At 41.1% G+C, this 137317-nt stretch overlaps 2 protein-coding genes across 14 annotated transcripts; one reads left to right on the top strand and one right to left on the bottom strand.

Moving 5' to 3' along the window:
* Nucleotides 1–11587: 11587 nt before the first annotated feature.
* NMS (neuromedin S) lies at nucleotides 11588–57504 on the bottom strand. Of its 9 annotated transcripts, XM_053890579.1 has the most exons (11): nucleotides 57316–57504; nucleotides 45083–45107; nucleotides 39293–39397; nucleotides 22727–23073; nucleotides 20785–20840; nucleotides 20418–20455; nucleotides 15604–15682; nucleotides 14378–14413; nucleotides 13771–13812; nucleotides 12650–12699; nucleotides 11588–11746 (listed from the first exon to the last, which is right to left on the bottom strand). In XM_053890579.1, exons 4-10 carry the CDS (start codon nucleotides 23058–23060, stop codon nucleotides 12661–12663), a joined length of 624 nt encoding a protein of 207 aa, XP_053746554.1. In that variant the 5' UTR covers nucleotides 23061–23073; nucleotides 39293–39397; nucleotides 45083–45107; nucleotides 57316–57504; the 3' UTR covers nucleotides 11588–11746; nucleotides 12650–12660. The 9 variants fall into 9 exon arrangements, with proteins under 9 accessions (XP_053746554.1, XP_019308979.2, XP_019309232.1 ...); XM_019453434.2 differs by lacking the exon at nucleotides 45083–45107; XM_019453687.2 differs by lacking the exons at nucleotides 15604–15682; nucleotides 45083–45107 and adding an exon at nucleotides 17191–17214 and having other exon boundaries at nucleotides 20417–20455.
* A 240-nt stretch (nucleotides 57505–57744) lies between these two features.
* Nucleotides 57745–87801, top strand: CHST10 (carbohydrate sulfotransferase 10). 5 transcript variants are annotated; one of them, XM_053890576.1, is made up of 10 exons: nucleotides 57762–57853; nucleotides 59097–59118; nucleotides 59801–59864; nucleotides 66058–66127; nucleotides 68354–68467; nucleotides 69020–69147; nucleotides 76197–76288; nucleotides 81733–81967; nucleotides 84115–84220; nucleotides 85939–87801. In XM_053890576.1, the coding sequence occupies exons 5-10, from the start codon at nucleotides 68421–68423 to the stop codon at nucleotides 86474–86476; spliced, it is 1146 nt and encodes a 381-aa protein (XP_053746551.1). In that variant the 5' UTR covers nucleotides 57762–57853; nucleotides 59097–59118; nucleotides 59801–59864; nucleotides 66058–66127; nucleotides 68354–68420; the 3' UTR covers nucleotides 86477–87801. The 5 variants fall into 5 exon arrangements, with proteins under 5 accessions (XP_053746552.1, XP_053746549.1, XP_053746551.1 ...); XM_053890577.1 differs by lacking the exon at nucleotides 59097–59118 and having other exon boundaries at nucleotides 57745–57853; XM_053890575.1 differs by lacking the exon at nucleotides 66058–66127.
* Nucleotides 87802–137317: the final 49516 nt, after the last annotated feature.

Here is a 137317-nt window from a genome sequence, read left to right on the forward strand (position 1 = left end):
TCTTCAGTGGCTTCCTAATGAAGGATCTTCTCTATGTAGTAGAAGTTGTGAGTAAGGAAACGAATGCCACCTAACTGCTCCCACTTACTTGATATAGGTCTTCTACAGCATAGAGATATGGAAAATGGAATCTGCTCATGTTCACTGTCTGACAAAACCAGCAAGAATACCTGTTCCACCCCCAGAGATCTGGGAGAGATGTGAACTGCCACTTGGTTGCCAAGTTCACTGAAACAGTTATTCCAGAAGGCAGAGCTGTGGGAAGATGGCTACAATCCCTGGCTTGAATATCATGGATTTCTACTCTTCTTGCTACGTGTCCACACATTTTGCAGGATTAAGGTTTCTCAATTTGTTGTAAACCCCTCAATCTCCAGAGATTTTGAACAATTGACTTTATTAATTTTGACCAGTTTAATAAGGGTCTTTGTTGGGGAATGGTTGCCCTGAACACCTCAAACAACCATTCTGGGGGTCCTCCCTGGGGTCCTTTGTCATGCAGCAGTAACTAGCTAATACAATGGCCACGAATACCAAATTAATAAAGCCATCATTTAGATGGAGAGCAGGGAAGGCATTTCAAGCAGGAAGAACAGAAAGTGCAAACGTGTAGAAGGTTGCAGTACTAAGAGTTACAGAAGTGGCTCTCAAATGTGGTCCCTGCACCAGCACCATCAGTATCTCCTGGGAACTTGTTAACGATGTGAATTCTTGGAGCCTACTGAAGCAGAATCTCCACAGTCTGGTGTTCAGCAAGACCTACAGGTGTTTCTGCAGCACATTAAAGTCTGAGGACCACTAGAGTATAGGAATTATTTTTCATCAGGCACGATAGCTTGGCTCCTCATGTGTCCAAACTCTTAAGTGGTTTTCCTTTTTTTTCTCTTTTTTTAAGAAGCGAGAGATAAGGAACTAATAAGCACTTTCTCTTAGTGAATGCTTTCGGCCTCATTAGAGATAACGGTTCTCTGACACCAGTCACAAGAAGTTGGTCATGCTACAGCAAACAGAGGCTGGCTCCACTTTTGCCAGGAAGAAGTCACTTCTGAGTTTTATTTGACTCCAATTGTTTTAATGAGGCATCCTGCAGTTGCCCTGCATATGGCCCCATTGAACTTGGCGGGGCCTCTGATCACATGTGTGGTGGGTGGTCATGTCACCATAGCAAAGGAAATGTAGACATATGACATTAGCATGATTTAAAAGAGAGTGTTTAAATGGGCAAAATCCAGTTATTTGAAAGAGTTAAAACTTATCCAGGCCTGAAAGAATGAAAGTAAGCTCAGATTGAAAGGGAGTAAAAGCAGCCCTGCTGTTCCCCGGGCTGGCAGAACAGACCCAGGTAAAGCCAAGAGCAAAGTCACAGAAAATCACATTTCTTCCAAAGTCTGGCTTGTGGTTATAAAATGCCAGAACAACCCCTGCTTTGAATGGCCACTGCTTTCTTACCAGTGATTCCCCTAGATCTGCTTTACTACACCCATCTTTTACTAGGAATATCCACAGGCAGAATCATCCCTGCTCCCAATGGTATGCAACCCGATTCATTGTAGTTTCTCCTCATTCTGCCTCAGAAACTTCAACCAGCCCAGACATGACCTGCACTTCATTTTTTTCCTATTTATTTATTAAATTTTTTTTTAAATATTTATTTTTGAGAGAGACAGAGACAGAATACGAGCAGGGGACGGGCAGAGAGAGAGACACAGAATCTTAAACAGGCTGTGGGCTCTGAGTTGTCAGCACAGAGCCTGATGGGGGCTCGAACTCACAAACCACGAGATCATGCCCTGAGCCAAAGTCAGATGCTCAATGGATTGAGCCACCCAGGTGCCCCTGTTTATTTTTTTCTTTGAAGTTAACTCATTTTCAGAGAGAGGGAGAGAGAAAGAAAGAGAATGGGGGAGGGGCAGACAGAGAGAGATACAAAAAGCAAGCTCCAGGCTCTGAGCTGTCAGCACAGAGCCAGAAGGCGGGCTCAAGCCTGCAAACCGCGGGATCGTGACCTGAGCTGAAGTCAGACGCTTAACCGACTGAGCCACCTAGGTGCTTGGATCCCCACTTCCTTTAGACTCTCCTCAGATCATTCTGCTGGAGCCTTGACTTTACAAACTTCCTCCCTCCTACTGAGCAGCACTTCACAGCTGCTTTGATGTCACTAAGCTCACATCAATAAATCTGATTTTGTTGGACTACAGTCTCGTCCCTGGAGGTCCTTGTCTGATGAAGCTTTAATAGGAGGAAAATGGTCCCTTGGCCCTGTATTTGGGTGAAGGGGTAGTAGTGATTTTTGTTTGTTGTTTGTTTTTATTTGACTTCATTACCAGTTTTACATCCCAGAAAGGAAGCCAGAGGACTGAAATTTTCAATGACTTATCACATTTCAGATCAGACCCTATTTCTGCCTCCCCATATCATTAGGTATTTTCTTATAATAGCCCTACACAAAGATCTGAAATTATCAGTCATGAATCAAGTATGACAATCTTTCATTTAATCAAATCACTAAAGTTATTAATAATAAGAACATTCTCAACCTAAGGAACTTGCACTGATAATTACAACAAACCAAAGCTAAGAGCTTTGTGACTTGATTAATGCAGTGTCTCTGAATTATAAATCTAGTATATTACTTCTGTATCTCAAATATGGGCTAGGCACTTATCTTTGACATGTTCATTCTTCCATTCACGCAAACATTTTTTGAGAACCTTCTGTAAGCTGAATACTGTCCTAGGTCTCAGATCTTAAAAGGAATTAAACACAGCCTCTGCTCTTAGGAAGCTTGCTAAGCTAAGGTTGGGGAGAGAACCAGAGGGCAGCTGAAGTGAAAATATGAAAAGTTCTGTGGATGAGGTCAAGAAATCCAAGTCCTGATGTCCACAGGGGCTGTGAGGCCAATCCAGATGACACAGGACATGAGATACAGATGGAGATCATGAACAAATTACTATATCCCTCAAGGGAAGAGAAAAGTACAGTCAGGATGTCTGTAGATGACAGAACTGAAGCAGGGATAGGATGGCTTAGCTGGAAGAAATGAGCTGCACAGAAGTGCAGAGCTTTAGGGAAGGGTAGAGTACAATTGGTCTGGAATTCTTAAGGTGGTGAGGAGGACCCCTCCCCTGAAGGCATTCTGGAATACCTGGTACTGGACACTGAGCATCTTCTCCCACCCCAGCCCCTTCCCAGAAAGAGAAAGGAAATGGAGGTACAGATTGCAGGAAGAGATTGTGGATAAAGAAGGCTTTTCATGCTGGTGCAAAGGTTCAGAGAGCCCAGATGGAGGAGTGGCCCTGGAGGACAGGGAGGCAATGGGAGGATGGCTGGGAGATAATTCTGGGGCAGAGTGATGCTTATCTCTTCTTTTGTGGGGGCTGTAGCAGCCAGCAGCATATGCTGTGACCATGGGTGTGGGGAGTAAATGGGCCCATTGGGTTGGGCTGCTTTGAGGAATCCTAATGGTTGAGGCACTGGGCTGAGCAGTCATGAGCAGCTATCAGGGACTGGCCTGGGTGGGTGCTCAAGCACCCTAAGGTCCTAAGGTTGATGCAAGCAGATGCCAGAGGTGGCTCTGAATCCCTAGGAGGGATCCCAACTGCATTAGATTGCAGTCCCTCCATTTGCATTGTCACAAGCCTTTCCCGTTTGGCAGCAAGCCATAGGGCCTGGAAGAAATTCAATTCAGGTATTAATTGAGCACCCACTATGTGCTGAGCATGTGTTAGAAACTGTGTGTATAGCATATACCTAGACAGCTGGGGTCCATGCCCTCAGGCCCTCGTGCCCTTTTGGTGTTTTAATATCTGGGCAGGAAGACATATTAAATCAGAAATTATGAGTAAGGATTGGTTCAGGGGTGAAGCACAGCTCCCTAGAGGAGAATGTCAAGGAAAATCTTCCATGTGTGGGCCAACAGAGTCCCTGTGGAGAACCTTCTAAGTTAGACCAGAGAAGCACTATGCTCCTCGCACCCCTGCCACAGTAGAAGAGAGTGGAACAGTCCATTCCTAAAGAAGTCACTCATGATCCAGAAGGATTTCATACAGTGTTTTTACTACAGGTTCCAGTCACGCCTTCTCATCCTTTGAGAGAATATTCACAGGAATGTTCAGGAACAGAGTCTCCTTACTAGTCAATTTACCTTCTCTCATCCAGTAACTCTTCAAAAGACACAGCCTTCACTTCACTTCTGGGGCAGCTCCTCCTAGCCAGCCCTTCTTGTAGCCACTGGGTCACCAACCCCTCCCTCTCTCTTTCCTCTTCTGGGTAGTCTGGTCCACAGAATCCTACCTCCTCTCAGCCTTCAATTTCAGTAGACAGCCATTAAGTTCATCACAGTCCACTCAGATGAGGAGGACAAGGGGGCACATTGGGTCCCACTGGTAGAGCATCTGCTAGCCCCTGACAGGCTCTTGCCCTGTTGATATCCTCTTCCCCCTCACATTTCATAGCATTAGTACTTTGCTAAAAGAATCCCTTCCCTGAAAACTCCCGGACTCATTCTATGAAGCCAGCATTACTTTGATTCCCAAACCCGACAGACACCCCACAAAAAAGGAGAACTACAGGCCAATATCCCTGACGAACATGAATGAAAAAATTCTCAACAAGATACTAGCAAATCGAATTCAACAGCATATAAAAAGAATTATTCACCATGATCAAGTGGGATTCATTCCTGAGCTGCAGGGCTGGTTCAGTATTCGCAAATCAATCAATGTGATACATCAAATTAATAAAAGAAAGGATAAGAACCATACAATCCTGTCAATAGATACAGAAAAAGCATTTGACAAAATACAACATCCTTTCTTAATAAAAACCCTCAAGAAAGTCAGGATAGAAGGAAACATACTTAAACATCATAAAAGCCATATATGAAAAGCCCACAGCTAATATCATCCTCAATGAGGAAAAACTGAGAGATTTCCCCCTGAGATCAGAAACATGACAGGGATGTCCACTCTCACCACTTTTTTTTTTTAATTTTTAATGTTTATTTTTGAGAGAGAGAGAGAGCAGCAGCAGAGCATGAGTGGGGGAGGGGCAGAGAGAGAGAGGGAGACACAGGATCTGAATGAAGCAGGCTCCAGGCTCTGAGCTGTCAGGACACAACCCGATGTAGGGCTCAAACCCACGAACCGTGAGAACACGACCTGAGCCAAAGTCGAATGCTTAACCAACTGAGCCACCTAGGTGCCCCTCACCACTGTGGTTTAACATACTGGAAGTCCTAGCATCAGCAATCAGACAACAAAATGAAATAAAAGGCATCAAAATAGGCAAAGAAGTCAAACTTTAACTTCTCGCAGACGACATGATACTCTACATAGAAAATCCAAGAGATTCCACCAAAAGATTCCTAGAACTGATACATGAATTCAGCAAAGTCACAGGGTACAAAATCAATGTAAAGAAATCAGTTGCATTTTTATACACCAATAATGAAGCAACAGAAAGAGGAATAAAGAAACGGATCCCATTTACAATTACAACGAGAACCATAAAATACCTAGGAATAAACCTAACCAAAGATATAAAAAGATCTGTATGCTGAAAACTATAGAAAGCTTATGAAGGAAATTGAAAAAGACACAAAGAAATGGAAAAACATTCCTTGCTCACGGATTGGAAGAATAAATATTGTTAAAATGTCAATACTACCCAAAGCAATCTACACATTCAATGCAATCCCAATCAAAATTGCACTGGCATTCTTCCTAAGCTAGAACAAACAATCCTAAAATTTTTATGGAACCACAAAAGACCCCGAATAGCCAAAGCAATCTTGGAAAAGAAAACCAAAGTGGGAGGCATCACAATCCCAGACTTTAGCCTCTATTACAAAGCTGTAATCATCAAGATAGTCTGGTATTGGCACAAAAACAGACACATAGACCAATGGAATAGAATAGAGAACCCAGAATTGGACCCACAAATGTAGGGACAACTAATCTTTGACAAAGCAGGAAAGAGTATCCAATGGAAAAAAGACAGTCTCTTTAACAAATGGTGCTGGGAGAACTGGACAGCAACATGCAGAAGAATGAAACTAGATCATTTTCTTACACCATTCACAAAAATAAACTCAAAATGGATGAAAGACCTAAATGTGAGACAGGAAACCATCAAAACCCTAGACGAGAAAGCAGGAAAAAACCTCTCTGACCTCAGCTGCAGCAATTTCTTACTCGACACATCTCCAAAGGCAAGAGAATTAAAAGCCAAAATGAACTATTGGGACCTCATCAAGATAAAAAGCTTCTGCACTGCAAAGGAAACAATCAACAAAACTAAAAGGTAACGGACAGAATGGGAAAAGATATTTGCAAATGACATATTGGATAAAGGGCTAGTATCCAAAATCTATAAAGAATTTTCCAAACCCCACACCCAAAAAACAAATAATTCAGTGACGAAATGGCAGAAGACATGAATAGACACTTTTCCAAAGAAGACATCCAGATGGCCAACAGACACATGAAAAGATGCTCAATGTCACTCATCATCAGGGAAATACAAATCAAAGCCATGCTGAGATACCATCCCACCCTGGTCAGAGTGGCTAAAATGAACAAATCAGGAAACTACACATGATGGCAAGGATGTGGAGAAATGGGAACCCTCTTGCACTGCTGGTAGGAATGCAAACTGGTGCAGTTGCTCTGAAAAACAGTGTGGAGGTTCCTCAAAAAATTAAAAATAGATCTACCCTATGACCCAGCAATAACACTGCTAGGAATTTACCCAAGGGATACAGGAGTGTTGATGCATGGGGGCACTTGTACCCCAATGTTTATAGCAGCACTTTCAACAATAGCCAAATTATGGAAAGAGCCTAAATGTCCATCAACTGATGAATGGATAAAGAAGAGGTGGTTTATATATACAATGGAATACTACTTGGCAGTGGGAAAGAATGAAATATGGCCTTCTGTACCAACACGGATGGAAGTGGAGAGGGTTATGCTAAGTGAAATAAGTCAGTCAGAGGAGGACAGATATCATATGTTTTCACTCATATGTGGATCTTGAGAAACTTAACATAAGCCCATAGGGGAAGGGAAAGGGGGGAAATAGTTACCAACAGAGAGGGAGGGAAGCAAACCACAAGAGACTCTTAAATACAGAGAACAAACTGAGGGTGGATGGGGGGTAAGGGAGAGGGGAAAATGGGTGATGGGCATTGAGGAGGGCAGTCATTGGAATGAGCACTGAGTGTTGTATGTAAGTCAATTTGACAATAAATTATATTAATAATAATAAAAAAAAGAATCCCTTCCCCTTCCTTGACATTGAATCCTGTGTTGCCCACTAGGCACCCTTCTCTTCTTCTAAATCTAAGGCAGCAGGGTTTAGTGGTACATGGCCACCCCAGGTACAGACTACATCCCCTGAGTGTGGCCTTGTTGCTGATTTCTCTCCAAGGGAGGGAAGCAATGCTTGCCATTTCCAGGCCCAGGCCTTAACACACTGTGTGTGCACCTCACCAAGCTGGAGCATAGACTGGTGGAAACTCAGCATTGACAGCGCAGGGTATAGCGGGGCAATGATTTTCAGGGTCCTGTATCTCTGAACGGCTCAAGGAACAGAGCTGCTCCATTGATCTGGGTCATCCACATTGGAACTGTAAGCTAGAGAGAAAAACTTACTTGTTCTTCAAATCACAATATTGTTGGGTCTCTCACTCTAAGTAAAACAAGTCTCATTACCCAGAGGTCTCTTTTGTTTTCTAGTTCAGTGGGAGTAGACCCTATCCCCTGATAAAAAGGTACATTTTACAGTGCTGTCCATCACTCAAGTGCCAATCAAGCATAAAATAACTCTCCCGCAAATGTTCCTCACACTTGTTCCACTGTTTGAGGTCAGGATGAGTTTTCCCTGGGAAATGGTGACAAGTGGTAACTCTTCCCTTGGCCACCTCTCTTTCTGAGTGTGTAGCCACATAGTCTACTGCCCACTTGCCCAGTGCTCCAGTGTCCCTATAGCTGCTATGCGGTGAAAGCCTCTTGTCCTGGGCTCTGCTTTATTACAGCAATTTCCTAAGTTCCATTTCACCAATGTCTGGAAGACAAAGACTGAGAGTATAAATAATGTAAGTCCTATTATCTTCTCCTTCAGGGTTTCTATTGATCGTGACTTAATCTCTTGAGGCAAATTGATGGTTTTAATATTAAACTGAAATGCTAGGAGTCAGCAAAGAGATCAGACAATCGAACAAAAAATAAAATTGTCCAGAGGTGGAACTTTTCCAACCCTCTGAAGGGGTTTGTTTGGGTCAGCCACATCTATTTCTTTCAGAGATTGAGATATATAGGAAAAATATCTTTATAAATACTAAGAAAGCCAAAGTGTCTAAACATGTTGAATTGGAAAAGAATTTGAGAGCCCAAGCAGAGGTGGGGGAGGTCCCTACTCAACCTCCCCCAATTTACCCAGAACCCTCTCTTGACCCCTAAATAAGAAGTGGTCCTGGCATTACTCGGCTGCAGCGAATTCTTGCTTCCCTCTGTTCTTGTACTAGGTACATCATCTCTACCTAGCAAGTCCAGGGCTGAGGTGGCAGGCATTATAGCTTCGTAACTTCCTGTAGAACTCAACCCTCCACCCTCATCCCATCCCACTCCTGCACACAGCCAAGGGCTAATTCTGTGTCCCTGAGAGACAGCTGGCAATGGTGAGTCATGAGCTATAGATATTGGAGCCAGTTACACCTGGGTTTGAATTCTGACTCTGCCATTTACTGAAAGATCTTGGACAAGAATTTAATACGTATGAGTGTCAGTTTTCTCATGGCCTAGAGATAATACTTTTACCACAGTAGAAACTAACCAGCTGTTCACCAAATCTGCCTCTCCTTCTTCTAGGCTCTCACAAATAGTGACAGGCAGAGGTGGAATTTGAACCCCTGGCAGTCTTGCTGCCAAGTCATGCACACTGTCCATATATCTCAACTATGGCTGGTCACAGCACCTCAACATGTGCCATAGCTTCATCTCCAAGTTACTTGAATTTAGCCTCACTCGTTTCAACAAGTGTTATCTAGCCCAGCAGGAAGGTTGTGCATGTGTGTGGGGGCTGGGGTGGAAAAGCAGGAGGAAACCACCCTGCAACACACCCTGCCCTCTGGTCAGACTAGGCTACTTGTAGTCAGTCTTTTGAACATGCCCTGAATCTTCCCACTTTCCCGCCTTTGTTATTCTGTCAGGGATGCTCTTTTCCATTGCCACCTATAGAAATCTTACAGATACTTCAAGAATCAATTCAAGGGGTGCCTGGGTAGTTCAGTCTGTTAAGCGTCTGACTTCAGCTCAGGTCATGATTTCATGGTTCATGGGTTCAAGCTCTGCATCGGGCTCTGTGCCGACAGCTCAGAACCTGGAGCCTGCTTCAGATTCTGTGTCTCCCTCTCTCTCTGCCCCTCCCCTGCTCACATGTTGTCTCTCAAAAATAAATAAACATTAAAAAAAAAAAGAATCAATTCAAGAACCACCTCTCTCTTTGATCTTCCTGGACACAATCTCTGTGCTTCCACATAAATTCATTTGCAAATTATTATTTTTTTACACAATTAACACCCACTGTAAAAATTACCAATATAGTTGAAGCCCTGCTGTGGCTCCCTGGTTTGTGTCAATTTTCCTACCTCAGGAATCACTGCTCTCCTAAATTTGGTATTTGTTCTCACAATAGTATTCAACTTATATCTTTCCATAAAAATCATCTTGCTTGTTTCACTCAACATCATGATTTTAAGACTCTTCTAACATCATGCAAATGTTCATTTATATGAATATTATATTTATTTCTTCTCTTCTCATGGACATCTTGGTTCTTTCCAACTCTTTTGCTCTAAGAAACTATGTGAACACTCTTGTACCTGTGTTCTCATGGATTTGCAAGAATTTCCTCTGGTAAATCGGTATCATGAAGGATAACTTGGCAGTTAAGACTTATAAGGCCATAATATGATTAAGATGTAAACCCAGAAAGGTAAAATAAACCTTTGGGGCTAGTATATTTCTTATAGGAATATCTGAAGGTCTCAGGAAGGCAGCTGTGAGACTGAAAAACTGGGCAGCAATCTTTGTCACCCTCTAGGACCAGGGGGCAAGAACTGGAGTGTAGGGTGTGCAATGGAGGAACCCATGAAAAACTCTCAACTATTTCATTAAGGTCCCCAAAGAACTATACTGTAAGAATAAGGGTAAGTAATAAAAAACCAAGATAAATAGCAATCGTGAAACATACATAAAGGGAAGCTAGATTATTTACTTATCAGAAAGACTCTAAAAATATCTATTCTTAATAGGTTAAAGGAGAAAAATGACAAGATTGAGAATTTCGCCAGAGAGCTAGAAAATATGAAATTAGCAAATAGAAATTCTGGCACTGAAAAATATAATAACCCTAATTAAGAACTCAACAGGTAGCGTTTTAAAAGTTTTTTAAGGTTTTTTTTTTTTTGAGATAGAATGCATGGGAGGGGCGGGGTGGGGAGGGAACCCCAAGCAGCCTCCACACATAGTGCGGAGCCCAATGTGGGGCTCAAACTCACTAACCATGAGATCTTGACCTGAGCTAAAATCAAGAGTCAGAAGCTTAGCTGACTGAGCCATCCTGGCACCCCTCAGCAGGTGGCTTTAATAACATAAGAGACACAGCTGAAAAGAGATTTAGTGAACTGGAAGACAGACTAAAAGATAATATCCATAATGAATATCAGAGAGACAAAACAATATGGGAGATATATAGATTGCAGTGAAAAGAACTAATATGGGGCCCCTGGGTGGCTATCAGTTAAGTATTTGACTCTCGATTTCGGGTCAGGTCATGATCTCATGGTTTGTGAGCTTGAGCCCTGCATTGGGCTCCATGTGCACTCTTTCTCTCTTTCAAAATACATAAACAATTAAAAAAAGAACAAATATAAATGTGATTGGAGAAAAAAGAGTGAGAAAGTATGTGTTACTATTATTTAAAGAGTAAGAGAAGATCTTCTGCGTCATCTACTCCTTCAAATGATCTTGGGAGGCCTGGAAGTCACATCCTGTTTACAGAGGAGGTGCCTAAGAAGGTAAGGGGCCTAAGACTCATGGAATTGTTAGACATTAACTTAGTGCTATAACCTCAAGGCCCTGGTCAGCCATAGAGAAGCAGCTCTCATAAGGGCAAGTTGCTCTGGTACCATTTGTGTCATGAAATCATCTTTGATTTCATCTTTGAAGTGTAATTAGAGCCAATGCTTACTGAGCGCTATGTACCACTATGCTAAGCCCCTTACTAAAACAGGTGGTCTCCCCAGTCATCACAAAAATTATGTGAAGGTACTATCATTACCAACTATACTTTACCATGGAGGAGAATGAGGCATAGAGAAGTGACCAGCCCATAGTCCTCCAGCTAAAAGGGGGAAGGGTCAGAATATGAAGCCAGACAGTCCTCTCAATTCTCAGTAATAACAAGATAGCTGAGGCACGTGAAAACAATACCAAAACCAACACATTTAAAAAATATATATCCTGTTATTTTAAAAATACATCTTATCCCACCCCCAAGACTCCCCAACGAGAAATGAAAATGCTATGCCTATGCTACTTTATTTTTTACACAACTGAATATTCTGGAGAATACAGAGCAAGGGAATTATCTTTAAGTATTGTTCACAGAAAGAAATTTGACATTTGTTCAAAATAATTGCTTGATTTCCTTATCTGATCCAGTTTCTCTTTGCCACTGAATTCTGCAAAAGAAGAGAAAAATGTACCACTTGGAACAAATCATTATCAGAATCAAGACGAGACCGGCGGGTATGTTATTATATAACGTATTTTAAAATTATGCCTCATTGGACAAGTCATAAATGCCCCAAAATGGTACTTATTTATCTTTGCTGTATCTAATTAGGCCATTCGGTCTGTGTGAGTGCTATGGCCTCTGTGAACATCTTCCCCCACCTTCACCTGGAGAGCTCTGTTTCCCAGCATCTGGACAGCTTTCTCAGGCACCTAGGCCTGCCCAGGCTTTAGCTGCTGCCAGCAGGTCAGGATCAGGCTCTAGGAAGGAAACTGTGACACCTCCGAAGGACAGCCACCTGATGCCCCTGGGACCACACAGGGGAGACAGAGACAGAGGAGGCCCAGAGCTGCCCTCGTACATGGACTTCACTTCCACAGGCTTGGAGGCCAACGAATCTCCCCAGATTTAAACTGGGTCTCAGAACACTGCTGAATGGACAGAGTAGCCTTGCCTGGCTGTACTCAGAGACGTGCCCACTATAAGGTACCCCCACCTCCTCTGCCAAGCCTTCCAGGGTGGCTTTTCCCTCATCAGAAGAGTCAGGTGAGAAGTCCTGGGGATCAGCTGGGCCGTGTGGGGTTCTCACTCCCTCACAGCTACTGCTGGAGCCAACACACCTGCAAAGAGCTGGCAGGCAGCAAAGCCTGCATTGTGTGCTTGGGACAGCCTATCAGGCTGCAGTGGAGGTCTCTGCAGTGTGGAGAGCAGGGAAGGGAGGGGGGTGGGGGGCCCTCAGAGCTTCCCTGTGGCCCACCTCTTCTTGAACTACCACCGCTCTGGCTGCCTCTCACTCCCCTTCAGTCAGACACAACACTTGCTAGGAGGAGAAGACTGCAATGGGGCTGACCTTGGACTATCCTACTGGGTGTTGGCTTCAGTGTTTCTTCCATTCCTTGGCTGGAAAAAAAAAAACGGAGCAGCTTACAGATACTGAGACAAAACTGCCTAGAACCTGTTTCTGGGCTTCAGATCCTTCCTCAGCTGGGCCTTATGGCCTTGTTCTCCTAACTGGGATGTCAGCAGCCCTCTTGGGAGTTCACCTGGTAATCCCTAGCCCAGGGCTGGTAGTAGGTCACCTGTGGCAGTGCTCCAGGACCCTTGCTGATCCTACAGCCCACTGTCCCCGCCCCACCATTCCACCACCCCCAGCCTCTATTTATGTGGTGGGATGGTCTTCAAACCATTTATCACAGGACTTCTCACCCTAAAGACATCATAGAGCCCACTGTTTCTCAAAGCACTTTCTGGAGAATAACCACTAATAGGTCATGCAGGCAGCATGGAGGTGGAAGAACTTCCTTGATCAAACAAGTTGGGAACTACAGGTTGTTTCCTGAAGGACACACCTGTGTACACTGTAAACCTCTGAGAGTGTTGGGTGCCGTGTTTTCCAATCTTGTCTGATCTTTGCAGAGTTACCTCTTGGCGAACCTCTTAGTGACCCACAGAAGGCAGTTTGAGGGCCATGGGTCTAGTCTGATTCATAGTCTGATTTTTTGATGCAAACAATTGAGGATCTAAGGGATGAAGCATAGCTAGCCAGTGGAGGATTACAAACACAGTTTCTGACTCTGTGACCTTTGCAAGAGGCTCGGAGATCCCAGGGCAGGAGGAGAGGATGGAGTTTATACTACTTCCAGTGCATTTGGGGGCCACGTATCCTGACCTTCGTGCTCAGGGTCACAGACTCCAATTCCGGTTGGCCCCATGTCTGTCCATCAGCAGTACTCTCGCCTCCCACCCACGGTCCCAGAGCCCTGGTTTCTCAGCCTGGGTCCTTCTGGACTCTTTCCTTTATAAACATCAAGCATCTAGGAGGAGACTTTGAGAGTTACCCCTAAGTAAAGGATGAGATAGTCCCCATAATTATTCACCAGCTTGCTGGGCTATGCTTATTTTGCAGGAACTCATAATTGGGTGACAGGGGGGAACTGGGGTTAAAAACAGAGAAAAAGAAATGTGTTATACCCTGAAAAGGAAAAATGGTCGTCCCAAGGTGGCAGTGTGATCCTGCAACATAAAAACACAAACCATTATGTAACCACTTTGTGCCAAAGGTCTTCTGAAGATGTCTATGACAGCAGTTTTCAAAGTGTGGTCCCCAGACCAGAAGCATCAACAACACCTGAGAATTCTTTAGAAATGGCTATTCTCAGGTCCCTACTGAATTTTAACAAAGTCCCAAGGTATCTACGATTCATGGTCAACCTTGAGAAGCACTGGTTTGTGCCGTCTGCAATACCTCTCCCCCAGTTTATACAACTGGTATTTGAGCCCCTGAGCCACATAAAGCAAATCCTCAGGAACAGATGGCTCTAGGTGACTCATCTGCAAGAATGGAGATGAAATATAAACAGCCAGAAGCATTGCCCCATGATTCCTATCTGCCTCAGGACAAGCTCAGGAAAACCTGAAATTAAATGCTCAGCCTCAGAGATGATTTTCAGGGGCATACTGTGAGGCCAGTTCTTTCAGAAGAGATCTGAAGGGGCTATAAGACTGCCTAGCTCCAAGCACTTCCTGTCCTTCCCTTGTAGGTCTTTGGGAGTTTTGTTCTCCACGGGGGCTTACCTACCTTCTTGGTGAAATCTCCTGCATCAGTCCTCGAATCCTGTGAAGGAGGGAGGCACAGGTTACTTTAACAGGAACCACATCTCCCAGGCTTGCCGTTGTTCTGCTGTGACCCTGCACCTCCCTGGCTCCATCCTCACTCATCTTTAGGTAGCCAGAAATCAGGTGCAAAAAAGCAGTTCAGGGGAAGGGCTAACCATGGGTAGCCAATTGTAACTTCCTGTTCAGGAAGGCAAGCATGTTTTCTTGAGGTAACATTTGTGTCCAGGACACAATGTTAAGTTGGCTTGCTCTTCCCAATAGCCTCAACTTGAAACTGACCCTCGGTTTGGGCAAATTTTCAAGGTTAAGCCATGGCAGCTTCGTCAGCTGTCTCTACTTGTGGGTCTGGCATAACAAGGATCAGGCTCAGTCTGGAAGGTTGCAGTCAGCAGTGGATCAGACGAGACAAACTGTTGCCTGTGCGTAAGATGACCAACCAATTTTCCAGGACCTGAGCAGCTTCCTGGGGATCTTGGGATTTTCAAAACTAATACCAGGAAGGTCCTGGGCAAACTGGGATGAGTTTCAGCATTCAAAAGAAATGTTCTCGGGGAACCTGGCTGGCTCAGTCTGGCCAGTATGCGACCCTTGATGTTGGATCTCTGAGTTTGAGCCCCACCTTGGGGGTAGAGATTGCTTAAAAAAATATATTTTCGAAAAAGAAATTTTCTTTCTTTTCTTTTTTTTGCAGGGGGGGCTACCATGCAACAAAACCTTGATTAGCATTTTGAACAATTATAGCTATTACTGAAACTGGTAATTTCTAAATTATAAAAAACGATTTTTAAAGAAACAAAATTCTGAGATACAGATAAAAGGGCAGGTGGGGGCAACAACGGAAAGCAAGGGGATCACCAAGGCAAACTGTTCCCGTCAAGAGAAGAGGAAAGGTCAGGGAAAGTAAAAACAACATGGAAACTAAAAGGAAACATAGGGATGGAGAGAGCAGAAGAGAACTTTGCACTAGCCCCCCACCGACCCACCCCCGGGGGGCTCTGCAGCCACTGGGTCAGGTTCCAGGGTTGGGGACTGAGGCACAAGGTGGGCCAGCTCTCCTCCCCAAGGTGGAGGCTTAGATTCAAAGACAGCATGCAAGCGCGTGCCTCCCCACCCCCACTCCCCCAGCGACCACATGCATCTGCCATGGTTAAGTGAACTTTGGGTGGCCTAAAAGAGAAAAACACCTACGCGCTGCTGCTGAAACCTTTTCATCCTTCGGTTGGCGAGCTGTGCGGCCAGGCGCATTAATGGGTGCACCGGCGGAAACCGCAACAGAGGGCGCAGGGAGGGTGGGACGCAGCCCTCTCCATTGCCCGCCTTACAGATAGTTTAATTTCCAGAATAAAGTCCATGTCAGAGCCTAAGCTTGAAATTTTATGTTTTCAATAAAGAACTGCTTGCCTTTATAGCAGTCCACAATTCCAACACATCACTTACAAATATTCCCTGAGGGTAAATCAGACTTTTATCTGCCTTAACGCCAAGCGTTCTGCCCTAGTATGGCGTGCAGTGTCCCAAAGAAGCAACCCAGTGCCAATCTCTTTTCGCTCCAGGTGTGCGCTCCTAGTCTACGGAAGGAGGCGGAAGGGCAGCGTCCATAACCCTCTCCCTAATGCCTTTGATTTTCCTGTACTTCTTGTCTATGACCTTCCGGCACACAGACATACATACCCGTGTCTTATATCTAGTTGTTGGGAATCCTCCCTGAACACTTTGGCTCAGAGTCAAGATTCATTTGTCTCACAAGAGTTTTCTTCTTCCAGTGTCCTTTCTCCCTTTGCAGTGCTCATGGCCCTTCCTGAGAATATCCCCATCCTCACCTGATCCTCATTCCTAACCTATACTACAGCTGAGTCTTCGCCTCTTGGGGAAACAACACTTTGCTGTTTTGTTTGTTGTTGTTTTTTAAGGGTGTTCTTGAAGACTTGGAAAGCCTTGACTATATAAATAAGTGACTTTCTAATGGTAGAATTTCAGTTACTATGACAGAGCACCTGAATTAAGAATTTTATTCTATGACCTTCCTAATATTCCTCAAATCATACCCTGCAGAAATTCACTTACACAGCCTGCTTTTCAGGGTAACTCAAGTTTATAATAACAAAGTTAGAGGTAGTGCATGTTATTCCCATAGCACATACACATGGTAATGGTTATAGAAAGTGCAGCTCCATGGATCACTACTGGGGATATGGCACTTTACACTTCTCAAAGCATTTTTTTTAATTAAAACAAATAAGGCAGTATGATAAATGCAAATAGAGGTTAAGTATTTATGGGGCCTTTTAAAAACATTTATTGTAAGTGCATAATAAAAAGTTATTCTTCACTTATTTTTCCTTTTTGGTAATATATTCTCTAACTTTTCTGATGTGTCAGCCTCACATCACTTCCAGCCCAGATAGGGAGAGAGATAATATGCTGGAAGCCCCAGGAAAAACCTCTTTGAGAGCTATTATACAGACAGGGTCTGTAAGCCCCCTGCTTTTCTACTTATCTGCACATATTAGGTAGGGATAAAAGGCAAGCAGAGGAGAGTGACTTTTATAGAAAGAGGAGTATGGTAAAATACTGACCCCACTTTTAACTGGATGTGTTGGCTCCTGAGTTCTGGAGTAGTAAAATAAAAAAAAAATAAAAAAAAAAAACTGAATAAGACAGGTTTTAGTCCTATTTTAGTAAGGTGATTTTAGTACAAGTTGATTTTAGTACAAGTGTCACTTGCTATAAATGTGAAAGTTACATGCCTGTGTTGCCAGGCTGGGCAGTACTCACCCTTTTGTATATGTCTTGATTATCCTAGAAAGAGAATTGTGAGGGTAAGTTCCATGGCATTTTACTGGGGCAGGCAATTGACAAGGTTTTCAGTATAAGTTACACCAGGGACCTTACTGAATTTATCTGAATATTATAAAATAAACTGGGAATCTAAAAGGAAATCAATTAGACAAACTCAATAAGACTAGAGTTGATGCAGGGCCTACAAAAAAGCAAGTTGTCAGCAATACATCATTATTTTAAAACTAAATCTTATTTCACCTTTCTTTGGGAGAAAAACATGGTCTGTAGTACACACAAGCAATCCCCTAATCATGTGCCAGATAACCATCAAAGAGTTGAAATAAAATTAATGATTGCAATTTTTAGTTTGTTGCTGGGTGTACCCTGGAATTCAGCTTTTTTAGGGTTGGTTCAAATCAACCAAATTCTTCCTCACCCCACCTCCCCAAATGCTTTCTACATGAACTTCCAATCTCTCTGCAGAAAGCCCAACTTTTCATTTCTAAGTCCTTGTTAGAGCACCACCTTGCCCTTGTTGGCATGGATGACAGACAGGGATGGTTGCACAGGCAGCACACCCTACTCCAGGATACTGCTGTGAAGAAGACATCTTACAAAACAATAAATCAGGTTTCCATGCCCGCATTTTGTAAAATTGATTGAGGATTACTGTCAATGATATTGCAAATATGCTGATCTGGATAATATTGATCATTCACACCTCAATCACACTGAAATCTTCTTGAATCAACTCAAACTTCAATCCAGACAGAAATGAAAGTTGTTACTAATACTTCTAACTTGTTGCTGTTGATAAAATTACATCTTTCTGCAAACTGTGGAGAGTTTCTACATGGGAAGCAGCTGATACTTATGTATTCTACACACACACACACACACACACACACACACACACCCGTCATGTATGTGTGAGTGTATGTGTGTTTTCTGGACACTTATTGGGCAAACAATCGTTTTTTGTGCCATATTCATCAGCTTTATACTGTTATGTTTCAGGCCAAAAAATAACAAGGAACATGAAGATGCTTTTCCAGGTGCTAGAACTCCATTCTCAACATTTCATATGCACCTTCCTTGCTTTAATTTTGTCTTTTTACATAAAAAAAATTTCAAAATGTACTTACCTATCTAATTTATGATTTTTTTCCTTAACTAGAACTTAAGTTGTTTTTTTTTAACGTTTATTTATTTTTGAGACAGAGAGAGACAGAGCATGAACGGGGGAGGGTCAGAGAGAGGGGGAGACACAGAATCTGAAACAGGCTCCAGGCTCCGAGCCATCAGCCCAGAGCCCGACGCGGGGCTCGAACTCACGGACCGCGAGATCGTGACCTGAGCTGAAGTCGGACGCTTAACCGACTGAGCCACCCAGGCGCCCCTAGAACTTAAGTTTCATGAGAGCAGGTAGTTTTGTTTATTTTGGCCACTACTGCACCTTTAGCACCTAACATATGGCATGCTTCCAATGAATGTATTTTTCTGAATGGATGAATGGTAGAGCTGTGTTCATAAGAATCTATTGCCACCCTCCCATCTAAACTTCTGATCCCACCAGAAACACAAAACAGGAAGACTTTCCACAGGTGTCATTATTTGTAGAACATAACTCTGCTTTCTGAATTGCTTCAAGATAGAAGCCCCTAGAGACACACACCTGGCTTTTTTGGAGAGCAGGACTGGAAGTGGACTTAGAGCCCAGGTAGCTCATCCAGACATGGGATAGTTGAGGGAACCAGAGCCCCAGGAAAGGAAGTGACATGCCACAGGTCATATTTTAATGTAGGAGCAAGACCAGGAAGAGCCACAATCTATCCATAGATTTAAAAATATTGATAGTTCTGTTCACTGAACAAGCCCTTGCTCTTCTACAACTGGTGATGACGAACAGGATCAGCTTTGGAACGATGGAGAAAGTGGAAGGAAATTCATTCCATGTGGCACCTTGCACTTGGGGAAACCTATAACCCGATTTAATACTGTAACTAGCACATGTGACTGCCACACTTCCACTTCTGCTTATGTAGGGGACATCCTTGCAGCCTTCATTTGAGGGGTAGGGAAGCCCATTTGGTGTGAAGTGAACAGGCAGTGGCAAGGAGATAGAAAACTGAGTTTTCACCCTAAATTTTTGCTCTGGATATCAAGGCTATAAGATTAGTTTTGAAGATAAGAGAGAACAGTTGTCTTCAAACATATGCATAAGGATAAACTGAAAATAAGAAGAAATAGGCATGATATACTTATGAAGTATAAGCGAGAAAGTGATGTTTGAATCTTGAAGGATGGCCATTAGTGGCATCAGAGATAATGGTAACAGCTGGCACTTAAGTGCTGTCATTTACTGTGTTACTGTTGTAAACACTTCACAAATATTAAAGCCCTCAATCTTCACAATAACATGAGGCTATTATTCCCATATTACAGATGGGAAAACTGAGACACAGAGAGATTAACAAACTTGCCAAAGTTAAGTAGATCTGGGTGTTAAACCCAGGTACTTTGGTTTTAGAGTCTGAGCTGCGAACACAGCCTGCAAAAGCATTTTGGCTAAGGAAAAGCCTGTGCAAACAAACATATAAAGGCCTGGTGCACTTGGGGAATAGTGAACAGCTCAATGTGGCCAGGATACGGTATGCTGTGGCTTGGGGGAAGTGAGGAAGAAAAGATGTGCCTCAAGGTGAAAATATTCAGTGTATGCTAAGAGTCATGGACTCCACCCTAATACCACCCTCTTGTACTTTCCACTGAATCAAAAGTGGTTCCTTGTGGTTCCTACCGCTGTTAGGTTCTTTACATGAGATCTATTTACTTTGTATCCACTGAAACATTACTGTTGTGGTTCCTATCACTGTTAGGTCATTTACATGAGATGATTGTTTTGAAGAACTATTATATCATAGTATATCAATTTGTAACATATACCATGATATGTCACAATATACATAATATAATTATATATGTATGTATTATTATAATAATTATAAGAATATACATGAACTACCAATATTTTATGGTATTTTATATATGACAGATTCACTTGTTATTTCCTAAAACTACATTCTTACACATGTATTTAGACATACACACAGATTTCTCCTGTAGGTACCAAAAAACTGTGCTTCTTACAGATATCAATTATGATATAAACATGTGAATTGTTATAACTTAAAGAATAATTATATGCATATAACTGTTTTACTTTAGTTTGCCAAGAAAGAGTTGCCCCATATGCCAGCCACTAAAGAAAAATATGAAAAATGAATCAAAGATAAGTCTAAATTCAAATCAAAGATAAGTCTAAATTCCTTAGTCAATAGAAATCTATTACAACACATATAAAACCCTAAAACTGTCCCATTTATGAACCTTGCATTACCTTCTCGCACAGTGGCAGTGAATTTCAACACAACTCTCAGGATGCCTTAAATGAGGCTATGAAAATGGCAATATGAGTTCCTGCTGCAGCCAAGAATCTGATCTTAAAATAGTTTTAAGTGAACATTATCCACATGATATTTTCAAGGCCAAGATGAAATAAAAAGCGCACATTACTGAATAGCAGCGTACCTCAAGCTGCATGATATCCAAGTCATCTGGGGGATCAGCTAGAGGTCGAGGAAATCCTATTATGAGAAATCACAAAAATATTAATTAGAGAAAAAAGTTCATAGCATTAACTTTTAAATCTTTACATTGAAAAACATACAGAGATTCTAGAAATACAATATTTTAAAAAGGATTTACAAAGAAAACACATTTCTACCTACAACAGTAAAAGTGAGATTTGTACTAAAATTAATTAAACACAATTCCTTTTTTAATTTACCAGGAGTTACCAACATAAGAGTTAGTAACTCAAGAGGGAAAAACTTAATTTGTATTTTTATGGAATTTATGGAGACAGCATATTAGGAGATGGTGTCAAGAAAGTGTGTGCATCAGAGTCAGTCTAGGAACTTTTAAGAAGTACAGATACTTGTTCTTCTGCTTCATCAGAAGCAGGGGTAGGTCTGGGCAAGGGTGTTACCAGCACACAGCTGCACCCTATGCCAGTCAGCCTCTACCTGGCCTAAATGAAGTCTCCATCTCGTTTGTACACGATGCAATACTTAGGGGAATAGCTAATACAGAAATTGGAGGAATCTGTTGGAGAGGTGAAATTAATGGGATAAATGTAAAACCCTGAACTTAGATTTTTTTAAATGTGGGACAGGGAATATTTGGCTCAAGAGTATATACATAATAACTCAGGCTAATGGTTACAAGTTACATGTGATCAGATTTCAGTTTAGTGTAAAGAAATTTTTGATGATTGGAGCCATTCAAAAATGCAAAGTAATTTGAACCAATCCTATAAGGATTTATTAACAGGTTCTGTGTTAACAGTACAAATGATAAAGAATATAGGAACCTTATCCTCGGGAAACAAAAAAACTTAAATAGGAAAAAGGGGGAGGTGGATATAAATATATAGATAGATAAATAAAAGGTAGTAACAAATTCCCCAAAGTGTAATATAAACAAGATTCTATTGGACCCAAGAAGAGGCAGTTACTGGCTCTCTTAGGCTGGTAGTGAGTTGGGTGTCACTGAAAGTAATCAAACAGGGAAATCATAGATCCCTGCTTGCCATGAAAGGTTAAATTAGACGACCTCCAAGGTTCCTTGCAATGTCTAGGTTTTGCGATTATACTGTAAGACACAGCAAAACAAAGATACTGCTTGAAATATATTTTCTGTTTGAATATATTTTCAAAACTTTTCTACACCCCTAAATCAAAATTCTAATGGAAAAGTCTGAAATTTTGAAATAGTCCACATTTCCAATTGGAGCTGCCACCACATGCCTCCCTGTATCATTTGGTGAATTACCTTGAAATTGGTAATGCATTCCGACTACTGATCCCATATCCCACCCTTGGTTCCCTGTAAAGGTACTGGTTTCTCAGAAGCTGGTGAAGCAATAGCCTTGTCCAGTCAGATCCTCGGACAGTGCCCAAGCCCACTAAGACTTGGGGCCTCTGCAGCTCTGTCTGGGATCCTGCCTCCAGGGAGCCCACAGAAAGGCCATGAAAATATTCCTTTTTCCTGTTTGCGTTCCTTTCCCGCCCCTCTTCAACTGTCCCTCAATCCCCAGTCCTCATGTCTGTAAACTCAATTTTACTGTATTCTCTCTTCAGAATTCCAGGAACACAGATGGCTAAGACATCGGGGTCTCCAGCTCATATCCCTCACAGTTTTAGCAGCTCGTCTTTGGGACAGCCCTAAGTCAGGAGCTGTTTAACGACAGTTCCACAAGGGAGTCATGTCCTTCGGTAAAAGGCTGCAGCATCTAGTTCTGTCCACCCTCTCTTAAAGGTTAGGGACAAATGGGAAGCCATTTCAAAAGGGTGGAAATGGAGGTAGGTGAGGGGATTATGTTGGATTCCTTCCAGGACCCAGAACCACCCTGAAGGATCAAGGGTTAGAGCTCAGCCCAGCTGGGGGTCTGATGAAGGGATCTCCTTACCTGAGGAGGGAATCTGTAGCATGCAGAAGCAATAGATGGCCAAGATGGAAACGAATTGAGGAGGAAGTTGTTTCATTTTCAAAGCCAGGTTCCTCTTTGCTGGCCACAGATGTGTGCTGCCCAGATAGGAGTTGAGCATTTCCTGAAGTTCCAAAGGCAGAGGCAATACTCTGCCCTGCATCTGATAGGTCCCAGTGGAGAAGGTGCCTTTGTTTGCAACGCCCGGGAGCCCGTTGGCTGAGAACCAATCAATTTTGCACAGGAGGACCCTGGCTTTCTCATAAATGTCACGCTGGGCCCTTATTTGTGGAATAATTCCTCCTGGGGTAGGCATTGTAGAGAATCATCTTTTTCAATCCAGCAATAAAAATAAAAAGTGGAGAGTCATAATTGTTATTCTATAGTGGTTTGAGAAACATTTCTGACTCTAGAAAGGCGTTTTCTCTTTTTTTAATCAAAGAACTGGATATAAATCTATACACTCTTGTGTGACGAAGTCTTATTTCCTAAGAAGCTGTTTATTTTCCACCATTAACAAAGGATGTTTTATAGTCTGTGGTGCAACTGAGAACAAAATTTGGAGTCCTGGATATAATATTACAAGAAACTCAAAAGTTCAAGTAGATATTTTAAAAATCATAGTTAGAAATTAGACTCCTTAAGGTTTGTCCAGACTCCTTTCTATGAATAAGTTAAATATTTCAAATAAAATCAGCATATAAGAAAACATAAGTGTTTAATTACAATAATAATAACAACAATAATAACATGTCATCTACTGAGCCTCTATTTAGGATTTCACTTAGGTTATTGTATGTAGTTCTCACAAAAGATCCGTAAGGAGTATATGATTATCCTAATTTTATGAATGGGAAAATTGAGGCTGAGAGAGAATAAGGAACTTGCCAAGGTTACCAAACCAAATGAATGCAGAGCAGGGATTTGGACTCAAGGATATCTGAATCCAGTCATGTCTGTAAAAGTGTGGGATTTTAGTCAATGTGTTCACTTTTTTCTAAAAAGACCTTCCTTGATAGGGAATATATTCAATCTGTAGATTGCTTTGCGTCGTATGGGCATCTTATAATAGGGTATTATGCTAAGTGATATAAGACAAAGACAAATACCGTATGATTTCACTTACATGTGAAATCTTAAAAAATAAAACAAACAACCACCACAAAACCTAGAAACAGAAAGACTTATAAATACAGAGAACAAACTGGTAGTTGCCAGAAAGGAAGAGGGCAAAAGAGTGGGAGAAATAGGGGAAGGGAATTAAGAGGTACAAACCTCCAGTTACAATATAAATAAGTCATAGGATGAAAAGTATAGCAGAAGGAATATAATGAATAATATTATACTAATGTCATATGGTGACAGATGGTACTGTGGGGAACACTGTGTAAGGTATAGAGTTGCCAAGTCACTGTATTGTACACCTGAAATTAATATAATATTGTGTGTTAACTATATTTCAATAATAAAAAAAATTTAACAGCCTCTTTGAGATTGGATATGGAATAGAAAGGAGAAAGAATGAAGTCTGCAGTCTTGCAAAAAGCACAACCTGTATAAGGCATATATCAAATAAATATCTTTTTTTCATTATGCATATCTTTAATTTTTGCTCTTTTAAGGATTATGAGGCAACTAACAATTGTTGAATGCTTACAATGTATTTAAAACATGTTAATACTTTACCTAAGTCATCTTATATCATTTTTTTCAGTTAATGAAAGTTTTAAGAATAATTTTGTGTGGGAGTCACTCAGAATAAACACATAAACTGTTTAATTATGACTTAAAATGTGGTATTTTGCCAAAAAATTCTAATTCATAAGAGAGTGGGAATTATAAACTACTGTATAGCAATAATATTTTGCCTACTTCCTTAAGCCAGCAAGAAAATAGAGATTTCTATTTATTACAGTATTTACCACTTTAGTTCAAGGAGAATAAACTAAGGTCTTCAAACACCAGGAAGAGATGATATCTTTGTATTGAAATACACCCACTTCCCAACTGCAAGTCTTTACTGAACAAATGGAAAAAAAATGAATGATTGCTTTTTGAACATAAACCACTTATCTATATGATATTAAAACACAATTACTTATGGACATTTTAGACACAACACACACATACTAGCAAAGGTTTGTGGCAGTTCTACTATCAATCAATAAGTATTGTTTAAATATTTGGTCTATCTCTACCATGAACTAAGTGATCTATGCACAAACATACATTTTTCAAATAAACCTATGTGATAACTCTGGTTTATATCAAATTAATTTTATTTTGTACATTTTTCACATTATTTCTCAGATATTTAGAATAAAAAATAAAAATATTTTTTAACTCATTATTTTTAAAAAGATTTTATTTCTAAGTAATCTCTACACCCAACATGGGGCTGGAACTCAAAACCCTGAGATCAAGAGTCACATGCTTCACCAACTGAGCCAGCCAGGTGCCCCTAAAAATATTATTTTTAATGCTAATTCAGAAATTGGATTATGCCGATATCCCAGAAATGGAATATGTTGAAGCCCTGATCCCCAGTGTGGCTATATTTGGAGATCGGGCCTTTAAGGAGATAATTAAGGACAAATGAAGCATAAAGATAGGGCTCTAATCTGATAGGACTGGTATCTTTATTTTTTATTCAAAAAAAAATTTTTTTTTAAATCTTTTATTTTTGAGAGAGAGAGAGATACAGAGTGCGAGTAGGGGAGGGGGAGCCTCCAGGCTCTGAGCTGTCAGCACAGAGCCCAACATGGGGCTCAAAATCATGAACTGCAAGATCATGACCCAAGCCAAAGTCGAATGTTTAACTGACTGAGCCACCCAGGCGCCCCAGGACTGGTGTCTTTATAAGAGGAGGGAGACACCAGAATCCTTTCTCTGAGAGCACACATAGAAAGGGCTAGGAGAAGACACAGTGAGAAGGGACTGTCTGCAACCTGAGGAGTGAGGTCTTATCCGAAACATTTTGCTAGCACTTCATCCTGGACTTCCAGAATCCAAACTGTGAGAAAATAAATTTCTGGTGTTTAAGCTACCCAGACTGTAGTCTTCAGAATGGTAGCCTGAGCAGACTAATACAAACACATGGGGGAGTGGGAGGGTTAGTCAGTTCAGGAGCCCTCCAAAAGTAAAATAATGAAATGAAAAGTGTAATGAAAGTTAGAAACTCTCAGTTTCAAATGATATGATTATCTACCCAGAAAATCCAAAATAATCAACTGGCAAATTAGTAGAATGAATGAGTTTACCAAAATGGCCTAATTAGCAAAACAAAACAAAACAAAACTATTTTCAGGAATAATTTTCTTGAACATAAACAAAAATAAATTTTAAAATGTATTAGGTGGGGCGCCAGAGTGGCTCAGTTGGTTAAGTGTCCAATTCTTGATCTCCACTCAGGTCATGATCTCGTGGTTTGTGAGTTCCAGCTCTGCATTGGCTCCGTACTTACAGTGTGCAGACTGCTTGAGATTCTCCTTCTCTCTCTGCCCTTCCCACATGCACTCACTCACACATGCTCTCCGTCTCTCAAAATAAATAAACTTAAAAAAATAAAAACACATTTAAAAATTTATTAGGAAGTGTAAATAGCCTTAAAAACTATGCAATTCTGAGGACTAAGCCAAAGAATAAGTATGCAATATAATAAAAAAGAAAACTACAAAACTTTACTGAAGGACGTAAGGAAATATGTGAATAAAGAAAAGACATATCATGATCGTTGAGGACAAGAGTCAATGTTGTTAAAAGTTCAACTGATGGCAAATTAATCTATAAAGTTAGTGTAATCCTTATTAAAATTCCAAAATTCCTTTTTCATGGAATTTTAAAACTGACTCTCAAATCATTTCCAGAGAGAAAATATTCAAAGTATACTTTGCCAAAAAGATACTTTGCCAATGTCAAAATGTACTGTAAAGCAGTAGTAATTGTTATATTGTTGTAGTCATTTTGTTATTGATCTGGTAACAGACAATAACAAATAGATAAATGGAATGGAATAGAGTCTTGAAGCAGATCATTTAAATACAGAGTAAAAGTGTTTATTTCAAATCAGTGCAAAATGACAAACTATGCTAAATGGGGTTTAGAACAACTGGCCATCCACGTGGCACCTGGTGGAGCATGTGATTCTTGATCTCAGGGTTGTAAGTTCGGGCTCTACATTGTATGCAGAGATTACTTAAAAATAAAATCTTTAAAAAAAAACAATTAGCAATCTAGTTGGCAAAAAAAAATCCCTATTTCACACTATAAATTTAAATAAATTTCAGAGGATTAATGAATTAAGCCTAATATACCCATAAATACACAGGGGCGCTTATATAAAATTCTGTATTAGAAAGAAATAGAGTATATATTTGATTGGAACACTGTTCTTGAGCAAAATTTAGAATAGAGAAGCCATTAAGGAAAAGCTTGATAAATTTTATTATATTTTAAAAATATCTATATGAAAAAGATAACCAATATTATCAAAAGACAGAGTGGCGTAACTATACAACAACTATACAGATATAATACAGAAAAAGAAAGGGGAGGGAGAGAAGGAAGGAGGCAGGCAGGCACAACTTAAATGTCTAACATAGAGAAAATATTAAACTGTAGAATATCCATAATATGGAAATGTATGCAACTCTTAAAAAGAATAAGATGGATCTATCTGTATTGACAAGTCAAACTCTTTGTAACATAGTGAGTAAAGAAAAACAGTTATAGAACTACAATAGAACTATCTAGTATCAGTTTTCCTCAACCAATAACAGCCCAGTCTCCAAACTTAGTTGTTTAAAGCAATGTATTTAGCTCAAAATTATACAGGTCAGTAATTTGGGCTGCATTCAACTGGGCAATTCTTATGGTTTGGGCTGGGTCAGCTAATCTCAGCTGGGCTCACTCAGAAATTTGCATTCATCTGGTAAGCAGACTGGGTGTCTGGGACCCCTTTCCATGTGGTCTATCTCTAGATGGCTAGCCCAGGTTTTTTTCCCATACTGGTTTCAGAGTTCCAAGGCAGTGAGTGTAGAAGCTACAGTCTTCTAGTTTGGAACTGGCACAACATCACTGGATTCACGGGGTGGGAAAATAAACTCCACTTCTCAATGAAAGGGGCTGAAAAGTATACAGCCAATTTTGTAATCGACTAACCTACACTTACATACAAGTTTTTTCAAAATGGCTCCTGCAGTCCCATGAGTGCATATGTAGGTAACACAAAGAGAAAGGGTAGGATTCCACACAAACACACAAGAGCAGTGATTCTAGACAAATGGGATTATGAGGGAATCATAAAAGCTTTTCCATTATCTGTACTTTTGAATGATCACGTTGGCTATTTATGAATTACTTGTATAACTAAAACTAAATTTTAAAACTTTATTCAACTCCAAACACTATTATGAGTATGTGGGTTCACATTTAAACATCTGAACTTACATACATGAAAACACAGCTTCTTTCTTTATCTGATTGCATTTATTTTTCCGAAGTGTTTCTTTTGTTAGGCATTACTGAAAAGACTGTAACCAGTGGATTTGTCAGTGTCAAGTGAATTTAATGAAATATCATTTTTTTTAAATACATGAACTCACAAGTGGAGCTCCCACACCATTTGAAACAGAAGTGAATGCTGAAAATTACACTAAAAATTCCTCCTCCTTTCCACATTAAATTAGCTCCCACTTTGTAAATGGTTATTATGAAAAAACTCAGCAGGCTTTTAAGGAACTGAACTTTAATCTGTAGGATATAAAAAATGTAATTTCAAAATTGATTATAAGTTTCTGTGTTCAAAGCATAGCTTTCTGAGATCTTCAGTGGCACCTAGTGTCCTTCAAGAACCTCTGAGTCTAAAGCAAATTAACATGCAGGTATGAGAATTAATGTTTGAGGGCTTCTATCTCTCTAGCAGGGTTTCACAGAAAGTAATGACAGGTTTATTTCAGAGGCTGGCTGTTAAAGCCCCCAAAAAGCTGTTGGGTGGTAGAAAAGGCCAGCCTTTCCAATCTGCTAGCACTGTCCCCACTCACCTGAATACACTTTCTTTGCCTCCCACTTTCTATGCCTATATCCTGTGCTTTTCTCGTGGCCTTTACATCTGCTCTTACAGTGGGCTATTTAGTGGAGGCAGGGGATGGGAGAGCCATGTAATCTCAGGAGAACCAGGAAGTGCTAAGAGACAAGATCCACAAAAGTAAGAACCATGGCTTTACTCATTTTATATTTTCCTCTGCCAAGAGTAATATATCAGACAGTTGGGTGAGTTACTTGTCCATTGGCCTTCAGCTCCTTAAGTGCCTTTCCTTATTCCCCTCTGATCAGGGAGAGCTAGAAACCTGCAAAATAAACTTTCTTCCCAGCTAGCTTCCCCTTAGCTTCTATCATTGGTAGAAAAGGATGGGAGGAATTTGAAAGACAGAAGGGAGAGCCATTTTTTTTCTGCTTTAGGTGATGGCTCCTGCAGATGCAACTCTCCTAGACTCCACAAGCACAAGTGCTCCATGAGCACTCCACAAGCAGCAGCATTTATACATGACTTCATACTCCCCAGGTCCTGTGGTGTAATGAGAGTGTGTGCTCCTGGATTCCTGGAGAGAAGTAGAGGTGGTAATTGAAACAGTAGCTCTTGTGGAGACCCCATAGTCTTAGTGGGCAAGGAACACAGGCTCTGTGAACATCATTTTTCCTTATGATTCTCCAACCCTAGGGGTGGATGGGAGCTTTCTTCAGTTGCTAATCTCTGGGTAATGTCACCATTTACCATTTTTCAATTTTTCAATTCCAGACTCCTTTCAACTCCTTTACAGTTTTGTTGAGATATACCACATGTATTTATAATCTGATAAATTTTAACATAAGTACATACTGTGATATCATCATCACAATAAAAATAACAAATGTGATTTCTCATGCTACAAAAGTTTGTCATGCTCTTTTGTAATCTCTCCCTCTTCTTCCCTCACCACAGATCTGCTTCTTGTCATCATAGCTTGCATTTTCTAGAATTTTACATAAATGGAATCATACAATATTTTCTTCTTTAAAATCTGAGTTCTTTCACTCAGCACAATTAAAATGACCTATGTTACATATTTTAATCTTTTATTCCTTTTTTGTTGCTACATAGTATTCTATTGTTTATATGTATCACAGTTTGTTTTTCATTCACCTTTTGGCAGACATTTGTTTCTAGTGTTAAGCTATTACAAATAAAGCTGCTATGATCATTTGTGTACAAGTTTTTGTATGGGTATCTTCTTTCATTTCTCTTGGGTAAATACTTAAGCTTGTAATGACTGGATTGTATGGTAGTTGTATATCTCACTCTTTAAGAAACAGCAAAGTAATTATGCATAGTTGTATTATTTTACATTCCTACCAGCAGTACATGGGAATTCCAGTTGCTCCACATTCTTATCAACACTTGATATGTAATGTCTTTTTAAAAAAATTTTTTTAATATTTATTTTTGACAGAGAGAGACAGAGAGAGAGAGACAGAGCATGAGTGGGGGAGGGACAGAGAGAGAGGGAGACACAGAATCCGAAGCAGGCTCCAGGCTCTGAGCTGTCAGCATGAAGCCTGAAGCGGGGCTGGAACTCACGGACACGAGATCATGACCTGAGCTGAAGTCGGATGCTCAACCAATTGAGTCACCCAGGCGCCCCAATACGTCATGTTTTTAACTTTACCCACTCTACTCCTTCCAACACTTTTGTAACCAATTCCCTAAATTAAATTCCTCTGTTTAAGATACCTAGAGTTATTTCTTTTTCTTTTTTCCTAGTTGTATGCTGAGTCAATATAAAAATTAAGTGACTCAATACTCAATCTGTATTAGGCGAATGAATGAATAATTTATTGAAAGGAAAGCTCTCAGGGCTATGAAAGTATGAAAAATCAAGAATCCTGTCTAGACAGGCAGAGACTATGATGAAATGAGAATATAAAGCCTCTATTGAAGTATAGGCACAGGAGAGAAGCAAGAAAGAATCTCTAGGAAACACATAGGGGAAAGTTCAGAGGTTATTAGATAGGAAACATTTAAAAGAGTAAATTGCTAGTGTTTGGAAATAGAGACTATATAATGGGAGAGTATAGATGAGAATCAGTATCTTTACTAATTACTAAATCAGTAATTTAGTAAATAGGAATGGCAATCAATAGAAAAGATAATGGCTTGCATCCAGTGGATTTCTTTTTTTTTTAATTAAAAAATTTTTCTTTAATGTTTATTTATTTTTGGAGGAGAGAGAGACGGAGCATGAGGGTGGGAAGGGCAGAGAGCAAGAGGGAGACACAGAATCTGAAATGGGCTCCAGGCTCTGAGCTGTCAGCACAGAACCCAATGTGGGACTCTTAACTCATGAGCCATAAGATCATGACCTGAGCCAAAGTCGGATGCATCGACTGAGCCACTCAGGCGCCCCTCAGTGGGTTTCTACATAAGAGTAAATTTGAATAAGAAGGAGGGGTTTCATGAATCCCAATTAGAATAAGAACTTAACTGAGACAAGAAAACATAAAAAAGCAACTCACATGCCCCAGGTCAGCCTGTTTGAGATGAGAACAGCCTATGTCTTCTAGACAGGTTACTGGGGTGTGTGGGTGGGATAAGTCAATTTGCTGTGGAGTCTTTCTAGTCTGATGATTCAGAAGCTAGAGAAGGAGGAAAAGAGGAATGGGGATGACTCTTGCTTGGAACGTGAAGCTGTTACGGAACCAGGCTGGAACACTGGCAGAAAAACCAAGCAGCACTCGGAGATCTTGGTGGATTGGAGATTTATGTAACACCGGCGGGCTCAGAGGAGACTGTTTCTCCAAAGATCTGAGCCCTGAATGTGAGTGGGAAGGGTAATTTATAGTTATCAGCCTCCATATTTGTGTGTGTGGGGGGGGTTCATGCATGCAGCAAACAAAGGAAGAAGAACCCGTAGGAGGGGTCTCTAAGCTAGAGACCAGAGTTTATTTTAGCCCCATTAACCATCTTTGGTGTACTTTATCCACTTCTCCAGCAAAGCAACCTGAAACATTGCCTCCTCCTCTCAACAACACCATTTGCTAGTTGATTCTACTGCCCTGTCTGCCTTAAGGAGTTCCCCACATATTCACTTTGCATCATCTACTATTTTTAACCCTCAGAAGGATGGGGGCTCTGTGTTCCAGTCCTATTGCTCTGCCATGGCACTTGGAACAATGATAGTCTTTCACTCATTCATTCATTTCTTTATACATTTATTGAGCTCCAACTATCTGCCAGGCACCAGGGATAGGAAGATTAATAAGAAATCATCTCTGATCTCAAGGAGGTCATACTGTAGCAGGAAAAGCAAACACATCAGTAATTCCCTATGAGGGCATGAGAGCAGTATGTCCTTTATGGGGAAAGCAGGGAAGATTCTACAGTGGAGGTGGCTTCAACAGGGGGTTTGAAGACCAATTGAATTTGCCCAGCAGAGCAGGCAGAGGAGGGGGAGTAGCCATATGAAAGGTACATAGATGGGAAAACATCAGAGAAAAGTGAAGTTTGGTGCTTCCAGAGGCGGGGGCAGAAGCATGGCTGATAGCTGGAGTAGGAGGAGAGAGAGTTGTGGCATCTTTTGGGAGATTCTTAGGACTATGACAAAGATGTTAAGAGAAACAGAATGAAGGGGTAAAATGGAAGCAGGTTGTCAGGTTGCAGACTTTTAGAGACAGTGGGAAATGAGTGGTATCACTTTTATAAGCTTACTCTTGCCATCTGCAGATGGAGAGCTTGCCACCAGCTGGGTACCTCTGATACTCTGATATTAGAACTTGGCCTTACTTCTGATAGAGAAGGGAAGTGAGAGGGAAAGAATCATAGTGGTTAGAGACATGGAATGCTATCCTAAAGAGCCAATATGCCATTTCAGGAGTAGGATGTATTGTGTATTAGGAAGTCATCAAATGTATTGGGGCCTGCCCACAGCTGTAGCTACAGAGAGCTTATGTGAGAAGTGAGATCTGAAATGGAAATCTATCAGAAAACATCTGCACGTGAAAAACAGTGAGGGCTAGACCCAAGGTAGCGTCAGCAGGAGGGGAAAGTGGGGGTGGACTGAGACATTTTAACCAGAGAATTGGCAAGAACTGGGGATGACTATCTGGAGGCTGAAGGAAAGGAAGGAGCTGGAGAGGCCTCCAAGGAGTCAGGCCTGTGATGCAGAGCAGAGAGTGGCCTTCTTCACAGAGACTGGAAATGGAGAGAAAACAGTGGGTTGATGTGTGGTATAAGCGCCCATGGAGGACGCAAACGGAGGTGTCCAGGATGTAGCTGGAGATGAGTGCCTCATGCTTAAGAAAGAGACTGAAGTCATGTGTGTAGACTTAATCATCAGGAGTATGTGTGCGGCGGCTGAAGTCACTAGAGAAATTGAGAACACTTTGGGAGAATGAAGGGAGTGAAGGAGCATGAGACCCTGGTGAATATCAGTGCTCAAGGGCAGGGGAGGAACAGAAGCCAAGAAGCAATAGTCAGGGAAAATGCCCTGCAGGAGAGGAGTGGATTTCGCAGTTCGGGTCTCACTGGTGAGCAGTATCAGTAGGGTCTGGGGTGAGGGTGTGCAGAAGAGGCAGATACAGCCTTTCAGGAAGGATGGAAGGTGAAGGGCCAGGGAACCAGGGGAGCTTTAAAATAAATGAAGGGTGAGGGAGACGCAAACATGTAGATAGGCAGAAGAGAGGAAATGGGGGAGGCAGAGAAATGAATGGAAATTGAGGAGCCAAAGTCATGGAGTAATTAAAAGGGATATAATCATAAGCCAAGAAGAAGGATAAGTCCTCTATTCCTGAAACAGGAGGGAGGGAGGTAAAGACATACTCAGATCTGGAGGTGGTAGGAAGGAATCTGAGCAAGTCACATGATGGGGAACCTCTACCTTCTATGTAAAGAAGAGGCTGAGTTACCTAGTTGGAGGCTGGTGGGAAGAAGCAGGGAGTTAGAGAGGGCAATCAAGCCACTCCTGACACTCACGCTCCGTACCCAATTTGTTAAATTCTCTTCCTACTTTTTTCCTACTCTAAATTTTAAGATTTTTAAGGATGTTAATACAGAGGTGTGCATTATTTCTCACCGTGCTAAGTCAAGGAAATCAAAATCCTGAAATAACAGACCCTCTACTTAGAGGTGAGAGAAATCTCAGCTAGTTAAGAAGAAAATATATCTTCTTCTAACTGAAACAAAACAAAATGAAAACACGAAGAAATATTCTTCTACATCTTTAACTATGCCTGTCAATGTTATTTCTAACTCAGGAGTAATAAAACATCTGAATTTCAGAGATTGTTGCTATAGCTTGTGGATGTAACTATAACTTCCATGAAGGTGGTAATCCTCATTGGTCTTGTTTTAAAACGTGTTATTCTGGTAATATTCCCTACGAGATTTTTTTTTTCTGAAAAGCATACGTATTGTGAGTCCTCTAAGTCAGAAGAGGGTTATGGACACTTCTCTCATCTCATTTGTGCAAAGGTAATATTAATAATAATAATAAAACTAAATTCTATGACTCTTTTATCTTGCTTAAACAGTTTGAAAAAATAATTCATGGAAATTAACAATTTGAGAAGTTATGTGGTAAATGAAAAAAATGGCTAAGGGCAAAGTTAAGGTTAGCATGCTCAATGGGGATGCCCTTACACTGTAACTCCAGGCTGTTCTTCAGTTTTACACAGCCTGAGGGACAGGAGAGGAAGGTTCTGGAAGCTCAAGGCGCTGTGGGGGCTCTGGAACTGAGCCAGAGGACTAGAAAGACCTCCTTCTAATCAGACGTTTGACTCTGAGGGTCCTTTCCCAGGCACTGACTGAGGAGAAGCAGCTCCTGGGGGAGCTCCATGCCCCTCTGGCTATCTTTGGAAGCCATTAGCAAGGTTTTCTAGTGCACAAAACAGCACTGCTATCTTTGTTTGCAGAGACAAGCTACCTATCCATCTCAGTAGGATGTCCCTTTGGGTTACTTTCCCAATACTGACAACTGAGTCACAGGGACCCAGACATTGTCTCCGACCAGAGCCTTCCTAGGGCCAAGAATGTTCATATTTGTGTGAGATGCTGGATGGATATGGGGCAGTAATCTGGAAGAGAAGTTAAACACCTGTGGCAATAGAGATCCGATCATTCGCTTTGTGGAGATTATATGCTATCATGGTTTGTAACTTCTGAGGGACATGGATCCTTCCAAGTATGTGAGGAAACGTATGGACTTTCTTTCTTTCCTTCTTTTTTGTTAATAAAGTTTGTTTATTTATTTTGATAGAGAGAGAACGCGCGAGCGCGCACACACACATGAGGAGGGGCAGAGAGAGGACAGAGAGAATCCCCAAGCGGGCTCCACACTATCAATACAGAGCTGGACATGTGGATCAATCTCATCACCCTGAAATCATAACCTGAGCCTAAATCAAGAGTTGGCTGCTTAACTGACTGAGCTACCCCGGTGCCCCTAGATTTTTATCTCTGAAAAATGTGATGAGGTTTTTGGGGTGATAGTGGGGTTTGTGGGGCCCAGAGCCAATGGCCAAGAAAGAATTGTTGAAGACGTCTTTGGTGTAAAAAGGTAGATTCTACTGAAGCACGGGGACAAGACCCATGGGCAGGAAGAGCTGCCCTGGAACCATGAGGAGAGACTGGTTTTATACTATGGAGTTGTGGGGAGGTAAAGTCCAGGGGAAATCTTTAGCAAGATTTTCATAAACTAAAGACTCACAGGATACCGGAGGTCTAGCTATTGTCAAGCTAAGTTTGTTTTTCCCTCTAGCAAAGCATTAGCATTAAGACAGTAGGGAGTTCAGGGAGAAAGGTTTCACTCTGTCAGTCTCAAGTATTTGTCAATGGGATGCAGGTGATAAAGAAATTTAATTCTATCTGTCATTTCCTTCTGCCTTTGTTTCCCACAACACTATGGAGGGGTGATGGAGACTTGGGTCCTATAGAACTGTGATCTCTATCAGTTAACCATTTGTTTTCCACTTTCCTTTGTTATTGGGCAGCCAGGAGTGCCTGAGGAGTATCACACATATCCCATCTGGGTGTGGGGGGTATGGAGGGTGTTTGTGGCCTGTCAGCTCGCCTTATGCTCCCTCATCAAATGCACAGGCATGTCTGGATGTGCAATTTGTCATACTATGCTGGGGGTTCAGGTGCATGGTTCCTTTCCATAGTCCTTGTTCATGAACCCCCAACACATACAACTACTCACCAGCAGTAGAGGATTTCCTCTGAATATAATTCCTAGAGCACATACTTCAGAAACACCTCGGATGTGCACATTTGTGGGTCCATTCCAGACTCTGTGAATCTGAATTGGGGGTGAATCTGCATTGTAAACAAACTTCCCAGGGGATTCTGCAGAAATCTAAGTTTGAGAACCCTAAATTCAGATCCTAGGTTGAGAATCTCAGTTCAGCAGAATTAAGCATTTTCTCTTATTTGCTCAACAGCTCACTCTCAGCCCTTTTGGGTTCTTTCTGCCTTCTGTCTCTAGCCAGCATGATCCTGGATTCTCCTCTCTACATCACCTTAGAGATACTCAGGACATGCAAAGGTTATTGGTGTATATTAATTCTGGAAAAACACTCACAAAGATAAATCTTATGCCCCAAATAAATAAATAATAGAGGACTCCCAAGAAGCCACATGGAATGTCTTGGGTGATCCGTGCCACAGTGGGGACCCATCACAGCTGCTGGCGTCTATATGATCCGCGCACAGCCATCTGTAAAAATATCACTTGTATACTAGCCTAAGCAGCCCTGGTGAATGGAAAGTTTTGAGAAGGCTTTGATGATTACAGTTTGTCACTTAGAGAAGCAGTGTGCAAACAACACCCGAGTATTGCTGGCTGCTCTGCTCAATGTGCATCCTGGCCTTTTCATTGACCACTATGAATAATTCTCACTATGCTCCATCTCCCTATTAGTCAGATGTCACAAGCTCATTTTTTCATACCAGAGCCATATTTTAATACCAGGTAGCAATGTTCTTCTTCAGGATTCTGTGTTGTTGTTTTTTTTTTTTAATTTTTTTTATGTTTATTTATTTCTGAGACAGAGAGGGACAGAACATGAGTGGGGGAGGGGCAGAGAGAGAGGGAGACACAGAAGGATTCTGTGTTTTTATTATCCATCATAATACCATAGGAGCATGCTTCCCCAAAGGCACAGAGACACACATATTGACCACTACCAAGGAAGCAATCAGTTCACAGGAAATTAAACTGGACTGTAACCACACATTTATTCCTCCACTTCTCACATTAGTAGTTTCCTTTGGAGAGTTTGCTGACCAATTCACAGACTGACTTAGTTTCCTACTGTGAGAAGGCTACAGAATTATTGCAATTATAATCACCTGCTATGATATCTGACACCACCATATTTATCAGAAGGCACAAATCCAAGTCCTGAGCCCATGTCATACAATTAGGCATCAGTATAAAAAGGCTCTGGATTGTGTTATGAATCTTTAAAAACTAGAATGTGTCATCAAAAGGAAAATAAGGATTTAGTTCTCTTTCACTTCAACTCTGAAGCATTTGAACTTTGGACATTTAGAATCCACAAACCAAAATCAAGATGGCCAACATTTGAAGTTGTCTGTTTTTTTAAAAACTTTTTTTAATGTTTATTTATTTTTGAGAGAGAGACAGAGACAGAGCATGAGAGAGGAAGGGGCAGAGAGAAAGGGAGACACAGAATCCGAAGCAGCCTCCAGGCTCCAAGCTATTAGCACAGAGCCTAATGTAGGACTTGAACCCACAGACCTTGAAATCATGACCTAAGGCAAAGTCATACGCTTAACCAACTGCGCCATGCAGGTGCCCCTGAAATTGTCTGTTTTACATAAATGATTATATTAGCTATTGTATTCATAGAAAGACATTGGTTTTTGCAGGTCTCTGGTGTGGGACATGTTACCAATCATGGGGAGAACTGGTCAATAAATGGAGTTGGGACAACTGTGTCACCTCACATCTCACAGCACGAAAAAATCAAGGAGGCCCAATTAGAAATGGAATAGAAAGTATGCATTGTACCAACACCTTTAAGAGATCACAGGGTCATCCTTAAGTGTTGATGTAACACTTCACACCAAAACCCTCTTAAACTCCAAGATGATATAAAAGGCGGGTTGTCTTGATTCTGTAGCCTCTGGCACTTTTCTCTCCCAGGCTGCTGAGACCCCCAAGTATTTAGGGGCATTTCCACAGTGACAAAGAAATTTGGGAGAGCTGTTTCCTCGAAAGCATGCTTTTACCCTCCTATGATCCTTTGCCCTGGTTGTTGACTGGGTCACTATTAAACAACCAAGAAAGTAACCCAAGCTAAGTGAGGTCACCATTCTCAACAGACTTCTTACCTATACTAGCACTTGTGGTCTGACCTAGCTCAGCTTTCTATATGGAAAAAAAAAAAATAGATATGTACTTCCTCATAGCATATAAAGATGAACTCCAGGTAGATTAAATATCTAAATGTGAAATTCAAAATTTTAAAACTGGAAGAGAGGCACCTGGGTAGCTCAGTCGGTTAAACATCCGACTTTGGCTCAGGTCATGACCTCACGGTCTGTGAGTTCGAGCCTTGCATCTGGCTCTGTGCTGACAGCTCAGAGTATACAGCCTGCTTCAGATTGTCTCTCTCTCTCTCTGCTCCTCTACCACTCACGCTCTGTCTCTCTCTCTCAAAAATAAACGTTAAAAAGAATTTAAAACAACTGGAAGAAGGTATGTCATAATGTTTTATTGTTTGAGGGAAAGATGATTTCTTTATAAAGATAGAAATCATTAAAGTACTGATATATATTATTATAAAAATGTTAAACTCCTATATGATAAAATATGTTATAAATTAAGTTTAAAGACAAGCCACTGTCAGGGAGAACATATTTATCACAGAGCAAATGGGAATTTATATCCAAATACCAATTAACATATGTGCTATGAATTAATAATAGTTAATATACATGAATACACTGTATCCTAAAAATTACTCTACATTTATACAGTAATCCTTTATATGTATTTCTTTCTACAGATAAGGAAACTTAGATGCAAAGGATTTAAATAACTTGTTCAATTTTATACAGCTGGTAATGGCCTGGGCCAGGACTCAGCAAAGGATATAAATAAGCCATTCAGAGAAGAAGTAACCTAACAATCAGTAGACTAGTATTAGAGAAATATAAGTTAAAACAATTAAATACTATTTCACACACATTGGATTGGCACAAATGCTTACCTTGCACAGTTAGTGAGAAAATTAGATATTATGTATTAAAAGCCATTTGGCCAGGACATGATACATAGCAGCAACTCAACACATGACAATGGGTAGTATTTAGGCTCAGTGGGCAGTATTATTATAAAAGACAGTCTGCTTGCTATATATTTGCAGCTTGATGGAAGAGAGAATCGTGAGTTATTGTTTTAGTACATAATTAAGAGACATACTATCATTGTTTCCCATTGGGGAGAAAACCTCAAAGTATTCATTTGCTTGTTAGGAAGACTGACATACCTTACGGGTTACTGTTGGCTTATATATACGTTTTTCTATCAAATCTTCATATTTAATGTGTTTTGATAGTCGGCTTGACAGAAAGCAGCATTTCCAGAGGAAGGCCTATGTCACAGAACAATAAACATAAAACAACTTAAAATGATGATATGGAACTAATCCTAACATTCACCCAATAATTTTACAAATCTAGTCTTTCTCATCTTTACCCCATACATACAAAACAAAAAGTGGCTAGTGCTGTTTTTTTAATTATCTTGGAGAGGTTTGGGGAGCCATAGAGGATAGGCAACTTGTCCGTGGTCCTCCCATGGGTTAGTAGCAAATAAAGGCCATGGTAGCTTGTACTGTATCAACTTAGTCAAGCTGTATGGCTAGAATTCCTTCTCCTGTGTGGCCACAAGACAGTCCTCCTATGTGGGGCTTGAAAGGAAACAGAAGCCATGTTTATCTATACTCAGAAATATATTTCTACTCCATTTGGTTGTACCAGTTGACCCTTGAACAACACAGGTTAGGGACACCAACACCCCCACTCCCCACACAGTCAAAAATCCACATATAATTTTTTTAAGTTTATTTATTGAGAGAGAAAGAGAGAGAGAGAGTGAGCAAGTGGGGGAGGGGCAGAGAAAGAGGGAGAGAGAGAATCCCAACCAGGCTCCGTGCTGTCAGCACAGAGCCTGATCTGGGGCTTGAACTCACAAATTATGAGATCACGACCTGAGCCAAAATCAAGAGCCAGACACTTAACCGACTGAGCCATCCAGCACTCCTATAATTTTTGACTCCCCCCAAACTTAACTACTAACAGCTTACTATTGACCAGAAGCATTACAGATAATATAAACTGTCGATTAACATGCATTTTGCATGTTATGTGTTATTATATATACTGTATTCTTACAATTAAAGTAAGCTAGAGAAAAGAAAATGTTATTAAGAAAATCATAAGGGAGAGAGAATACATTTACAGTACTTTACTGTAAAATACCCAGGTATAAGTGGCCCCTCTGTTCAAGGGTCCACTGTGTATTTCTACCTGGTTTGTAGAGAGTCAGGTGTGGTTGCAGACCATGACTGATACCACAGATCTGCCTCCCACCTTGGTGTGAGACAGCAGCCAGACCCACAGCTCTTCTAGTTCCTGCTGGATTCCTCCTTGGGCATCTGGGCTTTCTACCTCCTACCAGGTACACATTAGCTTTGTGACAACAGGCACAAGTATCTTCAAGTTATCATTGAAGTCAGAGCAGTGAAGTCGGTGAGAAACTGATGTGGCTTTTAGTTCATCCTTGCAGATTCCAGCTTGTCTATGCTCTCTCTCATTTCAAGCCCTTTCTTTCCTGACTGTCTTCCCTACTGACATCAGGCCCAGCTCCGGATGCGGAGATAACCTCTGTGTATAAGCTATTTAACTAGCTCCCACAATTTTGTAAGGCCAAATCCCTGTAATACATCCCATTCCTACTGGTATGCTTCTCTGATTGAACTCAAGAAGGAAATACTGAGATTCTTCCATATTCAATAACCATAATCATGGTTAATATTCTGTTGAATACCTTCCTATCTATGCTGCAGATGAGGTGATTCAAAAACAATTAAACAGTTTTTTAAATGTCATCCAAGTCAGATAGCTGGAAATTCTCACAGCAAGGGTCCATAGTCACTCATCTTTCAATTGCTCTAATGCAGTTTATAAACCAATAGCTTCTATTTTTCAGTATTACAAACAAAAAGCATAGACTTTTTTTTAAGAAGTTGTTTTAAACTGCAGATAAGCCAAAAAATATAATCACCTATAATCCCCACTCCAAGAGATAACAACCGTCAACATCTGGTATTTATCCCTTCTGGTATTTTACCAAAGCATACAGTATATAATATACAATGTGCCCTTTAAAAAAATTGAATTACATCACATATAATATTTGTATCTTTAAAATATAGTAGGGGGTGCCTGGGTGGCTCAGTTGATTAAGTGTCCGACTTCAGCTCACGTCATGATCTTGCATGAAATCTTTGTGAGTTCGAACCTCATGTTGGGCTCTGTGCTGACAGCTCAGAGCCTGGAGCCTGCTTTGGATTCTGTGTCTTCCTCTCTCTCCCCCTTCCCTGCCCATGCTCTGTCTCTCCCTCTCTCAAAAATAAATAAACATTAAAAAATCAAATTAAAATATAGTAGGAATGTTTTCTATAGAATGAAATATTCATCAGAAGCATCATTTTTGGCCTTATCATATTCCAATATAACAAACTTACATTACCTAATTGAGAATATTTAGGCTTTTTGTAGTTTTTATAGAACTCTAAGCAATATTATGATAGACATCCTTATAATTAAAGCTTCACGAATGTAAATAGTTATTTCCTTAGAGCAAATCCCTAGATATGGAAATGCTGAATCAAAGGACTGCAAAATGATGTCTTCTGAAGCAAATTTTCTGACTTCCAACAACCAAGACCATGTCCTGCTCCTTCCTAAAAATTTGGTACTGCAATTAACTAGGCCAGTTTTTATACCACTGTGTGCCATGAGTCAAGCAATATCTACATCAGGAGGTTAAATTACTCTTTATAGGACATTTCATATGTGATAAAATGACTCAGAATTAGAGAGGCAAAACAACCCAGCTCCACATTCCATTTGTCAATAATTCTATTCTGCCCTCTTTTCATATTATACATTTTAAGTCTCCAGGGCTTGGCTTTTTTCTTAGTGCTAATGCAATTCTAGTGCTGAGCCTTGAGAATGTAGGCCCTTCTAGCAGTGGGTGAGAGACATCCCATCCCAAAAAGAAAAGAGGAAAGCATCTTTGTTATCTCCATGCCTCTGGAAAAACAGATTATTTGGCATAATAAAGCTATTCTTACAGATGTAACTGGACTGCAGAAACTTTTACTTTTTTTTTAAGTTTATTTATTTATTTTGAGAGAGACAGAGTCAGTGTGAGCGGGGGAGGGGCGGGGGGGGGGGAATCCCAAGCAGGCTCTTTGCTGCCAGCTGCGGAGTCCTATGTGGGGCTCAAACCCATGAACTGTGAGATGATGACCTGAGCTGAAACCAAGAGTCAGAAGCTTAACCAACTGAGCCACCCAGGTGCCCTGAAAGTAAACTTTTATATCAAAAGTACATAATTCTAATTGGTTGTCTTAATGTTTTGCCATGATTATAATAGCATTTCAATTTTCTGGAAAGTTTTAATATATTGGGTTTTATTAAGACAAAAGAGGATCATTGTCATGTCCTTATTTGCCCACAGACATTATGAATAAGCAACACTTAATAGCTCATATCTTACAAGAAGAATTCGAAATGCCATTTCATAGTTCTTATAGAAGCAGGGAAGAATCAAAATGTGCTTCCACAAGGCTGCTTTTAGGCAATAGGCTTGAGCAATGGAAAACCGAGGAAGGTAAAAGGACCCACAAGCGACCACCAGGCTGAATGCAAATAGGCTTATTAAGTGATTGACTTCAGTATAGCCATAGGCCCCAGTTGACAAATGGGCTACTTACAACAGGGCATAGTTACCAAAAAAGGAAAATTCCATTTGTTCCCATACTTCCTCACTCCCTCCCATAACTAAAGAACCCCCCCCCCCCAACATTGCCTCCTGGCAGACTTTCCTTTGCTGTCCTGCCCACTACTCCCTTACAATGTATTCAATACATTGCTATCTCCTTTGTTCTGCCTTGGGCAAATTCTTTCACTGCCTGCATGGCCGCCTCCACCTGTTGGGGTCACACCACCGTCTCCTGGTAAAAGCTATTTCATAAGATAATGCCAAAAGATGTTTTGTTAGATATATTTTAAATAAGAAATGATTTGGGAAATTGTGACTATTGTTCTGATAGTCACAAAATTATGCTGCCATACTCCTCAAGCTGAAAGAAATTAAATAGAACAAATCAAACAGAACCATTGAATTATTGACACCAGCAGGCCAGACACAGATGGGGTCCTGCAGGAAGAGGGTCCTTGACTTTGTGAAGGATGGAAATCAAATGCAAACCAGCAGGAAGTGAGAGCAGAGTTTATTGAACATACAGAGAGAACAGATAAAGATGAAGCATCTGGGAGACATGGAAAGGAGCATGTGTCTGATCTTTGTTCAGAGTCTGGGGGTTTTTATTGAGGATTGTGATCCAGTGAATTTGTCCTTTCAGGCATCCAAGAACAAGTTAGAACATAGTCGAGGGCCCAAGTGTTATTCCTTGGAGGCAGAGGGCCATGGTGCTGAGCCCTCTAGTATCTGTGGTCTGGAATATGCATATGACAGCTTCCTCTGTTCATTCTCACCTGGTCCTTCCTTAGATGTTATCTATTCCAGAGAAATCATTAACTCCTGTCCCTTACAAGGAGGACATATGCTATTTGCATTACAAGGCATGTGTAAAGTGGGGGTGCAGGTCCTAGTAAGGAATAGAAGCAGGAAAAGGAGCAAAATGTAGGTTTTTATGGAGTCTTAAAACCATATGACTTGGAATGACTTGACAGGTAAGTATTCTGTCAAAACTTATAGAAAGTAGCCAAAGTTGTACTTAAAGGGATATTTACAGCTTTAAATGTAAATATTAGAAAAGCTGAAAATAAATGATTTAAGCTTCTATCTTAAAAAGAACAGCACCTCGGGTGCCTGGGTGGCTTAGTTGGTTAAGCATCTGACTCATGATTTCGGCTCAGGTCATGATCTCACAGTTCATGAGTTCAAGCCCTGAATCAGGCTCTGTGCTGATGGCATGGAGCCTGCTTCGGATTCTCTCTCTCCCTCTCTCTCTCTCTGCCCCTCCCCTGCTTGCTCTCTATCTCTCTCTCAAAATAAATAAAAATAAACTTAAAAAAAAAAGAACAGAAAATAATAAAAAGGAAGAAAAAAGATAAAGGCAGAAATCAATAAAATAGAAAGCAGACATGCAACAGAAGAAATCAATAAGATCGACAAATCAAAATTTTTAAAAATAATAACAATAAGGTATAAATATTAGCAAGATTGGGCAGGAAAAAAAGAAAGAAAACACAAATGACCAGTATGAAATGAAAAGGGAGATGTTAATGTAGATTCCACAAATATTAAAAAAAGATAAGATACTATGCATAACTTTATGCAAATAAATTTGAAAAGTCAGATGAAATGGAAAATTTCCCCCAAAACACAACTAACCAAAAGATAACTAACCAACTTATATAAAAAAAATTAAAATTCTAAATAGCCTTATATCTGTTAAAAAACTGAATCTGTAATTAACCCATTTTAATGCTTCTAGTAATAGTGTTCCAGATCAGTGACTTTAAAACTGTTTTGACCAGGGGTGCCTAAATGGCTCAGTCAGTTAAGTGTCCAACTTCAGCTCAGGTCACGATCTCCAGTTTGTGAGTTTGAGCCCCGTATTGGGCTCTGTGCTGGCTGCTCAGAGCCTGGAGCCTGCTTCAGATTCTGTGTCTCCCTCTCTCTCTGTCCCTCCCCTGCTTGCACTCTTTCTCTCTCTCTCAAAAATAAAGTAAACATTTTTTTAAACCATTTTGACCAAAACAATAGGAAATAAATTTTATATTGTGACCCACTGGACATAGATGTATGAGTATAGGTGTGTATGAAATAAAAGTTTTATGGAACAATCCTTACTGTTGTTGAAAATTTCCTATGCCCTTCAAGGCCCTTCTACCTGGTCTAAGATCAAGTTGACTAGACACAGATTAATAGGAAAAAGTCAAATTTAATAGCACACATACAGGGAATCCACACAGACATGGAAATTCCAAAGACAATGAGGCAACATGACACTTACATGAGCTAAGGAGACGGGTAGGACTCTGAGGATACAAAAGGGAGAAAGAACATTAGCAGGAAGGTATAAGGAGATGTTTGGAAAACATAGGTACCCTATTATGCAGACAAATTTCTTGGGTAAAGAAGAATCTCTATTAATAGCTCTCTTCCTTGTACTAGCAGACAGTTAATGGAGAGATAAAGAGCCTTTTCCTGAATCTGCTGGGTTTTGATTGTTTTAACTCAAAATAATGTCCATGCCAAAATGGCCTAATCTTAATACGAGGGAACCACTCTGTTACTTTATTTCTCTTCATTTTTCAAATGATGGTTGTGAAGCACTAAATTGATTCTTGTGACCCACTAAAAGGTTGCTGTGTGCAGTATGAAGAACATTGCTTACATATAGCATTCATTATATAAACATTTGCTATATATATTACTATTATTATTCATCTATGGATCTCCAGCACTTGCATAATACTTGGCACGTAGTAAGCATTTGATAAATGTCTGTAGAACTAATCTCGTTATCAATGGCCTTTAAGAGAGTGGTCTCAATAGAAAGTTGTAAGTAGTATCCCCTCTTAAAACATTCTTTTCTTTAACTTCTACTAGGAACTAGGGTATCACCTACATCCATGTCTGTCTCTTACAATCAATAGCAAAAGAAATTTGCCAGCCACCAGAATGAAGAGAAGGTTGTCACGTAGTTGTCATTGGCTACACATGTATAAACTCACTCATTCAGGCAAGGCATCTGTTCACTCCACTGTCATCTCAGTTAAGCAAATTACTTTGGTGGCCCCAAATGTGGCTGAATTTTAACTTGAATTTGGATTACCAACTTTCATAAACAAAGAAAAGGCATACCACCATGATGCAGTATTGAAACTGAGTCTTTGGTATACAAAGCAAGTCAATTCAAGGCAGAGGAAGTTATCAAACCTCTCAAATCACAGAATTTCCAAAGGTAGGTAAGGTTTTTGCAACCAGTGCATACATTGCAATAGTCTATTCCAGTCCATTGAACTACTGTCTGTCAAAAACCTCTGGCCAACATTGAAGAAGAGCTTTTGAACAACCAGTCACAAGTGATTCAATTAAGGCAAGGGAAAACAAAACAGATTTTGACCAAATGGAAAATACAAATAAAACACTAGTATTCTTCGGTGTGTTTCAAATCACTAAATCCTAAGACTTTTCAAGTAATCAAGATCAAGAGCATAGGTTAATAATGGCAGCCTATTTGCCAGAGACTCTTGAGACTCTGGAAACAAAAGGGGGGTTAGGCCAAAACTTTGAATGTGGTGCTGAAAAAGAAAGCGTATGTAATCAATCATATGGATGCATGATTACTATTTTCACTTTGTAAAAAGAGTTTTAGTACAATTAATGTAGCATTTCTCTGTCCTGTCCACAAAAGTAAATATAAATTAACATAGTGTAACTGGGGCACAGGGATACAACAGCATCTGGCTCCCAAACAGACCAGGTTCGGCCCACTCATTCCTGCTGACAAAATCCAAAGCCAGAGACATGAGTGGCAGTGAAACAAGAAAGGAATTTATTTCAGTAACACTAACAACACTGGGAAGACATCAGACTAACATCTCAAAGACCATCTCCAAAGTGCTGGAAATATTTCTAGGTTTACATAAGGGAAATGTGGGACAAAGGTCGGTAGGTTCATGCAGCTTGGCAGTAAAGGTCAGGCCTAATATGTGGGGTCTTGCTGGCATCAGGGGGGTCTCTATTGCTTGAGGGAATAGTGTCAGTTCCCATCACAGGATGCTGTACCCACACAGTCTTTTGCCTGAGTTAAGAGATAAGCTGGAAAGAACTTAATCAATTAGAAGGTACAGACTGAAGTCAAAATGGAAGGGGTTGAAGTCCTCTCTCAAAAGCATTTTTCAGTCAGTGGCACTTAAGCACTAAGGCTATCCAGTAATTCAGGGCCTTAATTAGACAAGTATTCCCAAACTTGGCTGCTCACTGGAATCATCTGAGGAGATTTTAAATATTAGGGTCCGGGCTTTACCTAGTGAATGAGAATCTCTAGGGGAGAGAGCCACTGATGTGAATTATCTTTACACTGATCCCTGATGATCAGCCAGGTTTGAGAGTCAACAGTAGCTGGGAACCAAATAGTGCTCTCGTGGTTTGAAGAATCAATGCACCTCCCTAACTTATTACTAGCGGAAGATTTGGATGGTAAATAAAATAGAGCATATGCATGGTGAATTTCCAACCTTCCACCTGATGTAAGAGCTTTTCTGATAACGATCCTAAAACAATCTTTAGTATAAGACATCAGGAGTTTGTTCATTCTTGATACTTACAGTCAATTCATGTTTTTTATTAACACATCTTGTCTGACCAAGATACATTTTTCCCATGCTTTATGAACTCAATACCAGAAGTGCAGGCCAATTTTTCAAAGTGCCACTCTAGCACTATGTTGCATTCTGAATAGCATTGTATGAAAAAAGATAATAGTAACTTTAATTGGCAGTTTCCTTATCATAAGAGATGTAAAAGTAGGTCCCATCTTGCCATGATTGGAAAGAAAATAATAATTGTGTTTTCAACCAACTGGATGGGTAATTACCTAACCGTATGTCACATAGACAAAAAAATTTGTCTTTTTTTTTCTCCTTATGTCTCCATATTATTTTCTTCTTAGATGAATGCTTCTGACATTTTTCTTTCCATACTTTGCTATTTTCATTACAGGACTTAAACCCAGATATAAATGTACATCCCCCACAACAACTCTTTACAGATTCAGATCTAGCTTCCATAGAATAATTGGCTATTAAAGCTGGAAGGGAACACAGCAGTTATTCAAAATAACATATTGGTTTCATATTAGAAAACTGGGGCTCAGAAGTTGATTTACCAGACTCTACATGAAAGCCAGATTGGAAATCACATCTCCTATTAGCTGAGCATTTTTCCATCTACTATTCTGTTCAACAGATACATACAATGAGGTGAACTGCAATATAAGTGAGGGTATTTTTCTAAATCACTACACATTCACATTTTTAATTAACCTTTTTATTGAGATATAATTCACATACCCTAAAACTCATCCACTTAAAGTTCAATGGCTTTTAGTATGTTCACAGAGTTGTAGAGCAATCACCACAATCTAATTCTAGAATATTTTCATTGCCCTCAAAAAGAAACCCTGTATCTAATACTCACTCCCAATTCCTGACCTTCACTCCAGCCCCAGGCAACCACTATTCCACTTTCTGTCACTACAGATTTGCCTATTTCGGACATTTCATTTAAATGGAGTCATACAACATGTTGTCCTTTGTATCTGGCTTCTTTCAATTTAACATGTTTTCAAGGTTCATCCATATCATTCCTTCTTCTTTTTTTTTTTCCCAAGTCATATTCCACTGTATGGATATACCACAATTTGTTAATTCATTCACCATTTGATGGAGATGTTTCTACTCTTAGGCTATTATAAATAGTGATGTGAACATTTATGTACAAGTTTTTCTGTAGGCTTGTTTTCATTTCTCTTGGGTACACACTCAGGAGTGAAATTGCTGGGTTATATGGGAACCCTAAGTTTAACATTTGAGGAACCGCCAACTAGTTTCTGATGCAACAGCACCATTTTATATTCTTACCAGTAATGTATGAGTGTTGCATTTCTCCACAACTCATCAGCACTTGTTATTGTCTTTTCTGATTGTAGCCATTCCAGTTGGTGTTAAGTGGTATGTTCTTGTGATTTTGATCTTAAGTTCCCTACTGATTAGTGATGTTGAGCATCTTTTCATACACTTATTGGTCATTTGCATATCTTCTTTGGAGAAATGTCTATTCAGATCCTTTGTGCATTTTTATTGAGTTTTTTTTTTGTCTATTATGGAATTGTAGGAGTTCTGTACATATTCTAGACACTAGTCCCTTAACAGGTATATATGACTTGCAACAATTTTCTTCCATTATATGGACTGTCTTTTCATGTTCTTGATAGTGTTCTTTAAAGCACAACATTTTTAAAATTTTAATGAAAAAAATTCTTTTTTTGACCTTGTGTTCTTGGTGTCATATCTAAGAAACTATTGTCTAATTCAAGGTTACAAAGATTTATGCCTATTTTTCTGCTAGCTTTTTTTTTTTTTAAGTTTTAACTCTTGCAGTTATATCTATGGTCCATTTTGAGTGAAGTTTTGAATACGTTATGACAGAGGTGTTTAAATCCATTCTTCTTCATGTGGATATCCAGTCATCTGACACCATTTGTAGAAAATACAATTCTGTTTCCATTAACTGTCTTAGCAACCTTGTCATAAATCTATTGCCCATAAATGTGAGGGTTTACTTCTGGACTCTTGATTCTACTCCATTGATCTATATGTCTATTCTAATGCCTGTACCACATTCTCTTGATTACTGTAGCTTTGTAGTAAGTTTTAAGATTGGGAAATGTGATTCCTCTCACTTTGATCTTATTTTTCAAGATTGTTTTGGCTACTCTGAGTTTCTTGAATATCCACGCAAACTTGAGGGTCACATTGGCAATTTTTGCAAAGAAGTCGTCTGGAATTTTGATGAGGACTGCAATGAATCTGCAGGTCATTTGGAGAGTACTACCATCTTAACAATATTAAATTTCCTGATACATGAACATGGGATGTCTCTGCACTTATTTAGGTGTTCTTTAATTCCTTTCAAAAATGTTTATAGTTTTCAGAGTATTATACCTCTTTTGTTAAATATATCTCCAAGAATTGTATTCCTTTAGATGCTATTATAAACAGAATTGTTTTCTTAATTTCATTTTTGGATTGTTCATTGCTAGTCTATAAAAATACAGTTGATTTTTGTAGGTTGGTCTCATATACTGTAACTTTGTTCAATTCATTTTAGTTCTAATAGTTTAGTGGAGTCCTTAGGATTTTCTATATGCAAGATCATGTCATCTAAAATAGAAATAGTTTTATTTATCCCTTTCCAGTATGGATACTATTTTTTTGTTGTTGTTGTTGTTGCCTAACTATCCTACCTGGAACCTCCAGTAAAATGTTGAGTAGAAATAATAAAAGCAGACATCTTGTCTAGTTTCTGATCTTGGGGGAAAGCTTTCAGTCTTTCACTATTTTAAGTACGATGCTATCTGTGGGGTTTTGTAAATGCCACTTACCAAGTTAAATAAGTTCCCTTCTATTCCAGTGTGTTGCATGCATTTCTCATAAAAGGGAGTTGCATTTTGTCAAATGCTTTTTCTGCTTCTATTTAGTCATGTGACTTGTCTTTATTCTATTGACATGGTATATTACATTAATTGATTTTCAGATGCTAAAGCAATCTTGTATTCCTGAGATATATCCCACTTGGGCATGGGGTATAATCCTTTATATATGTTGCTGGATTCAATTTGTATGTTTTTGAGGATTTTTGTGTTTGTAGTCATAAGAATATTGGTCTGTAGTTTTCTTGTGATGCCTATTTCTAGTTTTGGTTTCAGGGTAATATTGGCCTCACAGAATGAGTTGAGGTGTATTCCATCCTCTTCCATTTTTTCAAAGAAGCTGTGAAGGATTGGTATTAATTCTTCTTTAAATGTAGAATTCAACAGTAAAATTACCTGGGCTTAGACTTTTCCTTGTTGGAAGTTTTAAAACCATTAATTTAATCTCTTACTTGCTATTGGTCCATTCAGATTTTCTTCTTGAGTCAATTTTAGATAGTTTGTGTCTCTCTAGGAATTTGTCCATTATGTAAGGTTATATAATTGGTTGGCATACAAATGTTCAAGTATTCACTTATAATCCTTTTGATTTCTCCAACGATTATAGTCTTGGTAGTAATGTCTCCCCTCTCATTCCTGATTTTAGTAATTTTATTCCTCTCTCTTTTTTTTCTTGGTCAGTCTAGAAAAAGGTGTATCAATTCCGTTGATCTTTTCAAGGAACGAATTTTTTGTTATTCTCTCCATTGTTTTTCAATTTTCTCTTTCATTTATTTCCACTTCAATATTTGTTATTTCCTTCCTTTTTCTTGATTTGGGTTTAGCTGGCTGTTCTTTTGCTAGTTTCATAAAGTAAAACATTAGGTTAAATTTTGAGATCTTTTTCTTTTGTAACGTTCCCATTTATAGCTATACATTTCTGAGTTCTGCTTTCAGTATATTCCATAAGTTCAGGTATGCTGTGCTTTTGTTTCCATTCATTTGAAAGTATTTTCTAATGTCTTGTGATTTCTTCTTTGACCCATTGGTTATTGTGTTGTTCAATTTAATTTGTATATTTCTCAAATTTCCTCATGTTACTGACTTCTAAATTCCATTATGGTTAGAGAACTTTCTTTGCATAATTTTGACCCTTTTAAATGTATTGAGGCTTGTTTTACAGCTTAGCATATAGGATATATATCCTGAAGAATGCTCCATGTATCCTTGAGACAAATGTGTATTCTGCTGTTAGTGGGTGGAATGTTCCACAGATGTCTATGAGGTCTGATGTTTATAAATGAGAAAAATGAGATACCTTTGGGATTGGTGGATTACTCAGTGTTGCATATCACTTGGTCACAGAAGTGTAACTATAAGGGTGAATCATGTAAAACTGACATTCTTGAACATCAAAAACTAATGATTATCAGCAATTTCTTATAGTTCAACTTCACAGAACCTAAGTCTCCTGACTTTCAGTCCAGTGTGCTTATCACTTAACTAGAATATTATATTAGGATAGGCTGTGCTTCATAAGGCACATACCATGAACTATTCTTGGCTTACCACAATGAATACTGATTTCATGTTTGTCTTATTCTATGCAGGTACTGTAATTTTCCTCCAAATGGTGACTTAGCAATCACAGCTGCTTCTATTCTGTGTGTTTCCTTCTAGGACATGTGTCAGGGGAAGAAAACTTCAGGATCATATGGCATGTTCCCAATGGTGAGCCCTATGGATGGCTTAGATCACTTTTGTGTATATTCATTGGCTTAGTCATATGGCCCAATCTTACTCTGTGTGGTCACCTTACTTCCAATACAATTTTCTATCCCTAGGCAATTACATTGAGAATATAGTCTAACCTGACAGTAGGATGTGTCTTCCCATCTCAACAGCTCAGCACCTCTTTGGTTTTTCTCATTTTAATAATATTTAAAATGTGTTTTCAACAATTCAAAATGTAGGTCTTAAAGAGGTCTCAGAATTAAAATATGAGGGGCACCTGGGTGGCTCAGTCGGTTAAGTGTCCAACTCTTTTGATTTCAGCTCAGGTCATGATCTAACAGTTCCCGTGTCTGTGCACTGACAGTGTGGAGCCTGCTTGGAATTTTCTCCCTCTGCTTGTTCTCTCTCGTTCTCTCTCTCTCTCTCTCTCTCTCTCTCAATAAATAAATAAACTTAAAAAAAGAATTAAAATATGAAAAAAATCTTCTGGTGACTTTTTCCTAATGTGAAGCTCTATCATATTTTACCTAGTTTAGGAGAAGATATTAACAAGAAAAAACAACCCCCCATAAAGACCATAATAAACTCATTAGAGGTTTTCTGAGGGCCACAGCATAAAAGACAGTCTATTTCCCTCCACCATCTGCTGGTAAACAAACAAACAAACAAACAACTTTTGAATTACATGGCCCTCTATAAATTGGAAAGGGCCATCAACTTGGCGGGTCTGTATAATTCCTATCTCTACACATCTCCTAAGAGCCCTCTTAGTAACCGAACAATTTCACAGTTCTAGAACTACTTAGAGATGCCTGGTTGTGGCCACTACAGCTCTCCTAAAGCCTTAACCTGGGAAAAATCTCATTTCAACTCTGTTTAAGTATCTCCTCATACACACACCAAGGGAGTCAAGTGCAATTTTTCAATAGGCTCGGGAATAGGAACTTGGATGTGTGCTCTCTATATGCAATTTTCCATTGCCTTTAAATTCCAGGATGGCTGAGAAATAATTTCCAAACACATTCTTTTAAAGAAAACCCAAGGAGGTCTGTGAGTAGCTGATGTCAACTGTGAACACTGAGATGAGAACTCAGGAAGGGGCTAGCCAGTATTGTGGCAACCGTCTCTGGCCAGGGCCCTGACGTGGAAAAAGCAGGAGCCTCTCTGTGGTTTAGTGAGGAGCTCGGGAAGTCCAAAGAAGGAAAACAATTTCAATTTCTAGGATCTGACACTAACAGACCCCAAGTCCATTTTGTGCTTAACCCAAAATGAAGTATTGAGAGAAATTTATAAAATCTTAGTACCACAGAATGGTCAGAGGAACTGGCAAATTTTTACTCTCATAGGAGAATGGTTTTTCATGTAACCCATAACCCCATAAAAGGCATCTAGGTTTCTCTAGATGCATCTATTTGTTTATTCCACTGGTTTGGTTCCAAAAGGGGGCAATATTTTGAGCCAGTGGTTAACTTCTGTTATTCCCTAGTCTTACCTCTGGCCTTGACTTTAAAGATATACATTTTACGGTTGTGGAAGGTAAAAGAATCTGGTATGTTTTTATCATTAAGGACTTGAATTTCTTTTAAACAGCAGTTCTCAAACATTTTGATCTGAGGATTCATTTACACTCTTAAAAATGATCAAGGAACCCCAAAGAGCTTTTGTTAATCTGGATTATAACTATCCAAGTTTATGGTATTAGTAATAAAAACTGAGAAATTTAAAACATTAATTCATTTGAAGATAATAATATTCCCATGTTATAGGGTACCATAAATAACAATCTTAAAGAGAAACAGCTATATTTTCCAAAACAAATATTTAGCTTTTTTTTTTTTTTTGCAAATCTCTTTAATGTCTCAGTTAGAAGATAGTTGGATTCATATACACTGTCCTTTCTACATTCAATCTGCTGCAATGTTATTTTGGTGAAAGAATATAAAGAAAATCCTTCCTCATGCAGAAAAGTAGACAAGGAAGAAGTATTTTCATAATCTTTTCAGATAATTTTGCGTGTTTTTCTTTAACACTAAACCCAAACTCAGCTAGTGGTAGTTTCTTAAAGTTTAATGCAGTGTGGAATCTAAGACCCTATCATGAACTTCTCATACTCTGTGACATTAAAATTCATCAGCCTGGATGTTCTCCAACATCAAAAATCAATTCTCTGATTCTCCAGACACTAACTGAATATCCTACAATTTAACTTTATTTTGAGACTCCCTGGAGTTAGTGGCAAACTCCACAGGATTAAGGGCTCAGTCCCACAAGGACATTCCCACTTTATTTATTTATTTTTAAATGTTTATTTATTTTTGAATGAGAGCGAGAGAGACCAAGTGCGAGTTGGGGAGGGGCAGACAGAGGGAGACAGAATCTGAAGCAGGCTCCATGCTCTGAGCTGTCAGCCCACAGCCTGATGTGGGGCTCAATCCTATGAACTGTGAGATCATGACCTGAGCCGGTCAGACCCTTAACCAACTGACTGAGTCACCCAGGCGCCCCAGGACATTCCCACTTTAGATGCCAGTCACAAATACTGGGTCTCCAAGTTACCTGTATCTCTTTCTGACTTGGCTACAAATCAGAGGTTCCCATGACCCCCACTCCCACCCTCAGTTTTGATTATACTATGATGGCTCACAAAACTCAGGGCAACAGTTTACTTATTAGTGATTTATTATAAAGGATACAACTCAGGAACAGCCAAATGGAAGAGATTCTTAGGTCAAGGCTGTCTGTGTGCACAGAGCTTCCATGCCATCTCCACATGGCCACCCTTCCAGTACCTCGATAGCTTACCCACATGGAAGCTCTCCAAACCCTATGATTTAAGTGTTTTTATGGAGGTTTCATCCCACAGGCAGGATGATTAAGTCATTCTCCAGCCCCACACCTCCCCCCAGAGGTTGGGGGAGGTGGGGCTGAAAGTCCCAGGTTTCTAATCAAGGTTTGGTCTTTGTGGTGACCAATCCCCATCTGAAGCTAGCTAGAGTTGACTGATTAGAACAAAAAATACTATCACCCAGGAAATTCCAAAAGATTTAGGAGCTTTGTGTCAGGAACCAGGAACAAAGGCTAAATATTAGAACAAAAGATGTTCCTGTCACCCCTATCTTTGTGGAAATTACAAAGTTTTAGGAGCTCTGTGTCAAGAAATCAGGGAAACGGCCAAATATATAACATACAGATATTTCTTATTCAGCCACAATCTATCAATATTCAATATACCAAGAAAGAAAGAAAAGAGAGTAAGAAAGAAAAGGTTTTAGCATCACCACTGATTTAATCAGAAAAAAATCTTTAAATATTGGGATACTGTCAAACTCCTAGTGGCAGATACAGGTTTTCCAAAAGCTTGAATTTTCACTTGAAAGCCTGAATTTTATCACTGGCAATAGATAGCATCAGTTGTTTTCCTGAAGTGACAGGTTCATTTCATTCATTTTGGAGAAAATGTCTGCCAAATACCCAAGTCTGTGTAACCACAGTTTGTCTGTCAGCTCTTCTTTCAAGTAAAAATGGTGTTCCATGAAAAAAAAAGTATCACAAACCACCATGAAGAGCTTCGCCTGCAGACAACCACCAATCTCATTTTATTCCACTGCCAAGGTTCATGCTAAGTGGCATCAATTTTACCCACCATTACTTTTGTGTCATCAGAAAAAAATGTCTAAATAGTGAAGACAACTAATGTCTTAGCATTAATGGGAAAACAGTCTAAGGCATTACAGACCCAGGGGTCCAAGAATCACACTTTGAGAACCACTGCATTAGAAACTATCCTTCTGTTATAGAGACTAAATAATGCTTTCCTGAAGTTCATTTATAGAAACAAAAAGAACTAGAATTACTTGCAAATACCCTAAGAAAAATACTCAGTCATTTTTGTCACCAATGTGTAAACCCCTAGAAAGAACTGTATCTTTTAATATTTGAACAGCACACTGGGAATGCAATAAATAATAACAATGAAAGTAGTTTATGTTTATTGTAATATTTACCACTGGGAGAGAATTGTGCTATGTATTTTAAAGGCATTATCTCCAATATTGTATAGTACCATATCCTCACTTTATAGATGAGGAAAATGGGACACATATGGGAAAAGAACTTGACAGGGTCACAAGCTGTATGTGGTACAGTAAAGATCTGAACACACAAGGCCTAATTCCTAGAGCTTGGTTGGACCCATAAACCCTGGATTATGTTCTATGTCTCATCTAAACTCCAAATTTCTTATTGTGTATCTCCCACGTATGTATGACCATTTAAATCTTCAAGGAGAAACCACATGTCTCATGTCAACCACAGTGCCTAAAGTAAGGGCTTAATAAATACTGGGATGAGTGACCAAAGGACCAAGTAAACCACCTTGCTATCTTTAAGCCACGATGGTTGGTAATCATGTAAAAAGTGAAATTCTGATGTGGTAGGGTCCCCTTTCTAAGGAGAGAAAAAAAGAGAGAAAAGGGGGAAAAAAACCCCAAAAAACTTCAAGGTAAGCTGGCTATGCACCTAAGTGACAACATCCCTCATGACCTTGTAAACTGAGATTACTTAATCAGACTGTTACCAAAGAAATACAAAGTGTATTTAAAAACTATGCCACTGGACGTTGGGGGGCTCAGTTCTTTGGGTACACACCCAACTGAGCGGTGCCAGCAGGAATAAAGTTGCTTCCTGGAAAGAAATGCCTCGTTGTCACCGCTCTGTGTGAGAATCCTGCTACACGGAAATGGTGAGCTCCATCCATATTCTATTTAACTCATTAGGAAGGGCACCCACAGGGTAGACCAAAAGAGGCTGGCTCCTTAAAAGCTTGATAAGTTTTATGTATTCATGTGTGTGCGGGTGTGTGCACACATATCTCTATTACCCCATTTGCTAAAAAGATACACATATAGTTAAGACAGTTAACAAACAGGTAAGTTAGACCAAAACAAAACTAGTTTATCTTTTCCAGGGCAATAAAACCCCCAACAGCTTTGGGGTTGACTTCTAGACCAGGCTCTAAACCCTAAAGTCCTATCCATTTCTGCAGATTAAGAAGTCACAGTGCTCTAGGGCTGTACACTGTTCTGGCCTTTATCAGTTGCGTATTAATCAACTACACCTAGACAACAAAATTACATCCCCCAGACTATCAGCAGAGTGAGGTCCGCGAAGAACTAAAGGTCAAGCTTTTACAAAGTAGACTGATCAGAAAATGCTGGCAAGTATCCCAAACTCAAGCAGTTTTGTCTTTTTCCAAGTTTGGCCTTTCTTCGTTTTCCCAGGTTTGGGATTTTTTTCGTTCTCAAACATTATACCTGTTTTCTGGATGTCGGCCGCACGTTTCTCTGTAATTTCCTGGGATGGAATTTCTTTCCGGGGGAGGACGGGAGGCGCAAGAGCTGGGCGCAGGATCCGGCGGCGGAGATGCGCAGGGGCTGACGGGGTCCCGGGGCCCCTCCGCCGCCCCGCGCCGCCCCGCGCCGTCCCGCGCCTCCCCGCGCGGCCCCAGGCGGCGCGCGCGGCCGGGGACGGAGGCGGGGGCGCGCACAGCAGGCTAGGCGGCGCGCGCGGGCGGGCGCCGCGTGGGGCGGCGGCGAACTCGCCCCCAGGAGAGGGCCTAGGGCTCCCGGCTTCCTCCTTCCGGCGCACCGCCTCATCCCGGGCCGGGCGGGCCGCGGCACGGAGGCCGCCGGTGGCGGCGCCGAGGCGTCCGGGCGGGGTGGGCCTCCCGTGCTCCCGGGACACTGGGACCCCCGCGCGCTTCGGCCCCAGGCCCGCGAGGCCCGGGCAGAGCTTCGCCGCCAGCTCTGCGGAAGGGCCCGAGGACCCCGGCGAGCTCCGGCTCCGCGGAGGGTGAGCTCGGGGACCGGCGGGGTGTGGGTGTCGTAGACCCCGGGGCCCCGACCCCCACCCCGTCCCGGGTGGACAGGAAAAGGGGGTGAACCGGTCTTTCTTTGTGAGCACCATCCCAGTGTGTTTTGGTGACTTGAAGACCTCTCTAGTTGGTGGGATTAATGAGAGGAACCTTCATCACGGTAATTATGCAATAAGGCGGCGTCCTTGTTGCGGGATGGTGTGACCGGTGGAATGATTGATATTTGGTGATCTATAATTTACTTCTTTCATCTTTGGCTGAGAATTTGCATTTGTGATTGGGTGGAAAGAGAAAGAAAATGTTTCACTTGAGTGCAAGGAGCATGCAAAGAGAGTGAGAGAGAGCAGGGAAGAAGGAACATGTGCACCCTTTCCTAAGTGCACGATTAAGCACGGTTTTGGTGGGTGAGAGGGGAAAGGATGGTTGGAAACGCATCTTTCCTGCCAAATAGGCTCCAGAATGCTCTCAGCCCTGATTTTGATAATGAAGGACTGGTCAGAAGTTGGAGGTTGAGGTATAAATTTCTGCACTTCTGGCTAGGGAGATGAACCAGGTTTTCCAAAAGCTGTCGTTTTTGTTTTCCAAGTCTCTAAAGGCAGGAAAGGGCCGGTCAGTGAATGAATAGAAGGCAGTGCAGCCAGGTTCTGTCTGGTTAGCTAAGCGGGAGGACTGTCATAAAGAGTTTTTTTTGTCTGAAGCACCCAGAGGCTGGGGCTTTGGGCCATAAAGAGTTGGGTATTGGTCAGTTTTAACTGCCAGAGTGAGAAATGTCTCAGACATTCTTAAAATTAGCTCAATTTAGCTCGGGCTTGCTGATCTCCAGTACCTACTTATTCACTCTGAAATTTTCAGTGACTGGGTTAAAAAGAAAAGACACAAAGAGAAACTAACCCCCCCCTCCCATTTTGAGCCCATCTTGGCTCAAAATTGGAATTTCCATCTTTGCTCTTGACCCTGAAAGAATAGAATCTCAAAGAAATACCTGAGAGGAAAATTCTTTCCTTACCCAAAGTGAAAACCAGAGTGCTTGCAAAACTGAACAAAGAAAGAAAAGAATCAGGAAATATCCCAGGCAATTTGCAGTTATATTCAGATCATTTTTCAAATGCTTGAGGTTGTACAATAAAAGGGTGGGAGAAAGCTAGAAATAGAAATGGGGGAGAGGTGAATTCAGGACCTTTGAGATTGCAGGAATGAAGAGTCTTTTTTCTTCTGATATAGGTCTGGAAGAATCTGGATGTGAGTACGTAAAGCTTCATCTTTCCATCTGCATAACGTGAAATTGCTTTTAATTTTAACATTGAACTCTTAAGAGTAAAAGGAAACACAGCTAGACTGTGCTACATGCATCCCAGGCAGTTGGGGTTGTATTATGTGTTAAATGAGTTGTATGTTTATTTTGTCAGCCAACTCTATTAAATCTGTAATCTCTAATTCCACGCATTTGGCTTGTTTCCAGTTACTCATTCATGATGTGTCATTTGGCTAGAAATTGCCAGGATGTTAAAGCCTAAAGAAATACAAAACCCAAAGAACATCTTGCATTGGAAGATTTCATCATCCCATCATCCTCTACAGGAATTCTTTACCCAAAGAATTCTTTATGACATTCTTTATGTCAAACATAAAATAGATATAACAGGATTTAATTATTTTTTGCAACAGAACTTATTTCATTTTTTGTATGAATTTACATGAGTTTTTTAAACAGGTACTTCTTTTGGTACATTTAGAATATTTATTCATTTGTCAAAAATTCCATATACAACCCACCTCTGTAAGAAACCTGTTGTGCAAACTGTACTTGGATAATCAAAGTGGTTGACTGTTTCCAAAATATAAACCAAGTTGTGTTACATAAGATCTTATCATTTTAAATGGTGCTTATTGTTTGTTTTTTTTTTAATTATCCTATACGGTGACAGGAGGAACCAAGAACCTCAGGCAGAGCAAATACTTCAAGGAAATGTGGACCCCAGGCTTCAGAAGGTGCGTGAAGGAGAATGTGATCTCACTAGTTATTTGAGATTCCTGTCATTTAGTATTCTTACTGCCTCTTTTCTTGCTTGTATGGAAATTTTGGGAAATTTAAAAGCCTTAAGTAGGAATATGTACACTTCTACTTAGAAATGTTTCCTGAAATATAATAATAGAAGCAACCTCTTCAGCCTGGGATTAAGTGAGTTTGGTACTGGCTGAGAGCAGTGCCTGAAGTGTAGATAGCCCCAGGCAGGCGTTTGCTGTTTGTTATTGTTATTCATGAGAATCTGTCTCAGACACATTCTTCAGCTGGACAGAGTAAGGGGTATGTTTTCATCCTGGTAACTAAGGCTGATCAGTCGTTCTGAGACTGTAAATTTTAGTAATGATTAATGGCCCAGTAGACAAAGGAAATTTCTGAACTTAGATTGAGAGAAGCCCTATGAATTTAGAAGTCACAGCGACTGTCATGGCACTTTATATATATATTATAAATTCATACACAATATTTTATCTTACTACCTTGTCATTTTTAGTGATTTTATTGATTAGGTAATGACATTTTAGGTCCAAATACAAAGATACGGAATAGTTGATTGTTGAATGTCCCCAGTTGCTCCAGCCCTCAGCTACCTAATCTCCCTTCTTCCTATCAATCCCCCAAAGGCTACCAGTTCCTTGTGCATTACCAGGCTTTTTTGTTGAAGTTTGCCTTAGTGCCTGGTTATGTTTTGAATTACTGTTTTAAAAACTGAACACCGGACTCGTGATCCTTTCCCTGGGGTATGTATGTGGTGGGGGTGGGGACTCAGGAGTTGCCAGCTCAGTAAAGGACCCTCGACAGGATGCTTTATCTGGGCCACTTCCTAGCCCTTTAGCTCACTCAGCATGAGGGACACTGTCTCCTTGCTGCTTTGGGGCCACTGGGACACCGACCAAGCTGTTGGCTCAGGTGCTACATGATTTCCCTCACTCTATTCCATCTCTTCTCAACATTCCCCTTACCCTTCTCTCAATCGTGGCACTTAGCACTTGATGTGATTATATATATCAATAGCTCTATTTGTTTATGGCCTATCTGCCTCTGTAGAAGCACCATGAGAGCAGGGAGTATATGTTGTCATATTCCCGAGGCCTAGAACAGCTCCTGGCTCAAAGTGGGCACTTTGTCGATATTGCTGAATGAATAAATGAGATTTGGGAAAAAAGCTATTGTAAACAGAGTTAAATGGGCTTATTTACCACAGGACTTTTTCAGAACCTTCAATAAGCAAGCATGCATAGAAAAAGTAGAACAAGGCAGGTGGGAATCAAGCTCTTCAGCACAAACCCAGAAAGGTTTTGTGTTTTTGGATGGCAGCTCAAACACAGGGAAAAGCCACTGGCAGGAATATTATTGGCAGCTGACCAAATGGATTTACAAGCATCTTTTTGCAAATGCAGGGGAGAGAGAATTTGCACCAGAAGATGGCAATAGAACCAAACCCATTGTTAGTCATTACAAACATGTACAATGTGCACTTTTAGTTTAGAGAGAGGGAAAAAAAAAAAAAAAGACTGGGATTTCTGGTAGGTTCAGCTGTGTTCTTGCTTAGCTCACCCTGCTTTCCACATAAGAGGGGAAACCACCTTATCCACTAGTTCTGACTTGTGGGGTTTTCTGAGTCCAGCCCTCTGGCTAGGTCTCAGAACCTGATATCTTGAAGTGAAACTCTCATTTAATGACTGGAAATAAGAAAGCTCTGAAGATGGGTATGCTGACTCCTGGGGGCCCAGGGGCCCTTTCGGGGCAGCACACCATGACCACAGGGGGCCTGGGGCACGCTCAGGTTTGCCACCATTAGCTGCAAGAGGCAACTTGGGAGTTGTCTTGGCTCCTTGAACAAAGGAGAGTTAATTACAGAAAATGTCAGGCTTTTTAAAGGCCATTTGTCACCGGGCTGCAGGGAGAGCCGTGGCCCTTGGCAGAGCCATGGAGGAAAGACTGTTCATTTTAAGCCCCAGTCTCTGCACACAGAAATAGTGAGTCTTGAGGGTGTCATTGTTGGACAGGAGGTAAACCCCATGGAGAATTTGTATATTCAGGGGAAGCAGTGCAGGTAGTGGCGTGGGCTTGGAGGAGTTGGGCCTAAGGGAATTTGGAATCCCTTTCTTCTTTGTTTAAACAAATGGGGTGAATTACTGTAATTTTTCCAAGGTCAGACCAAATCCAAATTCTACAGAGGCTAGTTACCTCTAGGCAGGAGGGCTGGAAAAGAACAAATGGGAACAGTGATAGAGGTCTATGATTCTAATTAAACCTTGTTAAGCTGTTTTTTCAGGGTACATGTACATCAATAGATGCTAGTTGACAGATAATCTCTTGCTACTGGTTTTCATTCTTATAATGGAAAGAAGTGGTGGGAGAATGGCTATTATGTCAGAATGCCTAGAATCTGCATTTTAATAAGATCCCCAGGGATTCATGTGGGCATTAGAAGTTGAGGAGGGCTGGGGGCTTGGACCAGCAGTTCTCAGCCCTGGCTGCTTATTAGAATCCTATGTGGAGCTTACAAAACAAGTCCTGGATCCATCTCCAGAGATTTGTGTTGTTTGGGCTCCAGTGTTCTTGGGGCCCAAGACATTGCTATATTATTTAAAAGCTCCCCAGGTGATACTAAAGTACAGCCAGGGCTGGAACACTGCCCTAAACATAAAGCCAAACACCATTAGGTAGATACCTAGATTGAGAATGCATGTAGTCTCAAAGCAGAAGCATGCTATGGCTAACTGGAACCCCTAGTCTGTAGGATTTCTGAAAATCCAACCCATCAGATACTGTGGATCTTACTAGTTGTGTGCTAGTTTTTAGAGACCTCAACTATGATGATGGTAAGCTAGTTTTTAGAGACCTTAACAACGATGACAATGATGATGGTGGTGGTGGTGGTGGTGGTCTAGGACGGTAGGTCTAGGTGGTGATGTGAACCGCTTAGCTGGGTTAGAACACTCCTGCTCCACTTACGGAAATGATGTTGAGCCTGCGGAATGGCCAGGTAGATGGTGCTTTACATTTTTGACTCTGTGCCTGAGAAACAGCTTCAAAATTTAAATCAGATCATGACACTACTACCTTTCTTCTCATGGAGAGCTCTCTTCAGTGGCTTTGCATTGCTCGCAAGGTGAAACTAAATTCCATAACTGCTGTTTTAAGATACAGTGTTGTGTGACCATATCTGCTTTTGCTCGTCTCTAACCGTGCTCTGGAAACTCCAGCCACAGGGGCTTCCTTTGGTTACTCAGGGGCCCCTGGCTTACTCCTGTGTACCCCCGGGCCGCTATTCCTTGCTGGTCACCTGGTCTGGAACCTGTGCCTTTACCGCCTTACGAAACTGCTATCTCTCATCTCTGCCTAGGTTCTGTCCCGTTGTATTTTCCTCTCACAGCATCATGTCTTTCTATCTCATACCACTTAGGGGATAGACTCTTTGATGCATGTGGGTGTCTCCATTAGACTATAGGCTCCATAAGGACATAAACTGTGTATATGTGTTTGGTTTGGGACTCATTGTTGTATCCCTGGCATTTATTATTTTGGATGGATGAATATACGTTTTCATGATGAATTTGGCAAATAAGTATTTTTTAGGTTATTGTGTCCTTAAAACTATATGCAGATATACATCTACTCCTGTTTGTGTGTTATATGTTGTAAACTGTAGAGATACCAGCCCTGAGGGGAAGGGTATTTTGAGAGGGACCAGGCTTTAGTCTTACTGGTTCTGGTTGGTGCACGTAGCACATGACTTGGAGAACAAGTCCTGGTTTATCTAAATTTTTGCCATGACAGCTTTTTCTCTTAAGTCTATGTGTGATTTGTGAACTGCCTCACTGTAGATGATGAAAAAGGTAAGTGCTTAAAAATAGTGCATCTCTCCACCTCAGGCTTTCTCCCCGCAGCAGGAGCCTCCCTAGAAAGCATCCGCATATAATGTAGTGTTTCCTTGCAGGCCCTGGGTGAACAAGCCTTCCCATCTTCTGCAGGAGGCCCTGCCTTTCTCTGTGCAGGGAAGACCACCCTCCCTAACCCCTGCTGCTGCTTCTGTCAGAGGAGTTGAGTCTTACAAAGCGTAACACCCCGATGGAGGAGTAGGTCTGGAGGAGTAGGTCTGGGGTACAGCGTGATTAGAGCCAGGCAGGGGCATAGGGGGCCTCCAGCCTTATTTGTAACACTTTCTTTCCTTTACAAACACTCAAGTAAGTACAGCAAAACTGTTAGAGCCCAGAATCTGTTTTTGTTATTTTATTCTTTGTACTTTATGTTTTAAATATTAAATTATTTTTAAAAGCTAAACGAAAACTAGTGAAGACAGATATATTTACTAAATATTCAGACACATGTTGAATTTGTCACTTAACCACATTTTCTCCTGGCTGGAAAAGTGTTTACCATCCATTTCCAAGTGGTAAGGAAACTGCAGTTAGTAGAAGTCAGGTAGAAAAAATAAATAAAAACACCAGGGTGCATGTATGTGAGTGGCATTATTTGTATTTTGTCAGCTTTTATTATAAAATGGATACATGCTTGCTGCAAAAGTTTTTCTTTAATGTATAGATGTACAAAGCAAAAAATAACTGCTCTCATCCTCTCAAGATTGTATTGTATACATGTATATATATGTTCATATGTGTATATAATCACATACCTTCATATATGTAATTTTTTTACAGATAGGGTCACACATTCAGCTTTGCAACTTGCCCTTTCTGTTTACATATAAATTGACATTTTGAATCTATGTTATTGGCTTGCCCTTCAGCACAGAGTTTTATTTAAAAATAAAAAAAATTTTTGGACTTCAGGGACATTTATTAACCCCCCCTGGTCAGTATGTTTAAGTTGTATGTCTGTTCAAATGCATGTAATGCTGTGATTTATAAAATGTGATTTTATTCGCAAGTAATATTGAAGTCCTAGTAGCTTTTAATTGTTTTCTAGACTCAGGTAATAGGTATTAAATATATAACTACTCTCACGTGGATATTGGAGAAATATTTTGAGGTTGAAATTGGGGGCCTCAATCCTTTAAAGAGCTTGGAAACTCTCAGATAAAGGGTTGGGCAAGGTGCCTTCAAAAGTACCTTTCAGCTCTCCAGAGTTTTCCTGGTAAGTTTCTAGGTGGATGTAGTCATTCAGCAAATAATGGTGGTTGACTTCTTGAGCGCCCGGCACTATTCTAGTCCTTGGTGTACTTAGGGGCGCTTACATTCCACTATGGGAGCATATAGTGAATGACTGAAACATTCAGGCTATAGTGGGTGCAGTGAGGGAAATGAAACAAGGCAGGATGATGGAGAGAGGCTTTTGGGGGGTTCCAACAGGGTGGGGGGTGAGGGAGAGCTGCCTTCTCCTCTGCTGTGCACTGGGAGGGGAGCAGGCCCTGCTTATTTCACATTTATAGAATCCCAGTGGCCAGTAGAGAGCACTCCCTTTCACAGTGACTACCCTCAGGCTCTGTGGCCTCCAGGGAGGCCTGCAGCAGGACAGAGGGTCATTGGCAGGCTTCAGCCTGGTCTGGGCAGCTCTACTCAAGACATCGGTGAGGGCCTGTGGTTTTATACACCTCAAGAGTACATTTTTTGGCAGAGGCTATGGTTTATGCACTCTTATGCAGAGGCTATGGTTTATGCACCACTTATGCAGAGGTTATGGTTTATGGTTTAAACTCTCCATATCTGCAGCCCCCAATCAGAGTCCCCAAGTGTCTTGGGCTATCCCTGCCATTTCATCCTGATGGGGATGAGAAGGAGGTGGGGGCCTTAAAACTACCCTTCTCCTGACCTGATGCAGCAGCCAGGCTTTGGGTAGGAGAGGGCAGTCTCATTCAGTAGGAGTCTAGTTGAAGTCACTTTTGGAGTTGAGCGGGTTTGAAGTAAAATTGCCATCTGGAAGAAGACATTGGCCGATGTAAGTTGTAGAGGAGGTCTGTTGGCATGCTCTGTCTCAGAGGGGTCTCACAACACACTGGCAGGAATACAGTGGTGGTTTTATCCTGACAGATAAGAAACTTGGGTAGACTCTGGAAGAAGAGAATAGACCTATCCCCTACCCCCACCAACCCCAGGCCTGGGTGAAAGAGTAAAGCACTCCTGGCTTGAAATTAAAATCCAGGACTTAGGAAGGTAGGCACGGCATCAGGATAATGCAGGTCTCACTATTCAGGTAGCCCAGATGTAGAAATCTGAGCCACTTGGCTTCCTGGAGAGCAGGTGATATGACCCTTCATTTTCATGTAAGTCTGTTTATTCATTATCTCCCTACTTTTATATAGAGGTGAGCTCAGTGGGCCGACTCAAATTAGATCCCTTCAGAAGGTTAGTTCCCATTAGAAAGACTGAATTCTTAAGCCATAAAAACCTCCCAAGTGCTGGCTTGATGTCTGGGGAGGGTGCTCAGGGGCCAAAAGTATAGCTCTGATCAGAGTAGGACACCACGAGTGGGCAGTGCCAGGAGGTTCCCCTGCTCTGCAGAGCAAGCGTGTGTATGAGGGAGGCGGCCCCGGTGGTTCCTCTCCTCTGTATCCACTTGTCCATAGCACTTCTTTTAGTAAAACATGGGTTGCAAGCCCCAGGCCACTCAGCCCTGGGACCTATTCCTCAGCCTCCAAGACTTCATGAAAACTGGTGTAAGGGAGCAAATGCCTCTCTGTTCTGGTTGCTTACCTCCTCTCTGGTACTTGTCTCCTTTCTTTTTACTCCCTCCCCAGCCCACACTGGCTCCTCTGCCTCTCTGCCATTCTGGAGTGCTCCCACTGTGACCCATGGGGATGGACCCCTCCGAGCATCACTGTCTTGGAGGGACAACATCAGTGGACTCAGGACTGCAGTGCCCTATGCTGCTGGGCACAGTCTGTGCCTCACTTGTTCCCGGAAGAGAAGGATTAGAGCTCGAGTCCTCTGGGATGAGAGTCTCACCTTTCTTTTCCTGTCTCCTTGAGACAGGCCATGTTGTTGCTTTCATTTCTGGCCACCAAGAAGGCTGTTTGTAGATCGAATTGGAAAGTCACAGAGGGTCAGTTTATGTTTATAGAGGGACTGTTATGGGCCACTTAATCCTCATGACCACTCTGGAAGGAGGAGGACCCTGTCTCAGAGGAGGGAAGTCAAGGCTCAGGGAGGTTAAGTGACTTGCTGAGTCACAGAGCTGATGAGTGGTGGAGCCACCTAGGGCTCTCTGCTTTGTGCCATGCTGCCTCAGAAGAGAAGGACTAAAGGAGAAAGGAAGATTCAACCAAGGCAGGCCAGCTGGCTTTAGGTGATTAGAGAGGGGTTGGCATGCCCCATGTTGGGTAGTGTAGCCAAATAAAACACAGGACTGCCAGTGAAATTCAAAACTCAGAGAGGCAACAAATAGCTTCTCGAAGTATAAGAATATCCCATATAATATTTGGGACATATTTCTACTAAAACATTATTCACAGCAGTGCCCCCTTATCTGCAGTTTCACCTTCCGTGGTTTCAGCTACCCATGGTCAACTGCACTCTGAAAGCAGATGATCCTCCTTCTGACAAATGTTCAGAAGGTCAGTTAGTTGCCTACCGTTATGTCACTGTGCCTACATCATTCACCTCACTTCTCCTCTCCTAGGCATTTTATCATCTCACATCATCACAAGAAGGGTGAATACAGCACAGTAAGATACTTTGAGAGAGAGTCCACATTCACATACTTTTGTTCTACTGTATTGTTATAATTCTTCCACTTTATTATTAGGTATTGTTGTTAATCTCTTACTGTGCCTAATTTATAAATTAAAGCTTCCTATAGGTATGTATGTGTAGGAGGAACCATAGACTATCAAGGGTTCAGTACTGTCTGTGGTTTCAGGCATCCACTGGGGGGCCTTGGAAAGTATCCCCCATGGATAAGGGGAGACTGCTGTATTCCTCATCTGAAATTCAGATATAACTGATTGTCCTCTATTTTTATTTATTTAATCCAGCAACCCTATTTGATGACCTCAGGAAACACACTGACTGGGTCTAATGTGTGATGAGCACCTGAGGTTGACAGAGGGTAGCTCCTGAGCCACCCTGTAAAGACATGGGCTGCATGGCAGATGGTCAGTTCCCCATTGCAGGATGTATTCAAGTATAGGCTGGATAACCACTTGGTAGAGGGAATTCAGGTTTCAGATGCCTGGTTCCAGTGAAATTCTGGGAGGTAAGTGTTGAGACAAGCAGGAGAGTTGATTACCTGGGTCCTCACTGAGCTCTGTCCCAGCTGGCATTCAGAAGCTCTCTGAAATCGTATGTCATCAGCACCTTGTTGAGAGGACCTGTTCTCCCTGATGGCTTCAGTCAGCTAGTGAAAACCAACCCAGCCCACCATGGTTTCTTTAAGTGGTTTGGTTTGGCCTGAAAAAGCACTGTGTTAAAGGTGAAATGAAACACCCTTTTTTTGTCTCTCTTGCCAAGAATTGACTGTGACTTCCCTGTTCTTTATGTGTTCCCTGCAGCAGAGTGTGACTTCTGTGACCTGCTAAGGATTGACATGCCCTGCATCACTCCTCAGGCAGTGATAGCATGAAAAACACCCACCCCCAAGGTTCTGCGCAGACTCTTGCAGGCAAGTGAATGGAGAGAGAGAGAAGCTCCAGTGTTCATTTTTACTGTTTTAGAGATTCTGTAGGTGTGGCTATGTTTATCTTGTCAGCATGTCCGGATTTTACACAAGGCCTGCTTGTAAGTGCCTTACTATGGCTTCTGCCCTCTGCAGATTACCACAGCAAAGGTCTGGCCTTTGGCAGACCTCCTTCTGCCCACCTGCTTCCAGGCCTTGGCTGTCACTGGGCACCAGGAACATGTTCTGATGTTAGCTTGGGCCAGAAAGGAATCAAGAGGCAAATCTGCAAAAGCTTATCATGTATTCCAAAAACAAACAGAAATGGCTCGTTTCCATTAGAGTGTTTTACATTTTTTTGAATTATCAAATCGATAAGTTCATATTATTAAGAGTAAAAGTAAGTTAAATACTAAGTCAAAATACCCTTGTATCAATAGAAAAAGATTTTCAAATATTTGTATTGATGCTACTAACTAAAATCACCTGTTCTTTTTATTACCTTTTGTTTAATTGATTTATTTATAGTGCCAGGTACATTTCACTTTTGTTTTCCAGGAAGAATTACTGAATGGCTGACATTTGACAACATGCACCACCAGTGGCTTCTGTTGGCCGCATGCTTTTGGGTGATTTTCATGTTCATGGTTGCTAGCAAATTTATCACGTTGACCTTTAAAGACCCCGATGGTAGGTATGCTTCCTTGTGGGATAGATTTCAGCTAATCCATACAATGCTGTGGTACTGTTCCTGGGTACATGCACAGATGACCTTTGTCACAGAATCAAAAGAACTTTAATGCCAGAGGTGACCTTGGAGGTCACAGCATCCAATTCCTTCATGTTACAGAAGTGCAGGAGAGGAGGTGGAAATGGACGAAAGTCTCTTCCCCTGTATCTCCCCTGGGGCAGGTGGAGCATACTTTGTCTTTGGGCTTCCTTGGTGACCTCTTCCCAGCAATACCATTCTCCAGAGCATCTGGTAGGCTCCAGGCTTGGGACTTCCCCCTGCTTCGTGTCGTCATGAGATGCTACCATGACTGACCAGCATCTCTGTGTTCTAGTTGGTGCTGTGTGCTGGTAGCCATGTGTTTGAAAGTCACCTTCAGTGTACTAGAAGGAAGGTGATTTAAATATGTGTTGGGTAGTCTTTTTTTTTCTTTTAATCTTTATTTATTTTTGAGAGAGAGAGCTGGGGAGGGGAAGGGGTGGGGGGGTACAGAGGATCCGAAGCAGGCTCTGTGCAGACAGCAAAGAGCCCTATGAGGGGCTTAACTCATAAACCGTAGGATCGTGACCTGAGTTGAAGTTGGACGCTTTAACTGACTGAGCCACCCAGGTGCCCCTGTGCTGGGTAGCCTTTGAGGACTTTTTGATTCCCCTTACTTGATGTAGGTGTTCAGATGAAGACATTAAGTGCACCAAATCCAGCCTCAGAAGAACATATTTTAGTTTATGCCCTTGACCTTTGCTTACCTGGTCATCAGTGGTTTTTTTTCTACAAATTGGACATACTCTGACGGCTCCAAGATTGACCTGAGTACAGTGAGGCTCTCTCTGTGATCTGTGAGGTTGCTGGGTATATGTAAGGAGGTGCACTGATGGTCATCTTGAGCCCCAAGGTGACTCCTTCCATGGCAAAGCGAGGCAAGACAAACGGGAGATGTTGAAAAGACTCATGAGCAGATTCAGGGTGGCCTGACAACATCTGCCTAATGGGGAGGATGCTTGTGCACATGGGTGTATACGACATCTTCACTTTGCATAGCCCTTTACACATCATCCTGCAGACAGCAGCCCTTAGGAAAGGGAGATCAGGAAAGTATCCGTTCCAGCTGTTTTTCCCACTTACTCCTGGTGGCTGCATGAACTGTGCCATCTGTGTGGCCAGCAGGTTACAGGGCCCTGCTCCAGCCCACAGAGCTCCCGGCTATGCTGAGGGCTGCCCAGCGCCCCCTGCCCCCCATTCTCACTCACTTGCTCTCCCTCTCTCACTTGCTCTTGCTCTCTCACTTGCTCTCGCTCTCTCACTTGCTCTCGCTCTCTCACTCTGTAGGGGAACAAGGCTGGAGGCAGATGTGCAGGCCTAAGAGGATGGCCCTGAAATTGACCCTAAGAGGTGGTTCTCAGCTCCAGTGTTTGCACTCAGTAACTCAGCTCCTTCATGCTCGGGCCTGACAGGCTGTCATTACAGGTGCCACCTGCACCTTCCAGGACCTCTCGTGAGAACCTGAGAGGTTTTCACAGCCTCGGGAAGGCTGTGTTAACTGCAGATATCTGAGGTGGCCAAGAGCATCACAGTGCATTGTGGATAATCACAGATAATCATGGTCCATACCGGGGGCCTCTGTCAGAACAGCAGGTGCTGAATCTTGGGGCGTCATTGGAATCTGAAACAATGATCTCAGCTTGACCATTTGGATGTTTCTCCAGCTGCTCTGGTATAGTTAAGTGTACCTGTGATGGAGAGCCCTCCTTCAGCATCAGAGGAGTGGTTCTCATCCTGTGGCACATTAGAACCATCTGTGGGACTTTGTAAACCTTTCTCTGCTGGCCCAACCAGAGACCAAGTCAGTTAGAGTCTCTAGGAGTGTGACCCAGGGGAGAACTGCAAATGTAGAAAGAGAGGCAGATGCTGAGGATGTGAGATCACTGTGAAAACGGGTCCACATCTACACATTTTACTCCTGATCCCCTTAAATGTCACCTAGTAAGTTAGAAGGCACTTTCAAAGGCAAGTCAGGAGGTTAAATTGTTTATGGTTTATTTTGTTTCAAAAAGTAGGAGTATAGGTAATATATTTTATGAGACACAAAAAATAAGTTGTGTGCCTCGAGTTGTAATATTCTCTGGTAGAATAGCCTCTGAAGAACATGTCATTCCTCAATGGTATCTGATAAGCGAGGTGTCATTCCACTAGGATGTGACAGGTTTCATGCTGAATGCTTTCAGAAAATTGTAGAAGCTCTAGAGGGTTTTGTGAAGTGGAGCAAATAGTCGAAGGGATAGAAGGTGAAACCTAGAGGGAAGGATGAAAGGCTTGAGGATTTTAAACCTGAAGGAAAAATCTGTTTGGTGCTGTTCACCAAGTATTTTTTGCACCCTTGGATGTTTGGTGTGGTTGCTGTGGTTAGTGAATGGGGGCGCAGGGGTGCTGACCACTTCTGGTGGGGACCTTAGAGGCAGTGCAACACTTGGCCCCACTGCCCCTCCCCCTCCCCTCCGGGAAGCCTGGCAGACTGCCTGGGAGGACAGTGTCAGCCCCACAGTGTGCAGGGAACATAAAGTGAGAACCCTTTGTTTTCAGGCCCCAAACATAACCCAGCCTTTCTTGAGCACACAGAACCTTACCTGATTGTCCCTAAATGCCTGGGTGGGGTCACGAAGACAGATGTTCACCGGCTTTCTGAATGAAGGAAAGGAGCTCCCATTGCTGGGTGTCTTCCAGTCTGGGTGATTGGGCAGGGATGGAACACCCACGAGAAGTCGAATACACAGCCTCTTGGAGGCTGTCAGTGAGGGCATCTCCTGCCACTCTAGGGTTCCATGGGTACAGACAGAGCATTTGTCTGGGGAGGCATTTAAACCCACTGGTGGATCTTGCGGCTGTATAGGAAACTGAATGAGGTTTGTGAACGTGTGACCGAAAGGGGTTTTCTCATGTGCTGGAATTTGTTTCACTCATGTTCACAGTGTTGTGGCTTTTGAACCAAAAGCACAATGTGAAGTATCATCACAAAGAAATAACTGACAACACAGTGCTCTCCTATATGACGAGGTTCTATTTTCTGTAAAGCAGATGGCACATCCTTGGTGTCAGCGTTCAGGGAGCTGATTGTAACTCTGGTGTTTGTGGGGCTGCTCCTTCTGGCTCTGACCTCTGGGAAATGGGGCTCTGTTCCAGAATCTGCCAGGGGACGAGTGTGTTTTCTTTTTACTCTCCTGTTCTTAATGATTTCCCTGCCACTTAAACTGATAGGAAGAGTGGATTTGTCTTGAAACACTGTTTAAAGTCTCACTTACCTTTTCAAAAAAATAGTTTTCTGGTCTTTCTTCAGCTCAGCAAGGAAGCCATGGAAATATTTGTGGAAATGACTCATCCTTGGTTAAAAAATTTCAGCGTCATACTGATCTAGGTTCAGGTGTTCTAACTGGACTGTACCACAAGAAATAAATCCCATTCAGTGACAGGAATTTGATGGCATGGTACAGTGAGACTTGAAACAAAAAACGACATCTTTGTGAATCTGGTGTGTGTGTGTAGACACTGATTTTTCTTCTCACTTCAATTTGACTTCCTCTTCCAATCTTTTGCCTCCGCTCAGCCCTTCACCTTGGCTGTTAGTCGCTTAAGGGTAGGGTCCGTGACCTGAACATCTTTGCGTGCCTTCTGCCTGCGTGTGATGGACAGGTGACTGACGCTGGGTGGCTGATGCACAGTGTGGTCAGGGAGATGAGTGGATGTGATCACTTCTAGAAGAACAACGGGGTACATCATTTGGCATGTTTAAAGACATTTTATAAAACATTGTAAATATAACGATGCCTGTAACAAAAGTGATCTGATGCTTTATGAGAACACTTGGCCTTACCTACAGGATCAGAATCCTTGATTCTGGAGCTAGAGGCTTGTTCCTAAAGGTCAGGGTGGAGAAGGAGACTGTCCCTTGATCTTAGTGAGGATAATAGCATCTGTGAAAACAAATGGTTGTTGACAGAGCAACAGAAATAAAACAAATCCAAATGTAAACTGTACTATCAGTTTTATTTGAAGCAAATATCAAGAAGTTTAAAATCATAAAAATGATAAAAATTGGTGGATGACTGACTGGTGTTTGTGGTATTGGAAGGCAAGATGTTCCACAGTTGCCAAAGCTTGTTCTGTATGCTTCCGAGTGTGTGGAACAGGTTGCTTCAGAGATTCATTGGCAAGTCAGCTGTTTAGAATTCAGGATGCATTGTCCCATCTGAAATGTTATTAAGGAAGCTTAGGATTCTGCAAAATCCATTCAACCTGTGGCAGAACTAAGCATTGCGGTGCTAGTCTTAGAAGACACTGTCAGAACACAAAGTGACCAGATAGGCATAGAATGTGAATTTTCTTGTCAGCATGTCAGTGCCCAAAGATGACAGGTTGCAAAGGAGGAGGATGGATAGAGGCTGGTCTCTTGGAGTCCTTGGAGTGCATTCAGGAGCTTTGGGGGCTGAAGGCACATAGACAGGGCTCTTTGACCTTACTGCAGGTACAGACGAGCTCCTGCACACAGCTTTGGTTAGGATTGCGTTTTAAATCACATGTAGACAAGAAAAAAGATTTTAGTAGCGTTCCTAAAGGTATGTGGCAAAGAGGTTTTTATTGGAGTCCGATAACTCAAAGGCGTGTAACAGATGGGGAGAAGGGATTATTATTTTTGTCAGGTACTTGTAAGATGTTTTTGCCCTCCCTGGGCGAGGAGGATGTCAGCCCATGGTGCATACCAGCAGCAGTGCTTGCCAGGGCCTGGAGGAGGTGTAACAGCCAGACCAGTGCAGGTGGGGAGCTGTAGTCCAGTGTGCACATGTTGCTATTAATCACCCAAGAGGAGTAGGTTTTGATTATTTTTTAAAAGTGAAATAAATGTCCCTTTGTTGATGCTGTGTTATGCTGATTTTTGTACTTTTTTGGTATCTACTTTTTCTCTCTAATTATGTTTTTAGGCTTTGCAAAATTTTTTTTAATGTTTATTTAGAGATAAAGAGCATGCTTGCATGAACAGGGGAGAGGCAGAGAGAGGAATAGAGAGAATCCCAAGCAGGCTCCACACTCAGTGCAGAACCTGACTTGGAGGCTTGATCTCATGACCACGAGATCACGACCTGGGCTGTTACCAAGAGTTGGACACTTAATTGACTGAGCCACCCAGTGCCCCTAGACTTTGCAAAATTTTGGAAGCAAATGTTTCTTTGATTGTAAAGATCTGAAAATTATCTTTAAATTCTACTCAAAGGTTTCCCCCAAATCAGTTTTTTTGTAAATTATTACTCTGGACTAGCATTTTGTAAGATTCGTCTGGTCTAATCTCACTTTCCATGAATTTTTAAACTAATATGTAAATACTGACTTGACTGCTAACTTGGTTTTTTTCTAATTACCCTTTAATTTTGAGATCACTGTAGAGTCATATGCAGTTGTAAGAATGCAGAGTTCTGTGTACCCTTTACTCAGTTTACCCCAGTGGTAACATTCCAGAACTACAGTGCAGAGTTACAGTCACAATGTTGACAGTGATACAGTCAAGATGCAGAACATTGCCATCACCACAAGGATCCCTGAGTTGCCATTTTATAGCCACACATCCCTCCCTCTCCCTGTCTCCCATCCCTGGCCCCCACCCCCCTTGAAAACCACTAATCTATTCTCCATAATTTAAGAATGTTATGTACAGTATGTGACCTTTTGGTTTTAGCTTTTTTTTATTCAACATAATTTTCTGGAGATTCATCCAACTTTAATTGGGTGTATCAATACTTTGTTCCTTTTTATTGACGAGTTATATTCCATGGTATGGATGCACCACTGTTTGTTATCCATATACCTGTTGAAGGACATCTGGGTTTTTTTCCATTTTGGGGCTTTACAAATGAAGTTTCTATAAACATTTGTATATAGGTTTTTGTGTGGATATAAATCTTCATTTCTCTGGGATAAATGCCCACGAATGCGATTGCTAGGTCACATGGTAGTTAAATGCCTAGGTTTTTTGTTTTTCTTTCTCTCTCTCTCTCTCTCTCTTTTTTTTTTTTTTTTTGTTTTTTTTGTTTTTTTGTTTTAGGGGTAGGGAGGGGCAAAGGGAGAGAGAGAGAGTATTAAGCAGGCTCCATGCCCAGTGTAGAGTCTGACTTGGGGCTTGATCCCACAACCATGAAATCGTGACCTGAGCCGAAATTAAGAGTTGGATGCTCAACCAACTGAGTCACCCAAGCACCGTGCTTAGTTTCTAAAGAAACTGCCAAACTGTTTTCTGGAGTTCCTATGCCATTTTACATTCCCACCAGCCATGTAAATTAGTCAGTGTCTCTACGGCCTCATTATCATTTGGAGTTTTCACTATTTTTTATTTTAGCCATTTTGATAGGTCTGTAGTAGTATCTCATTGTGGTTTTCATTTGTATTTGCCTGCTGGCTAATGACCTTGAGTAGCTGTTCATGTGTTTATTTGCCATTTGTAGATCCTCTTCAGTAAAATGCCAGTTCATGTCTTACCCATTTTCTAATTGGATTTTTTTTTTTTTTGTCTGCAGAGTTTTGAGAATTCTTTACATATTCCAGATACTAGTCCACCGTCAGATATTTGATCTGCAAATATCTGCCCCCAGTATGTAGCTTGTCTTTCCATCCCCTTCATAGGGGTTTTGCAGAGCAAAAGTTTTTTCGGTGAGAGTCAGTTTATCAGCTTTTCCAAAGATTTTCTCCTATGTTTTCTTCAAAGTTTTATTACATTTAATTGCTGATCCATTTTGCATTCATTCTCGAGTAAAGTGTGAGGTTCAGGGAAAGGTTCATTTTTTTGGTCTATAGATGTCCAGTTGCCGGAGCATCGTTTGTTGAAAGGCCTTTCCTCCACCTAACTGATTTTGTACCTGTGTCCAATGTCAGTTGGCATATTTGTGGGGGCCTCTTTGTGGGGCCTCTGTTCTGTCTCGCTGATGTGTGTGTCTGTTCCTCCATAAGAATATGCTTTAACCTCTCTGTCTCCTAGCATACAGTGCGAAACAGGAATTTCTGTTGCTGACAGCCGTGCCAGATGTGGGGAAGTTACCCGGAGAGAAGCACTTTCCTGAGGAACTGAAGGTGGGCACAGCAAGGCAGAGGGCAATGAGGAGCAGAACTGCTTCTCTCCAGTTTCACTGTGGTGTCTTCTTTCCACCTGCTGTGGCCCCATTGGGTCCCCTTGTCGCATGGGAACTAGCCTCCCCTCTGCTCATGTCAGCTGGTTTCCTCTAACCATCACTTTCTGCTTCATAGTTGTGACTTCTGTTACTTCTGCACCTTTCTGCTCATCTTTTTTAGCTTCTCTTTGGAGGTGGCATGGTCACATCTATTTTTATGTTCCTCACAGTGCTTTGTACATCATGGATCCTCTGTAAATGTTGATTGTGTTGAATTCCTGACCAGCTGAGAAGGAGCCTTGGCGGGGGAATGGAGGATGTTGGGCAAGATCAGGAGAAAACCAAGACAATGGGAAAAGGTCTCTGACCCAGAATCCTGGAACTTTAAAGTTAGGAGGGGGTATTGGACCAAGGAGCAGCTAATCTCCCCTCCAAGCACTATGGATAAGAGAACCGAGTTTAGGGAAAAGGCTAATCATCCCGAATCATCTGGGCATTAGTGGCAGAGCCCAAGGCTGCCGACTTCTACTCAGCACTCTTCTTGCTTGACATTCTGACTCCCAAGTCTTTCTCCTCAAGCTCCTTTTACACAAAACTTCCTAATCGTTCCCCAGCCAAGATGAGGAGCATACTCTTGAGATCCCCTCTTACTTCCTAACACCCATTCCGTGGTTTGGTTTGCAGTTATGCCAAAAGAAATGAAATGGGTAGACCGAGCTAGAAGACATTTATCAGCCCAGAATTTAACCATAGAGAAGGAGACAGTTCCTGTCCTTGATTTGCACAAGAAGGACAACAGATTAGAACCTGACAAAGTCTAGAAAGTGTGCACCTGGTTAGAGTGAAGTACTTTTGGAGTTTACAGGTTGTAGGACACTGATTGATTCGTCCGGTCTGCAGAACTCCCTGAAGCAGACCTGGAATGTTGCTTTTAGGTTGAGGCATTTCCAGGGCAAGGGAAGAGAGTGGATGGACCACAGAGACAGGAAACCAGAGAAACCTGAAGGAAATAGGAGAGTGGCCTTAATAGAAGGGGGTAAGGAAATAAATGTTTAGTTACTGGCATCAGTAATGACACAGAGGTGGGGTAAGAGTTTCACAAGAGAAATGCAGTGCTCTGAGACCAGGGTGCTGGTAGGATGCTGTGACTTGAAAAGAACAAAAGTGACCATCCTGGGGTGTGGCACTCTTAGGGGACAGAGGAACACACTTCCTGCAAAGGCTGTTGGCCTGCATGACTAATTGTGGTTGGAAATACTGCACCAGAACATGCCCTGCAATTCACAGAAGACTTTACTGAGTTTTAATCTTACCCGTCCTCAAAAACAGCCCTCTGAGCCATAAGTATTTTTATTCTCATTTTGCATTTGGAAAGTGTGAGGCTCAAGGAACAGAGCCAGTGTATCAGGGACAGCAGGTAGTGGGCGGGGACTTTCAGCTACATGTCCCCTGTCCCCTGCACTTTCTCACATCAAGAGGTGTGAGGGAGTGGGGAACAGTGGTCAGACTCAGTGCTCTGAGACCAAGAGTTATTATGTTAAACTCAGCAATGTCTTCCCAAAAGAAAGGTGACTTCTAAAGGTGATCAGGTTGTGTAGCTCACCTTTAAGAGTTTATTTTGCACAGTTGTCGAGTGAATATTTTGTACACCTGAAACTAATACGATGTTGTATGTTGGTTATACTTCCAATTTTTAAAAACTGCAAAAGAACGTTTATTTTGTGCTAAATATAGCTGAATATTTGAATGGAAAATAATGTCAGTCATTAAAATTGGTTTAGTGTAGTTGCAAAGGAAGAAAACAGAAAACCATGCCAGTCCATAAGCTCCATTGAATGAGCAGTTGTCTTCCTTTATATTTAATGCTTAAGCTTGAAGAAAAGCAAATTTGAAAAGGAGGAAGATTTTCTGCAGTTTCTTGAGAACTTGTTTGGAGGTGCTGCCCTGCGATGCATTGGTCTTGAGTGTCATCCGTGATCCAGGTTAGATCTGAGGTTTAAAGCAATTGGAATAGAGTGAGGAGAGGAGACAGAGACTGTGTCGATAAGTAAGCAAGAGTTGGGGTCAGGTAGGGAATGAGGTTAAATTAGACTCCATTTATGAAAGCACGAAGGCAAAGGCCAGGGTGGTGGGCTCGTGTCCGTGCTCCCTAGGGAGGAAGACAGGTCCCTGGGAAGGATCAGAGCTGGGTAAGTCTGCAGGTGCCCGCTCTCACTTCTAGAATGTCTTGACCTCAAGAAGTAGCCATTAGGAATTCCCAAGACACTCTTCCCTTCACCAGGGAAACCCAGGAAATTCAGTCAAACCTGTGAGAAGGGATGTCAGGGAGTTTGGTTATGGCAGATCCATGAGGGAAAGCAGAGAACTGGTGTGGTGGGGTGGAATCCTCTGTTACAGTCTTTCCAGTGTGTTCTCATGTGTTTTGGAAGGCTATATCTCTCTCCCCCATTTTACACCTGACTTAGTCCCAGGGGAGGACTCGTTGTTACAGCAGCCTCATAAATGATTCCTTTGGAAACCTAGTGCATTTTAACAGATAAAAGGCCATTTTGGTCCATTCAATAAAGTTAATTTAGGGGACCATCTGATTTGAATTCTTGGAAGAAGTTCTGTGTAACTTAAAAGGAATGAATAGACAATAAACAGCAACAGAAACATTTCAAAATGCTGAGGAAAAGAGCCACAGTGGAGGTGGCCAAAGGAGTGGGGTTGGCAGAAACAGACTCTTTATTCAGAACTGCCTTTCAGAATGCTTCTTGGGAAGTCAGGAGATCTCTGTGGGCAGACATTCTACCGTGATGTGAACAGGGAGGGGGTAATAAGTCACTGAGGACAGGGTGTCACTGAACTGCTGGCATATTCCCTCTGCCTGCTCTGTCTTCCTCATCTCCTACCCCCCAACACACACTCAGGGCATGTACACCCTCATGTACATGGACAGTGCCATATATTCTTACTCAGCTGAGGCTTTCCCCGTGTCTCCACAGAACACTGAAACCAGCCAAACACAGAGTAAAGACTCGATAAATACTCGTCAAACAGTTGACTCTCCTGAGTGACGGAGCAGTAGAATTTTGAATCGAGTGTTAACAAAAGCCATTTTCTGTTATAGATATTCTGTTAGGTTCTAAAGCGGTCCCCAAAAGTGTATGTCATAATTTGGAACTTGAGCTTTTTCATCTTTTTTGTTTTTTTAAGTCCACTTGCTCTTAAGAAGGAAAGTCAAATGAACCCATTTTGCATCTGCTTTCCTTGCCAACCATACTGACTCATATCTGATTTATTGGGCAGTGGAAAGGCCCTGTGGCCAATTCAGGAAGTGTCTAGAAATAGTGGTTGTCATTCTGTAGAAAAGGGGAGGAAGGAAAGAAGAAAAGGGTTCATAGCTGGTAAGAAAGGGACAGGCCAGCCCTGCAAAGAAATTCAGGGGGATCTGGCAGAGTTGTGGCTTTTAGTTAGTGAAGATCATGCTGAAGAAAGACAAAAATGTGCTATGTTTGTAGAGCTACCTTTGGATACATAAAGTAACCCAGATGTGGTAGAAACCCAACCACAGAGGACTTGGACCAGTTTTCTAGAACCTCTTAGAAGTCTTTATAGGTGCTCCCCCCCACCAGGCAATAGTTTTAATTCATCTTTTTTATGAAGAAGTAAGTTATGTTCATTTTGTATTTTAAGGAAATAGCCAGCATTAAAAGGAAAAAACATCAGCTACGGTCCATCACAATCCGTGGCTCTCTTCAGTCACTATCAGAAGTTTTATTATGTTTCCTTTTTTAAAAACATTCATTGAGGTATAACACCTGTATGGTGTAAAACTACATTTCCTGAATGTCAAGCACATGGTTATGTGTCTTAACCTGCGTTGAAGGAGAGGGGGCGGGCTCTGCACCCTAGTGGTGTGAGTAGTGTGGGAAGTGTAGCCGCTGTGAGCAAATGATGGAGCACACATCAGCACTAGTTTCTGCTGGAAGGAGTCCTCCCACCTGGTGGGAAGATCCATGTGAGCTGTGGGGCGAAGTCTGATCCCAAAACCCCTGCCCACCTCCTAACCTAGGCCTCCTAACCTAAAACGACTTTCTCCCTCTGTTGCACATGGGCCTAATCCCTGCCCCCGTGTCCTGAGGAAAAAAGACACTTTCTGAACAGGATTACAGATGGCTCCCTGCCTTCCAGGCAAATCAGCCGCGAGACCCACGCTGACCTATCCTGGCAAAATTTGTAACGTGCTGGAACATGACAGAAAAAAAATCCTACAGGCACCCAGGTATTAAAAATGGGTTGCCTGCAAAGAGTGGCAGTCAGGTGGGCCGCACGTGCACCTCCCTGCAGCCGTCGGTGCCAGCCTGAGGTGTCCTAGGGACGGTTTTCACCCTGAAGTCACACCCTGTGTGTGAAGGCTACAGAGGAACTGACCTAGCTACACACAGACTGGGAATGATACTGTTTCTGAGAGGAGAAACTACTGAGAGACCTACTTCAGATAACTCGGAGGTGAACAAAACAAACGCTTCCGAATCCAGACGGCATATGATAAAAAAAACAGCAGCCACAGCGTCCTGGTGCAGCTTGCACCCCAACCTCAGAGGCCCAGCCGGAGGCCGTGCCCGCAGCGGTTCCCGTGGTCCTGGGCTGGTCGTAGGCTGCCAGCGCGCCCACTTCCGCTTGCTCCCAGGCCCGCTTTCCCGGCAGCCGGGGGGATCTCTGGACCCATGCTCACGCGGATGTATTCACCGGGTGGGAGGACGTGCCCCGACACCTGCCCGCAGTGTCCACGCCTCGGGTACAGCTGACACCGCTACCGCGCAGAACTCGTCCCCTTTGCTTAAACCACAGTACAGGGAAGCTTAACCGCGTGCTTGTCACGGAGGAGGTGGAATAATGGCTTTTGCATTTTTAAAACACACTGAGTTAATTTAGTTAGTAATTTAATCATGAATTTTAATTAAACTGTTTTACCAGTATACCAGAGGGTCTTCCAAACAGCCAGCACGTGTGTTGATGACTGGCCCTTAGGTACAGATCACATACGTACACTCAGAATTGAGTGGAAGTAAGTGCTAGGGAGCAGGAAGGGGGCAGAAACTGGCCTTCACTAAGATCCCTGAATGCAAAGTACCCTGCTTGTCCAAGAAGCTATGGGCCACAATGCTTGCCATCAGCCAAGTGTCCGGCGGCAGACCCACTGCTGCCTCCTAGGTCTGTGCAAGCTGAGGAGGAAGAAGCATCTTCATGTCTCTGCTGAGCTTTGGTCTGGCACATCCATGTAGCCTGAATCCCGTGAAAGTGAATGGTACCTACAGAGCTCTGCTCTTCCTATGAGGTCAGGGGGCAGGGCCTCCCCGGTGGCTTCTATTTTCTATTAACAAGGCCCTTGTGCCTCTTTTGCCTCCTTGTTACTTGCAGCCGACCGGGAAAGTGCTTTCAGACAGCCGGCTTGTTCAACCCCTGGTCTATATGGAGCGCCTGGAACTCATCAGAAATGTCTGCAGGGATGAAGCCCTGAAGAATCTCTCACACACTGCAGTATCCAAGTTTGTCCTGGACCGGATATTTGTCTGTGACAAGCACAAGATTCTTTTCTGCCAGACTCCTAAAGTGGGCAACACCCAGTGGAAGAAGGTGCTGATCGTGTTAAACGGTGCGTGCAGCGCCTGGTGGATGTGTGTGGTCAGTGGACAGCAGGGTTTGCCTGGGGAGGGGCACTGTGGCCTGGGCAGGGGAGACGGAGGAGGACTGCAGTAAGGAGCTAAGGGAAGGGACAGTTGTCCTGGAGGGGCTACTAACCTTGTAGTCAGTTCTCTGTTGTTTTCCCTGTTGAAGTTGTACTTTAAAAGTTGGTGGTTTAAAAGTTTTAGATACTGAGGTTTTCAAAGGGCCCTGCCCACGGCCAGAATCTCCTCACTTTCCACAGTGGAATCCCTGTCTCAGGCAGCCTGCCTACCCCCAGGTTGACCCCTTTTCTTCTCTTCAGATGCGTTGCCTTGCTTCTCATCTGTTGCTAGTTCTGTCCTGATAAGTCGAGGCTCCACACTCACTGCCCTCCCAGCTGTCCCTCTGTAGTGGGAGGGCCTGCACCCATGCCTGGGAGGGCTGCCCCCTTCACCCACAGATTAGGTGTTCTGTGCCGCTTGGGTAGAAAGAAAGCATCTCCATTTTAGACTGAGCTTCCATAGTCAGAGGATTCAATTGACTTGCTTTAGGAAATCGGATCTTTATTTGGGAACAAATTAGATCATTGAAAAGTGACCTCATACATTACAGGTTTTGATTACTCACAATTCTCTTCAGATATCATGTTTGTTTAAACTCCAATTACCTTGAGTAGGTCCAAGATAAATATGGGCTCTGTTAAATTCAGCTTCAAAAGGAAATCATTCCAGGACCAGGAATCAGCCCTCAGAGCACTGTGGGAGGTGGCCCTGGGGTCTCTGTTCTCTAGCTCACATCTCCTGCTGTCCTCAGAGTTGTGGGTCATTTGGCCTTTTCATGGTTGTTTGGGGGAGAAAAGGGAGACACTTGCTTCATTTTATAGTGTTTAATGTGCTTCTTGAGTCGTCAGAACGTTTGATTTTTGACATCAAAGATTGAGGTTACAAATCAAATTTAAAACAATAATTACACAAATGTCTCACAAATCTGCCAGCACAAGTGCAAAGCATCAGACTTTAAAGAAGTAAACACCAATTTACAAGGGCAGGATAAAAATGGAGGCAGGTTTGCCAGGCCATAAAATAGAGGATGGTTCCGGTGGCTGTCTTCAGTGGTCCCTGGAGACACCTGCATGGGGACAAGTACTTGAGCAGGTCCCGGCACACATCCTCAGAGCTGGTTCTTTCATTGTCCCCTCAAGAGCAGACGTTCATCTTGCTCATTTTATGGTCATCCATAGTACTTTGCGCAGAGTTCTGGACTGGCACTTACATATCTGGAGAAGGTATAAGTCAAACAGACAAGGCAGTGGCCACTGCCTAGATGGCCCGACAGAGATCCTTCCCTGCTGGACTCCAACACAAGAGGATTAACACAAATAAGGATGGAAGGTTTGCAGAGGCCTGGCTGGAACCTTCATGGATAATGACATTTTGTTTCCATTTGGCTAAATAGAGAAAAGAATGAAAAACCTACTCAGTCCACCAGCTGAGGACGGAGTGTACCCAGGGTTTCTGCTCTGCCTTCTTAAACCCTCCTTGTCCTCCTTGTCCTTTGCTTCAGATATATCACACTGCTCCCACAACAGTGGCCAGGTTTTCCTAGCACCAGTCAGCTTTGCCACTTGCCAGTCTGGGACATGGTGAGGTTGCCTAGGAACCACCTTAGGCCTGGGGATGTGGGACTGGGAGAGCCAAGCCCATTGGGAGTAATGGGCTCCCCACCCCGGCCCCCGACAGGGCCTCAGGCACCAGTATGTTTCACAGTGCCACTCCTCTGGCTTTTCCCCCGCAGTTTCAGAGTAGAATGAGTATTGCTTGTTTTAAGAATTCTGTATGCATACAGGGATCTTTTTTACATGTCAGATTTAACCTAATTTAGGTGTGCTGCCAGGAGTAGGTATTGGCAGTGTCCCTCCCCTTATCCCCCCACCCCCAACTTATCTATTGGCTTATGGATTACCAGAAGCTTTTCTTCACTCTCTCCTCTTGGCACAGCAGTTGGAATTCAAAGACCTAAACTGAGATTTAGGGGATGGACTTGTGGGGAACATGGGGCCCAAGTTAAGAAACCAAGCATCCTCCTTTACAGGTAGCACTGAGGTGGCCAACCTGTACTCCCTTGTTTCCTTACCAGGGGCCTTTCCTTCCATTGAGGAGATCCCTGAAAATGTGGTTCATGACCACGAGAAGAATGGCCTCCCTCGTCTCTCTTCCTTCAGTGATGCAGAAATTCAGAAGCGGTAGGAGAGGTTCCTAAGGGGAGGGGGATTTTTGTAAAATCCAAGGCCCAGTTCCCTCCTTACCATGCATATCAAACTGCTCTGAGGACTACTGGGGGCTTTTGGTTTACTTGGGCGAGAGGCCACTGAGCATATGCTCAGAGTTCAGTGCATTTAAAGTCACAAACCTTTATGAGAATTTCACAATGTTTTCTCCACTCTTACCTTCCTGCGGTCCATTAAAACAAAGGTTACACAATTTTCTTAGTAGAAATGAGTAGTTGTCTTTGTTCTGCTTTGGTCCTGTTAAATTTTATGGATTCCTTACTTAATAGAACCTTTATGTCACGGGAAAGGGATTTGCATTTCAGGGGATTCCCACTTAGTTTTTCATTTTCTTCCAAAGGTATTACACCTGCTTCTGTCGTAGCTGCCCTAAGGAGAGGGGTGGGGGATGGACCTGACATAGGCAGAGAGAGACAGACCTCACTGACCACAGCAAGGATGGAGACTGGGCATTTTAAAAATCACTTAGCTAGTAAATTGAAAATTTCTTTTTAGGGGCACCTGGGTGGCTCCGTCAGTTAAACGTCCAACTTCAGCTCAGGTCATGATCTCATGGTTCGGGAGTTCGAGCCTGGAGCCTTGTTTTGGATGCTGTGTCTCTCTCTCTCTCTCTCTCTCTCTCTCTCTCTCTCTCCCTCTCCCTCTCCCCCCCCACTTGTGCTTGCTCTCTCTCTCAAAAGTAAATAAACATTAAAAAAATTTTTTTTTTAAATTTCTTTTCATTAGCCAAGAAATGACCCCATAAAACAAAGCTTAAAAGGAATCAGAATGTGTAAGCAGCAAATAAATGTCAGGGCACCAAATGAACTCTGACCTCCCTTACTTTTCAGCCACTTGATTTTCATTGCTTCTGGCATTGTTTGGTCTTCCCAATTTGCACAAAACCTGTAGAATGCAGGTGTTAAATGCCAGATCAGAGAGCCTCCTGGGTAAGGGTGTCTTGCTATCCTCCTAAGCACTGATCTCATGGGAGCTTTTGTGAGAATAGAGGAGTTCAAGTGTGCAGAGCACTGAGCGCAGTTTCCTGCATGGAGTAAGCACCGTAATTACCTCAATGGCTGATGTCGTCATTGTTCCATCAGCACCATTACAGGCCCATCATGCTGCCACCACTGCACCACCCCCGTCACTATTGGCAGCTCCCCTGGGCCGCCTTCCTGCCAGCTGGAGCCTGCAGCCTTGTTCCCCACTTCTCTTACCTGTCCCCTGCTCTGGCTGTCCTTCCCCTGGCAGTTGTGAATTGACTCTATACAGATGGACCCTAAAGTAACTTTCTCTGGCCTCCGCTATTCCTATCTCACTCAGGGTTCCTGGCCTTATCAGTTCTCTGCCCAACAAGACTTTTAAATGTCCTTGAAGTTTTGGAATATTCGAATATCTATTCAGATAAATAGATGTCTTCACAGTGACCTTCTCGGATGAGGAGTCCTGTGGCCTGGGACAGTTATGGTTTCTGAGCCCCCACTTCCTCACTGTAAGATGGGTCAGTAGCAAGATCTGCTTCCAAAGGTGGCTGAGTGGATTCAGAAGTGCATGTCACTTGCTCCTCACAGGAGTGCGTTCTAGACATGGTGGCGGCGGCTGCAGCAGGGACCCTCCCCTTTCCCACCTTGCCCTGGTTACCATCAACAGCATTGGCCTAACTGCTTGTTTATCTTCATTTCCTTCCTTAGCTTGAAAACATACTTCAAGTTTTTTATCGTAAGAGATCCCTTCGAAAGGCTGATTTCTGCATTTAAGGATAAATTTGTTCACAATCCCCGCTTTGAGCCTTGGTACAGGCATGAGATTGCCCCTGGCATCATTAGGAAATATAGGAGGAACCGGACAGAGACCAGGGGCATCCAGTTTGAAGATTTTGTACGTTACCTGGGTGATCCAAACCACAGATGGCTGGACCTTCAGTTTGGGGACCACATCATTCACTGGGTGACGTACGTTGAACTGTGTGCACCCTGTGAGATAAAGTACAGTGTGATCGGTCACCACGAAACCCTGGAGGATGATGCCCCATACATCTTAAAAGAAGCCGGCATAGACCACCTGGTATCTTACCCCACCATCCCTCCGGGCATTACCGTGTATAACAGAACCAAGGTGGAGCGCTACTTTCTGGGCATCAGCAAACGAGATATCCGGCGCCTGTATGCACGTTTTGAAGGGGACTTTAAGCTCTTTGGGTATCAGAAACCAGACTTTTTGCTAAACTAATGTGTAGAACTGTGAATTCACATCTTTGTTAGACCAGAGGCTAACCAGGTGGGAGATGTGGGCACAGAAATGACACGTCCTCCATTCCATTCCTACTGGAGATGCCGCAGTCCCCCATGGACCTGTGCATGCCTCGGCCGATGAAGCTGGACCCTAACCGTTATGACTTAGTTTGGACATAAGGTGCACTGAGGGCCCTGGCAGCTTCCCCCTCGGTCCTCTCCCCTGTCAATGCCATAAGGCCTTCGCTCTCCTCAGAAGGGGAAAGGGACTAAACATTTGTAGTCTGACAGTCTGGGAAGAAAAATTACATGGTGTAGGAGTCATTTCCATTTCCTTCAGTTGTGGAAGAGGCAGATACACAGCTCCCTGAAGGGTGGGGTCCCGCCTGTCACTGGAGGGTTGCAAGACTAGCACCCAGCACTTTTAGGAGAGAGGGAGAAGCTAATGGTCCGCAGAAGTCACATGGGGCTGATACAGGATCAAATCTGAGTAATAAAATTACACCTCTGGCTTTCGTCCTAGCGCTGCTATAATCACAGGCAAACCATTTTTCCATGACTCTCTTGTTCCTGTGAAATTCAGAGGTGACCCAAAGGTACTTTTCAGCAGTTCATCTTTCCAAGATCTGTGCCTATGTACTTCTAGTCCATATTTCTGAACTGCCTGCCAAACACTTGTCTCACTCAGCCCAAGAGATACAACTTTGGAAAGTGAGGGGACTATACATTCTTTCCATCTGAGAAAGGGAACATCTCTGGGGGCCTTATAGGGCACATAGCATGGGGGAAGGGAGAGCTGCTTAGGTTTTGGCACTCCAGCTGCTGTGGATTTGAGCATGTCCATCCTCTTTGTCCCATCCTGATGGACAACACCCATCTCTAGGGCCCCCCTCCGGGACCAGAGGCAAGTGTGGGAAACTTGCCAGCACTGCAGAATCAGTGCAGTTTACACATTGCTGTTTCCTTTCATCTCTGCAAAATGCTCACCACTGGACCCATTTCTGATAATGCCATCATCCTGAACTATAAGTTGGATACTCAAGTTCACCAGCAATAAAATCCTGGGCCAAGGCAGCCTCCAGTAACACATCTTCCAGGCACGGAGGAGCAAGCCACAGCTACTATTTCAGATGTCAACTGACAATGAGGGCTCTTGAGATTTAGGATAGTTTCCCTGTGAAAAGTCCTAAGTGCCCGACTCTGCACAGTGCCCATGAACCCTGCTTTTCTTCCAGGCAGCCTCAACCTTCCCTCTCTCAAAATGGCTTCCTGAGTTTGTAAATGTGAAAGTAAAAGAAAATAAAAAATATGTGCCAAATCTAACATGTGCTGCGGTTCCAGGGGAGGTGCTCCATGGCCACACATGGTCCTTGAGACCTGGTGACAGTGATAGGCAGCTCAGGCCTGCTTAGATGGCTGCTAGGGACAGGACTGTGGAAGGGAAGCACGGCTAAAGTGTGACCATTGGCAACATTGATGACAGGCAGTGTGGTAGCCTTTCATCCTCAACTGAAACACAAAGGGTGTAACAGGAGTTATTTTTCTGTAAAGTTTTAGCAAAGTCTTGTTAAAGTCATTTCATACCTAATGAGCTGATTACCTCTTTTCTATTTGAAACGTTATAGTGTGAATAGTAATGTATGAATTTAAGGCCTTAAAGTTAGTCCTAATTTAAAAAGATAACGTTTTCTTTCTTAAACAAAAGGTTGGACACCTGGGTGCCATCCCCCACTTCTGGCATTTAGATTTAGGTCATTTTTCTCTAGCATTTGGTTCATTTTCCTAACATATTTTGCCAAACAGGTGGAGACCATTACCACAGCATCTCCTGGGCATTTCACAGTATGTCCAAAACCTGCACTCCCACAACCATCCCTACCCTCTGGGGCTACTGACCCTGCAGGCCCCACTCCCCCCCTCCCCCCCCCCCCCTACTGAGGCCATCTGACTTCCTCTCACCTCCAGAGCCCACTGCCTCCCCTTCCAGGCCTAGAGCAGGTGCCCATGCCCCTGTCTCCTGAAGCAGTTTTTCCCTACACTGCTGCTCAGAGAGGGCTTTACAGAAGCATCCTGGGGCAAACCTGGTTGCGTCCTTCCAGGCAGCGCCCAGCTCTTGCTCGGGACCTCCTTCCTCAGAAGTCCCAATCAGCCAGGTCCTCTTCCGCCAGTCACTACTGCGGTGGGCGGGGCGGGGTCAGTTGCCCTTGTGGGGCAGGGCTGGGCAGGCCAGGATGCTTGTAGGGTGGGGCCAGGGGCGGGGCCAGGCCAGAAGGGTGCCACCACCGCCCTGGGAGCAGAGACGGGGGAGGGGGGGCCAGAAGGCAGCCCCTGGGAAACGTCTAGGTGAGAACACAGCAGTAACATTAAGCCTGGAGTTAAACAAGAAGCCACTGTGTCTCCCAGAAGTGGTCTTAAAACAGGGAGGGCAATACCTAAATTTAAAAATTTAATCATAGTAGGTTGATTTAATAGGCTTTTATCTTCAATTACTTTCTCTTATTGGATTTCTCTCTAAACACTTTGTAGTTTTATTGGTCTTAGCCCTGAAAACCATTATAGTGATGTGTCTAGAGTCGAGATGAAATTTGATTTTCATGGTGGCTAACTGCACAGAAATCCGGCAGATTACCACATGCAAGGGACTCAGCCTGTAACTCAGAGGTTCCTCAGAGGAAGAGCCTCAGACCAGGGAGGGGTCCCCGCAGGTTCCCGGGGATGTTGGTCTCCCATCCCCCACATTTGACACCTCACCCTAACCACACCCTGCTTCCCCCCCTCTAAACCCCAGCATGGCCTGTTCAGCTGGAATCTTCAGAAGCAGGACACAGCAGAAACCTGGATTAGAACAGGGGAATAATAAAGATGGCAGCTGCGTGAGAGGAAGCAAGCCTTGCCACCTATTGGATGAAGTTTAAGTTGTTCAAGGTATATTTTCCAAGCCCTGCACCAGGATTATGGGGTTCCAGAACTGAACCTGGTATAGTAGGCTCTCAAAAGAGTAGAGGTTGGGAAGTTCTGGAACAGGGCTGCACAGGCCCCCCAGGTAAGTGGGGACAGTCTGGTGGAAGAGGCAGGTACATGGGGAGGATCAGGGAAGGTATAGAGAGCAGGAATTATATCTTTGCTTCCTTGCCCCCAAGACAATCTCCCTGTCAGTAGTTATCCTAAAGCCATCTTAAACAAGGTTTGGATGAGAATATCACATCCATAATCTTTATTTTCCTCAAGGCTGAGTCCCTTTGTTTACCTGACAAATCTTAATGGTCCTTTGCTTCAGGTCTTTGACAGTCTTATTTCTTATTGTCTCGAATCTGTAAACACTCAATTTTTGTGACAGGACAGTCTCTGTTTTCTCTATGTCATCCATATCACAGGTGCCAGTTTTACTCATTACTGCACCACAGCATGACCCTAGTCTCAATCCTTCCAGTCTTTTTTTTTTTTTTTTTTTTTGCCACACAGTCCCTAAACTATTCTCATGTATTTTAGGTTTATGTAACTGTAGCCCCAATATCAAGGTATCAATTTCTTTATTATATAGGATAACATTAGCTGTTATGACAAATACCAAGATTTCAGTGACCTAAGACAATAAAATGATTTTTCTTGCACACATAACAACCCAACAAGTCTGTTCCTTGTAGGCAGAGATTTTTCCATCTTATGGTTCCTTCATTTCCAGGGTCTTGTCCTCTGCTTCTAGGAGACGGATAAAAAGCATGGAGGAGCACTGGGGACATTATTATGGACCAGTTGTGGAATTGGTACACGTCCCCCCTACTTCATTGTTTTGGCACAGGGCAATTTCAAGGGAGCTAGGAAATGTTATTCCTGGCTTAATAGATATTTCCTAGTGACAGCTCCACAAATTTGTGGTGGATGTTGGCAAATTGGTATTAATAACCCCTATGTAACTATAGTGCTTTACCATTTATAAAGCATTTTAATGTAAATAATGACACAAAGTAGGCCTAAAAGGTTTGTTGTCTCCATGTCATACAGGGAGAAATGGCCTCAGAGAAGTTAACTTGTGCAAGATCATAAAACTAGACTTCTGGGCAGATCCAGTGTGTAAAGAGCTTGGAAGTTATCACTCCTGTCCTTACAACAAAACAAACAAAACAAAAAAATTAGAAAAAAAAAAACCAAACCCTGAAAAGTAATGCCTTTTCTTGTACTCATCAGAGAATTGAGATTGCAAGACAAACTGTGTGCTGAAATCTGGAGACAAGGGTGATTACAGAGATTCCCAGCTAAGATCTGCTCACCTAGAGTGGAAGCTACTGAAGCCATAAACTGGTGGGATCACTCAGATGGTAATTTTGACAAATATTGGGTGCTGAGCGTAGGCTGGCTTGAGAATAAGAAACTCCTGGAGGCTGCATGCACAGTGGTTTTTCTAGGTTTTCAAGGGTTTTACCTCCAGGAACCCCACCAGTTTCTTATGGTAAAGAGTCAAGAAACATCTCCTGTTGGTTCTGGCAGGTGGAAGAGAAAGGTGATCATTTTGAGATATGCCCAGACATTCTCCATAAGAAAGGACTACTTTCTAGGGGAAAAGACTGTACCAGAGGCTTGTCCCACATGGGAGAGGAACATTTACCCAGTTCCTGCCCTCCACCCCCATGCCTTCCTATCTTTACTCCAGGGGCAACAAGAATAATAAAAATGTTAAGAATCCCCTGTGAAGGTCACACCCGAGAGACACAAGTCCAGTAAAAGACTGGGATTTAATAATTAAAATTATAGAATGCTTCAGGGCACCTGGGTGGCTCAGTCGGTTAAGTGTCTGACTTTGGCTCAGGTCATGATCTCACAGTTCATGGGTTTGAGCCCCGTGTCAGGCTCTGTGCTGACAGCTAAGACCGTGGAGCCTGCTGCAGATTCTGTGTCTCCCTCTCTCTCTGCCCGTCCCCTGCTCGTACTCTGTCTCTCTCTCTCTCTCAAAAATAAATAAACATTAAAAAATTAAATGATAGAATACTTCCCCACACACACTTTGCCACCACATCAACAGGTATTAAATATAATTGAGTTACAGTTGAAAGAGCAGAAAGAGCAAGGCACACACTCTGAGGAGGACTTCTTAGGGAAGCCCCAAAACAGTAGAGGACGCCGAATCAAGGACATTAGAGGGAGCTGAAGCCTCTGGCCCCTACAGTTACAAAAAAATATTAAATGCAGTCCAACACCTAGCCAGATTAACATAAATCCTCACTCACACCAAAAGCCTTTTACCTCAGGTCCAATTACCAGATAACATTATGTCTGGAATTTTAACAAAAAATTGCAAGTCATGCTAAAAGACAAGAAAAAAACCCACAATCTGAAGAACATCAGAACCAGATTCAGCTATGACACAAATGTTGGAATTACCAAACAAGGAATTTAAAATGACTGATTAATATGTTGAGTGCTCTATTAAAAAAGTAGACACCATGACAAGCAGATGGATAATGTAAGTGAAGAGATAGAGACTCTAAGAAAAATCCAAAGAAAATGCTGGAAATCCACAACAATGAAACCAACTAAGAATGCTTTTGGAGAGCTAATCAGTAGACTGGGCACTACATCTGAAGCAGTATGGTGCTATCTGAAGGTTAATTTAAAAAAAAAAAGTGGATTTAGATTAGTTGTACATGTATATGCAAATTCGAGGGCAACTGCTAAACAATATAAAATGTAATTGTGGGGCGCCTGGGTGGCTCAGTCGGTTAACCATCCGACTTCAGCTCAGGTCACGATCTCGCGGTCCGTGAGTTCGAGCCCCGCGTCAGGCTCTGGGCTGATGGCTCAGAGCCTGGAGCCTGCTTCCGATTCTGTGTCTCCCTCTCTCTCTGCCCCTCCCCCGTTCATGCTCTGTCTCTCTCTGTCTCAAAAATAAATAAACGTTAAAAAAATTTTTCAAAAAAAAAAACCTAAAATGTAATTGATAATCTAAGAGAAGAGATAAAATGGAATCAGATAAAATGTTCAAAACAATAGAAAGCAAACAAAAGAAAAAGAACAAGTACAGTGAAAGGAAAGTTATAAACATGACATTAACCCAATTACATCAATAATAACTTTAAATGTGAATGGTCAAAATCCACAAATTAAAAGAGATTGGCAGAGTGGATAAAACTGTATGTGTTATACAACAACACACTTAGAATATAAAGATCGTACAAATAGTAGCAGAACCAAGAAAATCCTCACTCCTTAACTTCAATCCATTTCTCCTCTCTTCACAGTGCACACTATCAATTAATTACAGAGCCAAGTACAGTGTCTAGGAAAAACAGCCTTATCACACCTCTAACATGTCAAGTTGGATAAACTAGGCCATCATTCTCCTGCTAGTCTTTGAGGGCTTGCAGTGATTGCCAAAAAAATATTGGATTAAATAAAGCTAAATCCTGATCATCCTGTAAGGAAGCATTAGGTTATCTGTTATTGTAAAGAACTTTTTTTTTTTTTTTTAAGATTTTAGTATTCTCTACACCCAACATAGGGCTTGAATTTACAACCCCAAGATGGAGTCATCATATGTTCCCTTGACTGAGCCAGCCAGGTCACTCCAGAAAGAATTTTTTAAATAGATACACCTCCTTACATTTTCTACTCTCCTTTACCCCACCTCCCCTGCCCCAACCAAGACCATGTGATGTGACCTTCAAGGGCAGGCAGGGACTTTTTTTTTTTTTTTTTAAGAGAGAGAAAGTACAAACAGGGGAGAGGGGCAGACAGAAAGAGAGAGAAAGAGAGAGAATTTTAAACAGGCTCCACACTCAGTGCAGAGGCTGATGTGGGGCTCCATCCCACGACTCTGGGATCATGACCTGAGCTGAAGCCAAGAGTCAGTAGAGACTGAAGCCGTCTCTACACCCCCATTGCAAAGACCCATGAGCATCTTTTCTACTTCCCACCTGCCCTGACCCAGAGCTTGAAGGCAGGGATGCTAAATGAAAGCACATACACATACACACACAGTTGCCAATTTCTAAATGTATGTTGAGTTCAAATCCTGCATTGGGTGAGTTCCAATGCCACTCTGGGTAAGCTTGAAACCCTCTTTGGGTAAACATGAGGCCCGCTTAGGGTGAGCCCTGCTTCTCTCCTTCTCTCTCTCTCTCTTTCTCTCTCTGCCCCTTGCTCACTTGCACCTTTTCTCTCTCTATCCCCCATGCCCCCCACCAAAATAACATGAGAGAATCTTGTCTGGAGCCAGGTAACTTGGCTCTGCTCCACCTTAAGATCTAGAGGCCCATCTAAAGGCCCAGATAAGCTCCTTTATGGCCAGAAGCTTTAAGAAAGAGAGGTGGATAACACCTCCAAGATGAACCTGAGAGTGCTGAGTACAGGCAGAAAGGAATTAGAGCCTCCTGTCCCAACATTGTTCCTGGTAATAACATCTGGCTGTATCACAGAGGTTACAATGGTGTTTTTTGGCTGGATGAGAATACTTATTAAAAAATCACTGTTGCTTCGAGGTCTTCACAAAAAACTCTGAAAATCAAGGTGGTAAGGAAAGAGTATTTCTTTTGCTTTCTTTCTATAATCCCTTATATGAGAAATACATTTGAAGCTTCTGGTTCACAAATCCTTTGGTTTGTACCAATACAAGAGCTACATTTTCTAAATTCATAACTATGAGCCATGTCCCTGCATGAATAGTACATTTATTTATATCCCAATAACAGACTATAATGTTGACACTGGGATACAAAGTCAACATAAGCCTAGAATCCCCCTAATTTCTTGCTGTTCCAGCCAGGACTCCTGCAGCTCTGTGGCTGACCCCCTGACTTCATGTTGCTCAGACCCTGAGCTGGGCTCTGAACCCTGCATTTTTCAGAACGCCAAACCCAAAGATTTATTCTCAACTTCCATACCTGGGTTACAGATGGGAATAATGAAGTAGCATTAGCCACCTTTCCTGAGTCCCAGCCTTCTTCCACTCTAGACCTTGCTGCTTTCCATGGGGCTCTGTAGTACCTGCCATTCTCAACTTGCACCCCTCACCTCCATTTAGGCAGAATCCTAGCTGATGTACCCTAAACAATGGTGTTCTTTTGCCACCTAAATTTTGGCATGAATGACTTATGCTAGCATGCCAAAAATAAATTCCTAAGGTCAATAACTCAATAGCCATGAAGTTTAATTATCAGAATATTTTTTTAAGGATACAGTCTTCATGAAGCTAGAGATGATGTTTTCTTTTTTAATTTGGGGTTTTTGTATTTCAGCATGAGTTATAATTTACAAGCCATCAACTTTGTCTATTTTTTTTAATTTTTTTTAATGTTTATTTATTTTTGAGACAGAGAGAGACACAGCATGAGCAGGGAAGGGGCAGAGAGAGAGGGAGACACAGAATGTGAAGCAGGCTCCAGGCTCTGAGCTGTCAGCACAGAGCCCGACGCGGGGCTCGAACTCACGAACTGTGAGATCATGACCTGAGCCGAAGTCGGACGCTTAACTGACTGAGCCACCCAGGCGCCCCAACTTTGCCTATTTTAAGTCCACAGTTTGATGATTTTTAATAAATGAAGGTAGTTATGCAACTATTACAATCTAGTTTTAGAACACATCCATCACCCAAAAAAATCCTGCATGCCTGTTTGAGATCAATCACTCTGCCCACCTTCAGCCCCAAGCAACCACTGATCTTTGTCTCTATAGTTTTGCCCTTACCAGAAATTTTCCTTAAATGGAATCATATGATACATAAACTCTTGAGTATGGCTTCTTTCCTTTAACATAGCCTTTCAGGTTCATCCATATTGTCACATGTCTCAATATTTAGTCCCTTTTTACTGCTGAATGGTATTCCATCCTATGGAAATACCACATTTTGTTTATTTACCATTTCATTGATATTTGGATTGTTTAAAGCATTTAGCTCTTATAAATGAGGATTTAAAATGTTAATATGAACATTTGCATACAATACTTTGTGTAGACATGTTTTAATTTCTCTTGGGTATATTCCTAACCATGGAATTGCTGGCTGTAGATAGCTTTCATTGGTCAGTTGGTTGGGGGTTTTTTTGTTTGTTTTTTGTTTTTTGGGGGTTTTTTACCAACCCCCCCCCCAAAAAAAAAAAACAAAAGAAACCAATGTTATGACTTTAGGGAAGTATTTAAAGGGCAAAATAATAATAATAATACCAACCCTATGTTACATAGAGAATAAAACTAAAGAATTAGCCATAAGCATATTGCTCAGAGTAACTATGTGGAAACCAGAAGGATAATAATAAAAATAGCGGTAGTGTATCCTTTAGTCTCCAGTGAGTCGGTAGATATTAGACAATTGTGACCAAAACCAGTGGACTTCTAGGCCAGGGACCACCCCATAGAAAGGCATGGTCACCTCTGCCTAAGCCAGGGAGTCTGGGAAACCCCAGGACCTCTAATCTCTATAACAGAAAGAAGTGACAGCCCATTGCCTTCTTCCCCAATATATATGCATGAAACCCCATGATTAATCAATTTCCTCATGTTTCACAATTTTCCCATTGATGGTATCTCTTACTGATTTTGAAAATAGCCAGATATAGGAACACATAAAGTTTTGGATAAATTGAAAGTGGTTCCTTTAGGAGGAAAATGTCAAGGACCTCTGATCTTCATGGTATTATATACACTTTCAAGTATAAGAAGATGAACAGGAAAATTGATGTGAGAATACCCATTTCACAGTTGGGAGCATCAAAGAAGAGCTGCACAAATTAAGGGAGCTTTAGGGCCACCCCTTATTCACTGGTTGTCTTGCACTGGCAGTTTTTCTTCCAGCTTTGTTTCACTGTCTTCCTCCAGGGGGCACTGTTTCCTATTCTAATACCTGCTAAACCTAGGTTCTCTTCATGTAAGCAGGAAGTTCACTAAGATATTCTAAGTAGCTACAGTGGTGACAGTACAAAACACTGATGTACAGAAATTAGGCCCAGGATGTACATGGGTGGATTTTCTCTACTAAAGAGCATGTAGAGAATAGGAGATCAAACCAAGTCTACAGAGGGATCACTGAAAATCTCTGAGCCATGGAAATAGAAATCCTGTCTTTTTCATTAAATGGTAAGCTCTAAAAACAAACAGTGGAAAGCTTCCCTTCTGGGGAGGTAATTCCTAGTACAAGATGCTAAAGCATGCAGAGATTTTGTTGTTGTTGTTGTTGTTGTTGGGGATGGTGGTACTGGTTAGTTTTAAATCTGGAACCCCTTGTTTTGGTCTTCATATGATTTCACCATGGTTTTCCCCTACTTGTCCCACTTATAGTTGGGGCAAATCAAGCTAACTCTGTGTCTTATTCTGAAAGGAATGAGGACATACTGTGGGCCCAGAGCAGTCGTTCTGCTTGTGAAGGACTGTCTTCACCTGCAGCAAAGAAATTGACAGTCTCCAGTAGAGACCTCAGCCTGCCTCTGCCTGAACTCTCAAGGCTTTGGTGTGAGTTTCAGAAAAAGAAATCTTTCCCCATGCCTGTCAAGAATTGCACACTCATTAACATCTACAAAACCCAGGTAACTAAAACCAAACAACGGTTAGGCATGTGGCATTTGTGAGCAGTTTTTCTATTCAACAAGTGCTCAAACTTGCAGGTAAATTAATTATTCTACAGAAAGGCTTTCCTGCTTAGCAAGAGCCCAGCAAACAGTAAAATTAAGACATGCAGTAAAAGCTTTCTCTGTATGTGGTTTTGTATGTATGTGCATGTGTGCCTATCTATACCCATCTATACATATATATCCGTATCTATGTGTAATTTAGGTTCATTTCAGTAAGCCTACAGCTTCAATTCTTGGCAAACAGATATGAAATGTATACTTTACTTTCATGTGTTCACTGAGGTTTTCCTTCTTTAAAAGCTCTGTGCTCCATACATTGACTGGTGTTTTGCTTCCCCTGTGGGCATGTACACATTTTATTGACAACCTTCGACCTTTATCACCTAAGATCATTATCTTCTGTGCAGGGATGCCACAACATCCTGTTGATTTTGCCTTCCCAGTTTTAATGGAAGGTGGCTTTAAAAAATGTAGGTGGGAACCCTCATGTGCATACAGTCACCTGGGGAGTCCTTGGTGGGTACAGTCCTTTAATGCCCTGAGTAAAGAGCAGGGGGGTGTATAGTGAGGGAATCCAAGAAGTGGGTACAGGGCCCTTTCAGAAACAGCTGTAAATGAAGACAATGCAGAATAGGTATGATTGTTTTATGTCTTTAATTTCTTCTTAGCCTACTTGCTTGCTTTTTTACCACATGATTCTGGAGAATGGAAACCAATTGCTAGGTGTATATGAAACAGTTAGATATTTAAGGATGACTTTGTGAAGAAGATTTACCAGGACATTGTGGAAAGGATTTGTGGAGAAAAATGTCTGTTGTAATGCTGTGCATGCTGAGGCTCAGGGAGTTTCCAAAGAAGAAAAGACCACAGAGCTTTTGTCTGATCAATAGCCTCATTAACTCTCAGCCAATAACTCTATTAACACTAAGAGCTGGTTTCCACTTTTGGCAACAAGTTCCAAGCTTGAAGAATGACTAATGGTCACTTTCTACAGAAATCCACACCATCTCCTGCTCACTGTGCATCTGTGTCACAGATGGTTGGGATGTTTCCCATAGTTTATTTTTATACTCTATGAATCCTATAAAGTCTGTGCCTGATTTTAAAAAAACCCATCCACCAAGGGCCAGTATATCAGTGATGGGTGATGTTAACTATGTTGACCGCATCACCATCCTATAGGAATTCCTCATCCATCATTCAGCTTTAATACATAGAGAGTCCTACTCATTTAGGCATCAGTATGTTTTCTCAGTATAATTGTAGTGTAAGTATAGTGTAAGTAAGTATAGTTGCTCACAGAGCACTAAAGAGCTCACAGTTCTTACTGAGATTCCAACATTTATCTTGAACAGATGCATCCTGGATTGCTGAAAAACCTTTCCAAAGTTCTAAAGAAAAGTTGATTTTTAACAATTTTTGCCAGTTTTCTCATTGCTTTTATGGAGGAGATAATTTTGTAGGTCCTTACTCTGATATTTCCCCTCATATCACCCTCTAATTAGCTGTTTAGTGGCTATAGGATCTGTAGTGATAATCCCTATTTAATTTCTGATGATAATATGTGTCTTCCTTCTTTTTATTGGTATCATTCTTGCTAAAGCTTTACTAATGTTAATGGCTTTTTTCAAAGAAACATCTTTTTGTTTCACTGATTTTTCTCCTGTTTTCCTATTTTCAATTTCATCATCATCTGCTCTGATCTTTATTTTTGTCTTCCTTATACTTTTTTTTGGAGTTATTTTTCTTTTCTTTTTTTGTCTTTCGTTTTGTTTTGAGATAAGAACTCAAATAATTTATGAGCCTTTACTCTTTTCTAATGTAACCATTTAGTACTATGAGATTTCTTCTCAGAACTGCTTTCAATGCATCCCACATATTTTAATATATTTTTAATTTATATTCAGTTCTGTGTACTTATTTTAAATTTTCTTTGAGGCTTTCTCTTTGACCTATGGATATTTAGAAGTGTATTATTATTTCCTCATGTTTATAATTTTTTTTCTGTTGTTTTTCTGTTACTAATTTGTAGTTTGATTCCATTATGGTCAGAAAATATACTGTTTATGATTCAATTTATTTTAAATTTGTTGAAAAAATTTTTATGACCCAGATTATGGTCTATCTTTGTGAATGTTCGTGGGTTTTTGGTGGTGGGTGGGGATGTGTATTCTGCCGTTATTGGGTGGAGTACTCAATATATAACAATTAGATTCATTGGTTGATTGTGTTATTCAGATATTCTATATCCCTGCTAATTTTTAGTCTGGTAGTTCTATCAGTTGCTGAAGGAGGGTGTTGAAGTTTCCAACTATAACTGTGGATTTGTCAGTTTCTTTTCTTTTTTCTTCTTTTTTTTTTTTTTTTTTGCACATTAAGTTTTTGTTTCACATATTTTAAGGCTCTTAGGATAATTATGTCTTTTGGTGACTTCTTTTATCATTATGTAATGCCTCTTTATGTTCTAGTAATTTTCTTTGCCCTAAGTCTACTTTATCATATATTAATAAAGTCTGCTGACTAAAAAATTAAAATTCTGAATTAAAAATAAACAAATGTTAATCATTTTAACTTAATATCAACAATGAAATAGGTGATATCACTATAAATATTTTTAAAATAACTTTAACTATTACATTTTTAATTTTTAAATGAATGTTTTCATGGTATATCTATTTGCATCCTTTTTCTGTTAACCTACCTAATGTCATTGAAATTGAAGTGAATTTCTTTTAGACAGCATATAATTGGTCTTTTTTGCATACATTCTGCCAATTTCTGTCCTTTGCTGGTAGGTCTGCTAGTGACAAATTCCTTTAGTTTTCCTTCACCTGAGGTCTTTATTTCCCCTTTATTCCTCAGGAATAGTCTCACTGGATATCGAATTTGCAGTTGACTTTTTTTTTTCTTTCAGCACTTGAAAAATATGTGCCACTTTCTTCTGTTCTCCATGGTGGCAGATGAGACCCACTGTCGTTTTAATTGATGTTCCCCTGTAAGGACTGTATTTCAGTTAGACATATATTTTATTTTATTTTATTTATTATTATTATATTTTTATTGGGGTTGTTTTTGTTTATGCTTGATAATATTTTTTTCAATATATGAAATTTATTGTCAAAATGGTTTCCATACAACACCCAGTGCTCATCCCAAAAGGTGCCCTCCTCAATACCCATCCCCCAACCTCCCCTCCCTCCCACCCCTCATCAACCCTCAGTTTGTTCTCAGTTTTTAACAGTCTCTTATGCTTTGGCTCTCTCCCGCTCTAACCTCTTTTTTTTTTTTCCTTCCCCTCCCCCATGGGTTTCTGTTAAGTTTCTCAGGATCCACATAAGAGTGAAAATATATGGAATCTGTCTTTCTCTGTATGGCTTATTTCACTTAGCATCACACTCTCCAGTTCCATCCACGTTGCTACAAAGGGTCATATTTCGTTCTTTCTCATTGCCCTGTAGTACTCCATTGTGTATATAAACCACAATTTCTTTATCCATTCATCAGTTGATGGACATTTAGGCTCTTTCCATAATTTGGCTATTGTTGAGAGTGCTGCTATAAACATTGGGGTACAAGTGCCCCTATGCATCAGTACTCCTATATCCCCTGGGTAAATTCCTAGCAGTGCTATTGCTGGGTCATAGGGTAGGTCTATTTTTAATTCTTTGAGGAACCTCCACACTGTTTTCCAGAGTGGCTGCACCAATTTGCATTCCCACCAACAGTGCAAGAGGGTTCCCGTTTCTCCACATCCTCTCCAGCACCTATAGTCTCCTGATTTGTTCATTTTGGCGGCTCTGGTGTGAGGTGATATCTGAGTGTGGTTTTGATTTGTATTTCCCTGATAAGGAGTGACGTTGAGCATCTTTTCATGTGCCTGTTGGCCATCCGGATGTCTTCTTTAGAGAAGTGTCTATTCATGTTTTCTGCCCATGTCTTCACTGGGTTATTTGTTTTTCGGGTGTGGAGTTTGGTGAGCTCTTTATAGATTTTGGATACTAGCCCTTTGTCCGATATGTCATTTGCAAATATCTTTTCCCATTCCGTTGGTTGCCTTTTAGTTTTGTTGGTTGTTTCCTTTGCTGTGCAGAAGCTTTTTATCTTCATAAGGTCCCAGTAATTCATTTTTGCTTTTAATTCCCTTGCCTTTGGGGATGTGTCGAGTAAGAGATTGCTACAGCTGAGGTCAGAGAGGTCTTTTCCTGCTTTCTCCTCTAGGATTTTGATGGTTTCCTGTCTCACATTCAGGTCCTTTATCCATTTTGAGTTTATTTTTGTGAATGATGTAAGAAAGTGGTCTAGTTTCAACCTTCTGCATGTTGCCGTCCAGTTCTCCCAGCACCATTTGTTAAAGAGACTGTCTTTTTTCCATTGGATGTTCTTTCTTGCTTTGTCAAAGATTAGTTGGCCATACATTTGTGGGTCTAGTTCTGGGGTTTCTATTCTATTCCATTAGTCTAGGTGTCTGTTTTTGTGCCAATACCATGCTGTCTTGATGATTACAGCTTTGTAGTAGAGGCTAAAGTCTGGGATTGTGATGCCTCCTGCTTTGGTCTTCTTCTTCAAAATTACTTTGGCTATTCGGGGCCTTTTGTGGTTCCATATGAATTTTAGGATTGCTTGTTCTAGCTTCAAGAAGAATGCTGGTGCAATTTTGATTGGGATTGCATTGAATGTGTAGATAGCTTTGGGTAGTATTGACATTTTGACAATATTTACTCTTCCAATCCATGAGCAGGGAATGTCTTTCCATTTCTTTATATCTTCTTCAATTACCTTCATAAGCTTTCTATAGTTTTCAGCATACAGATCTTTTACATCTTTGGTTAGATCTATTCCTAGGTATTTTATGCTTCTTGGTGCAATTGTGAATGGGATCAGTTTCTTTATTTTTCTTTCTGTTGCTTCATTGTTAGTGTATAAGAATGCAACTGATTTCTGTACATTGATTTTGTATCCTGCAGCTTTGCTGAATTCATGTATCAGTTCTAGCAGACTTTTGGTGGAGTCTATCAGATTTTCCATGTATAGTATCATGTCATCTGCAAAAAGTGAAAGCTTGACTTCATCTTTGCCAATTTTGATGCCTTTGATTTCCTTTTGTTGTCTGATTGCTGATGCTAGAACTTCCAACACTATGTTAAACAACAGCGGTGAGAGTGGGCATCCCTGTCGTGTTCCTGATCTCAGGGAAAAAGCTCTCAGTTTTTCCCCGTTGAGGATGATGTTAGCTGTGGGCTTTTCATAAATGTCTCTTATGATGTTTAAGTATGTTCCTTCTATCCTGACTTTCTCAAGGGTTTTTATTAAGAAAGGGTGCTGGATTTTGTCAAAGGCCTTTTCTGCATCGATTGACAGGATCATATGGTTCTTATCTTTTCTTTTATTAATGTGATGTATCACGTTGATTGATTTGTGAATGTTGAACCAGCCCTGCATCCCAGGAATGAATCCCAATTGATCATGGTGAATAATTCTTTTTATATGCTGTTGAATTTGATTTGCTAGTATCTTATTGAGAATTTTTGCATCCATATTCATCAGGGATATTGGCCTGTAGTTCTCTTTTTTTACTGGGTCTCTGTCTGGTTTGGGAATCAAAGTAATACTGGCTTCATAGAATGAGTCTGGAAGTTTTCCTTCCCTTTCTATTTTTTGGAATAGCTTGAGAAGGATAGGTATTATCTCTGCTTTAAATGTCTGGTAGAACTCCCCTGGGAAGCCATCTGGTCCTGGACTCTTATTTGTTGGGAGATTCTTGATAACCGATTCAATTTCTTCGCTGGTTATGGGTCTGTTCAAGCTTTCTATTTCCTCCTGATTGAGTTTTGGAAGAGTGTGGGTATTTAGGAATTTGTCCATTTTTTCCAGGTTGTCCAATTTGTTGGCCTATAATTTTTCATAGTATTCCCTGATAATTGTTTGTATCTCTGAGGGATTGGTTGTAATAATTCCATTTTCATTCAAGATTTTATCTATTTGGGTCATCTCCCTTTTCTTTTTGAGAAGCCTGGCTAGAGGTTTGTCAATTTTGTTTATTTTTTCAAAAAACCAACTCTTGGTTTCGTTGATCTGCTCTACCGTTTTTTAGATTCTATATTGTTTATTTCTGCTCGGATCTTTATTATTTCTCTTCTTCTGCTGGGTTTAGGCTGCCTTTGCTGTTCTGCTTCTATTTCCTTTAGGTGTGCTGTTAGATTTTGTATTTGGGATTTTTCTTGTTTCTTGAGATAGGCCTGGATTGCAACGTATTTTCCTCTCAGGACTGCCTTCGCTGCATCCCAAAGCGTTTGGATCGTTGTATTTTCATTTTCTTTTGTTTCCATATATTTTTTAATTTCTTCTCTAATTGCCTGGTTGACCCACTCATTCGTTAGTAGGGTGTTCTTTAACCTCCATGCTTTTGGAGGTTTTCCAGACTTTTTCCTGTGGTTGATTTCAAGCTTCATAGCATTGTGGGCTGAAAGTATGCATGGTATGATCTCAATTCTTGTATACTTATGAAGGGCTGTTTTGTTACCCAGTATATGCTCTATCTTGGAGAATGTTCCATGTGCACTCGAGAAGAAAGTATATTCTGTTGCTTTGGGATGCAGAGTTCTAAATATATCTGTCAAGTCCATCTGATCCAATGCATCATTCAGGGCCCTTGTTTCTTTATTGACCGTGTGTCTAGATGACCTATCCATTTCTGTAAGTGGAGTGTTAAAGTCCCCTGCAATTACCACATTCTTATCAATAAGGTTGCTTATGTTTATGAGTAATTGTTTTATATATTTGGGGGCTCCCGTATTCGGTGCATAGACATTTATAACTGTTAGCTCTTCCTGATGGATAGACCCTGTAATTATTATATAATGCACTTCTTCATCTCTTGTTACAGCCTTTAATTTAAAGTCTAGTTTGTCTGATATAAGTATGGCTACTCCAGCTTTCTTTTGGCTTCCAGTAGCATGATAAATAGTTCTCCATCCCCTCACTCTCAATCTAAAGGTGTCCTCAGGTCTAAAATGAGTCTCTTGTAGACAGCAAATAGATGGGTCTTGTTTTTTTATCCATTCTGATACCCTATGTCTTTTGGTTGGCGCATTTAGTCCATTTACATTCAGTGTTATTATAGAAAGATATGGGTTTAGAGTCATTGTGATGTCTGTATGTTTTATGCTTGTAGCGATGTCTCTGGTACTTTGTCTTACAGATTCCCCTTAGGATCTCTTGTAGGGCTGGTTTAGTGGTGACGAATTCCTTCAGTTTTTGTTTGTTTGGGAAGACCTTTATCTCTCCTTCTATTCTAAATGACAGACTTGGTGGATAAAGGATTCTTGGCTGCATATTTTTTTCTGTTCATCACATTGAAGATCTCCTGCCATGCCTTTCTGGCCTGCCAAGTTTCAAAAGAGAGATCAGTCACGAGTCTTATAGGTCTCCCTTTATATGTGAGGGCACGTTTATCCCTTGCTGCTTTCAGAATTTTCTCTTTATCCTTGTATTTTGCCAGTTTCACTATGATATGTCGTGCAGAAGATTGATTCAAGTTCCGTCTGAAGGGAGTTCTCTGTGCCTCTTGGATTTCAATGCCTTTTTCCTTCCCCAGTTCAGGGAACTTCTCAGCTATTATTTCTTCAAGTATACCTTCAGCACCTTTCCCTCTCTCTTCCTCCTCTGGGATACCAATTATGCTTATATTATTTCTTTTTAGTGTATCACTTAGTTCTCTAATTTTCCCCTCATACTCCTGGATTTTTTTATCTCTCTTTTTCTCAGCTTCCTCTTTTTCCATAATTTTATCTTCTAGTTCACCTATTCTCTCCTCTGCCTCTTCAATCCGAGCCGTGGACGTTTCCATTTTATTTTGCATCTCGTTTAAAGTGGTTTTCAGCTCCTCCTGACTGTTCCTTAGTCCCTTGATCTCTGTAGCAAGAGATTCTCTGCTGTCCTCTATACTGTTTTCAAGCCCAGCGATTAATTTTATGACTATTATTCTAAATTCACTTTCTGTTATATTATTTAAATCCTTTTTGATCAGTTCATTAGCTGTTGTTATTTCCTGGAGATTCTTTTGAGGGGAATTCTTCCGTTTGGTCATTTTGGATAGTCCCTGGAGTGGTGCGGACCTGCAGGGCACTTCCCCTGTGCTGTGGTGTATAACTGGAGTTGGTAGGCGGGGCTGCAGTCAGATCTGATGTCTGCCCCCAGCCCACCCCTGGGGCCACAGTCAGACTGGTGTGTGCCTTCTCTTCCCCTCTCCTAGGGGCGGGATTCACTGTGGGGTGGGGTGGCCCGTCTGGGCTACTTGCACACTGCCAGGCTTGTGGTGCTGGGGATCTGGCGTATTAGCTGGGGTGGGTAGGCAAGGTGCATGGGGGCAGGAGGGGCGCTTCTCCTTAGGTGATCCACTTCAGGAGGGGCCCTGTGGCAGCGGGAGGGAGTCAGACCCGCTGCCAGAGGGGTGGCTCCGCAGAAGCACAGCGTTGGGTGTTTGCGCGGTGCAAGCAAGTTCCCTGGCAGGAACTGGTTCCCTTTGGGATTTTGGCTGGGGGATGGGCGAGGGAGATGGCGCTGGCGAGCACCTTTGTTCCCCGCCAAACTGAGCTCTGACATCCAGGGGCTCAGCAACTCTCCCTCCCTTTGTCCTCCAGCCTTCCCGCTTTCCGAGCAGAGCTGTTAACTTATGACCTCCCAGATGCTAAGTCGCGCTTGCTGTCGGAACACAGTAACACAGTCCGTCAGGCCCCTCCGCTTTTGCCTGCCAGACTCGGGGGCTCTGCTTGGCCGGCGGGCCGCCCCTCTGCCCCGGCTCCCTCCTGCCAGTCCGTGGAGCGCGCACCGCCTCGCCGCCCTTCCTACCCTCTTCTGTGGGCCTCTCGTCTGCGCTTGGCTCCGGAGACTCCGTTCTGCTAATCCTCTGGCAGTTTTCTGGGTTATTTAGGCAGGTGTAAGTGGAATCTAAGTGATCAGCAGGACGCACGGTGAGCCCAGTGTCCTCCTATGCCGCCATCTTCCTAGTAACTCTCCTAGACATATATTTTAAACTACCCAAGATATTTTTTTAATGTTTATTTTTGAGAGAGAGAGGGAGAGAGCCAGCACAAGCAGGGGAGGGGCAGAGAGAGGGAGACACAGAATCCAAAGCAGGCTCCAAGCTCCGAGTGTCAGCAAGAGCCCGACACGGAGCTTGAACCCATGATCTGTGAGATCATGACCTGAGCTGAAGCCAGACGCTTAACTGACTGAGCCACCCAGGTGCCCCAAACCTACACAAGATATTTATTATTTCAGTTCTGTCATATTATTTTAGGCTCTATTTTTATTCATAGGTCTTTATATAGAATTAAATCACAATTCTTTTTTTGTTGCTGATAATGTTTAAATAAGGAGCATTTTCCTGTACTTTAGGGAGAGTCCAGTGTACAAGGTGGGATGGTTCAGGGTAGTTTTCCTAGCTTCGTTGCTCAAAGCCTTTTTCCTTTGTTGTTACCAGGAAGCAACAAAAAATGGCCTCTTGAGATCTGGCTTTTTTGCCTTTTTTCATATTTCAGTATCAGCGCCCTAGTTCTGACTCTGCCAATCTGACTTAATACTTGCAGTTGCTTCATTGTACTTCTGGAAGGGAGATTTTGTCAAAGGAATGGGGCACTCTCTGATCTTCCCACTGCCACTCAGCAGATTCCCGTGGCCTTCTGCATTCACACCCACACAGGAACCTGCAGAGGTTACTTCCATTTTGCCAGTTGTTTTCAGAAGCACTTGCAGAGGTTTCCATGCAAGTGGGGTCCCTCCTTGTGCTCTTCCCTCCCCTCTGCAAGCTGCACATCTCTTGCGGGACCTGCGAAGGTCTTTTTGTTGGCAGATGCTTTGTCCTACTTATACATGTTTTAGGTCTTGTGGGATATCTTGTCACTTAGTCTTATTAAAGATGTGATCCATGGGTTTTCTTTTGCTGGCCTGATTTTCCTGTCCATTTTAGGAGGGAATTTAAAGAAGAGAGAAAATTAGGATGACACCAGGATTTTGCTTCAATAAGAATTCCTCCCTCTTATTTATTTTTTTCAAACTGTATTACTCTGACCTTAAGTCTTGAGTTGGAATTTTTGACTCTGAGATCCAAACCTTAATTCCAGCTCAGACATGGCATTTATGTTGGCCTTTCCAGAGCCTGAATGTGGCCTTTTCAGGTAGATAGACTTGATTTGACCCTCGTTCTGGATACTTCACTTGATCATGGAATCCAGCAGTGACAGTGGCCATCCTGTCCCAACCCAGCTGTGCTCCCAGGTTCCCTCAGAGCCTCATGGAAGAGATTATTTTGTTTGTCCTCGTTGTTTTATAGATGAGGAAATTTAGGCTTAAATAAATTAGAAAAAATATCCAGATTCCCAGAGCTTTTTCATAGCAATATGAATGAACTTACTGGTTTATCTAATATGCACCAGTAATCTCTGGCAGAAATCAGTCCTGTACTACTTCCCACTGAGTCTTAACAGAACCATAGAATCTTTGTTAACACAATGTGCATGGCAGTCATTTCTAGTAACTCCTGGTTCCAGTCCAATGCTCTTTCTAAAACACACTGTATTCTTGTTCTTAGCTACAACAGCAAATACACTAACATTTTATCTAAGTACACTGTAATGCTGCCTTAATTTGTGTGTGTGTGTGTGTGTGTGTGTGTGTGTGTGTGTGTGTGGTTCACTATGATCCCTAGATCCTTTTCTTTTGTTATCTCAAATAGAAAGAAATTCCCAATTGTATTTTTTATAGATTCTCTCTCCTCCATTCCTCCCTCTTTTTTTTGTGTTTTTTTTTTAATGTTTATTTATTTTTGAGAGAGAGAGAAAGAGCACAAGAAGGGGAGGGACACAGAGAGAGAGGGAGACACAGAATCTGAAGCAGGCTGCAGGCTCTGAGCTGTCAGCACAGAGCCCAATGCAAAGCTCAAACTCACGAATGGTGAAATCATGACCTGAGCCAAAGTCGGACACTTAACCGACTGAGCCACCCAGGCACCCCACTTTCGTGTGCTTTTTGTTTGTTTGGTCCCCCAACCCCCCTTTTATTAAACAACAAAGTGAAAGATTTAGAAGAGGAAAACTAATGTAGAACTATAAATGTGCACAAAATTGCCCACCAACATCCATGAGTAGATTGCCATATTTTTTTCCCAAGGCATTTCATAAAATCTTTTACAATATCTTCACGAGTTACACGGGTTTGAGTGTTTTTTCCACCCACTTGTTTAGCCATACTATTTATGAAATTGCACATCTTTATGCTTCAGCACATCTTGTACTGACTATCCAGTGAGAAGAGGCTTTTAATGTTTCATTAATGCCTCATTCATTTGTGGCCTGTACCTTCCTTGCTCTCACTGCTGTTGCATGATGTGCTACATGGCTGAATATTTATTTGGCTCAGCCTTTAGGTATATAAAACCACCTAAGTCTTATTTTATAATCAAAACTTCTCTCAATGATTTTGTTCACCTCTTTTCTTCTAGTTTATTTTTTCTCCTTTCTACTTCACTTAAGACTAAAAATAATTAATACATATAAATTTTCTATCTACCTGATATACTTGATATTTTTTCTTCTCTTTTCTGATTTTCTGCTGAGACTGGCTATATATCAGGATACCCTGAATTCCATTTATATGATCAGGTTGGCTTAAAATATAATTGAAAGGAGTATTTCTAGGTCTCTTTGGGCTAAGACAAAGCAAGTTCTCCATATTAAGCAAAACTGTAGAAAAAATATAAATAAATACCTGGAGAAGAATGAGGGAGTTTCATGTTTTTCAAAATTGGCTAGGAGAGATGAATCTCACTTTTGTGTTGCATCTTTCTGGCCAGTGCAAAGGCTGGAATGGGTTCCTAATCTTGGGCACATGAACCAGAACTCCACTCAAAGACCTGAAAATGACTCCTTTATTAAAGAGAATGTTTGACGTTACAAGAGGGAGGAGTTTGCCCTGAAGCCTCCCATGCCCAGAAGTGCAGCCAACCTCAGGCCCTGCCAAGAGCAACATCATCTTGGGTTGAGGAATGGAGGGATGAATAAAACACTGTGTAATGACACAGGTGCCAGGCGAGGTAGGTGTTTTCCAGCCATCCTAGCTGATTCCCACAACACCCCCTTGACACTTGTATTACGAGCCTTTTTTCAAAGATTGTCAACAAAGTTTAAGGTTTGACACTATTAAGTTTTAAGGTGGAAACAAAATTCAAATCCAGGTCTTCTAATTCCTTATCTCAACCTCTTTCCATGATTCCTCTGTGGTGCCATCTTCTTGTCTGTTCTCCCTGGTACCAAACAGGGCAAACACTTAACAGAATTGTGTGTGTCATTTTTTTCAATGTATTCATGTCCGAAAATGTTGGTTGTTTGGGTTTGTTTTGTTTTGTTTTTGGCTTTTTGGTATAAATCCTTGCTTCATTCTATACTCTTGTTCATTTTGATTTTGTTTAAGTATGTTAGATGAATGTTGCTGTTTTGAAATTAGACTTATTCAGAGATAAGAGTTTATTACTATATTTCTTTTAATTTTTTTTAAGCTTTATTTATTTTTGAGACAGAGAGAGAGAGCATGAATGGGGGAGGAACAGAGAGAGAGGGCGACACAGAATCCAAAGCAGACTCCAGGCTCTGAGCTGTCAGCACAGCCCAACGTGGGGCGCGAACCCATGAACTGCAAGATCCTGAGCTGAAGTCGGACACTTAACCAACCGAGCCACCCAGGCGCCCCAAGAATTTATTAATATATTAATGTGTCTTTAGAGCTTACTTGGACTCTTACTTGGGTGGGCTGCCCCACTCAAATTGTCACTTCCTCTATGCTGATAAGGTGAAATTTCCCAGTAAAGAGTCAGAATCCTCTGGTTCTCACCTTGAGAGCAATCCAATGCCTTCCCCTCCACACTGGTGGTAACAGACTTCCCCTTTATTCCTCCAATGTAGTCATTGTCCATTTCACACCATGGGAGATGCTGTCCCTGTATGCTTGCTGGTGCCTCTGGCAACTCCCCACTGCTCTCTGAGGCTTATGGCTTAGTCTAGAATAGTGGTTCTCAAACTCAAGTCACTTGCAGCTCTGGCTAAAATGAGCATTATGATTCAATGTATCTGAGGCAGGACCTGAGATCTTTCATTTCTAAGTAGCTCCAGGTGATGCTAGTCCTGCTGGTTGGAAGACCACCTTCTGAGCAGCAAAGTTTGAGAAGCTGTGCCCTTCCTTATGGCATAGGCTATTCCCAATTATCCAGATTACCAAGTGGAAGCCAATTTACAGATAGTCAAAAATCATGGTGAAAACAAGGCCATAGTCAGCTCTTGATTATCCAGGAACAAATTAACTGTGACAGCTACAGCAGGAACCTGGATCAGAGGGGCTGATCTCCCTAGCAGGTGCCTTAATTAGGTTGACAATTAAGCAACAGTTAATTAGAATTTCTGACTGTAACAGTCCAGAAGAATGCCAACTGGCTGGGTGGGCAGCCCAGGAATGGCACTTCTTAATGGGGGAGGGACAACAGGGAGAAGACCTGAAGTCCAGCCAGTGCAGAATGTTCTGAGAGGGAGGGAGCTGGGACTGGCCATGAGCACTAAACAGGAAGGACAGAGCTTGCAGCAGTAGTGATCCACAAAAGGAGACCCTAAAACAACACAGAGGTGATAACATTCCATAGAATGATATCTGAAGGTTGGCTTCTGGGGGTTCCCATCATGACAAAATAGGGGCTGCTGCAATCTAGCCGTGTGGTACTCACACACCACTCTGCTCAGACTCTATATGCATCTGAGGACTCTTATCAAGCCTACTGACCCTGTCATATTCATGATGTATAATCTGACTGGATTCTCCTAATTAGGAGCATTACTATGGATGCCTTAAATCATTCCAAACATAATATAATCTTAATCATTCTGATAATGATCTGACCTTTCATACTTTAGAAGCACTTTCATGTATACTAGCTTGTTTGATCCTGAAAACAACTTGGGATTGGGCAGAGCACCAGTCTTTGGCTCATTTATAGATAAGGGAATTGAAGCCCCAAATCACAGAGTAACAGTTATAACCAAAACTTGAATCCATGTTTATTTATTCGCAGGCTAGTCATCTTTCCATCATGTTGCCCGGGTTGCTCTTAACATCCATGGCAGTACACCAGAATAGTTTTAAATTAATCTTACTGAATGAAGATCCTGAGGAAAACTTAAAATATCAGTCCCACCCCCCATTTTCTTCTGGAATGCCTGGGGGAAGAAATACTGTTGGCTTTAGTAGTTTTCTTCCATGAATTTACTTCATATGTTCATCAGATTAAGCTTAAATTTATATAAACTTAGATCCTAAGATAGCAGAGGGACTGTTTTTGTTTCAGTAGTAAAGATTGTATATGTGGGATAGTCTATTCTCTATTATTCCATGCATGCAAAAATTATATATATTTACCCCCATGATACTCTAACTATCCACTCCAGCTTTTTGTCTGGATACACAGTTTGGATCATGGAGCAAGGTGGGGATCCCAGAGAACAGAATTCTCATTGAGTTTAGGAGACAGAGATAGGAATACAGGCAACTGGAAGCTATGGGGGCAGGGTACAAGAGAAAAGAAAAAACAGAATGAAAGAGACAATGAGCCACAGAAATTTGCATGGGTGTCTCCTTGAGTCTTTCCTAAATAATAAGATATGCGTGTACAGGATGAAACTCTGTGACGTAAGACAAACAAAGGTCAGACAGTAAATGAGCTGAATGGATCCCAGAATTTACAGTCCTAGAAATTAGGTAAGTTCACCATTAGCCAGAGTGAGGAGTCCTCCTGAATCATTCAAGGCATTCAATAGAAACTTCAAAAAGAGCCACATCTTAGAAGTGGGGTTATCCTATACCTAAAATAAAGGCAACTCCAGATGAATCATAGCAAAGGTTAAAAGAAACATCAAAAGAAGCTGATAATAACTTAACCTGCTTCCAGAAAAATGCTCTACACATTTAAGATCAAACAAAAGTCCAGATACTTATCAGAATAAAGTTTATAATTTATAGCATCCAATTAAGAATTACCAGACATGCCAGGAAACAGAAAAATGTGACCCATGACTAGGAGAAAAACTAGACAATAGAAATGATGGAGTTGACAGAAAAGTACATTAAAACAGTTATTATAATTCCTTTTAAGCTGATTAAAGGAAAATATCAATATAGGGAGGATAGAAGTGGAAAACATATAAAAGAACCAAATGGAATTTCTAGAGATTAAAAACAATCTGTGAGGGGCGCCTGGGTGGCTCAGTCGGTTAAGCATCCGACTTCGGCTCAGGTCATGATCTCATGGTCCGTGAGTTCGAGCCCCGCATCGGGCTCTGTGCTGACAGCTGAGAGCCTGGAGCCTGTTTCGGATTCTGTGTCTCCCTCTCTCTCTGACCCTCCCCTGTTCATGCTCTGTCTCTCTCTGTCTCAAAAATAAATAAACTTAAAAAAAAAATCTGTGAGATTATTGAGGGTGAGAGACTGGGAAGGTTGCAGAGTAGGAGGACCCTAAACCCACCTCATCTCATAGATACAACTAGATAACATTCACATCAGCATAAATAACCCAGAAAATGATCTGAAAGGCTGACAGAACAAACTCCACAACTAAAGGTAGAGAAGAGGCCACATCAAAGAAGGTAGGAAGGGTGAAGACACAGTTGGGAATGAAATGGACCATGGCTGTCCATAGTTGGGAGGGAGCAGGTGGCACAGAAAAGGGCAAGAAAAACAGATTATCACACCAGGGAGCCTGCATGGGGAAAAGGAATCTGCATAACATTTGGCTTTGAAAATGAGAGGGTCCAAATTTCATGAGTTCTTACAACCAGCTGGACTTAAAGCCTGGAATTTTAAAAATTGGAGGGCTTGGCTCTGGGAGAACCTGGAAAGCATTAAGAAACTGAGACCCCACACTTAAAGAGACAGCATGACAAACAGCCAGCAGAGATACAGTAGGGAAGCAGCATTTTGAAAAACACCATGGACAGATGGGAGGGAGAGTTATTTACTCATCTCAGAGCATGGCCCAGAGAGGCAGGGATCACAGGGAGACCCCTCCAGGAGCAAAGGAGCTGGCAAGTGCCATTTCCCTCCCCTGTCCCCAATATAAACACACTACTACCTGCAGGAAACAGTGTGGCACCAATACTTGCTACCTAACTTGCTTACACCAAGTTCCACCCCCCACCATGTTTTAGCAGATTCACCCTTCCCAGTCATGCTTGCCTCAGTCCTGGTGCTGCAGGACACCCACCCACCCCCCACCTCCCAGAAGACTAGCATAAACCTCACCATACCCTGTATCCTCACCTGTACCTTTTGCATGGCCTTGGTTCCAGGAGTGGTGGTAGCAGGTCTTATTTTGCAAGCAGGCCAGTGCACACCTTGTTAAAATGTACCCCATTTGGCCAGGAACCAAACACTGACCACATCAGGCAAAGAGAGCCTCTGAGGACAACTGGACTGAAGGGAAAAGAGGCTAGGACTGAAAAGAAGGGCATAGAAACACACATAGGAGTCACTCCCTGAAGTGCCAGGTCCTAGGAAAGAGGAGACACTGCACTCCAGGGCACCACAGGACATCTTCTTCATAAAGCTGTTACTTTCAAGAGCAAGAGACATAGCTGACTTTCCTAACACACAGAAAAAGACACAGAGTTAGACAAAATGGGGAGACAGAGGAATATCTCCCAAATTAAAGAACAGGACCAAACCATAACAAGAGACCAAAGTGAAAAGGATATAAGTAATGTGCCTGATAGAGATTTTAAAGTAATGATCATAAAGATACTCACTGGACTTGAGAAAAGAGTGGAGGACATCAGTGACCCCTTTACAAAGAGATAAAAAAGACCAATCACAGATAAATAACATAATAAATGAAATTAAAATACACTTGATGGAATAAATAGCAGGCTAGATAAAGCAGAGAAAGGAATTAATGACCTGGAAGACAGAGTAATGGAAAGTAATCAAGCTGAGCAAATGAGAGGGGAAAAAATCATGCAAATTGAGAATAGTCTTAGGAACTCACGACTCCATCAAATGGAATAACATTCAAAAAGGGAGAAGAAAATTTATTTGAAGAAATAATAGCTGAAAACTTCCCTAATCTGGGGGAAGAAACAGATATCCAGATCCTAGAGGCACAGAGATCCCTGCCCCCAAATTCAACAAAAGTAGGTCCACAACAAGACACATATTAATTAAAAGTAGTGATAAAGACAAATTCTTAAAGGTAACAAGAGAAAAGAAGACAATTACATACATGGGAAACCCCAAAGGCTATCAACAGATTTTTCAGCAGAAACTTTGAAAGCCAGAAGGGACAGGCACGATATATTCAAAGTTCTGAGAGGGAAAACTCTACAGCCAAGAATACTCTATCCAGCAATGCTGTCATTCAGAGGAGAAGGAGAGATAAAGAGTTTCCCAGACAAACAGAAACTAAAGGAGTTTATGACCACTAAACCAGCCCTATAAGAAATACTAAAGGGGACTTATGAGTGGAATAAAAAGACCACAAGTGAGAGTTTAAAAAGCAAAAAATACAAAAGCAGTAAAAATAAATATTCTTGTAAAAATCAGTCAAGGGACTCATAAAGGATGTTTGTTAACTATGGCATCATATGCCTGAAACATGGGGTGAAGGGAGAGGAGTAAAGAATAGGTTAAAACTTAAGCAACCGTCATCTTAATATAGACTGCTATATGCACAAGATGTTATATACAAACTTAATGGAAACCACAAATCAAAAACCAGTAATAGCTATGCAAAGAATAAAGAGAAAGGAATCCGAGTATATCACTAAAGAAAGCCAAGGTGCCTGCATGTCTCCGTTGGTTGAGCATCTCTTGTTCATGAGATTGAGCCCCATGTGGGGCTATACACTGACAGCAGGGAGCCTACTTCAAATTCTGTCTGTCTGTCTGTCTGTCTCACTCTCTCTCTCTCTCTCTGTCTCTCTCTGTCTCTCCCCCACTTATGCATTCATGCACTCTTTCAAAATGAATAAACTTAAAAAAAAGAAAGTCTATAAACCATGAAAGAAAGAGAAGATCAGAAAAAAAAAACTATAAAACAACCACAAAACAAGTAACAAAATGGCAACAAATACATATTAATAATTACTTTGAATGTAAATGGACTAAATGCTCCAATCAAAAGACATAGGGCAACAGAGTAGATAAAAAAAAATAAGACACATCTATACTCTGCTTACAAGAGACTCATTTCAGACCTGCAAGTTGAAAACAATGAGATGGAGATACATTTAACATGCAAATGGATGTCAAAAGAAAGCTGGGGTATCAACACTTATATTGGACAAAAAGACTCTAAAACAAAGACTGTAACAAGAGATAAAGAAAGATGCTATGTAATAATAAAGAGGAAAATCCAACAGCAAAATCTAACAATTGTAAATATTTAGATACTCAACATGAAGCACACAAATATGTAAAGCAGTTAATAATAAACATAAAGGAGCTAATAGATAGTAATACAACAATAGTAGGGGACTTTAATACCCCCTCGCATTGATGGACAGATCATCCAAACAGAAAATCAATAAGGAAACAGTGGCTTTGAATGACACATTGGACCAGATGGACCTAACATATATTCAGAACATTCCATCCTTAAACAGCAGAATACACATTCTTTTCAAGTGCATGTGGAACATTATCTACAATACATCACGTTAGGCCACAAAACAAGTCTCAACAAATTTAAAAAGATCAAGGTCATACCATGCTTTGATACATACTTTTTTGACAAAAATACTATGGAACTAGAAATCAACCACAAGAAAAAAACCTGGAAAGAGCACAAATACATGGAGGTTAAATAACATACCACTAAACAATGAATGGATCAACTAAGAAATCAAAGAAGAAATCAAAAGTTACATGGAAACAAATGAAAATGAAAACACACTGGTGCAAAATCTTTGGGATGTAGCAAAATTTGTTCTAAAAAGAAAGTTTATAGCAATACAGGCCTACCTCAAGAAGCAAGAAAAATCACAAATAGCAACCTAGCCTTACATCTAAAAAACAAACAAAACCCAAAACCAGCATAAGGAAGGAAATAATAAACATAGAGCAGAAATAAATGATACAGAAACTAAAAAAAGAAGAAGATCAGATCAATGAAACCAGGAGCTGGTTCCTTGAAAAGATCAACAAAATTAATACACCTCTAGCCAGACTCACCCAAATAAACAAAATCAGAAATCAAAGAGGAGAAATAGCAATAGACGTCACAGAAATGTATGAAAAGAGAATATTATGAAAAACTACATGCCCACAAATTGGACAACATAGAAGAAATGTGTAAATTCCTAGAAACATCACCTACCAAAACTGAAGCAGAAAGAGATAGAAAATTTGAAAACACTGATTACCAGCAATGAAATTGATTCAGTAATGCAATCCCTATCAAACATCAACATCATTTTTCACAGAACTAGAACAAATAATCCTAAAATTTGTATAAAACCACAAAAGACCTCAAATAGCCAAAGCAATTTTGAAAAGAAAAACAAAACTGAAGGTATCAAAATTCTAGACTTCAAGTGATATTATAAGTCTGTAGTAATCAAAACAACATGATACTGGCATGAAAATAGACATATAGATCAATAGAATAGAAAACCTAGAAATATACACACAATCACATGGTTAATTAATCTTTGACAAAGCAGGAAAGAATAGCCAATGGGAAAAAGACAGTCTCTTCAACAAATGGTGTTGGAAAAACTGGACCACTTTCTTATACCATACACAAAAATAAACTCAAAACAGATTAAAGACCTAAATGTGAGGGGCACCTGGGTGGCTCAGTTGGTTAAGCATCCGACTTCAGCTAAGGTCATGATCTCATGGTTTGTGGGTTTCTGCCCCGTATCGGGTTCTGTGTTGATGGCTCAGAGCCTGGAGCCTGCTTCGGATTCTGTGTCTCCCTCTCTGTCTTCCCCTCCCCCACTCATGCTCGCTCTCTCTCTCTCTCTCTCTCAAAAATAAATAAACACTAAAAAAATTTTTTTTTAAAGACCTAAATGTGAGACTTGAAACCATAAAAATTTTAGAAAAGAGCACAGACAGTAATTTCTCTAACATCAGCTATAGCAACATTTTAGATATGTCTCCTGAGGCAGTGGAAATAAAAGTAAAAATAAACTATTGGGACTACATAAAAATTAAAAGTTTCTGCACAGTGAAGGAAATACCAAAAGGCAACCTACTGAATGAGAGAAGATATTTGCAAATGACATATCTGATACAGGGTTAGTATCCAAAATATATAAAGAGTTTATGAAACTTAACACCCAAGAAACAAATAATCCAATTAAAAAATGGGCAGAAGACATGAACAAACATTTCTCCAAAAGACATCCAGATGGTCAACAGACACATGAAAAGATGCTCACATCACTCATCATCAGGGAATGCAAACAAAACTACAATGAGAAGTGACCTCACACCTGTCAGAATAGCTAAAATTAACAACACAAGAAACAACCAGTATTGGCAAACAAGGATGTGGAGAAAAAGGAACCCTCATGCACTGTTGGTGACAATGCAAACTGGTGCAGCCACTGTAGACAACAGAATGGAGGTTCCTGAAACAGTTAAAAATAGAACTATCCTATGATCCAGTAATTGCATTACTGGGCATTTACCCCCAAAATACAAAAACATCAATTCAAAGAGATACATTCATCCCTATGTTTACTGCAGCATTATTTACGATAGCCAAACTATGGAAACAGCTCAAGTGTTCATCAATAGATGAATGGTTAAAGAAAAGGTGGTATATATATACAATTGGATATTATTCAGCCATAAAAAGAAGGAAATCTTGGATGGAGCCATAGGGTATAATGCTAAGAAAAATAAGTCAGAGAAAGATAAATATTATAGGATTTCACTTATATGTGGAATTTAAGAAAGAAAACAAATGAGCAAAGAAAAAGGAGAGAGAGAGAAAGAGAGAGAAACCTAGAAACCAACAGTTAACTAAAGAGAACAAATGGATTGTTACCAGAGGAGAGGTGTGTGAGGGGATGGGTGAAATAGGTGATGGGGATTAAAAAGTATACTTATCATAATGAGCATTCGTCTTTATCCATTAATCCATGGATGGACATTTGGGCTCTTTCCATACTTTGGCTATTGTTGATAGTGCTGCTATAAACATTGGGGTGCATGTGTCCCTTCAAAACAGCATATAGCTGTATCCCTTGGATAAATACCTAGTAGTGCAATTGCTGGGCCATAGGGTAGTTCTATTTTTAATTTTTTGAGGATCCTCCATACTGTTTTCCAGAGTGGCTGCACCAGCTTGCATTCCCACCAGCAGCGCAAAAGAGATCCTCTTTCTTCACATCCTCGCCAACATCTGTTGTTGCCTGAGTTGTTAATGTTAGCCGTTCTGACAGGTGTGAGGTGGTATCTCATTGTGGTTTGATTTGTATTTCCCTAATGATGAGTGAGTGATGTTGAGCATTTTTTCATGTGTCAGTTGGCCATCTGGATGTCTTCTTTGGAGAAGTGTCTATTTATGTCTTTTGCTCATTTCTTCACTGGATTATTTGTTTTTTTGGGTATTGAGTTTGATAAGTTCTTTATAGATTTTGGATACTAACCCTTTATCTGATATGTCATTTGCAAATATCTTCTCCCATTCTGTCGGCTGCCTTTTAGTTCTGCTGATTGTTCCCTTCGCCGTGCAGAAGCTTTTTATTTTGATGCGGTCCTAGTAGTTCATTTTTGGTTTTGTTTCCCTTGCCTCTGGAATCGTGTTGAGTAAAAACTTGCTGTGGCCAAGATCAAAGAGGTTTTTGCCTGCTGTCTCCTCAAGAATTTTGATGACTTCCTGTTTTACATTGAGGTCTTTCATCCACTTTGAGTTTATTTTTATGTATGGTGTAGGAAAGAGGTCCAGGTTCATTCTTCTGCATATTGCTGTCCAGTTTTCCCAGCACCGCTTGCTGAAGAGACTGTCTTTATTCCATTGGATATTCTTTCCTGCTTTGTCAAAGATTAGTTGGCCATACGTTTGTGGGTCCATTTCTGGGTTCTCTATTCTGTTTCATTGAGTGTCTGTTTTTGTGCCATATAATAATGCCTTCTTGATGTCCATTTATGTTGTCAGAATCAACTTTTCATCCATAAAGCACTGTACACAAAAAAGATCATCTTAAAAGGAGCACAGTTCAAAGCTTCTTTTAAAGTTCTGCACTACTTTTTAAAAAAGGATTGTCATTCTTACTTTGAGCCCAATATAATGCTCTCTGTAGAAGTTTTGGAAGAGAGCATAAAGAGATTCAAGAAACGGTTTAAGTACTCATATGATCCTGTCTCCTGGAAGCAACACACAATTTTATCCTGGCCATTTTCCTATGTATTGTATTGCATTGTATTGTATTGTATTGTATTGTATTGTATTGTAATTTATTGTATTTATTATTTTTTTTAGAAAGAGAGCAAGAGCAGGGGAGGGGGCAGAGGAAGAGAGAATATTAAGCAGGTTCCATGCTCAGCATGAACTTGATGCAGGGGCTTGGTCCCACAACCCTAGGATCATGACCTGAGCCAAAATCAAAAGTGGATGCACAACCAACTGAGCCACCCAGGTGTCCTCTATGCTTTTCAAATTTTTAGATCATACTGTATAATTTGTTTTATTTTTTTAAATTTGTGCTTTTAATGAATATATTTTATTGTGCATCATCTCATACGCATCTGTCTATATCATAAAAAATCATTTGTAAGCCTCATTTCTAATAAATGCATAACATTCCTCTAAGGTGAAAAAAAAATCTCTAAAAAAAAATCCACTGGATAGGGAAAAAAATGTAAAGATTAGATTCTGCAAAAGAAAAGTTTAGTGAACTTGAAGACATAGCAATATATAGTAATAGAAACTATCCAAAATGAACCATGGAGATACAAAGGACTGAAAATAAATGAATAGGTCCTCAGTGACCCATGGAACAATATCAAGTAGTCTAGGATACATGTAATTGAACAACCAAAAGGAGAAAAGGAAGGAGAGAAACATGTATTTGATGGAATAATGGCTCCTAAATTTGATCTAAACTGTTTTCATTGTATCTAAGAAGCTCAATGAAACCACGAAGTGAAAACAAAACAAAACAAACTCATAAGATACATTAAATTCCTGAAAACAGAGTGTTAAACAGAAAACCTTAACAGCAATCAGAAGAAAAAAGACATATTAATTACCTAAAGAACAACAAAGAATAATCACAGACTTATCGGAAACTCTGCAAGCCAGAGCAATAGAATGACATCTTTAAAGTGCTGAAAGAAAGTAACTTTCAACTTAGAATTCTGTGATCACTAAAAATAATTTTCAAAATTAAATCAAAATTAAGAATTTTTTCAGAAAAAAATCTAGAACAAAGTAGCACAAAAGGTAAGGCAGAGAGTGGACATATAATATTGTAAGTTTCTTGCATTATTATTGAGGTTTTATAATAACCTACTATAGGTTAATACAGCAACCAGTGTGAACATTTTCAAATGTAAGTCAAATCATGTCATCCCTCTGCTTAAAACCCTCCCATAGCATCTCACTTCATTCAAAGTAGAAGCCAAAGTCTACAACTTCCTGTGAGATTGGGTATAATCTGAATCCATCCCTAATTTCCACTACTACTGTGACCTCAATTAATAACACTTAGCAGAAATTCATGTTTGTGAGTGTTCTTTCTTTTATAAAATTTCATAACGAATTCTTTTCAATGGAAATTATAAAATGTACTTTTTAAGATATAAAGCTCATGCCAAATAATGTCAACCTCCTTTTTCCTTGTTTATAATTCACTCTAATGTAACGGAGAATTTCTTGCAAATTCACATCACTCCCACTTTGCCAAATAGTCCTTCCTCCTAGAATTGAGGTCACAGAAGAAATTCCTGCTTGTTGCCTTAATTTTCAAAATGATTTTTAAATTTTTTTAACGTTTATTTATTTTTGAGACAGAGAGAGACAGAGCATGAACAGGGGAGGGGCAGTGAGAGAGGGAGACACAGAATTGGAAGCAGGCTCCAGGCTCTGAGCCATCAGCCCAGAGCCCGACGCGGGGCTCGAACTCACGGACCGCGAGATCGTGACCTAAGCTGAAGTCAGACGCTTAACCGACTGAGCCACCCAGGCGCCCCTCAGAATGATTTTTAAAAAATAGAAACAAAATACCTTCAAATCAATCATATTCTACTTGAGCAGACTTCCACCAGCTGCCAAGATATTGAACCTGTGACAATTTTGAGTTGCCCTAACTTTATAATCTGTACTGGGGAACTATAATATATATAAAGAAAACAGAAAACAATAATGTAGAAATATAAGTATGCCTAGGCTTGGTATGTGGTAAGAAGTTTTTGATCAAAACAGGGCTTATTCTCTACCCAACCTCTTTTTTAAACTGTGTTTATTCAGAAACTCTCGAAACAAATCAAGTGTTTATGAATGATCAAGAAATGTCTGTAACATTCATGGAGCTGTTACTGATTCCTTAATCCCCATCCAGCTATTATTAAATAGTATCAATTAATGTATGGGTTGGTAAAAGTGTTTTAGCATATAGACTTTCTATCTTGTTTGGAACATATTCAAGTTGTGGTTTAAGAAATCTGGTAACTGGGAAGGAAATAGGGTTGCTTGATTTTGAGTATGGTATAACAACACAAGGGTTAGCACTAGCTATTCATGGAGGCAGATTATGGGGAAGACTGAAAACTCCCTTAATCTGAAGGAGTATAAAATGGAGCAGGCAAGAGGGAAGAGAGCACAGCAGGAGCCTTATAGAAGAGGCTGATATTTAGACAAACCACCTGGCCCTGCCCTTTGGGGAAGGCAGCTTAGAGATAAGATAAATCCTTTGCAAGTCAGGTAAACCTGTCTTGTCCTTTAGGCCAGATTGCCAAATAAGGCCATGGAAGCTTACAGTTGGAGTTATTCCTTCCCTTTGTTCAATAACTAATATAACCACTGATTATGTATAGAGTCGGAATATATTAAAACATAAGAGAAATCCAATTAAATTCAGTTAAATCCAATTAAGTTTTAAACTATTGCTCCATATTAATATTTCATTACTATGGTTAATATTCAGGTAGAATTTAAAAAATTTATCCTCATCATTTGCCAGATTTACGACGAACACTATCTTGCCTCTTGAGGTTTATTATGACCTCTGTAAACTTTCCTGAAAACCAGAAAGTAATAATACAGAATTCTGCTTTAGAAATTCTTATATTTCCAGGGGAAAAAATATATCTTAATTATTCCAGAAAACAATTGAAAATAAATCTATTTGAATAAAACCCACATTGGCCTATCTAAGGTGAAGGAGCTAAGGACAGAGACCACTTGAAACATTTATGACTTAAACTCTCATCCCCATGTAACTGAAACTATTCCCTTTGACACTCCCTAGTCAATTTGCTCAAATGAAGAGTGACTATAAAAACAACACCCACTATTTCCAGATAGTCTGGGGTTTTTCCTCTCCTCCTGAGCCTTGTGTTTTCTTTCTCTCTTATTCCTATTTTTGTTCAATGAAACAGTTGAGTGATTCTCTCCCTTATGCATGTCTCTGATCTGTCTATCTATCCATTACATGTTCCATTTTTTTAAATGTTTGTTTGTTTGTTTAGAGCTTGTGAGCAGGACAGGAGCAGAGAGAGAGAATCCCAAGCAGGCTGTGCACTATCAGCGCAGAGCCCAACATAAGGCTTGATCTCATGAACTGTGAGATTATGAGTTGAGCCAAAATCGACTCATTTTGACTGAGCCTCAACCGACTGAGCCACACAGGCTCCCCACATGTTCAATTTTTATTGAGTGAACACACCCATAAACCAAGCACCCATATTAAGAAACAGAGCATTTCTGACATCTGAGAAGCTACCCTCATTTCTACTTCCAGATGCTATACTCTGACTTCTAAGAGATCAGTTTTACTTGGTTTTGAACTGTTTACAAACAGCATTATACTGCATGTATTTATTTGAGTATGGCCTTATTTTTTTTCAATAGTATGTCTTCCAAGATTTGTCTATGTTGCCCTGTATGGTTGCAGATGCTTCTTTAGATTGCTCTATGGTATTCCACTGATTGAATATAACAAATGTATTCCATTTGGATCATTTCCAAGGTTTTGGTTTTTTTCCTATTAGAAATAGCGCCATTTACGAACACTTTTGAACGTGTCACATAATGAACATGCACGTGCATGCTTGGTGGGTGTATGGCTAGGAATAGAATTGCTTGACCACAGAGTTCACCTCAAGTCAATAATGACAAGCAGTTTTCCAAAGTGGCTGTACCAAGTTTTACTCCCAATTAACATGTAGGCCTCTTGTAATATTACTAAATTCTGTGGGTTTTTTTACTTTTTATGGAAGTATGACGTAGGTGCAGAGCACTAATTTAATTAAAGCTATCTTCTTCAAGGTATGTTCGTTCTGCTAAATAGTAAACTAAATCTCCCCTTTCTGCGGTCATTTCCAGAGGGATGCTGGTTTTAAAGAAGGTGAAATTCTAAGTATGCTATGTCAGCAGAATCCTGGGGTAGTCAGGCAGCATGATATATAGAAGGAACATAGGGTCTAGCACTAAAAACCCCATGTTCCTCTCTTAACTCTGGACTGCTCACATCATTCAGCCTATTTTCTCAGTTTCCTCATCCATATAAAGGGAATTAAAGAAAACCTTTATAGAACTAAGTTTTTGTGAGGCTTCTCTGAATCACTTTTGACAACTTATGAATGCATGGAGTTCATTAAAACCTTGAATCTCTAAGTAGGAACAATTTAAAATTTGTTTGTAATGTAATGTAGCAAACTAAACATATTTCTTGCAGGGGAGCCTGCGTGGCTCAGACAGTTGAGCTCCTGACCTGGCTCAGGTCATGATCTTGCAGTTCACGGGTTCAAGCCCCGTGTTCGGCTCTATGCTGACAGCTCAGAGCCTGGAGCCTGTTTTGGATTCTGTGTCTACTTCTCTATCTGCCCCTCCCCTGCTCATGCTCTGTCTCTCTCTGTCTCAAAAATAAACAAACATTAAAATAAAATTTATAAACGTATTTCTTGCAGGCTTCAGAGGGTACCACAATTCTAACATTCCAGGGTGTAGTAATTAATTCATAGATACCCTTTATTTCTACATAAATTTATACACGTTGAACCAACTGACTTTTATGACTCATTTTATATTTCAGCAGAAAACTCTCATACCTAGTCAGAACACTTAAAAAAGCTGCTAAATTTTATAATAACTAATGTAATTCCCAGTATTATTTGAAAATATTCCGATGTAATATTTCTTTTTTTTAATATGAAATTTATTGTCAAATTGGTTTCCATACAACACCCAGTGCTCATCCCAAAAGGTGCCCTCCTCAATACCCATCACCCAGCCCCCCTCCCTACCACCCCCCATCAACCCTCAGTTTTTTCTCAGAGTTTTAAGAGTCTCTTATGCTTTGGCTCTCTCCCTCTCTTACCTCTTTTTTTTTTTTTTTTTCCCCTTCCTCTCCCCAATGGTCTTCTGTTAAGTTTCTCAGGATCCATATAAGAGTGAAAATACATGGTATCTGTCTTTCTCTGTATGACTTATTTCACTTAGCATAACACTCTCCAGTTCCATCCGTGTTGCTACAAAAGGCCATATTTCATTCTTTCTCATTGTCACGTAGTATTCCATTGTGTATATAAACCACAATTTCTTTATCCATTCATCAGTTGATGGACATTTAGGCTCTTTCCATAATTTGGCTATTGTTGAGAGTGCTGCTATAAACATTGGGGTACAAGTGCCCCTATGCATCAGTACTCCTGTATCCCTTGGGTATTCCTAGCAGTGCTACTGCTGGGTCATAGGGTAGGTCTATTTTAAATTTTGTGAGGAACCTCCACACTGTTTTCCAGAGCAGCTGCACCAGTTTGCATTTCCACCAACATTGCAAGAGGGATCCTGTTTCTCCACATCCTCTCCAGCATCTATAGTCTCCTGATTTGTTCATTTTAGCCAGTCTGACTGGCGTGAGGTGATATCTGAGTGTGGTTTTGACTTATATTTCCCTGATGAGGAGTGACGTTGAGCATCTTTTCATGTGCCTGTTGGCCATCCGGATGTCTTCTTTAGAGAAGACATGTCTATTCATGTTTTATGCCCATTTCTTCACTGGATTATTTGTTTTTCGGGTGTGGAGTTTGGTGAGCTCTTTATAGATTTTGGATACTAGCCCATTGTCCAATATGTCATTTGCAAATATCTTTCCCCATTCCATTGGTTGTCTTTTAGATTTGTTGACTGTTTCCTTTGCTGTGCAGAAGCTTTTTATCTTCATAAGGTCCCAATAGTTCATTTTTGCTTTTAATTCCCTTGCCTTTGGGGATGTGTCAAGTAAGAAATTGCTATGACTGAGGTCAGAGAGGTCTTTTCCTGCTTTCTTCTCTAGGGTTTTGATGGTTTCCTGTCTCACATTCAGGTCCTTTATCCATTTTGAGTTTGTTTTTGTGAATGATGTAAGAAAGTGGTCTAGTTTCATCCATCTGCATGTTGCTGTCCAGTTCTCCCAGCACCATTTGTTAAAGAGACTGTCTTTTTTCCATTGGATGTTCTTTCCTGCTTTGTCAAAGATTAGTTGGCCATACGTTTGTGGGTCTAGTTCTGGGGTTCCTATTCTATTCCATTGGTCTATGTGTCTGTTTTTGTGCCAATACCATGCTGTCTTGATGATGACAGCTTTGTAGTAGAGGCTAAAGTCTGGGATTGTGATGCTTCCCGCTTTGGTCTTCTTCTTCAAAATTACTTTGGCTATTCGGGGCTTTTGTGGTTCCATATGAATTTTAGGATTGCTTGTTCTAGTTTCGAGAAGAATGCTGGTGCAATTTTGATTGGGATTGCATTGAATGTGTAGATAGCTTTGGGTAGTATTGACATTTTGACAATATTTATTCTTCCAATCCATGAGCACGGACTGTTTTTCCATTTCTTTATATCTTCTTCAATTTCCTTCATAAGCTTTCTATAGTTTTCAGCATACAGATCTTTTACATCTTTGGTTAGATTTATTCCTAGGTATTTTATGCTTCTTGGTGCAATTGTGAATGGGATCAGTTTCTTTATTTGTCTTTCTGTTGCTTCATTATTAGTGTATAAGAATGCAAAACTGATTTCTGTACATTGATATTGTATCCTGTGACTTTGCTAAATTCATGTATCAGTTCTAGCAGACTTTTGGTGGAGTCTATCGGATTTTCCATGTGTAATATCATGTCATCTGCAAAAAGTGAAAGCTTAACTTCATCTTTGCCAATTTTGATGCCTTTGATTTCCTTTTGTTGTCCGATTGCTGATGCTAGCACTTCCAACACTATGTTGAACAACAGCGGTGAGAGTGGGCATCCCTGTCGTATTCCTGATCTCAGGGAAAAAGCTCTCAGTCTTTCCCCATTGAGGATGATGTTAGCTGTGGGCTTTTCATAAATGGCTTTTATGATGTTTAAGTATGTTCCTTCTATCCCGACTTTCTTGAGGGTTTTTATTAAGAAAGGATGCTGAATTTTGTCAAATGCTTTTTCTGCATCGATTGACAGGATCCTAAGGTTCTTATCTTTTCTTTTATTAATGTGATGTATCACATTGATTGATTTGCAAATGTTGAACCAGCCCTGCAGCCCAGGAATGAATCCCAATTGATCATGGTGAATAATTCTTTTTATATGCTGTTGAATTTGATTTGCTAGTATCTTATTGAGAATTTTTGCATCCATATTCATCAGGGATATTGGCCTGTAGTTCTCTTTTTTTACTGGGTCTCTGTCTGGTTTAGGAATCAAAGTAGTGCTGGCTTCATAGAATGAGCCTGGAGGTTTTTCTTCCCTTTCTATTTTTTGGAATAGCTTGAGAAGGATAGGTATTATCTCTGCTTTAAATGTCTTGTAGAATTCCCCAGGGAAGCCATCTGGTCCTGGACTCTTATTTGTTGGGAGATTTTTTATAGCTGATTCAATTTCTTCACTGGTTATAGGTCTGTTCAAGCTTTCTATTTCTTCCTGTTTGAGTTTTGGAAGCGTGTGGGTGTTTAGGAATTTTTCCATTTCTTCCAGGTTGTCCAATTTGTTGGCCTATAATTTTTCATAGTATTCCCTGATAGTTGCTTGTATTTGTGAGGGATTGGTTGTAATAATTCCATTTTTATTCATGATTTTATCTATTTGGGTCATCTCCCTTTTATTTTTGAGAAGCTAGCTAGAGGTTTATCAATTTTGTTTAGTTTTTCAAAAAACCAACTCTTGGTTTCATTGATCTGCTCTACAGTGTTTTTAGATTCTATATTGTTTATTCCTGCTCTGATCTTTGTTATTTCTCTTCTTCTGCTGGGTTTGGGGTGTCTTTGCTGTTCTGTTTCTATTTCCTTTAGGTGTGCTGTTATATTTGGTATTTGGAATTTTTCTTGTTTCTTGAGATAGGCCTGGATTGCAATGTATTTTCCTCTCAGGACTGCCTTCGCTGCATCCCAAAGCATTTGGATTGTTGTATTTTCATTTTCATTTGTTTCCATATATTTTTTAATTTCTTCTCTAATTGCCTGGTTGACCCATTCATTCTTTAGTAGGGTGTTCTTTAACCTCCATGCTTTTAGAGGTTTCCAGACTTTTTCCTGTGGTTGTTTTCAAGCGTCATAGCATTGTGGTCTGAAAGTATGCATGGTATGATCTCAATTCTTGTATATTTGTGAAGGACTGTTTTTTCCCTTAGTATGTGATCTATCTTGGAGAATGTTCCATGTGCACTCGAGAAGAAAGTATATTCTGTTGCTTGGGATGCAGAGTTCTAAATATATTTGTCAAGTCCATCTGATCCAATGTATCATTCAGGGCCCTTGTTTCTTTATTGATCTTGTGTCTAGATGATCTATCCATTGTTGTAAGTGGAGTATTAAAGTCTCCTGCAATTACCACATTCTTATCAATAAGGTTGCTTATGTTTGTGAGTAATTGTTTTATATATTTGGGGGCTCCCATATTTGGCACATACATTTTTAATTGTTAGGTCTTCCTGATGGATAGACCCTGTAATTATTATGTAATGCCCTTCTTTATCTCTTGTTACAGCCTTTAATTTAAAGTCTAGTTTGTCTGATATAAGTATGGCTAATCCAGCTTTCTTTTGACTTTCAGTAGCATGATAGTTCTCCATCCCCTCACTTACAAACTGAAGGTGTCCTGAGATCTAAAATGAGTCTCTTGTAGACAGCAAATAGATGGGTCTTGTTTTTTTATCCATTCTGATACCCTATAAATTTTGGTTGGAACATTTAGTCCATTTACATTCAGTGTTATTATAGAAAGATATGGGTTTAGAGTCATTGTGATGTCTGTACGTTTCATGCTTGTAGTGATGTCTCTGGTACTTTGTCTCACAGGATCCCCCTTAGGATCTCTTGTAGGGCTGGTTTAGTGGTGATGAATTCCTTCAGTTTTTGTTTGTTTGGGAAGACTTTTATCTCTCCTATTCTAAATAACAGACTTGGTGGATAAAGGATTCTTGGCTGCATATTTTTTTCTGTTCATCACATTGAAGATCTCCTGCCATGCCTTTCTGGCCTGCCAAGTTTCAGTAGATAGATCTGTCACTAGTCTTATCAGTCTCCCTTTATATATTAGAGCATGTTTATCCCTAGCTGCTTTCAGAATTTTCTCTTTATCCTTGTATTTTGCCAGTTTCACTATGACATGTCGTGCAGAAGATCGATTCAAGCTACGTCTGAAGGGAGTTCTCTGTGCCTCTTGGATTTCAATGCCTTTTTCCTTCCCCAGATCAGGGAAGTTCTCAGCTATTATTTCTTTAAGGACATCTTCAGCACCTTTCTCTCTCTCTTCCTCCTCTGGAATCCCAATCATGCGTATGTTATTACGTTTTATCTCATCACTCATTTCTCTAATTCTCACCTCATACTCCTGGATTTTTTTATCTTTTTCTCAGCTTCCTCTTTTTCCATAATTTTATCTCCTAATTCACCTATTCTCTCCTCTGCCTCTTCAATCCGAGCTGTGGTAGCCTCCATTTTATTTTGCAGCTCATTTATAGCATTTTTTAGCTCCTCCTGACTGTTTCTTAGTCCCTTGATCTCTCTAGCAATAGATTCTCTGCTGTCCTGTATACTTTTTTCGAACCCAGCAATTAATTTTATGACTATTATTTTAAATTCATTTTCGGTTATATTGTTTAAATAATTTTTGATCAGTTCGTTAGCTGTTGCTACTTCCTGGAGTTTCTTTTGAGGAGAAGTCTTCCATTTCGTCATTTTCGATAGTTCCTGGAGTGGCACAGAACTGCAGGGCTCTTCCTCTGTGCTGTCTGGAGTAACTTGCGTTGGTGGGGGGTGCCGCAGTCAGACCTGATGTCTGCCCCCAGCCCACCACTGGGGCCACAGTCAGACTGCTGTGTACCTTATCTCCCCCTCTCCCAGAGGCAGGACTCACTGTGGAGTGGTGTGGCCCCTGTCTGGGCTACTTGCAAACTGCCAGGCTTGTGGTGCTGCTTCCATGGGATCTGGCGTATTAGCCAGGTGGATCTGCAAGGTGCACAGTGGCAGGAGGGGCAGACTCAGCTCGCTTTGCCTTCAGTGGTCTGCTTCAGGAGGGGCCCTGTGGCACCAGGAGGGTGGCAGACCCTCGGAGGGATGGATCCACAGAAGCACAGCGTTGGGTGTTTGCACTGTGCAAGCAAGTTCCATGACAAAACGGTTCCTTTTAGGATTTTGGCTGGGGGTTGGGCGAGGGAGATGGCGCTTCCCAGCACCTTTGTTCCCCACCAAGCTGAGCTCTGTCCTCCGGGGCTCAACAAATCTCCCTCCCATTGTCCTCTAGCCCTCCCACTTTCTGAGCAGAGCTGTTGACTTATAACATTCCAGATGTTAAGTCCCACTGGCTGTCAGAACACACTCCCTCCGGCCCCTCCGCTTTTGCAAGCCAGACTCAGGGGCTCTGCCTTTGCCGGGCAGGCTGCCTCTCCACCGCCCGGCTCCCTCCTGCCAGTCCGTGTAGCACACACTGCCTCTCCGCCCTTCCTACCCTCTTCCGTGGGCCTCTCATCTACGTTTGGTTCCGGAGAGTCCGTTCTGCTAGTCTTCTGGCGGTTTTCTGGGTTATTTAGGCAGATGTGGGTGGAATCTAAGTGATCAGCAGGCTGTGGTGAGCCCAGCGTCCCCCTATGCCGCCATCTTCCCTCAAGAATGGTTTCTTCTCACCCCGTCCAGAATACAGAATTGAGTGCGGCATAAGTAGGAGCAGGAAGAGACTGGGAGTCTTGAGGACACTAAGAAGATACAGATCCAACTAACTACATCACAGATTCCACTGAGAAGCCTGCCCAGGAAATTAAGAAGTGCACCTGTTGTGATGAGCACCAGGTGATGTATGGAATTGTTGAATCCCTGTATTATACACCTCTCATTTCCAGTCCGGCATTCACCAGCTCTATGCCGGTCATCACCGCCATCATTCTCTTCCTGCACTCCCCTTCCTATGCGGCCAGATCGCAGGGTGAGTGAGAAAGAAAGTGACTTGGGAATGGCCAGGCAGGTGCATTACAAAGGAGGAGGGGTGCAGGATGGGCGGGCAGCTTCTCTGCCATCACCAGGCTGCCACTCTCCCCACAGCTCCATGTCTCCAATGCAATATTTCTTACCAATCCCCAATTTTATTTCTAGGTGAACATGAGATAAAACGCTTTATTAAAAGCACTGGATTGATATGTCAGTCTTATTGGCCCACTTGAAATCATTAACTAGGTCATCATTTTTCCACATACAGTAACCACGTTGTTACCCCTTGTAAAAATAACTGTCATATGTGAAGATATGATCTAAATATTGCCAAAGGCAAATGAATTATTTTTGTAGATGATCATGAGATTAGACCCAAATAATGTGTAAAACAAAGCACTTATAAAAGTATTTTCACAGGAGTTACATTTCAGGCCCAAAGTTGAATGGTGGAAAGTTAGGGCCAGGGAGCATTCTGAGAACTGGTGTGCCACAGTCCCAACTACAAGTGGAGCTGCACACATTTAGGTCCTGGGAATGAGAAGAGATGGCAGCAGAGCAAGAAGTGGTGGTGAAGAGCTGAGAACACCAGCATTCAAATCTCGGCACTGGCCTTTCTGGGGCCCAAACTCTCTCTGCCTGTTTCCTCATATTTATTTTTACCATAAACTAAGAGAAGAGAGAAGTTGGGAGTTACTGACTTTTATCAATGGGGAACAGCAAGGATGTGCTCTTGACTTTTTGCTTTCATTAGGAGATGAAGCATCAAAGCACCTAAGTACAGGTGTGTATATAAATATTCTCCCTTTGGGGTGAGAGTCTGGAATTGGTCAGGAAGACCATGCAGATGCTGCAGTGTCCCACCTGCTAATTGCAGCATTTCAACTTCCTTTCTGTGGTCCCAGCTGTGGGGACAGCTCAGGTTGGCCCTTAGTGCACGGTTGCTTGTAGAGCTGGTGTGTGGATGTGCTGGCATGCTGGGCTCGCTCACAAACCTGACCTAGCATCTATGCTCTTAGGTCTGACTCCCCAGGCATCTAGTATTCCTCTTGACAACTGTCAAGGGGGATAGAGTCATGTTTCTTGGCTGGTGTGATCAAAGAGGCTCACCCTAGATCCCTTGGTGAGTGAGCAAGGTGGAGCTATTGGCACCAGATGGTTTATGATGTTAAACATATCAGATGAAAAGCTAATGTTTTTGTCCAGATTACTGAACATAATGCACTTGGATAACAAATCCATTTTCTCACTGCCCTATAGATTTTCAAAGTCAAATGCACAGCACATTCTGGTGTGTGTATGTGTGTGTGCATATGTGTGTATGGAGTTGGGTGTCAGGGGGTAGGCTGATAAAGAAAATTCCTAGTAATGGACACTCTTCAGGAGCAGGCATCTGAGCCACTCATCCACTGGCTCCAATGTTCCACCAAGTGAAATCAGCCATAGGGCTCCAGGGTCACTCAGGCTTTCCAGGTTTAAGAAAAGTGAGACACTCATTCTGCAGAGGTTTACTGGGCACAAACCACAGTCCAGTCCCCATGCTAGGAGTTGTTGGGGAGAGATATCACTACCATACACAAACTCACCGTTTCATGAAGGCAGACAGGCACACATGGCAGATGGTGAGGGGCCACGATGTCATCCGAATTGTCCTCCCACTGCCCATTAAGTTGGCACCTGTGCAGATGGCTCATGGTTCATCTCATTTATATTTCTGAACTCTTTAACCAGTTTTAGAGTATTGACTTCTTCTAATTCATCCCCCCAAGTGGGATGGTTCAGGCTTCCATGCATTACGTGTTCAACCTCTACCAGCATATATGTTTCTAGGATTAAACTGCAGAATTTACAGTGTTCCAGCTGAGCTTTGTTTGTAAAGCTGAGAGTGGGACAGGGTTGGCTATGGGCAGTGGGTCCAAAGTGTTTTTTTGTTTTTGTTTTTGTTTTTTTTATCTCTGACAAAATGCAGAAAAAGGGTGAGTTGCAGAAGCCCAGTGACAAATGGGCTTCTAAATACTGGAGGAGCATGCATCCATTTGGGTTAACTAGTTGCACTTTAAAATATGAATAACCTCCTAGAGGGTTAAGCCCTACTAAGCTTAGGTCATTGCAAGTAAATAATCATCCAGCACCAATTAGAAATGCAGTGAATTAACTATCAAATATCCCAGGGAAGGTTAGATAGGAAAGGAAAGGAAAGGAAAGGAAAGGAAAGGAAAGGAAAGGAAAGGAAAGGAAAGGAGTGAGCATGAGTTGATTCCATCTGAATAGTCTACATCAAGAGAATGGCCATTTTGATTGGATGAAAAAAAAGTAGGGATTTGTACAATTATCAGTTGTAGTGTTTCTCAAACTATTTTTAAATTTACATTGCAGACAAATTAACTTTTGTAAAATACAATAAAACAAGTATCAGGAAAATGAAAGGAAATACTAAAGATACAAGTCTAGATTTTTATTAAGATTCAACAGATCCTACTTATTGTTAAGTATAACATAAAATTACATTTTGATAAATATAATCAGCACACACATAACCCTGGAAAAAGAAAACAATTACAAAACTGTACACATTCACTGAAGGTATGTATTTGTGTAGGTAATTAATCTATACTCTTGTAACCTTCTATGGTTCCACAAGTGCAACTAAATAAAAGTTGCAACTAAATAAAATAATTCATGAGTGAAGTGATGATTCCCTATTTCAAATGCCCCTGTGCATCCTTTGAATGAATACCGCCATGTATGTTAATATGTGAAGTTTTTAGGGTGACAAACGAGCTTGTTTCCCAGTTGTTAAGTCATCTAAATTCCCAACAGTACTATTTGCAGGAGATAGTGTTTCTATCTTGTTCTATATTTTGTTTTCATAACACTAATAGTAGAGACACCATCTCGCAGAGAAATGTTGACGGTAATTTTAATTCAAACATTTTAAATTTTGAAGGAATTTCAGTGAATTGAGGATATTCACTTTGAAGCTTTTTCCAAAATGAATCAAGTGGTACTGTATCTTCAAAATTAATCTTCAAATTTTCATCAATAGCCTGTTCCAACTATTTGCCCTATGAACTCCTAATTAAATTTAAATTATCTTTTGATGAGGGGCACCTGAGTGGCTCAGTCGGTTAAGCATTCCACTCTAGATTTTGGCTCAGGTCATGATCTTGTCGTTCATGAGTTTGACCTCCACATTGGTCTCTGCACTGACAGTGTGGAGCCTGCTTGGGTTTCTCCCTTTCTCTCTCTCTCTCTCTCTCTCTCTCTCTCTCTCTCTCTCTCCCTCCCTCCCTCCCTCCCTCTCTCTGCCCTTCCCCAGTTTGCTTTCTCTCTCTCAAAGTAAATAAACTTAAAAAAATAAATTATCTTTTGATGAAAGAAATTATTCCTAATCTGTGAATTTCTTATGAGAAATTCTTTTGATAAAACAAATTCCATATCTTTTCCAACACATGGTTGATCTTTTTAATTGTTGACATTCTAGCAGGTATGCAGTGGTAGCTCATTTGGGTTTGATTTGGATATTCCTAATTAGTCTGAACATCTTTTCACGTACCTATTTTTCATCAGTGTATCTTCAGTAGTTAAGTGGCCAAATATTTGGCCCACTTTTTAACTCAGTTATGTGTTTTTTTATTACTGACTTTCCGGTGTTCTTTATATACACTTGATAAAAAGTCCTTGACCAGATACATGATTTACAAATATTTTCTCCAAGTGTGAGGCATATCTTAACTGTCACTTTAGAAGAATAGAAGTTCTTAATTTTCATACATCCGATGTAACAATTCATCGATGCCCCAAACCATCAGGCACACTATATTTTATATCTTTATAATTTATATTTTGGTTTATTACTTATTGCAATGAAGGAGAACACTCACCATGGGGAGCCATGGGGAGTTGGAGGGAGGGTGTTAGAAAGAACCTATCATAAGGTTTGGGCTTTAGTTGGGTAATTTTGACTTCAGTAGAATTCTGTGATAGAATCTCTCACTCAATCTTATTGAAAGGCAGAGCAAACCAGAGCAAGGATGAAGCTGTATTTGGTAAAGGAGTAGTAATCACTCATATTAGCTGGAAGAGATGAAGATGGTGAATATTTTGTGGGTTACACAGTGAACTTGTTTTTGTATCACTTTATCATTGTCTCAGGGCGACTTTGTTTGATGTTGGTGTTTTATGAGATTGTTTAATGTCCAACATTAACTAGTTGTGAGCATCAGGCTAGCTTTGTAGTAATACTGAAGCCCCGCTGTGTCAGAGCTGTTCCCAGATGTAAGAATCTCCTTTTTTTTTTTTCTTGTTTCTCTTATGGATCGTAATTTTGCTATTAAATATAAGACCCAAGGTCACAAAGATTCTCTTCTATGATTTTTTCCTGTAGAAGTTCTATGGTTTTACTTTTAGGTCAATAAAGTTTGAGTTAATTTTCATATATGATGATAGGTATAGATCAAAATGTTTTTCCTCTTCTTTTCCTCCTCCCCCTTCTCATATTTTCCCCTTATCTCCTCATCCTTTTCCTCCTCCTTTTTGCCTATAGATATCCAGTTAGTCCAGTATTGCTTATTGAAATGACTATCCTTTCTCCACTGAATGGACTTTGTCAAGAATCAATTGCCAGTATACACATGTGAGTCTGTTTTTGAAATCTCTATCTTATTTCACTGATCTACTTGTTTATTTTGATACCAAAACCACACTCTCTTGATTTCCATAGCTTTATAATGAGTCTTGAAGACTCAACTTTGTTGTTTTCTTTTTTTTAAGTAGTTTTGGACATTTTAGGTACTATGCATTTTCATGTGAATTTCAGAGTCAGCCTGCCAGTTTCTACAAAAAGGCATGCTGGGATTTTGATTGAGATAGATTTGGATTTATAGATCAATTCATAGATCAAAGATCTGAATCTTCTGATCCTTCAACAGAGCATGTCTCTCCATTTGTTTAGGTCTTCTCTGATTTCTCTCAGTGATGTTTGTAGTTTTAGTGTATAGGTCTTATACTTTTTTTCACATTGTCTTTAAGTTTTTCATACTTTTTGTAATATTGTAAATACTATTGTTTTTAAATTTCAATTTCCACTTGTTGCTAGTATATAGAAATGCAATTATTCATCCCTGGGTTACTTAAAGGTATGTTAGTGTCCAAGCACTTGAGGATATTCTAGATGTTTTTCTATTGTTTTTATTTTCAATCTACTGTGGTCAGAGAACATATGTTGTATGACTTCACTCCTTGAATCTCTTAAAATTTATTGAGACTTGTTTTATGGCTCAAATATGTAGTATATCAGTAAATGCTCCATGTGCATTTGAAAAGAACGCATATTATGCTGTTGGGTGGAATGTTCTATAAATGTCAGTCAGGTCAAGCTGATTGGTAATACTGGTCAAGTCATACTGATTTTCAGTATACATATTCTGTTGATTGTTGGGAGAAGGGTATTGAAATCTTCATCTACAATTATGAATTTATTTAATCTTATGGTTCTATCAGTTTTTGCTTCATATATTTTGAAATTCTGTTATTAGGTACATATGTGTTTAGCACTGTTACATCTTCTTGACCAGTGTACTTCTTTATCATTATGAAATGGCCACCTTTTCTCCTAGTCATGTTGTTGGATATGATATCTACTTTGTTAGATATCAATATAGTCACTCTAGCTTTATTTTGATAAGGTTGAAGATGGTCTATCTCTTCTTATTTATATCTTTTTCTTTAAAGTGAATTTTTCTATAGGCAGTATATATCTGGGTCTTCCTTTGAATATAAGTGGATGATGTTTGCCTTTTAAAAAATGTTTATTTATTATTTTGAGAGAGAGAGATAGAAAGAGAGAGCAGGGGAGGGGCAGAGAGAGAGAGGGAGACACAGAATCTGAAGCAGGATCCAGGCTCTGAGCTGTCAGCACAGAGCATGACACAGGGCTCGAACTCACAAATTACGAGATCATGTCCTGAGCAGAAGTTGGATGCTTAACCGACTAACCCACCAGGCGCTCCCACAATCTTTGCCTTTTAACCATGGTATTTAGATTATTAATATTTAATTAACATTAATTGATATGGTTGAGTTTAAACCTACCATCTTACTCTGTTTTGTATTTGTCTCATCTGTTTTCTGTTCCCTATTTTTTTCTTCTTTTGGATTAATAGAGTTTTAAAAAAGTTTTATCTCCTTTGTTGGCCACTTAGCTATATATAAGTATTTGTGTTATTTAGGTGGCCACTTTGGGATTACATCTTTAGCTTATTGAAATTTTCCTTCAAGTGGTATTATACCATTTCACATGTAGTATTAGAACCTTACAAAACTACCCTTTTGTTTCTCCTCTACTAGCCTTTGTGGATTTTCTTTCTACATACACTGTAAACCTCACAATAAAGTAATATTTTTGCTTTAAACATTTCTTGTTCTTATCACACATGCCTCCAACAAGTTTCTCTTTTCTGTTCTCTTAGTGGAAATCTGTGTAAAATAAGAACAAACAGGATCTGAGATCCTTTGGTTTCATAATCTTTAGTGTATCGTCTTTTTAAAAATTTTTTTAAAAGTTTTTAAATGTTTTTTTTTTAATTTATTTTTGACAGAGAGACAGAGCATGAGGGTGGGAGGGGCAGAGAGAGCGAGACACAGAACATG

This window comes from Panthera pardus, unplaced genomic scaffold (genome assembly GCF_024362965.1).
Source record: "Panthera pardus isolate Hobbes unplaced genomic scaffold, ASM2436296v1 HiC_scaffold_25, whole genome shotgun sequence".
Taxonomy (NCBI): domain Eukaryota; kingdom Metazoa; phylum Chordata; class Mammalia; order Carnivora; family Felidae; genus Panthera; species Panthera pardus.

What these genes read in the sequence shown, in the direction of transcription:
- NMS (XM_053890580.1), bottom strand. Translation starts at nt 23,060, where the DNA reads ATGCCTACCCCAGGAGGAATTATTCCACAAATAAGGGCCCAGCGTGAC. An exon ending in AAAGGTTTCAGCAGCAGCGC is followed by an intron (nt 14,414 to 15,603) that starts GTAGGTGTTTTT and finishes CCTCCTTCACAG; the next exon opens with GATTCGAGGACTGATGCAGG. An exon ending in GACCATTTTTCCTTTTCAGG is followed by an intron (nt 12,700 to 13,770) that starts GTATAACACATT and finishes TTTTTTTTCCAG; the next exon opens with CCAAGGAATGGAAGAAACAC.
- CHST10 (XM_053890577.1), top strand. Translation starts at nt 68,421, where the DNA reads ATGAAAAACACCCACCCCCAAGGTTCTGCGCAGACTCTTGCAGGCAA. An exon ending in GCGCAGACTCTTGCAGGCAA is followed by an intron (nt 68,468 to 69,019) that starts GTGAATGGAGAG and finishes TTTTCCAGGAAG; the next exon opens with AATTACTGAATGGCTGACAT. An exon ending in GGTGCTGATCGTGTTAAACG is followed by an intron (nt 81,968 to 84,114) that starts GTGCGTGCAGCG and finishes TTTCCTTACCAG; the next exon opens with GGGCCTTTCCTTCCATTGAG.